The sequence below is a fragment of the Triticum aestivum genome, chromosome 2A (genome assembly GCF_018294505.1).
Source record: "Triticum aestivum cultivar Chinese Spring chromosome 2A, IWGSC CS RefSeq v2.1, whole genome shotgun sequence".
In the NCBI taxonomy this organism is placed as follows: domain Eukaryota; kingdom Viridiplantae; phylum Streptophyta; class Magnoliopsida; order Poales; family Poaceae; genus Triticum; species Triticum aestivum.
In genome coordinates, this window is record NC_057797.1 from 539,187,434 (window position 1) to 539,331,612 (window position 144,179).

The 144,179-nt window shown below is 45.2% G+C and overlaps 2 protein-coding genes and 1 pseudogene across 2 annotated transcripts; 1 reads left to right on the forward strand and 2 right to left on the reverse strand.

Annotated features, from left to right (window-relative positions):
- Positions 1 to 4,505: 4,505 nt before the first annotated feature.
- On the reverse strand, positions 4,506 to 61,633 carry LOC123185514 (monooxygenase 1-like; annotated as a pseudogene).
- Positions 61,634 to 77,509: 15,876 nt separating this feature from the next.
- LOC123189312 (cytochrome P450 77A1-like) lies at positions 77,510 to 78,367 on the forward strand. The gene has a single exon (XM_044601703.1). The coding sequence runs from the start codon at positions 77,654 to 77,656 to the stop codon at positions 78,299 to 78,301; it is 648 nt and encodes a 215-aa protein (XP_044457638.1). The 5' UTR covers positions 77,510 to 77,653; the 3' UTR covers positions 78,302 to 78,367.
- A 118-nt stretch (positions 78,368 to 78,485) lies between these two features.
- LOC123189311 (ruBisCO large subunit-binding protein subunit beta, chloroplastic) lies at positions 78,486 to 84,088 on the reverse strand. The gene is made up of 14 exons (XM_044601702.1): positions 83,887 to 84,088; positions 83,695 to 83,820; positions 83,421 to 83,558; positions 81,925 to 82,020; positions 81,592 to 81,834; positions 81,253 to 81,487; positions 81,016 to 81,185; positions 80,782 to 80,859; positions 80,598 to 80,669; positions 80,406 to 80,510; positions 79,479 to 79,571; positions 79,269 to 79,361; positions 78,996 to 79,146; positions 78,486 to 78,895 (listed from the first exon to the last, which is right to left on the reverse strand). Exons 1-14 carry the CDS (start codon positions 84,034 to 84,036, stop codon positions 78,876 to 78,878), a joined length of 1,770 nt encoding a protein of 589 aa, XP_044457637.1. The 5' UTR covers positions 84,037 to 84,088; the 3' UTR covers positions 78,486 to 78,875.
- Positions 84,089 to 144,179: the final 60,091 nt, after the last annotated feature.

Genomic DNA, 144,179 nt, shown 5'->3' on the forward strand with positions numbered 1-144,179 from the left:
GCTTGCATTCGGTGTTGATTAATTTTAATGCATGTTCATGACTGTTGTCGCTCTCTAGCTGGTCGCTTCCTAGTCTTTTGCTAGCGTTCACTTGTACTAAGCGGGGATACTGCTTGTGCATCCAATTCCATAAACCCCAAAGTTATTCCATATGAGTCCACCATACCTATCTATGTACGGTATCTACCTGTCGTTCCAAGTAAATTTGTATGTGCCAAACTCTAAACCTTCAAATAAACATTCTGTTTTGTATGCTCGAATAGCTCATGTATCAACAAGGGTTGTTCGTATCTTCCATATTAGGCGGGTTATTCCAAAGAGGAGTGGACTCGGCTCCTCACTCACGAGAAAAGGGCTGGTCGCCGGGATGCCCAGTCCCACGCTTTATGCAAATCAAATCAAAATAATTGCAAACAAAACTCCCCCGGGACTGTTGTTAGTTGGAGGCACTCGTTGTTTCGAGCAAGCCATGGATTGATACTTGGTGGTGGAGGGATAGTATAAACTTTACCATACTATTTGGGAACCTCCTATAATGTGTGTAGCATGGAAGATATCGAGAACTCTTGGTTGTTATGTTGACAATGAAAGTATACCGCTCAAAATATTATTCATATCTATTTCAAAATCGAGCTCTGGCACCTCTACAAATCCCTGGTTCCCTCTGCGAAGAGCCTATCCATTTACTTTTATGTTGAGTCATCATCCAGTTATTAAAAAGCACCAGTTGGAGAGCACCGCTGTCATTTGCATCCATTACTATTAGTTTACATTGAGTATGACTTGACTGGATCTCTTTTACCATGAATTACAAAGTCTAGTCAGTCCTTGATCTTTAAAGGTGCTCTACATTTATGTTTTGAGGTCTCAGTAAGGGCTAGAGAGATACCATCTTCTTATATCATATCATGATTGTTTTGAGAAAGTGTTGTTATCCGAGATTTATTATTATTGCTCGCTAATTGATAATGCCATTGATATGAGTAAACATGAGTCCTAAATGTTATTGTGACTATGGTTAGTTCATAATCTTTGCTGAAAAGTTGAATGCTGGCTTTACATATTTACAACAACAAGAGCAAACAGAGTTTGTAAAAGTTTTCTTTATCACTTTCAGTTTATCAACTGAATTGCTTGAGGACAAGCAAAGGTTTAAGCTTGGGGGAGTTGATACGTCTCCGTCGTATCTACTTTTCCAAACACTTTTGCCCTTATTTTGGACTCTAACTTGCATGATTTGAACGGAACTAACCCGGACTGATGTTGTTTTCAGCAGAATTGCCATGGTGTTATTTTTGTGCAGAAATAAAAGTTCTCGAAATGACCTAAAAATCAACGGAGAATTATTTTGAAATATATAAAAAATACTGGAAGAAAGATCCACGTCAGGGGGGCCACCACCTGTCCACGAGGGTGGGGGCGCGCCCTACCCTCCTAGGAGCCCCCTACCTCGTGGGCCCCCTAACGCTCCACCGACCTCAACCTTGACTCCATATATTCAATTTCGGGGAGAAAAAAACAGAGAGAAAGATTCATCGCGTTTTATAATACGGAGCCGCCGCCAAGCCCTAAACTCTCTCGGGAGGGCTGATCTGGAGTCCGTTCGGGGCTCCGGAGAGGGGAATCCGTCGCCATCGTCATCATCAACCATCCTCCATCACCAATTTCTTGATGCTCACCGTCGTGCGCGAGTAATTCCATCATAGGCTTGCTGGACGGTGATGGGTTGGATGAGATTTATCATGCAATCAAGTTAGTTTTGTTAAGGTTTGATCCCTAGTATCCACTATGTTCTGAGATTGATGTTGCTATGACTTTTCTATGCTTAATGCTTGTCACTAGGGCCCGAGTGCCATGATTTCGGATCTGAACCTATTATGTTTTTATCAATATATGAGAGTTCTTGATCCTATCTTGCAAGTCTATAGTCACCTGCTATGTGTTATGATCTGGCAACCCCGAAGTGACAATAATCGGGACCACTCTCGGTGATGACCGTAGTTTGAGAAGTTCATGTATTCACTATGTGTTAATGCTTTGGTCCGATACTCAATTAAAAGGAGGCCTTAATATCCCTTAGTTTCCAATAGGACCCGGCTGCCACGGGAGGGTAGGACAAAAGATGACATGCAAGTTCTTTTCCATAAGCACGTATGACTATATTCGGAATACATGCCTATATTACATTGATGAATTGGAGCTACTTCTGTGTCACCCTATATTATGACTGTTACATGATGAACCACATCCGGCATAATTCTCTATCACCGATCCATTGCCTACGAGCATTCCATATATTGTTCTTCGCTTATTTACTTTTTTGTTGCTATTGTATCATCACTACAAAACACCAAAAATATTACTTTTGCTACCATTACCTTTTAGCACCGTTACCACTACTATCATATTACTTTGCTACTAAACACTTTCCTGCAGATATTAAGTTTCCAGGTGTGGTTGAATTGACAACTCAGCTACTAATACTTGAGAATATTCTTTGGCTCCCCTTTGTGTCGAATCAATAAATTTGGGATGAATACTCTACCCTCGAAAACTGTTGCGATCCCCGATACTTGTGGGTCATCAGTAATACAACAAAAGAAGAGATAAAAAGATCATTTTTTAAAATAAACAATGAATTACTGGATTTGGTATTACCCTTTAAGAAGAAATAAAATAAAATAAAAATTTGTAACAAAATCAAAATAATGATGTTTTATAAGAAATAATGAATTAATGGCATTGGTATTACCATTCGAAAAGAAATAAATTAAAAATTATAAAACAAATAATGAAAAAAAATGTGCACAAGGTCTATAGAGAAATTACTCTTTTAAAAATATGCAAGAATAAGTAATATCACAATTTTGCAGGAAAAACTTTCCTAAAAACGAATGAATTAGTGGCATTGGTATTCCTCATACAAATAAAAATAAACTAAAACTAAAACTAATCAAATTAATGAATTTCCTAAGGAAGAATGAATTAGTGGCATTGGTATTACCTTTCCAGAAGAAACATAAGTAAAAATAAATAAATAAAGACAAAAATTGCATACAATTTACACAAAAATTGCGCTTTTTTACAATAAGCAAGAATAAGCATATAATAGTGGATGTTTTTCAAAAAGGGATGAATTTATGGTATTGGTGTTTCCATCGAAGAAGGAAAAATAAAATAAACTAAAAAATCAAAATAATGAGGTTTTCTATGAAAGAATGAATTAGTGGCTTTTGGTATTACCCTTTAAGAAAAAATAAAATGAAATACAAACTAAAACATAATCAAATTGATGATGTTTTAGAAGAAATACGGAAGTAATGACATTTGTATTACCCTTTAAGAAGAAATAAATTGAAAAATAATAAAACAAATAATGACAAAATTTGCACACAATTCATACAGAAATTGCGCAATATGCAAGAATAAGTATAGAATATTGAGATTTTCATAAAAACAAAGTTTCCTAAGAAGGAATGACTTAGTTGCATTGGTATTACCAAATGAATTAAAAACCAAAACAAAATCAAACTAATGAAATTTCATAAGAAAAAATGAATTAGTGGATTTAGTATTGACCTTTTAGAAGAAAAAAATGAAATAAAAACTAAATCATAATCAAAATAATGAGATTTTATAAGGAAGAATGAATTAGTGGCATTGGTGTTACCCTTAATTTGTTTTTAATAAAACAGAACAAAATTTTAAACAAACAATGACAAAATTTGCACACCATATGCACAATTTTTTTTAATATACAAGAGTAAGCATATAATAGTGGAATTTCGCAGGAAAAAAGTTTCCTAAGGAGGAATGAATTAGCGGCAAATGTATTACCTTTATAGAATAATACAGAAAATAAATTAAAAACTATATAATATATTTAAAAAATTATAAAAGAATGAACTAGTGACATTGGTATTAATCTTTAAGAACAAAGAAAAATTAAAAAAAAAGAACCTTAAAACACACAACTTTTCACTTAAACTGCACTATTTTAATATGTAAGAAATAAGCATATAATAATGTATTTTTCACACTAAAATATAATTTATACACATATTATATAATACCTACATGTATATATTTTATATTCACCCATCATCCAAAATATACCCAAAAAATCTGACAGAAAAAAAGACAGAAGCAAAAAACGGCAGAGAGTCACTGCCAGCCCAATAAGAAAACTAGTGACTGGCAGCCCAACAATGTATCGACTGACCAAAAATAGGGGTCAGTCAAAAAAAAAACTCAGCCCAATACTGGACAAACACACAGAATAGAAAAAACAATCAGCACGCATGTTGCTAAAAACAACAACAATCAGCACGCATCTTGGAGCAGCAATCAGCGGTCAAAAAGATCGACTGACCCAAATTCAGGTAACTTACATATAGCTAAAGTGAAAAGGTAATCTGTGGTACATATAGTTGAGGAGAGTTGTGATGCATCAGCAAACAAATGGAAACTGTTTCGCGTAAACTTGTGTGAATGATCTGTACTAGCTAGAGGGAACCGCAGTCGAAGTCGCCGTGGCTGTCTGAATTTCCTGTGAAGAGAACCGCCAGGGCAGCTCTGATCAACACCTTCATGAGCTTGGAGGTCGCGACGATGAGTTGTCCGTTGAGGAACGCCTGCACGGACAGCCTCAGGATCCTCGCCTTTCTCTCCTGCTCGTACGACTTGAGCGCCTCTTCGACGCTCTTAGCCGGGCTGTGGTCACCACCGCGAGCTGCGGACGCCGTTCGGGCCAAGCACCGGGCGGCCACGACAGCGTCCTCCAGGCTGAACGAGCCACCCTGGCCGATGAAAGTCCCCATGGCGTGCATGGCGTCGCCGGCGACAGTCACCGTGCCCTCCTGGAACGGCTGGAGGACCAGGTGCCACGGCGGCCGGTAGCAGAGCTGCGTCAGGCTCATGGATGACAGGTCGCAGCTTCGCACCACGTCGAGGACGTCCTCAGGGTACCCCTGCATTGCCTGCAGAGCCGCCTGCCGGATGAGCGCCGGGTTCCTGAAGCTGTTCCCTTCTGGAATGGTGGTCATGGCCCGTGCTGCCCACATAGGCAGGAACCTCGGCGGCTTCAGTCCCAGGAACTTGGCCACCACTGAGTTTGCTCCATCGCAGCCGATTACCACCTCTGCACTGATGGTTGAGTCGTCGTTGGTTGAGACGATTGGACAGCGGGTAACGGCGTCGAGAGAAATAGCTTCAGCCTGGCATCCGAAGCGGATACATCCTCCTGGTAAATGCCTGACCAGCGTTTCCACAAGGTCGCTTCTTTTCTAAGCACCGGCATTCACTCCTACACTTGAAGCGAACAGAGCATTCAGACAGAGACACAAAACCAGTATGTAGCAGTAGCTTGTAGTTGGATTTACAGATGTCTAATTTGTAAGGTTGAGGGCAGTAGCTGATGAAGCTATGTATCCAGGGTAGGATCATAGGCCTGACTTAGACACCCTTCCCTAGGACATTATCCTAAAAACAGAAGCACCGGAAAGATAGCATCATCCACTCGACTACGAGACATTCCACTCGGAAGACTCAAAGTTACTCGACCACGACAATTATCACTCGACGGACAGAAGATCTAAAGTCACTCTGCACGATAATGGTCGGACGTTTTCTTCATAGACTTAATAGGCATTTATGTCATTTAATTCCTAGCGTTACTTACCAGTAACACCCCTTCTTGATGTACCTTAAAACCCTTGTAACGTGAGCTGGCTAGGGTCTAGGCGCACTCTATATAAGTCACCTCCCTCCACTGGCACAAGGGTTCGCACCCTTGTAAACACACGCATACATAATCCAGTCGATCGCCTCCGGGCACCGAGATGTAGGGCTGTTACTTCCTCCGCGAAGGGTTTGAACTCGTAAAACTCGCGTGTACAACTTCGCCATATCTAGGATCTTGCCTCCTCATACCTACCCCCATTCTACTGTCAGTCTTAGATCCACGACAGTTGACACCCACCGTGGGGCAGGTGTCTTAGCGACTTTTTGGTGGAGTTGCGATTTTTCCAATTCTCATCATCATGGTTCCGCCGGCGGACTAGTTGAGGGCCGCGAGATCCGTCTCGGCGCGCTCGTGTTCGTCGTCGACGACTCCGCCTGACTTCAGGAAGCTCCAGTCAACGTCGATGCGCTCCCCGTCCGCGGGGCGACGCGAAAGTGCGTCCGCGGCGTCCTTCTCCGGCAACCGTCGACCCAGTATTGGTCGGTTCCTATGGTGTCCTCATCCCCCGCCGCTCGCCGGCACAAGCATTCCGGTCGGTCGCGGCTCCAGCGGTGGATGAGACACGCGGTGGCCCGCTAGTCGGCCACCTCACAGGTCGCGGCAATCGAGCCCAACGAAACTCTCTACGGCCTGTTCGACTGGCTCCGTCGAGACCGCATCCGAGTGCGACAGCAGCGATCCCGCGGCAGAAGTCTTGATGGTCAACGGACCACCTAGTCCTCCTGGCTTCCCCCGCAACGACGGTGGTAGTGGTGGCGGCGATCCGTCACGCGTTCACGAAGAGTACCGCCCCGAGCCCCTTTCTTCGCAGCGGAGGGAAGAGCTTCGCCACCGCAATATGGATGCACTTCACACTCCTATCGTTGGAGAAACCCCCGAGGCCCGGGCCTTGGAAGAAGCGTGCCTGGACAACTTGGCTGAGCGCACTCGACTAGAGAACCTGCAGCATGCACTCGACGAGCCTGGTCGGCAGCGGATCCCTGAATCCAGTCGACGGAAACTTTTTCCGCCTCAAACTCAGGTATATCGCACTCCAATTCAAAATCTCACAGTTGCAGCCTGAATAGCAGAGTCAATCCAGCCTTCCCATTCGGAGGCATGCAGGGGTTTGATGCAGATCCGGGCCTTGCTCCGAGCAGCTGGGGAACAGAACACAGTAGTGTCTCAGTCGCGGAATAGGATTCATAGCAGGTCAGTGGTGGCAGATACAGTACAGTCGGTCCACAACCCAAGATCGCCCCCGCGGCATGAAGGACGTGGGCACAGGCAAGATCAGTACAGAAACCATGAGCAATATGATCATCATCTCGGCCACGACGACCGACGTCGAGTGCCCACGCCTCCTCCAAGGAGTGGGTCATATGTGCATCGGCGACATGATGAGAGATGCCCTCACAGCGGCGAGCGAAGAATACCAGTCAACCCAAGGGAGCCAGACTTAGATGCGAGATCTATTCTCGCTCAAGGTCTGGTTGACAGGAACAAAGCACACAGAGAAGGCCATGACAGAGATTACCCGACTGGCAGTAGAGTGCATGTTTCAGGTCCCGAGTGTTTCAGCAGAGCCATCAGAGCTGCAGTGATTCCTCCCAATTTCAGGTTGGCGACTGGAGTCAGCAAATTTACGGGTGAGTCTAAGCCTGACACTTGGCTTGAGGACTACCGAGTGGCTGTACAAATAGGTGGTGGCAATGATGAAGTCGCCATGAAGCACCTTCCTCTGATGTTGGAAGGCTCGGCCAGGGCATGGCTGAACCAGTTGGCAGCCGGCAGTATATTCAGTTGGGAGGAACTCGCCCGAGTGTTTGTTAGGACTTTTGAAGGTACTTGCAAGCGACCAGCGGGGTTGACTGAATTGCAGAGTTGTGTGCAAAAACCGAATGAAACCCTAAGAGACTGTATCCAGAGATGGGTCACGTTACACCATACAGTAGAGAATGTGTCAGATCACCAAGCAGTTTGTGCCTTCAAGGAAGGCGTTAAGTATCGGGAGTTGAATCTGAAATTCGGTCGGACAGGAGATATGTCCCTGACTCGGATGATGGAGATTGCCACCAAATACGCTAACGGCGAAGAAGAAGACCGACTCCAGAGTGGCAAGCATAAAACAGTCGCCCAGGACAACGGTGGAGGTATTTCCAATCGGAAACAGAAGCATAAAGCTGAACCAGCTGCTCCTTGAGAGGCTTTAGTTGTGGCTCAAGGAAAGTTCAAGGGGAAGCCCAAAGGGCCCTGGAACCCCAAGAAAGTGAAAGATCAAGACATAAATGATGTGTTTGATTTGCCATGTCACATTCACACCAAAAAAGATGAAGAGGGTAATCCGATTTATCCTAAGCACACCACTCGGCAGTCTTGACTCCTGATCCAACAGTTCCGAGAGAAATAACCCAAGGAGAAGGAAAAAGAGTCGGACAAGGGTGAGGATAAGGAAGAGGATAATGATGGTTTTCCCAACGTCAACTCCACTCTAATGATTTTTGCTGATGTTGAGAGCAAAATTTGATTGAAAGTTATCAACAGAGAAGTGAACATGGTTGCTCCGGCAACACCAAGTTATTTGAAGTGGTCCCAGACTGCCATCACATTCGACCAGTCTGACCATCCAGTACGTATAGCCACCCCTGGGAGGCAAGCGTTGGTGGTCGACCCAGTTGTTGAAGGCACTCGTCTGACTAAAGTGCTGATGGATGGTGGTAGCGGCCTGAATATCCTTTATGCTGAAACCTTGAAGGGAATGGGGATTCCGATGTCCAAGCTCAGCGAAAGCAATATGAGTTTCCATGGTGTTATACCCGGCAAGAAGGCTGAATCACTCGGCTAGATCGCCCCTGATGTGGTTTTCGGTGATTCCAAGAATTACCGCAAAGAAAAGTTGACATTTGAAGTAGTGGATTTCAAGAGTGATTATCATGCCATTCTGGGTAGGCCTGCCTATGCACGTTTCATGGCTCATCCGTGTTACATGTACATCAGATTGAAAATGCCTGGTGATACGTCCATTTTGCATCATGCTTTTATATCGATATTTATTGCATTATGGGCTGTTATTTCAGATTATGTCACAATACTTATGGCTATTCTCTCTTATTTTACAAGGTTTACATAAGGAGGGAGAATGCCGGCAGCTGGAATTCTGGGCTAGAAAAGGAGCAAATATTAGAGACCTATTCTGCACAACTTCAAAAGTCCTGAAACTCCACGGAATACCTTATAATAAATAATGAAAAATCCTCGCCAAATATGAAGACCAGGGGGCCCACACCCAGTCCACGAGGGTGGGGGCGCGCCCTGGTGGGCCCCCTGGTGGCTCTCCGATGACCATCTTCTGCTATATGAAGTCTTTCATCGAGAAAAAAAACCAGAAGCAACCTTTCGGGACGAAACTCCGCCGCCGTGAGGCAGAACCTTGGCGGAACCAATCTAGGGCTCCGGCAGAGCTGTTCTGCTGGGGAAACTTCCCTCCCGGAGGGGGAAATCATCGCCATCATCATCACCAACGCTCCTCTCATCGGAAGAGGGCAATCTCCATCAAAATCTTCATCAGTACCATCTCATCTCAAAACCCTAGTTCATCTCTTGTATCCAATTCTTGTCTCCAAATCCGGGATTGGTGCCAGTAGGTTGCTAGGAGTGTTAATTACTCCTTGTAGTTGATGCTAGTTGGTTTAATTGGTGGAAGATCATATGTTCAGATCCTTTATGCATATTATTAGCCCTCTGATTATGAACATGAATATGCTTTGTGAGTAGTTACGTTTGTTCCTGAGGACAAGGGAGAAGTCTTGCTATTAGTAGTCATGTGAATTTGGTATTCGTTTGATATTTTGATGAGATGTATGTTGTCTAGCCTCTAGTGGTGTTATGTGAACGTCGACTACATAACACTTCACCATTATTTGGGCCTAGAGGAAGACATTGGGAAGTAATAAGTAGATGATGGGTTGCTAGAGTGACAGAAGCTCAAACCCTAGTTTATGCGTTGCTTCGTAAGGGACTAATTTGGATCCATATGTTTCATGCTATGGTTAGGTTTACCTTAATACTTTTGTTGTAGTTGTTGATGCTTGCAATAGAGGTTAATCATAAGTGGGATGCTTGTTCAAGTAAGAACATCACCCAAGCACCGCTCCACCCACATGTCAAATTATCAAAGTACCGAAAGCGAATCATATGAACGTGATGAAAACTAGCTTGACAATATTCCCAAGTGTCCTCGGGAGCGCTTTTACTTATATAAGAGTTTGTCCAGGCTTGTCCTTTGATACAAAAAGGATTGGGCCACCTTGCTGCACTTTATTTACTTTTGTTACTTGTTGCTCGTTACAAATTATCTTATCACAAAACTATCTGTTACCACTTATTTCAGTACTTGCAGAGAATACCTTGCTGAAAACCGCTTATCATTTCCTTTTGCTCCTCGTTGGGTTCGACACTCTTACTTATCGAAAGGACTACGATAGATCCCCTATACTTGTGGGTCATCAAGACTCTTTTCTGGCGCCGTTGCCGGGGAGTGAAGCGCCTTTGGTAGGTGGACTTTGGTAAGGAAAAATTTATATAGTATGCTGAAATTTACTGTCACTTGTTACTATGGAAAGTAATCCTCTGAGGGGCTTGTTCGGGGTATCTTCACCCCGACCAGTAGAGCAAAGAGTTGCTCCTCAACCTACTGAACCTATTGAAAATGAAATTCCTTATGAGTATCCTTCGGGTATGATAGAAAAACTGCTAGCTAATCCTTTTACAGGAGATGGAACAAAGCATCCTGATGAACACCTAATATATGTGGATGAAGTTTGTTGATTATTTAAGCTTGCAGGTATACCCAATAATGTTGCTAAGAAGAAGGTCTTCCCTTTATCTTCGAAGGGAGACGCATTAACATGGTATAGGCTATGTGATGATACGAGATCACGGAACTATAGAAGATTGAAATTGGAATTTCATCAAAAGTATTACCCTATGCATCTTGTTCATCGTGACTGCAATTATATATATAATTTTTGGCGTCGTGAAGGAAAAAGCATCGCTCAAGCTTGGGGGGAGGCTTAAATCAATGTTATATTCATGCCCCAATCATGAGCTCCCAAGAGAAACAATTATTCAAAAAATTTATGCTCGGCTTTCTAAAAATAATCGCACCATGCTCGATACTTCTTGTGCTAGCTCTTTTATGATGAAGACTATTGGATTTAGATGGGATTTATTGGATAGAATTAAACGCAACACTGAAGATTGGGATCTCGAAGAAGGTAAGGAGTCAGGCATGACACCTAAGTTTGATTGTGTTAAATCTTTTATGGATACCGATATTTTCCATAAGTTTAGCACTAAATATGGACTTGATTCTGAGATAGTAGCTTCTTTCTGTGAATCTTTTGCTACTTATGTTGATCTCCCTAAGGAGAAGTGGTTTAAATATCATCCTCCGATAGAAGTAAAAGTAGCCGCACCTATTAAAGTTGAAGAAAAGACTGTCACTTATAATGATCCTATTGTTCCTACTTGTTATGTTGAGAAACCACCTTTCCCTGTTAGGATAAAGGATCATGCTAAAGCTTCAACTGTGGTTCGTAAAAGCAATATTAAAACATATACACCTCCTGAGCAAGTTAAAGTTGAACCTAATATTGCTATTGTTAAAGATCTCTTGTCTGATAATATTGATGGGCATGTTATTCAGTTCTGTGGTGAAACTGCTAGAATTGCTAAACCTTGTGCTAAAGATAAAAATAGACCTGTGGTAGGCGTGCCTGTTATTTCTGTTAAAATGGGAGAACATTGTTATCATGGCTTATGTGATATGGGTGCTAGTGCTAGTGCAATACCTATTGACTTATACAAAGAAATTATGCATGACATTGCACCTGTTGAGTTAGAAGAAATTGATGTCACTATTAATCTTGCTAATAGAGATACTATTTCACCAATGGGAATTGTTAGAGATGTTGAAGTCTTGTGTGGGAAAACTAAATATCCTGCTGATTTTCTTACTCTTGGTTCCCCACAAGATAGCTTTTGTCCCATTATATTTGGTAGACCCTTCTTGAATACTGTTAATGCTACCATAGATTGCACAAGGGATGTTGTTACTGTCGGCTTAGATGATATGACTCATGAGTTTAATTTCTGTAAATTTAGTAAACAATACCGTGAAGAAGAATTGCCTAGTTAGGATGATATTATTGGCCTTGCTTCTGTTGCCGTACCTCCTAGTGATCCTTTAGAACAATATTTGCTAGACCATGAGAATGATATGTTTATGAATGAAAGAAGGGAAATAGATGAAGTATTCTTTAAACAGGAACCTATTCTGAAACACAATTTGCCTGTTGAAATCCTAGGGGATCCCCCTCCACCTAAGGGTGATCCCGTGTTTGAGCTTAAACTGTTGCCTGATAATCTTAAATATGCTTATCTTGATGAAAAGAAGATATATCATGTTATTATTAGTGCTAACCTTTCAGAGCATGAAGAAGAAAGATTATTGAAAACTCTGAAGAAGCACCGTGCTACTATTGGATATACTCTTGATGATCTTAAGGGCATTAGTCCCGCTCTATGTCAACATAAAATAAATTTGGAAGCAGATGCCAAACCAGGTTGTGATCCTCAACGACGTCTGAATCCTAAAATGAAAGAAGTGGTAAGAAAAGAAATACTAAAGCTTCTGGAGGCAGGTATAATTTATCCCGTTGCTGATAGTCAGTGGGTAAGTCATGTTCATTATGTCCCTAAGAAGGGAGGTATTACTGTTGTTCCTAATGATAAAGATGAATTGATTCCACAAAGAATTATTACAGATTATAGGATGGTAATTGATTTCTGCAAATTAAATAAGGCTACTAAGAAAGATCATTGCCCCTTACCTTTTATCGATCAAATGCTAGAAAGATTATGCAAACATACACACTACTGCTTTCTAGATGGTTATTCTGGTTTCTCTCAAATACCTGTGTCGGCTAAAGATCAATCAAAGACTACTTTTACATGCCCTTTTGGTACTTTTGCTTATAGACGTATGCCTTTTGATTTATAACAGAGTAGCAATCACACACTTATTACATCGAGTGTCTCAAAAGAGAACTTATTACAATAAATATGGCTTAAGGCCATCTAATAACGATAACAGCGGAAGGCTTGGAAGATAAGTGAGTCCATCAACTCCAATGACATCACTGAGTATAGAACCACGACCTAAAACACCTTAATCGTCGTCTGAAAAGTCTGCAACATTAACGTTGCAGTCCGAAACGGGCCAGCACATGGAAGATGCTGGCAAAATAACGCATAGAGAGTGGAATGAAATAGGCTAATCTATATGCATATTTGGCTGGTGGAAAGCTCTATGGTTACAGTTTTGTGTAAAGCCAATTTTTCCCTACTGCAAAGGAATAAATTTTATTTAACTATCATGGTAGTTGTTAAACATTGAGAATGGTTGACAGCATTCTCAATCCCAATTAAGCATCATCATTAACAAAACCCAACAAATTTAATTTTAGAGTAACATGTTGAGATTCACATGATAATCCAGGTACTAGATACTCAAGATGTCCATAACCGGGGACACGGCTAATCATGATTAGTTTATACACTCTGCAGAGGTTTGCGCACTTTTCCCCACAAGACTCGATCGCCTCCGTTTGGTTTCTCGCACTACATGGTGTTTGAGAAGACGGATGACCGAGACATAGTCTTTCAGAAGCGCTAGCACCTTACGATCGGGTAGACCGTTACACCTACTTTCCCCTACATCTGCTAGTCTACCACTGTAAGAGTTCGCACGACTTAATCAACTATGCTAGAGCCCATAATAGCTTGTGGCTGCACACGGAAGTTTCTAGCATGAATAATCTCATGATCCCTTTAAGCCTGGGTGGCGGTCCAAAAGAAAACAGGCAATCGCTGGAATACCCAGGTGCCTCAATCCACCCAGATGTGTATTTAAGTTGCCACCTTAAATAAACCATTAGTTAACAATCTCACATCTGTCATGGATACACTCACCCAATCCACGTCTACTAGCATAGCATGGCAATATAGGCAAACGTAGAAGTAACTTCCAAAGGTTTGATAATAACAGGTAATAGGTACTACCTCAACTACTTCCCAAACCCACAATTTAATTAGATCCTAATCATGCAATGTGTGAGGTTTGATCTAATGCAATAAAACTGGGTAGAGGAAAAGGACATGATCAAAGTGTTACTTGCCTTGCTGATGATCCGGGAAACCTAGCGATTCAAAGTAGCAAGCGGCGCACTCCGGGTACTCTATCGCAAACAAACAAGCATACAATAAGTACTCAACTAATGCACAGGTAAAACTAAAATAAGAGATATAACCAGAAAGTTCATCTTAAGAACTCCGGTTGGCAAAAAGAATCAAAACGAACGAAGCAACGAAAGGCAAACGGCAAAAGAAAAAGGCTTTGTTTACTATTCTGGATCTAGGGCAATTTTTATAGTGGCAAAAACTTGTTTAAGTTGGCTAAACAGAAAGAGGGTTTCGTGACGAAACTCCAGGTGCTTGAATCGCCTGATTCCGATAAACGAGCGAAAAGTTAGACTAAAACGAAAATCGGATTAGAAATCACGATCTGAAAAATCGCGGATTTAATCCGAGAAAAAGAAAAACGACAAACGTTCGTTAAAACAAACGAACGGATGAACGCTCGCTAATTAAATAAACCAGAAAAACCGATCTATTAAAAAAACCGAAACTAAAAAAACGAACAAAACAGTCGGAAAACCGAACGGTTTTTTGAGAAAAACCGGCGGCGGCGAGACAACCTCCGGCGGCGGATCCGGCGGGCGGCGATGTCGGCGGCGGCGGCGCTCCAGCGGGCGGTGGCGGCCTAGGGTTAGGGTTGGGGAGGGGCACGGCTTGGGCTTGGCCTGGGGCCTCCGGCGCTATAAAAAGGCCCGGCCAGGCGGAGTCCTGGCCGGTTACGGCCCAAGGTCGGTTCAGACTTTTTTGTAAATAGTTACGCTCGAAAAAAAAGAAAAGAAATACTAAACGGACTTCAAAAATCCCGAAATAAATTTTCCCCGACTTCTAAAATCAAGCCACACAGGATGAACATTTATTTGGGGCCTAAATGCAATTTTAAAAAACACGCATTTTTCCTAAATTCAAATAAAATAGCAAATAAAACCAAAAAAATCTTATTTGATTTTTTATTAAATCCCCAATATTTATTTTATTTTGGGAAAGTCATTTTATTCCCTCTCTCATAATTGTTATAATAGAAATATTTGAAGATAAAATAAATAAAATCAAATGATCCTATTTTCAAAATTTGAGACAACTCAAATATGAAAATAACGAAATCCCCAACTCTCTCCGAGGGTCCTTGAGTTGCGTGAAATTTCTAGGATCAACCAAAATGCAATAAATATGATATGCAATGATGACCTAATGTATAAAATTCCAAATTGAAAATTTGGGATGTTACAAACCTACCCCCCTTAAGATGAATCTTGCCCTCGAGATTCGGGTTGGCTAGAAAATAGGTGAGGGTGGTCCTTCAGCAAATCTTCCTCTCGTTCCCAGGTGGCTTCATCCTCCGTGTGGTGGCTCCACTGAACCTTGCAAAACTTGATAACCTTACTGCGGGTGACTCGACTGGCATACTCTAGAATCTTAACTGGTTTCTCCTCATAGGTCAAATCACTGTCCAACTGAATTGCTTCCAGTGGTACCGTATCTCTTAGCGGTATATCAACCATCTCTGCATGGCACTTCTTCAACTGGGATACGTGGAACACATCGTGATGTCCTGACAATCCTTCGGGCAATTCCAACTTATAGGCTACTTCTCCCATACGCTCCAAAACTTTGTATGGGCCTACAAAACGTGGCGCTAACTTTCCCTTAACTCCAAAGCGCTTAACTCCTCGAAGTGGTGATACTCGAAGATAAACTCGGTCTCCGACTTCGTAAACTGTCTCCTTGCGTTTAGAATCTGCATAACTCTTCTGCCTGGATTGAGCTACCTTGAGCCTATCGCGAATCAATTTCACTTTCTGTTCAGACTCCTTTATCAGATCCGGTCCAAACAACTGGCGGTCTCCAACTTCATCCCAAGACAATGGGGTCCTGCACCTCCTTCCGTACAAGGCTTCGAAAGGGGCCATCTTCAACTGGATTGATATGTTGTTGTAAGAGAACTCTACATATGGCAAATTCTCGTCCCAACTAGATCCGTAATCTAACGCACAAGCTCTTAGCATATCCTCCAAAATCTGATTGACTCTCTCGGTCTGTCCATCTGTCTGCGGGTGGAAAGCTGTGCTAAACTCCAGTCTGGTACCCAAAGTTTCATGCAACTGATTCCAGAACTTTGAGGTGAATTGGGTTCCTCTATATGATACTATGCTCCTTGGAACTCCATGCAGACAAACGATTCTAGTCATGTATATCTTTGCCAACTTTGCACTGGTATAGGTAGTCTTCACTGGAATGAAATGAGCTACCTTTGTCAAATGATCGACTACAACCCATATCGAGTCATAGCCTAAACATGTTCTGGGCAATCCTGTAACAAAATCCATGCCTAACTTATCCCACTTCCATTCGGGTATCGGCAATGGTTGTAGCAATCCTGCTGGCTTCTGATGCTCTGCCTTTACTCTCTGACATACATCACAAACTGCTACATACTCCGCAATATCCTTCTTCATTCCGGTCCACCAGAAAGTATCCTTCAAATCCAAATACATCTTGGTATTTCCTGGGTGAATCGAATATGGTGACTCATGGGCCTCTTGCGGAATCAACTTCCTGATCTCCGAATCATTAGGCACATAAACATGGTCTTCAAACCATAAGGTATCGTGCTCATCTTCACGAAATCCCTTAGCTCATTTTCTCTTTTATAGAGGCAATCTCCTTGTCAGTCTTCTAGGCTTCTCTGATCTTATCCACCAAAGTAGACTGAATCTCCAATGCTGCTACATAGCCTCTCGGACTATCTCCAAACATAGGTCACGAAGATTTTCAGCTAACTCCCTTGGTAAATCTCCTGTCATTAGGGTGTTGACATGGCTCTTACGGCTTAACGCGTCAGCTACTACGTTTGGCTTTCTGGGGTGATAATGCAATTTCATATCATAATCCTTGATGAGCTCCAACCATCTACTTTGTCTGAGGTTCAACTCCTTCTGGGTGAAAATATACTTCAAACTCTTGTGATCCGTGTACACCTCACAATGGTTTCCAATCAGAAAGTGTCTCCAAGTCTTCAATGCATGCACTACGGCTGCTAATTCCAAATCATGCGTAGCATAATTCAACTCATGGGGCTTAAGCTATCGTGAGGCATATGAAACAACTCTTCCTTCCTGCATAAGCACTGCTCCAAGTCCTCGACGTGAAGCGTCACAATACATCTCATAATCCTTGGTCTGATCCGATAAAATCAACACTGGTGAGGTAACCAAACGTTTCTTCAACTCCTGGAAACTAGCCTCACATTCCTCAGTCCATTTGAACTTGGTATCCTTCTTCAACAACTCCGTCATAGGCTTCGCAATCTTTGAGAAATTCTCAATAAACCTCCGGTAGTATCCTGCGAGTCCAAGAAAACTCCGGATCTCTCCAACTGTTGTTGGGGCTTCCCAATTGGTCACAGTATCAACTTTAGTGGGATCTACTGCTATACCTTCTCCGGATATAACGTGTCCGAGAAATCCAACTTCTTTCAACCAAAACTCACATTTGCTAAACTTGGCATATAATTGATGTTCTCTGAGCTTTCCAAGAACCAAACGCAAATGCTCCTTATGCTCCTCTTCATTCTTCGAGTAAACCAGGATATCATCAATGAACACTACGACGAACTTATCCAAGAACTCCATAAACACTTTGTTCATCATGTTCATAAAATATGCAGGTGCGTTAGTCAGACCAAATGACATAACGGTATACTCGTACAGCCCATACCTGGTGGTAAAAGCCGTCTTAGGTATATCCTGTTCTCGAATCTTCAACTGGTGGTATCCTGATCGCAGATCGATCTTGGAAAATACCTTAGCTCCTTGCAATCGATCAAACAGATCATTGATCATTGGTAGTGGGTACTTGTTCTTGATGGTTACTTCATTCAATCCTCGATAATCAACAACCATCCTTAACGATCCATCCTTCTTCTCCACTAGAAGTACTGGCGATCCCCAAGGCGAAGAACTTGGGCGAATATATCCTTTATCCAGTAACTCCTTAATCTGCTTCTTAATCTCCACCAAATCCTTTGCGGGCATCCTATATGGTCTCTTTGATATTGGCCCTGTGCCTGGCAAAAGCTCAATCAAAAACTCAATATCTCTATCCGGTGGCATGCCTGGCAACTCTTCTGGAAATACATCAGGGAAATCCTTCACTACTGGTACTTCCTCCTGCACAACTCCTGTTAAACAATTTACTTGAGTCCTCTTCGGCACATGCCGGGATACATACTTGATCCTTCTCCCTTCTGGGGTGGTAAGCAAGATCGACTTACTGGCGCAATCGATGTTTCCTCCATACATCGACAACCAATCCATACCCAGAATTACATCCAAACCTTGTGATTCCAATATTATCAAATCTGAGGGAAACACATGCCTACCTATACTTAATGGCACTTGAAAACATCCTTGGCTAGCCATATACTCCGCTCCTGGTGAGCTTACTAACATAGGTGTTCTAAGAACTTTGGTGGGCAGGTTATACTTATCCACAAATCCCCTTGATATGTATGAATGCGATGCACCAGTATCAAAAAGAACGAGTGCAGTAAATGACTTAACCAAAAACTTACCGATTACTGCATCCGGCTGCTCTTCAACCTCCTCCACGTTAACGTGGTTCACCTGTCCCCTGTTGAAAGGGTTCGGCTTCTTCCCAGAGCTTCCATTGCCATTACCATTCTGTGATTCAGGACATTCATTGGCATAATGTCCGGTCTTCTGGCACTTAAAACAAGTGACTTGGCTCAGGTCTCTCTTGGCTGGGGTCGATGGGTTGGTGCGGTTCTGGCCGTTGCTTCCTCCATTCCATTACCATTCTTGGTGCCATTGTGATTGTGCGAGCTACCTCCTCCATGGGTATGCTGAAAATGTCCTCCCGGTCTAGGGGTAAAACGTGGCTTCTGCTGAGCTCCTGAATTGTGCTTCCCTTGTCCATACTTCCTCTTGCGATTCTCAATCTGCTGCTGCTTCCCTTCAATCATGAGAGCACGATCTACCAACTCCTGGTAGTTGTTGAAGGTTGCTACCATCAACTGCATGCTCAACTCATCATTCAGTCCTTCCAGAAACTTCTCCTGCTTAGCTGCATCCGTAGCAACGTCATCTGGGGCATAACGTGCTAATTTACTAAAGTCCTCCACATACTGGCCAACTGTCCGTCCTCCTTGGCGCAAGTTGCGAAACTCTCGCTTCTTCATGGCCATAGCTCCTGCTGAAACATGGGCAGTTCGAAAAGCCTGCTGAAACTGGTCCCACGTGACAGTGTCGACAGGGAAAGTGGCTGTGAAATTCTCCCACCATGATGTTGCGGGTCCTTCAAGCTGATGTGCGGCAAACTTCACCTTTTCCGCATCCGTGCATCCTGCTGTGGTCAACTCTCTAGCTGTCTTGCGGAGCCAATCATCTGCTACTATCGGCTCGGTGCTACTGGAAAACACCGGCGGATTCAGCCTAAGAAAATGGGCTAAGTGATCAACAGGTGGTGGTGGTGGTGGTGGGTTGTTGTTGTTGTTGTTCCCCTGATTCTGATTCTGGACTAGCAACTGCATCAATGTGTTCTGCTGCTGGATCAACTGGGTGAGCTCCGGTGGGAAAGTAAATCCGGGGTCACGTCTCAGTGGCATCTGAGGGTTTAGAAAAGATGAGATTTAAGAATAGAGGGGGTCTAAAGAGAAAACACTACCCATATGCACATGAGGCAAAAGCAAACAATTCACTTCATTCAATCAATCAAACAAGGGCATACAATCGATCTAACTATCGCAAAAGTGCTCGGACTACTATATTTACATGGTGGACTACTACTACTGATGAGGTGGTCTACTAGAAATATTCTTCGTTTGCAGACTCCATTATATCTGCTCCAACTTCATCAACATAGTCATCATCGCTATCATCTGGATCTGAGTCGGTGTCGTCGATGATGATGTAGTCTTCCGGGCGAATCTCCTTGGGTTCTTCGTCTTCTTCTACTGGTGTAGGGCCTCCCATAAATATTCCGATCTTCTTGATCAGATCGTCATTCTTCTCCACTAATACTTCGATTTCCTCTTCATAATCTTCACGTGTAGCCTTGAGTTCTTCCTCCAGTTCCTTGATTCTTGTCCTTGCCTTCTTCAGATCTATCATGTCGGCGCACATCTGGTTCTCCTGACGTCGAATGTGCTGATTTAACTCCTGGATAAAAGCTGCAACTGATCTATCCTTCCTGGTGCTGATCATCTCCCAGTGCTCATCTCGGCGCCCACAAATCTGGTAGATAGTATCCTTGAGATCATTGCGGTAACTTCTCCAATGCGTCCCATGGCGATGTGAGCTGCCATGCTCTTTCCTAGACTCCAAGTTGGTGCATCAAAAGAAAACTCTATGGGCTCAGTGACTGGCATGAACGTCCTTCCTGGAACTTGAACTTGAATCATCCAGCGCTCTTCTTCAGGTAAAGTGGCGTTGTAGGTTCCGGTGAAGCTTGGTACTCCTATGTTCAGGTATCTAGTGACTTCCTTCAAGTGACGTCCAAAGGGTGTATCTTCATCCGGTTGCGTGAACTTGTTCCTTGCATCCGCCATCCTAAAAGAGTAGAAAAGATGAGAAGTCAGAAAGAGAAGAGAGTGAGTAGTGATCTAGGTCTTTAGCTTAGTGGTCGTGTCCTACAGTCAGCGTGTGCTCTGATACCATCTTGTAGCGACCAGACCTCAAACGGTCCAATCTCTGTGCTCAGGTGTCATCCCTGGATCAGTAATGCTGACACCACACAGTACTTGAAGGATTTATAACAGAGTAGCAATCACACACTTATTACATCGAGTGTCTCAAAAGAGAACTTATTACAATAAATATGGCTTAAGGCCATCTAATAACGATAACAGCGGAAGGCTTGGAAGATAAGTGAGTCCATCAACTCCAACGGCATCACTGAGTATAGAACCACGACCTAAAACACCTTAATCGTCGTCTGAAAAGTCTGCAACATTAACGTTGCAGCCCGAAACGGGTCAGCACATGGAATATGCTGGCAAAGTAACACATAGAGAGTAATGGAATGAAATAGGCTATTCTATATGCATATTTGGCTGGTGGAAAGCTCTATGGTTACAGTTTTGCGTAAAGCCAATTTTTCCCTACTGCAAAGGAATAAATTTTATTTAACTATCATGGTAGTTGTTAAACATTGAGAATGGTTGACAGCATTCTCAATCCCAATTAAGCATCATCATTAAACAAAACCCAACAAAATTAATTTTAGAGTAACATGTTGAGATTCACATGATAATCCAGGTACTAGATACTCAAGATGTCCATAACCGGGGACACGGCTAATCATGATTAGTTTATACACTCTGCAGAGGTTTGCGCACTTTTCCCCACAAGACTCGATCGCCTCCGTTTGGTTTCTCGCACTACATGGTGTTTGAGAAACGGATGACCGAGACATAGTCTTTCAGAAGCGCTAGCACCTTACGATCGGGTAGACCGTTACACCTACTTTCCCCTACATCTGCTAGTCTACCACTGTAAGAGTTCGCACAACTTAATCAACTATGCTAGAGCCCATAATAGCTTGTGGCTGCACACGGAAGTTTCTAGCATGAATAATCTCATGATCCCTTTGAGCCTGGGTGGCGGTCCAAAAGAAAACAGGCAATCGCTGGAATACCCAGGTGCCTCAATCCACCCAGATGTGTATTTAAGTTGCCACCTTAAATAAACCATTAATTAACAATCTCACATCTGTCATGGATACACTCACCCAATCCACACCTACTAGCATAGCATGGCAATATAGGCAAACGTAGAAGTAATTCCCAAAGGTTTGATAATAACAGGTAATAGGTACTACCTCAACTACTTCCCAAACCCACAATTTAATTAGATCCTAATCATGCAATGTGTGAGGTTTGATCTAATGCAATACAACTGGGTAGAGGAAGAAAACATGATCATAGTGTTACTTGCCTTGCTGATGATCCGGGAAACCTAGCGATTCAAAGTAGCAAGCGGCGCACTCCGGGTACTCTATCGCAAACAAACAAGCATACAATAAGTACTCAACTAATGCACAGGTAAAACTCAAATAAGAGATATAACCAGAAAGTTCATCTTAAGAACTCCGGTTGGCAAAAAGAATCAAAAGGAACGAAGCAACGAAAGACAAACGGCAAAAGAAAAAGGCTTCGTTTACTATTTTGGATCTAGGGCAATTTTTACAGTGGCAAAAACTTGTTTAAGTTGGCTAAACGGAAAGAGGGTTCCGAGATGAAACTTCAGGCGCTTGAATCGCCTGATTTTGATAAACGAGCGAAAAGTTAGACTAAAACGAAAATCGGATCAGAAATCGCGATCTGAAAAATCGCGGATTTAATCCGAGAAAAAGAAAAACGACGAACGTTCATTAAAATGAACAAACGTACGAACACTCGCTAATTAAATAAACCGGAAAAACCGATCTATTAAAAAACCGAAACTAATAAAATGAACAAAACCGTCGGAAAACCGAACGGTTTTTCAAGAAAGACCGGCGGCGGTGAGACAAGCTCCGGCGGCGTATCCGTCGGGCGGCGATGTCGGCGGCGGCGACGCTCCGGCGGGCGGCGGCGGCGGCGCGGGCGGCGGCGGCGGCCTAGGGTTAGGGTTGGGGCGAGGCGCGGCTTGGGCTTGGCCTGGGGCCTCGGGCGCTATAAAAAGGCCCGACCAGGCGGAGTCCTGGCCGGTTACGGCCCAAGGTCGGTTCGGACTTTAAAAAAATAGTTACGCTCGAAAAAACAAAAGGAATACTAAACGGACTCCAAAAATCCTGAAATAAATTTTCCCCGGTTCTAAAATCAAGCCGCACAGGATGAACATTTAGTTTGGGCCTAAATGCAATTTTGAAAAACGCGCATTTTTCCTAAATTCAAATAAAATAGCGAATAAAACCAAATAAAATCTTATTTGACTTTTTTATTAAATCCCCAATATTTCTTTTATTTTGGGAAAGTCATTTTATTCCCTCTCTCATAATTTTTATAATAGAAATATTTGAAGATAAAATAAATAAAATCAAATGATCCTATTTTCAAAATTTGAGACAACTCAAATATGAAAATAACGAAATCCCCAACTCTCTCCGAGGGTCCTTGAGTTGCGTGAAATTTCTAGGATCAACCAAAATGCAATAAACATGATATGCAATGATGATCTAATGTATAACATTCCAAATTGAAAATTTTGGATGTTACAAAAGATTTGTGAGGTTTTCATGGATGACTTTTCCGTCTATGGATCTTCTTTTGATGATTGCTTGAGCAATCTTGATCGAGTTTTGCAGAGATGTGAAGAAACTAATCTTGTCTTGAATTGGGAAAAGTGCCACTTTATGGTAAATGAGGGTATTGTCTTGGGGCACAAAGTTTCTGAAAGAGGTATTGAAGTTGATAAAGCCAAGGTTGATGCTATTGAAAAGATGTCATGTCCCAAGGACATCAAAGGTATAAGAAGTTTCCTTGGTCACGCCGGATTTTATAGGAGGTTCATTAAGGACTTCTCAAAAATTTCTCGGCCTCTAACTAATTTATTACAAAAAGATATACCATTTGTCTTTGATGATGATTGTGTAGAAGCATTTGAAATACTTAACAAAGCATTAGTCTCTGCACCTATTGTTCAGCCACCTGATTGGAATTTACCCTTTGAAATTATGTGTGATGCTAGCGATTATGCTGTAGGTGCTATTCTAGGGCAAAGAGTTGATAAGAAATTAAATGTTATCCATTATGCTAGTAAGACTCTAGACAATGCTCAAAGAAATTATGCTACTACTGGAAAATTACTTTTAGAAGTTGTATTTGCTTGTTATAAGTTCAGACCTTATATTGTTGATTCTAAAGTAACTATCCACACTGATCATGCTGCTACTAAATATCTTATGGAGAAGAAAGATGCTAAACCTAGACTTATTAGATGGGTTCTCTTGCTACAAGAATTTGATTTACATATTGTTGATAGAAGAGGAGCTGAGAACCCCGTTGCAGACAACTTATCTAGGTTAGAGAATGTTCATGACCCACTACCTATTGATGATAGCTTTCCTGATGAACAATTAAATGTCATAAGTACTTCTCGTAGTACCCCTTGGTATGCTGATTATGCTAATTACATAGTTGCTAAATTTGTACCACCTAGCTTCACATACCAACAAAAGAAAAAGTTCTTCTATGATTTGAGACATTACTTTTGGGATGACCCACATCTTTATAAAGAAGGAGTAGATGGTGTTATTAGATGTTGTGTACCTGAGCATGAACAGGAACAGATCCTACGCAAGTGCCACTCCGAAACTTATGGAGGACACCATGCGGGAGGTAGAACTGCACATAAGGTATTGCAATCCGGTTTTTATTGGCCTACTCTCTTCAAGGATGCCCGTAAGTTTGTCCTATCTTGTGATGAATGTCAAAGAATTGGTAATATTAGTAGACGTCAAGAAATGCCTATGAATTATTCACTTGTTATTGAACCATTTGATGTTTGGGGCTTTGATTATATGGGACCTTTTCCTGCCTCTAATGGATATACACATATTTTAGTTGTTGTTGATTACGTTACTAAGTGGGTAGAAGCTATTCCAACTAGTAGTGCTGATCATAGCACTTCTATTAAAATGCTTAAAGACGTTATTTTTCCGAGGTTTGGAGTCCCTAGATATGTAATGACTGATGGTGGTTCACATTTTATTCATGGTGCTTTCCGTAAAATGCTTGCTAAATATGACGTCAATCATAGAATTGCTCCGTATCACCCATAGTCTACTGGTCAAGTAGAATTGAGTAATAGAGAACTCAAATTAATTTTGCAAAAGACTGTCAATAGGTCTAGAAAGAATTGGTCCAAGAAACTTGATGATGCATTATGGGCCTATAGAACTGCATATAAAAATCCTATGGGTATGTCTCCGTATAAAATGGTATATGGAAAAGCATGTCACTTACCTCTCGAACTAGAACATAAGGCATATTGGGCTATTAAAGAGCTCAACTATGATTTCAAACTTGCCGGTGAAAAGAGGTTATTTGATATTGGCTCACTTGATGAATGGAGAACCCAAGCTTATGAAAATGCCAAGTTGTTTAAAGAAAAGGTTAAAAGATGGCATGACAAAAGGATACAAAAGCATGAGTTTAATGTAGGTTATTATGTATTGCTATACAACTCTCGTTTAAGATTTTTTGCAGGGAAACTTCTCTCTAAATGGGAAGGCCCCTATGTTATCGAGGAGGTCTATCGTTCCGGTGCCATAAAAATCAACAACTTCGAAGGCACAAATCCGAAGGTGGTAAACAGTCAAAGAATCAAACACTATATCTCAGGTAATCCCATAAATGTTGAAACCAATATCATTGAAACTGTAACCCCGGAGGAATACATAAGGGACACTTTCCAGAACATTTCAGACTCCGAAAAGGAATAGGTATGTGGTACGGTAAGTAAACCGACTCCAAAATAATTTTTAAGGCAATATTTCTCCGTTTTGGAATATTTAGAAAAATAGAAAATTAAGTAGCAGTCCGGGAAGGACACGAGGGTCCCACGAGGGTGGAGGGCGCGCCCTACCCTCTGGGCGCGCCCCTACCTCGTGAGCTCCTCGTGTGCCTTCCGGACTTCGTTTTCCTGCACGATACGTATTTTGGTCGGTAAAAATTCACTATATATTCTCCCGAAGGTTTTGACTCCCGTTTCACGCAAAAATCCTCTGTTCTTGTTTTGGGGTGTTCTCTATCAGGGTTGTCAAGGCCAGGCATCATGTCGTGCCTCTCCTCCAACAACGGTGACAAAGATGCCTGGCTAATGAAGATAGAGCTGAAGAGGGAAGAACCCATGGAGATCAACAAGGATGAAGGGATCAAGAAGGCCACGGAGAACCAAGCTCCGGCAACAGAAGACATCCTTCAACTTAATCACAACCTTCTTAACCCAACTGAGATCGAAGCTTTCCAGATAATTGAGTTAACTCGTATTCAAAACAAGTATCTCACACGTGAAAATATTTTGTTGAAGGAGCATATCTTTGCACTCAAGGGCATTATTCGCAAGCTAGAGGACCTGTTACGCTCGATGTGCGACTAACCATCACCTCCATCTTCACCAACCAAGGAGATATAATCACATGGGTATGGGCACTCCCCTTGGCAACTGCCAAGCTTGGAGGAGGTGCCCCGGTATCGTATCACAATCACAACTCCTATCTTTACTGTTTTCCTTAGTTCGATCCTATTAGTAGTATTTTGATCTAGTAGAATAAAGTTTATGGCATGATCTAGTTTTGAATTTTGCCTTATGATCTTTCTATGTAATCGAGTCTGTGAGCTATATAATAAATATTAGTGTTGAGTCAAGGGCTTGATTTTCTCGCTATGATCTTGGGTGAATATAAGAAAAGAGAAAAAGAATAAGAAGAAACAAAAGTTCATATTGATCTTATTGGTAGTAATGACTTCACATAGAAAGAGTGTGACGATTAAAAGTTGTTGGGAGTTGGCAGACATAGCTTTGGTCATCGTTGCAATTAATAGGAAGTAATAAGGAAAGAGAGGTTTCACATATAAATATACTATTATTGACATCTTTTATGATTGGGAGCACTCATCAAAATATGACATGCGAAAGAGTTGATGTTGGACAAGGAAGACAACGTAATGGGTTATGTTTTCTTATATCTGAGATAAAGTATGTTGTCATGGATCATACAACATGTTGAGCTTGCCTTTCCCCCTCATGTTAGCCAAATTCTCGGAACCAAGTAGAGATACTACTTGTGCTTCCAAATACCCTTAAACCAGTTTTGCCATGAGAGTCCACCATATCTACCTATGGAATGAGTAAGATCCTTCAAGTAAGTTGTCATCGGTGCAAAGCAATAAAAATTGCTCTAAATATGTATGATTAGTGTGGAAGAAATAAGCTTTATACGATCTTGTGATGTGGAAGTAATAAAAGCGACAGACTGCATAATAAAGGTTCATATCACAAGAGGCAATATAAAGTGACGTTCTTTCGCATTAAGATTTTGTGCATCCAACCATAAAAGCGCATGGCAACCTCTGCTTCCCTCTGCGAAGGGCCTATCTTTTATTATTATCTTCTACCTTATGCAAGTGTCATGGTGATCTTCACCTCTCCCTTTTTCATTTTATCCTTTGGCAAGCCCAGCATGTTGGAAAGAACCTGATATATATATATATATATATCTAATTGGATGTAGGGGGCATGAGTTATTATTGTTGACATTACCGTCGAGGTAAAAGGTTGTGGGGCGAAACTATAAGCCCCTATCTTTCTCTATGTCCGATTAAAACTCCGTAACCACAAGTATTGCATGAGTGTTAGCAATTATGAAGGACTAGATGATAGTTGAGTATGTGGACTTGCTTTTTAGCTCTGACATAGACTCTTTCTGATGTTATGATAAATTGCAATTGCTCCAATGACTGAGGTTATAGTCTGTTGGTTCTCAATAAGGTTTCTGATTCATACTTTTGCATTGAGAATAGATCATCACTTGAACATAAGTAATCATATGACAATATCTATATATATTGTTGTTATGAGAATAATCATGATGCCTTCATGTCCGTATTTTATTTTTATCGAACCCTCTACCTCTAAACATGGGGACATATTTATTGTTATCGGATTTCGCTTGAGGACAAGCGAGGTCTAAGCTTGGGGGAGTTGATACGTCCATTTTGCATCATGCTTTTATATCGATATTTATTGCATTATGGGCTGTTATTTCACATTATGTCACAATACTTATGTCTATTCTCTCTTATTTTACAAGGTTTACATAAGGAGGGAGAATGCCGGCAGCTGGAATTCTGGGCTAGAAAAGGAGCAAATATTAGAGACCTATTCTGCACAACTCCAAAAGTCCTGAAACTCCACGGAATACCTTATAATAAATAATCAAAAATCCTCGCCAAAGATGAAGACCAAGGGGCCCACACCCTGTCCACGAGGGTGGGGGACGCGCCCCCTACCTCGTGGGCCCCCTGGTGGCTCTCCGATGACCATCTTCTGCTATATGAAGTCTTTCGTTGAGAAAAAAACCAGAAGCAACCTTTCGGGACGAAACTCCGCCGCCACGAGGCGGAACCTTGGCGGAACCAATCTAGGGCTCCGGCAGAGTTGTTCTGTCGGGGAAACTTCCCTCCCGGAGGGGGAAATCATCGCCATCGTCATCACCAACGCTCCTCTCATCGGGAGAGGGAAATCTCCATCAACATCTCCATCAGCACCATCTCATCTCAAAACCCTAGTTCATCTCTTGTATCCAATTCTTGTCTCCAAGTCCGGGATTGGTGCCAGTAGGTTGCTAGTAGTGTTAATTACTCCTTGTAGTTGATGCTAGTTGGTTTAATTGGTGGAAAATCATATGTTCAGATTCTTTATGCATATTATTACCCCTCTAATTATGAACATGAATATGCTTTGTGAGTAGTTACGTTTGTTCCTGAGGACAAGGCAGAAGTCTTGCTACTAGTAGTCATGTGAATTTGGTATTCGTTCGATATTTTGATGAGATGTGTGTTGTCTAGCCTCTAGTGGTGTTATGTGAACGTCGACTACATAACACTTCACCATTATTTGGGCCTAGAGGAAGGCATTGGGAAGTAATAAGTAGATGATGTGTTGCTAGAGTGACAGAAGCTTAAACCCTAGTTTATGCGTTGCTTCGTAAGGGGCTGATTTGGATCCATATGTTTCATGCTGTGGTTAGGTTTACCTTAATACTTTTGTTGTAGTTGCGGATGCTTGCAATAGAGGTTAATCATAAGTGGGATGCTTGTTCAAGTAATAACAACACCCAAGCACCGGTCCACCCACATGTCAAATTATCAAAGTACCGAACGCGAATCATATGAACGTGATGAAAACTAGCTTGACGATATTCACATGTGTCCTCGGGAGCGCTTTTCCTTATATAAGAGTTTGTCTAGGCTTGTCCTTTGCTACAAAAAGGATTGGGAAACCTTTCTGCACTTTATTTACTTTTGTTAATTGTTGCTTGTTACAAATTATCTTATCACAAAACTATCTGTTACCACTTATTTCAGTACTTGCAGAGAATACCTTGCTGAAAACCGCTTATCATTTCCTTCTGCTCCTCGTTGGGTTCGACACTCTTACTTATCGAAAGGACTACGATAGATCCCCTATACTTGTGGGTCATCACCTGGTCCCAAAGGAGTGATCAAGATCACTGGCAATCGGCAGAAAGGAGAAGAGTGCTTCTAGAAAGGCTCAAAAATCACCGATGCACAAATGGCAGCAGTCGAAATGCAAGAATACCAGAAAAATGCAGATCCAAGTGATTTGTTGCGCTCCAAGAAGCCTGCCACAGATTCTGCATTTTCGTCGTCCGGTGAAACCAAGCCGGTTCATATTCACCCGACCGATCCTAATGCTGCTCCTACTCATATATCAACTTCACTCGACAGCAAATAGGAAGAAGCGCTCATCCAATTCCTCCGTGAGAACTGGGACATCTTTGCATGGAAACCTTCTGACATGCCGGGTGTACCCAGGGGACTAGCTGAGCACCTTTGCGAGTCGACCCGAAAGTAAAACCAGTCAAAGAACATCTTCAGCAGTCTGTCATACAGAAGAGAAAAGCAATTGGTGAGGAAGTGGCTCGGCTCCTGGCAGCTGAGTTCATCTGAGAGATTTACCACTCCGAGTGGCTCGCCAATGTTGTTATGGTCCCCAAGAAGGACGACTCACTTCGCATGTGCTTTGACTTCAAGCATATCAATCGGGCTTGCCCTAAAGATCATTTTCCTCTCCCCCACATCGACCAGATTGTCGACTCGACTGTGGGGTGTGAGCGTTTGTCTTTTCTAGACGCCTATTCTGGGTACCATCAGATCCGACTGTATGGACCCAATGAGATAAAAACAGCTTTCATCACACCATTCGTGTGTTTTTGTTATGTCACCATGTCGTTCGGTCTCAAGAATGCTGGAGCTACATTCATGAGGATGATTCAGAAGCGTCTGCTCATTCAAATCAGTCAGAATGTGGAAGCATACATGGATGACATTGTGGTCAAGTCGAGCAAAGGTTCCAACCTGCTGACTGACCTTGCTGAAACCTTTGCCAACCTGAGAAGATATGATATCAAGCTTAACCCATCAAAGTGCACATTCAGAGTTCCTGGCGGAAAGTTACTCGGCTTCCTCGTTTCCGAACGAGGGATCAACGCAAACCCAGAGAAAGTTGGTGCCATACTCCGGATGAAGCACCCTATGCACGTGCATGATGTCCAGAAGCTTACTGGTTGTTTGGCCGCCTTGAGTCGATTCATTTCTCACCTCGGTGAAAAGGCTTTGTCTCTTTACCGATTGATGAAGAAATCTGACAAGCTCGAGTGGACTCGTGAAGCTGATGCAGCGTTTGCAGATCTCAAAGCCCTGCTTTCCACCCAGCCGGTGCTTGCTGCCCCAATCAGCAAAGAGTATTTACTGCTTTATATTGCAGCCACTGGACAAGTTGTCAGTACAGTACTCACGGTCGAGCGGGAAGAAGAAGGAAAAGCCTATAAAGTTCAGCGCCCAGTATACTATGTTTCTGAAGTTTTAACTCCATCCAAGCAAAGATATCCACATTATTAGAAGCTTGTTTATGGGATTTACATGACCACGAAAAAGGTTGTACATTATTTCTCTGATCACTCCATTACAGTCGTCATTGACGCACCATTGCCAGAAATTTTGAACAACAGAGATGCAACTGGTCGAGTGGCAAAATGGGCGATTGAACTCCTTCCCTTGGATATCAAGTTTGAGGCAAAGAAAGCTATCAAGTCCCAGGCAATAGTGGATTTCCTCGCCGAGGGGATCGAATAGCAACTGCCGACTCAGATTCACGCAGACCATTGGACCATGTTCTTTGATGGATCTAAGATGCTGAATGGTTCTGGTGCCGGGGTAGTATTGGTATCCCCCCGAGGTGACAAGCTCCGCTATGTTCTCCAGATTCATTTCAATTCCTCCAACAATGAAGCTAAATATGAGGCACTTTTGTACGGGTTGCGTATGGCCATTTGACTCGGCGTCCATCGCCTCATGGTCTACGGTGACTCAGATTTGGTGGTTAATCAAGTAATGAAGGAGTGGGACGTCAGAAGCCCGGCTATGACTGGCTACTGCAATGCAGTGAGAAAGTTAGAGAAGAAGTTTGAGGGTTTAGAGCTCCATCACATACCCTGACTGAAAAATCAAGCAGCGGATGATTTGGCGAAGATAGGTTCCAAGAGAGAAGCCATTCCCAGTAATGTGTTTTTGGAACATATTCATACACCTTTAGTTCAGGAAGATCCTTTCACTGAAGAGCCCCCACAACCAAAGAGCGCCACTGATCCGACTGAAGTCGAAGTCCCGACCATGGTCGACTTGATCATGGAGGTTTTGGTGATCACTACTAACTGGACAGTGCCATACATCACGCACATCCTTATAAAAGAACTCCCAGAGGACGAAGAAGAGGCCCGACAGATCGTCCGCTGATCCAAAGCTTTTACCGTGATCAGAGGGCAGCTGTTTAGAGAAGTGTAATTGGAGTCGGCCAGAAATGCATAACACCAGAAGCAGGTTGAGTGATCCTCAACGACATCCACTCGGGGTCCTGTGGTCACCATGCATCCTCTCGGACCATTGTGGCCGAAGCATACCGAGCGGGATTTTATTGGCCACGGGCAAATGAGATGGCACAAGAAATAGTCGACAGATGTGAAGGTTGCCAGTTTTATTCCAACATGTCTCACAAGCCTGCGTCAGCCCTGAAGACCATTCCACTCGTCTGGCCCTTCGCTGTTTGGGGTTTGGACATGGTTGGACCTCTGAGAACGGGTAGGAGCGGCTTCACTCATGTGCTCATGGCAGTTGACAAGTTCACAAAATGAAGCCAAACCTATCAAAATTCTTGAAGCCAGTACTGCAATCAGTTTCATCAGAGTTAACATTTAGATATGGTGTTCTGCATAGCATCATCACTAACAATGGGTCGAACTTTGATTCTGATGAGTTCAGAGCCTTCTGCGCTTCCCAAGGCACTTGGGTCGACTACGCTTCAGTCGCCCATCCCCAGTCGAATGGACAAGCTGAAAGAGCAAACAGATTGATTCTCAAAGGACTGAAACCCCGACTGATGCGTGATCTCAAGCACGCGGCAGGCGCCTGGGTCGATGAACTTTCATCAGTGCTTTGGGGCCCGAGGACAACTCCTAATCGGTCGACTGGCCGAACTCCATTCTTCCTGGTCTATGGAGCTGAGGCTGTTCTTCCTAGTGACTTGCTTCACAACGCACCCAGAGTCGGGCTTTTCTTAGAAGATGAAGCAGAACAGGCTCGGCAAGACGCAGTTGATCTCCTGGAAGAGGAAAGAGAGATGGCCCTGATCCGGTCGACCATTTATCAGCAAGACCTGCGTCGATTCCACGCCAGAAATGTGAGAGGTCGAGCATTTCATGTAGGAGACTTGGTTCTTCGAGTGGATCAGCAGAAACCACACAAGCTCGCCCCTACTTGGGAAGGCCCCTTCATTATCACCAGAGTGCTCCACAACAGAGCATACCACTTATACAATGTCAAGCACAAGAAAGACGAGCCACGCACTTGGAATGCGGAGCTGCTCTGCCCCTTTTACACTTAAGCATTCAGACTGTTGAGATGTAATAAGAAATACCCTTTAGTTTGATTATCAAGGACACCGTTTTTTAGTCTCTTACATGATTGTTGTTCTTTTTTATATGTTCTAAATCCCCCAGTGGGTACCTTAGATGTGAATCCGTTTCGCCTAAGTTTAACAAATCCTACCGAGTGATGAGCAAGCCTCTCACTCGGGGGCTTATCTGCGAATCCGTTTCGCTTAAGTTTGAAAAATCCTACCGAGTGATGAGCAAGCCTCTCACTCGGAGGCTTAGCTGCAGTCCGGTACTTGCCTAAGTTTAAAAAATCCTACCGAGGGGTGACCAATCCTCACACTCGGGGGCTTATTGCAGTCCAGTACTCGCCTAAGCTAAAAAAATCCTACAAAGTGGTGAGCAATCCTCTCACTCGGGGGCTTAGCGGCAGTCCAGTACTCGCCTAAGTTTAAAAAATCCTACCGAGTGGTGAGCAAGCCTCTCACTCGGGGGCTTAGCCGCAGTCCAGTACTCGCCTAAGTTTAAAAAATCCTACCGAGTGGTGAGCAATCCTCTCACTCGGGGGTTTAGCTGCAGTCCAGTACTCGCCTAAGTTTAAAAAATCCTACCGAGTGGTGAGAAATCCTCTCACTCAGTGGCTTAGCTGCAGTCCAGTACTCGCCTAAGTTTAAAAAATCCTACCGAGTGGTGAGCAATCCTCTCACTCGGGGGCTTAGCTACAGTCCAGTACTCGCCCAAGTTTAAAAAATCCTACCGAGTGGTGAGCAATCCTCTCACTCGGGGGCTTAGCGGCTGTCCAGTACTCGCCTAAGTTTAAAAAATCCTACCGAGTGGTGAGCAAGCCTCTCACTCAGGGGCTTAGCTATAGTCCAGTACTCGCCTAAGTTTAAAAAATCCTACCGAGTGGTGAGCAATCCTCTCACTTGGGGGCTTAGCTGCAGTCCAGTACTCGCCTAAGTTTAAAAAATCCTACCGAGTGGTGAGCAATCCTCTCACTCGGAGGCTTAGCTGCAGTCCAGTACTCGCCTAAGTTTAAAAAATCCTACCGAGCGGTGAGCAATCCTCTCACTCGGGGGCTTAGCTGTAGTCCAGTACTCGTCTAAGTTTAAAAAATCCTACTGAGTGGTGAGCAATCCTCTCACTCGGGAGCCTAGCTGCAGTCCAGTACTCGCCTAAGTTTAAAAAATCCTACCGAGTGGTGAGCAAGCCTCTCACTCGGAGGCTTAGCTGCAGTCCAGTACTCGCCTAAGTTTAAAAATTCCTACCGAGTGGTGAGCAATCCTCTCACTCGGGGGCTTAGCTGCAGTCCAGTACTCGCCTAAGTTTAAAAAATCCTACCGAGTGGTGAGCAATCCTCTCACTCTGGGGCTTAGCTGCAGTCCAGTACTCGCCTAAGTTTAAAAAAATCCTACCGAGTGGTGAGCAATCCTCTCACTCGGGGGCTTAGCTGCAGTCCAGTACTCGTCTAAGTTTAAAAAATCCTACTAAGTGGTGAGCAATCCTCTCACTCGGGGGCTTAGCTGCAGTCCAGTACTCGCCTAAGTTTAAAAAATCCTACCGAGTGGTGAGCAAGCCTCTCACTCGGAGGCTTAGCTGCAGTCCAGTACTCGCCTAAGTTTAAAAAATCCTACCGAGTGGTGAGAAATCCTCACACTCGGAGGCTTAGCTGCAGTCCAGTACTCGCCTAAGTTTAAAAAATCCTACCGAGGGGTGAGCAATCCTCTCACTCGGAGGCTTAGCTGCAGTCCAGTACTCGCCTAAGTCTGAAACACATCCTTATCCACAAGGACGACGAGGTGTAGATTGACTGCAACCTTCTCTTCGGAGCTGCACCACAAATACAATGTGCGCTCCATCCTCATCCGCAAGGACGATGAGGTGCAGGTCGGCTGCAACCTTCTCTTTGGAGCTATGCCACAAATACAACGTGTGCTCCATTCTCATCTGCAAGGACGACGAAGTGCAGGTCGACTGGGACATCCTCCTCAGAACTGCATCTCAAGTACAAAGACTATTCCGAGTGAAGAACAAGTTCCACTCGAAGGCAAACGCAAGCACATTCAGAAGATAAACCAAGTTCAGATAAATCCTAAAGTTCTAGAACGAAGATAAAAGTACTCGGGCATCAGGCCTGAAGGAGTTTAACGGTTACAAAATCACTCGGCATTCCGAGGCAAATTTAAGGCGAGGTATAAAGTTTGTTCACTCCGCATGAGGAGGGCTTGCAGGCTCGACAAACTCATCCAGATCAATTCCGTCAGCGATCCAAGTGGCAGCAGCAATGGAAGTTTCCATGAAGGATTGGAAGTCATGCCTTTTTGTGTTGGCAACCTTGAGCGCCGCCAGCTTCTCTTCTCGAGCTTCTTTGCAGTGGACCCTAACCAACGACAGGGCCATGTCAGCGCCGCATCGGGCAGAAGACTTCTTCCATTCCCGCAGTCAACCAGGAACCTCATTGAGTCGAGTCATCAAGGACTCAAGGTCATTTTGAAGCGTTTCCCTTGTCCAGAGCACCGTATCGATGTGCGACACCGCCACCTTCAGGCGATCAAGATAGCTCGTAACGCTGGCAACACGAGATTCCAGTCAGAGCACGTTCATGGCAGCCTCATCGCCGACAGGAGAAAGGATGGGGTCCAAGCCTGTCTCGATCCGTCCAGTTTCTTCTTCAAAGTTTTGACAGAATTCTGCAGATTCAAGGAGTTAATGAGTCGACCGGTTCATGATGACTTCCAAACAGTAAATCAGTCGGATAAAGAAAAGTACCTTCGAGCATAAGGAAGAGCTTCTTGGAAAGTGCTTTCAGACAAGCTTCCAGGTTGTTTCTCCTACGAGACATGCTTTCTAGTTGCTCATTCAGAGCCACCTTATCCTTCTTCAGACGAGTCGCCTCTCGGTTGGACTCGGTAAGAGACGTCTTCAGCTTGGTGATTTCCTCCTCTAGCGCACCGACCGAAGCTAGCTTTTTGTCAGCAAGTGCAGTCTTCTCCTGAGCCTCCTTTGGAGTAGCTGCAAGATCGAGGTCCTTCTTCGCCAGGCTAATCAATGGGCTATGGAGATGCCCACTGATTGATGTTAATGCAAGGAGTAGGGGTTGCCATGCAACAGATGCACTAGAGCTATAAATTTATGAAACCTCAACAAAAGAAACTAAGTGGGTGTGCATCCAACTTGCTTGCTCACTGATACGTCCATTTTGCATCCTACTTTTATATCGATATTTATTGCATTATGGACTGTTATTTCACTTTATGTCACAATACTTATGGCTATTCTCTCTTATTTTACAAGGTTTACATAAGGAGGGAGAATGTCGCAGCTGGAATTCTGGGCTGGAAAAGGAGCAAATATTAGAGACCTATTCTGCGCAACTCCAAAAGTCCTGAAACTCCACGAAACGTCTTAAAATAAATAAAGAGAAATCCTCGCCAAAGATGAAGGCCAGGGGCCCACACCCTGCTCAGGAGGGTGGGGGCGGCCCCCTAGGGCGCGCCCCCCTACCTCGTGGGCCCCCTGGTGGCTCTCCGACGCCCATCTTCTCCTTTATGAAGTCTTTCGATGAGAAAAAAATAAGAAGGAAGTTTTTGGGACGAGACTCCGCCGCCACGAGGTGGAACCTTGGCGGATCCAATCTAGAGCTCCGGCAGAGCTGTTTTGCCGGGGAAACTTCCCTCTGGGAGGGGGAAATCATCACCATCGTCATCACCAACGCTCCTCTCATCGGGAGAGGGCAATCTCCATCAACATCTTCACCAGCACCATCTCATCTCCAAACCCTAGTTCATCTCTTGTATCCAATTCTTGTCTCAAAGTCCGGGATTGGTGCTAGTAGGTTGCTAGTAGTGTTGATTACTCCTTGTAGTTGATGCTAGTTGGTTTAATTGGTGGAAGATCATATGCTCAGATCCTATATGCATATTATTACCCCTCTGATTATGAACATGAATATGCTTTGTGAGTAATTACGTTCGTTCCTGAGGACAAGGGAGAAGTCTTGCTATGAGTAGTCATGTGAATTTGGTATTCGTTTGATATTTTGATAAGATGTATGTTGTCTAGCCTCTAGTGGTGTTATGTGAACGTCGACTACATAACACTTCACCATTATTTGGGCCTAGAGGAAGGCATTGGGAATTAATAAATAGATGATGGGTTGCTAGAGTGACAGAAGCTTAAACCCTAGTTTATGTGTTGCTTCGTAAGGGGCTGATTTGGATCCATATGTTTCATGCTATGGTTAGGTTTACCTCAATACTTTTGCTGTAGTTGTGGATGCTTGCAATAGAGGTTAATGATAAGTGGGATGCTTGTTCGAGTAAGAACAGCACCCAAGCACCGGTCCACCCACATATCAAATTATCAAAGTATCAAACGCGAATCATATGAACGTGATGAAAACTAGCTTGACGATATTCCCATGTGTCCTCAGGAGAGCCTTACCTATTATAAGAGTTTGTTCCGGCTTGTCCTTTGCTACAAACGGATTGGGCCACCTTTCTGCACTTTATTTACTTTTCTTACTTGTTGCTCATTACAATCTATCTTACCAAACTATCTGTTACCACTTATTTCAGTACTTGCAGAGAATACCTTGCTGAAAACCGCTTATCATTTCCTTCTGCTCCTCATTGGGTTCGACACTCTTACTTATTGAAAGTACTATGATAGATCCCCTATACATGTGGGTCATCAAGACTCTTTTCTGGCGCCGTTGTCGGGGAGTGTAGCGCCTTTGGTAGGTGGAATTTGGTAAGGAAAAATTTATATAGTGTGCTGAAATTTACTGTCACTTGTTACTATGGAAAGTAATTCTCCGAGGGGCTTGTTCGGGGTATCTTCGCCCCGTCCAGTAGAGAAAAGAGTTGCTCCTCAACCTACTGAACCTATTGAAAATGAAACTCCTTTTGAATTTCCTTCGGGTATGATGGAAAGACTACTAGCTAATCCTTCTACAGGAGATGGAACAAAGCATCCTGATGAACACTTAATATATGTGGATGAAGTTTGTGGATTATTTAAGCTTGCAGGTATACCTGATGATGTTGCTAAGAAGAAGGTCTTCCCTTTATCTTTGAAGGGAGACGCATTGATATGGTATAGGCTATGTGATGATATGAGATCATGGGACTATAAAAGATTGAAGTTGGAATTTCATCAGAAGTATTACCCTATTCATCTTGTTCATCGTGATCGCAATTATATATATAATTTCTGGCCTCGCAAAGGAGAAAGCATCGCTCAAGCTTGGGGGAGGCTTAAACCAATTTTATATTCATGCCCCAATCATGAGCTCTCAAGGGAAATGATTATTCAAAATCTATATTCTCGACTTTCTGATAACAATCGCACCGTGCTCGATACTTCTTCTGCTGGCTTTTTTATGATGAAGACTATTGAATTCAGATGGAATTTATTGGATAGAATTAAACGCAACTCTGAAGATTGGGACCTCGATGAAGGTAAGGAGTCAGGTATGACACCTAAGTTTGATTGTGTTAAATCTTTTATGGATACCGATATTTTCCGTAAGTTTAGCACTAAATATGGACTTGACTCTGAGATAGTAGCTTCTTTCTGTGAATCTTTTGCTACTTATGTTAATCTCCCTAAGGAGAAGTGGTTTAAATATCATCCTCCCATAGAAGTAAAGGTAGCGGCACCTATTAAAGTTGAAGAAAACACTGTCACTTATAATGATCCTATTGTTCCTACTTCTTATGTTGAGAAACCACCTTTCCCTGTTAGAATAAAGGATCATGCTAAAGCTTCAACTGTTGTTCGTAAAAGCAATATTAGAACTTATACACCTCCTGAGCAAGTTAAAGTAGAACCTAATATTGCTATTGTTAAAGATCTCTTGTCTGATAATATTGATGGGCATGTTATTCAGTTCGAAGGTGAAACTGCTAGAATTGCTAAACCTTGTGCTAAAGATAAACATAGACCTGTGGTAGGCGTGCCTGATATTTCTGTTAAAATAGGAGATCATTGTTATCATGGCTTATGTGATATGGGTGCTAGTGCTAGTGTTATACCGCATACTTTATACGAAGAAATTAAGAATGAAATTGCACCTGTTGAGTTAGAAGATATTGATGTTACTATTAAACTTGCTAATAGAGATACTATTGCACCAATTGGAATTGTTAGAGATGTTGAAGTCTTGTGTGGGAAAACTAAATATCCTGCTGATTTTCTTGTTCTTACTTCTCCGCAAGATAGCTTTTGTCCCATTATATTTGGTAGACCCTTCTTAAATACTGTCAATGCTACCATAGATTGCACAAAGAATGTGGTTACTGTTGGCTTGGATGATATGGTTCATGAGTTTAATTTCTCTAAATTTAGTAAACAACATCGTGAGGAAGAATTACCTAGTAAGGATGAAATTATTGGTCTTGCTTCTATTGCGTACCTCCTAGTGATCCTTTAGAACACTATTTGCTAGACCATGAAAATGATATGTTCATGAATGAAAGAAGGGAAATAGATGAAGTATTCTTTAAACAGGAACCTATGCTGCATCACAATTTGCCTGTTGAAATTTTAGGGGATCCTCCTCCACCCAAGGGTGATCCCATGTTTGAGCTTAAACCTTTGCCTGATAATCTTAAATATGCTTATCTTGATGAAAAGAAGATATATCATGTTATTATTAGTGCTAACCTTTCAGAGCATGAAGAAGAAAGATTATTGAAAACTCTGAAGAAGCATCGTGCTGCTATTGGATATACTCTTGATGATCTTAAGGGCATTAGTCCCACTCTATGTCAACATAAAATAAATTTGGAAGCAGATGCCAAACCAGTTCGTGATCCTCAACGATGTCTGAATCCTAAAATGACGGTAAGAAAAGAAATACTAAATCTTCTGGAGGCAGGTATAATTTATCCCGTTGCTAATAGTGAGTGGGTAAGTCCTGTCCATTGTGTCCCTAAGAAGGGAGGTATTACTATTGTTCCTAATGATAAAGATGAATTGATTCCACAAAGAATTATCACAGGTTATAGGATGGTAATTGATTTCCGCAAATTAAATAAAGCTACTAAAAAGATCATTACCCCTTACCTTTTATTGATCAAATGCTAGAAAGATTATGCAAACATACACACTATTGCTTTCTAGATGGTTCTTCTGGTTTCTCTCAAATACCTGTGTCGGCTAGAGATCAACCAAAGACTACTTTTACATGCCCTTTTGGTACTTTTGCTTATAGACGTATGCCTTTTGGTTTATGTAATGCACCTGCTACCTTTCAAAGATGCATGATGGCTATATTCTCTGACTTTTGTGAAAAGATTTGTGAGGTTTTCGTGGACGACTTTTTCGTCTATGGTTCCTCTTTTGATGACTGCTTGAGCAATCTTGATCGAGTTTTGCAGAGATGTGAAGAAACTAATCTTTTCTTGAATTGGGAAAACTGCCACTTTATGGTTAATGAAGGTATTGTCTTGGGGCACAAAGTTTCTGAAAGAGGTATTGAAGTTGATAAAGCCAAGGTTGATGCTATTGAAAAGATGCCATGTCCCAAGGACATCAAAGGTATAAGAAGTTTCCTTGGTCACGCTGGATTTTATAGGAGGTTCATTAAGGACTTCTCAAAAATTTCTCGGCCCCTGACTAATTTATTGCAAAAAGATATACCATTTGTCTTTGATGATGATTGTGTAAAAGCATTTGAAATACTTAAGAAAGCATTAGTCATTGCACCTGTTGTTTAGCCACCTTATTGGAACCTACCCTTTGAAATTATGTGTGATGCTAGTGATTATGCTGTAGGTGCTATTCTAGGGCAAAGAGTCGATAAGAAATTAAATGTTATTCACTATACTAGTAAGACTCTAGACAATGCTCAAAGGAATTATGCTACTACTGAAAAAGAGCTTTTAGCAGTTGTATTTGCTTGTGATAAGTTCAGATCTTATATTGTTGATTCTAAAGTAACTATTCAAACTGATCATGCTGCTATTAAATATCTGATGGAAAAGAAAGATGCTAAACCTAGACTTATTAGATGGATTATCTTGCTACAAGAATTTGATTTGCATATTGTTGATAGAAAGGGAGCTGAAAACCCCGTTGCAGACAACTTGTCTAGGCTAGAGAATATTGTTGATGACCCACTACCTATTAATGATAGCTTTCCTGATGAACAATTAAATGTTATAAGTACTTCTCGTAGTACTCCATGGTATGCTGATTATGCTAATTATATTGTTGCTAAATTTATACCACCTAGCTTCACATACCAACAAAAGAAAAAGTTTTTCTATGATTTAAGACATTAGTTTTGGGATGACCCACATCTTTATAAAGAAGGAGTAGATTGTGTTATTAGACGTTGTGTACCTGAGCATGAACAGGAACAGATCCTACGCAAGTGTCATTCCGAGGCTTATGGAGGACATCGTGCTGGAGATAGAACTGCACATAAGGTATTGCAATCTGGTTTTTAATGGCCTACTCTCTTCAAGGATGCCTGTAAGTTTGTCTTGTCTTGTGATGAATGTCAAAGAATTGGTAATATTAGTAGACGTCATGAAATGCCTATGAATTACTTTCTTGTTATTGAACCGTTTGATGTTTGGGGCTTTGATTATATGGGACCTTTTCCTGCCTCTAATGGATACACACATATTCTAGTTGCTGTTGATTACATTACTAAGTGGGTAGAAGCTATTCCAACTAGTAGTGCTAATCATAACACTTATATTAAAATGCTTAAGGAAGTTATTTTTCCGAGGTTTGGGGTCCCTAGATATTTAATGACTGATGGTGGTTCACACTTTATTCATGGTGCTTTCCGTAAAATGCTTGCTAAATATGATGTTAATCATAGAATTGCATCTCCTTATCACCCACAGTCTAGTGGTCAAGTAGAGTTGAGCAACAGAGAGCTCAAATTAATTTTGAGAAGACTGTTAATAGGTCTAGAAAGAATTGGTCCAAAAAACTTGATGATGCATTATGGGCCTATAGAACTGCATATAAAAATCCTATGGGTATGTCTCCGTATAAAATGGTTTATGGAAAAGCATGTCACTTACCTCTCGAACTAGAACATAAGGCGTATTGGGCTATTAAAGAGCTCAACTATGATTTTAAACTTGCCGGTGAGAAGAGGTTATTTGATATTAGCTCACTTGATGAATGGAGAACCCAAGCTTATGAAAATGCCAAGTTGTTTAAAGAAAAAGTTAAAAGTTGCATGACAAAAGGATACAAAAGCGTGAGTTTAATGTAGGTGATTATGTATTGCTATACAACTCTCATTTAAGATTTTTTGCAGGAAAACTTCTCTCTAAATGGGAAGGCCCCTATGTTATCGAAGAGGTCTATCGTTCCGGTGCCATAAAAATCAACAACTTCGAGGGCACAAATCCGAAAGTGGTAAACGGTCAAAGAATTAAACATTATATCTCAGGTAATCCCATAAATGTTGAAACCAATATTATTGAAACCGTAACCCTGGAGGAATACATAAGGGACACTTTCCAGACCGTTTCAGACTACGAAAAGGAATAGGTATGTGGTACGGTAAGTAAACCGACTCCAAAACAATTTTTAAGGCAATATTTCTCCGTTTTGGAATATTTAGAAAAATAGAAAAATAAGTAGCAGTCCGGGAAGGACACGAGGGCCCCGCGAGGGTGGTGGGCGCGCCCCCTACCTCGTGAGCACCTCGTGTGCCTTCCGGACTCCGTTTTCTTGCACGTTACGTATTTTGGTCGGTAAAAATTCATTATATAACTTCCTGGAGGTTTTGAATCCTGTATCACGCAATCCCCCTCTGTTTTTGTTTTCGAGTTGTTGTCGCTGCAGATTAGAGCAAGATGTCTTCTCAAGAGTCAATCGGGGAGAGCCGGGTATCTAATCCGGCACCGGAACCAAGGGCAAACAGTGACGCTGACCATTTTGGGCCAGCAAGGGAGGAAGAGATGGAAGCTGACTTGATGAGAGTAGATGCTATGGAGGATCAAGAAGTCACCTCTCACCTTCGAGCTGGGTTCACGATGGGGGAACTACAGAGCTCAGCTATTCCAAACTCGGTTATCCCTTCTAATGTTAGATTTCTTACCTATAAAAATATGAAGAGGAGTGTCACTTGTTCTCCTGCAGCTATGCAACACCCTTGGGTGCAAGGAGCTTTAGCTATCACAGGAAAGCTTCGTAAGGAAATAATGGACCTCAAACATCAAGTCAATAAGCTCGAGGAGGAGAACCGCATCCTGAGGGGAATCATCGCCAAGAATATTACACCGACAACAAAGAAGGAGACATAATCACATGGGTATGGGCACTCCCCTTGGCAACTGCCAAGCTTGGGGGAGGTGCCCCGGTATCGTATCACAATCACAACTCCTATCTTTACCTTTTTCTTAGTTCGATCCTATTAGTAGTATCTTGATCTAGTAGAATAAATTTTATGGCATGATCTAGTTTTGAGTTTTGCTTTATGATCTCTCTATGTAATCGAGTCCGTGAGCTATATATAATAAAGATTAGTGTTGAGTCAAGGACTTGATTATTTTGCCATGATCTTGGGTGAATAAAAGAAAAGAGAAAATAATAAAAAGAAACAAAAATTTCATATTGATCTTATTGAGAGTAATGACTTCACATAGAAAGAGTATGATGATTAAAAGTTGTTGGGAGTTGGCAGACGTAGCTTTGGTCATTGTTGCAATTAATAGGAAGTAAAAAGGAAAGAGAGGTTTTCACATATAGATATATTATCATTGACATCTTTTATGATTGGGAGCACTCATTAAAATATGACATGCTAAAGAGTTGATGTTGGACAAGGAAGACAACGTAATGAGTTATGTATTTCTTATATCTGAGATAAAGTATGTTGTCATGGATCCTCTAACTTGTTGAGCTTGCCTTTCCCCCTCATGCTAGCCAAATTCTCAGCACCAAGTAGAAATACTACTTGTGCTTCCAAATATCCCTAAACCAGTTTTGCCATGAGAGTCCACCATATCTACCTATGGATTGAGTAAGATCCTTCAAGTAAGTTGTCATCGGTGCAAAGCAATAAAAATTGCTCTAAATATGTATGATTGATTGGTGTGGGAGAAATAAGCTTTATATGATCTTGTGATGTGGAAGTAATAAAAGCGACGGACTACATAATAAAGGTTCATATCACAAGGGGCAATATAAAGTGACGTTCTTTCGCATTGAGATTTTATATATCCAACCCTAAAAGCGCATGGCAACCTCTGCTTCCCTTTGTGAAGGGCCTATCCTTTATTATTATCTTCTACCTTATGCAAGAGTCATGGTGATCTTCACCTTTTCTTTTTCATTTTATCCTTTGGCAAGCTCAGCATGTTGGAAAGAACATGATATATATATCTAATTGGATGTAGGGGAGCATGAACCATTATTGTTGACATTACCCTTGAGGTAAAAGGTTGTGGGGCAAAACTATAAGCCCCTATCTTTCTCTGTGTCCGATTAAAACTCCGTAACCACAAGTATCGCGTGAGTGTTAACAATTATGGAGGACTAAATGATAGTTTAGTATGTGGACTTTCTTTTTAGCTCTGACATAGGCTCTTTCCGATGTTATGATAAATTGCAATTGCTTCAATGACTGAGATTATAGTTTGCCGGAGCCCAATAAGGTTTATGATTTATACTTTTGCATTGTGAATAGATCATCACTTGAACATAAGTAATCATATGACAAAATCTATATATGTTGCTGTTATGCGAATAATCATGATGCCTACATGTCTGTATTTTATTTTTATCGACGCCTCTACCTCTAAACATAAGGACATATTTATTGTTATCGGCTTTTCGCTTGAGGACAAGCGAGGTCTAAGCTTGGGGGAGTTGATACGTCCATTTTGCATCATGCTTTTATATTGATATTTATTGCATTATGGACTGTTATTTCACTTTATGTCACAATACTTATGGCTATTCTCTCTTATTTTACAAGGTTTACATAAGGAGGGAGAATGCTGGCAGCTGGAATTCTGGACTGGAAAAGGAGCAAATATTAGAGACCTATTCTGCGCAACTCCAAAAGTCCTGAAACTCCACGGAACGTCTTAAAATAAATAAAGAAAAATCCTCGCCAAAGATGAAGGCCAGGGGGCCCACACCCTGCTCACGAGGGTGGGGGGCGCCCCCCTAGGGCGCGCCCCCTACCTCGTGGGCCCCCTGGTGGCTCTCTGACGCCCATCTTCTCCTATATGAAGTCTTTCTATGAGAAAAAAAATAAGAAGGAACTTTTCGGGATGAGACTCCGCCGCCACGAGGCGGAACCTTGGCGGATCCAATCTAGAGCTCCAGCAGAGCTGTTTTGCCGGGGAAACTTCCCTCCGGGAGGGGGAAATCATCACCATCGTCATCACCAACGCTCCTCTCATCGGGAGAGGGCAATCTCCATCAACATCTTCACCAGCACCATCTCATCTCCAAACCCTAGTTCATCTCTTGTATCCAATTCTTATCTCAAAGTCCGGGATTGGTGCTAGTAGGTTGCTAGTAGTGTTGATTACTCCTTGTAGTTGTTGCTAGTTGGTTTAATTGGTGGAAGATCATATGTTCAGATCCTATATGCATATTATTACCCCTCTGATTATGAACATGAATATGCTTTGTGAGTAATTACGTTCGTTCCTGAGGACTAGGGAGAAGTCTTGCTATGAGTAGTCATGTGAATTTGGTATTCGTTTGATATTTTGATAAGATGTATGTTGTCTAGCCTTTAGTGGTGTTATGTGAACGTCGACTACATAACACTTCACCATTATTTGGGCCTAGAGGAAGGCATTGGGAAGTAATAAGTAGATGATGGGTTGCTAGAGTGTCAGAAGCTTAAACCCTAGTTTATGCGTTGCTTCGTAAGGGGCTGATTTGGATCCATATGTTTCATGCTATGGTTAGGTTTACCTTAATACTTTTGTTGTAGTTGCGGATGCTTGCAATAGAGGTTAATCATAAGTGGGATGCTTGTTCAAGTAAGAACAGCACCCAAGCACCGGTCCACCCACATATCAAATTATCAAAGTATCGAACGCGAATCATATGAACGTGATGAAAACTAGCTTGACGATATTCCCATGTGTCCTCGGGAGCACTTTTCCTATTATAAGAGTTTGTTCCGGCTTGTCCTTTGCTACAAAAGGATTGGGCCACCTTGCTGCACTTTATTTACTTTTGTTACTTGTTGCTCATTACAATCTATCTTATCACCAGACCATCTGTTACCACTTATTTCAGTACTTGCAGAGAATACCTTGCTGAAAACCGCTTATCATTTCCTTCTGCTCCTCGTTGGGGTCGACACTCTTACTTATCGAAAGGACTACGATAGATCCCCTATACTTCTGGGTCATCACTCACGAAGACCTAGGGCACTTGAGGAGGCCCATTGTTGGAATATACAAGCCAAGCTCTATAATGAAAATTTCCCACTAGTATATGAAAGTGAGAAAACAAGAGACTCTCTATCCTGAAGATCATGGTGCTACTTTGAAGCACAAGTGTGGCAAAGGATAGTAATGTTGTCCCTTCTCTCTTTTTCTCTCATTTTTTGGGCCTTTCTCTTCTTTTTTTATATGGCCTTTCTTTTTTCTTTTTTTTATTTCCTCGCTTGGGACAATGCTTTAGAAAATGATGATCATCACACTTCTATTTATTTACAACTCAATGATTAGAACTCGATGCTAGAACAAAAGATGACTCTATATGAATGCCTCCGGCGGTGTACCGGGATATGCAATGAACCAAGAGTGACATGTATGAAAGAATTATGAACGGTGGCTTTGCCACAAATACTATGTCGACTACATGATCATGCTAAGCAATATGACAATGATGAATGTGTCATGATAAACGGAATGGTGGAAAGTTGCATGGCAATATATCTCGGAATGGCTATGGAAATGCCATAATAGGTAGGTATGGTGGCTGTTTTGAGGAATATATAAGGAGGTTTATGTGTGAAAGAGCGTATCATATCACGGGGTTTGGATGCACCGGCGAAGTTTGCACCAACTCTCAATGTGAGAAAGGGCAATGCACGGTACCGAAGAGGCTAGCAATGATGGAAGGGTGAGAGTGCGTATAATCCATGGACTCAACATTAGTCATAAAGAACTTACATACTTATTGCAAAAATCTACAAGTCATCAAAAACCTCGGCACTACGCGCATGCTCCTAGGGGGATAGATTGGTAGGAAAAGACCATCGCTCGTCCCCGACCGCCACTCATAAGGAAGACAATCAAAGAACACCCCATGTTTCAAATTTGTTACATAACGTTTACCATACGTGCATGCTACGGGACTTGCAAACTTCAACACAAGCACTTCTCAAATTCACAACTACTCAACTAGCACGACTTTGATATTATTACCTCCATATCTCAAAACAATCATCAAGCATCAAACTTCTCTTAGTATTCAAAACACTCATAGGAATTTTTTTACTAATCTTGAATACCTAGCATATTAGGATTATTTAAGAAAATTACCATGCTATTTAAGACTCTCAAAATAATCTAAGTGAAGCATGAGAGATCAATAGTTTCTATAAAACAAATCCACCACCGTGCTGTAAAAGATATAAGTGGAGTACTAGAGTAAAACAATATAACTCAAAAGATATAAGCGAAGCACATAGAGTATTCTAACAAATTCCAAATCATGTATGGCTCTCTCAAAAGGTGTGTACAGCAAGGATGATTGTGGTAAACTAAGAAGCAAAGACTCAAATCATACAAGACGCTCCAAGCAAAACACATATCATGTGGTGAATAAAAATATAGCTCCAAGTAAAGTTACCGATAGAAGTAGACGAAAAGAGGGGATGCCTTCCGGGGCATCCCCAAGCTTTGGCTTTTAGGTGTCCTTAGATTATCTTGGGGGTTCCATGGGAATCCCCAAGCTTAGGTTCTTGCCACTCCTTGTTCCATAATCCATCAAATCTTTACCCAAAACTTGAAAACTTCACAACACAAAACTCAAAGTAGAAAATGTCGTGAGCTCCGTTAGCGAAAGAAAACAAAAAACCACTTCAAGGTACTGTAATGAACTCATTATTTATTTATATTTGTGTTAAAACTACTGTATTCCAACTTCTCTATGGTTTATAAACTATTTTACTAGCCATAGATTCATCAAAATAAGCAAACAACACACGAAAAACAGAATCTGTCAAAAACAGAACAGTCTGTAGTAATCTGTAGCTAGCGCAAGATCTGGAATCCCAAAAATTCTAAAATAAATTTATTGACGTGAGGAATTTATCTATTAATCATCTGCAAAAATAATTAACTAAATATCACTTTCCAAATAAAAATGGCAGCAGTTCTCGTGAGAGCTAAAGTTTCTGTTTTTTACGGAAAGATATCAAGACTTTCCCCAAGTCTTCCCAACAGTTCTACTTGGCACAAACACTAATTAAACACAAAAAACACAACCTAAACAGAGGCTAAATAAATTATTTATTACTAAACAGGAGCAAAAAGCAAGGAATAAAAATAAAATTGGGTTTCCTCCCAACAAGCGCTATCGTTTAACGCCCCTAGCTAGGCATAAAAAGCAAGAATAGATCTAGGTATTGCCATAATAGTAAGATAGATCATTAAAACTCATTTCATATTCTCTACGTTCGGCAGCAAGTTTTCTTTGAGGCAAGCAAAAGTAATCAAAAGGGCTAAATTTAATGGGGCAAAAGTCCCCAAGATCAACCTTGGGAGGTATAGGTTCCTTCTTTGGTCCTTCGTATTGCACAACCAATTCATCATTATAAGCATTCTTTTGACAGAACTTTGTGAGCCTATATTCAAGAGAATATCCTAGTTCATTATTTCGGATGGCCAAATCATCATTAAGCTCAGAAATTCTATCAACTAAAACATTAGTAGGAACCCTTTTTCTAAGATTTTCATTGAAAGCGACATAGTCTAGAGATTGGTAACGCATTATTTCTTCTTGATCAAAAAGGATAGCCTCTATGGGAGGACGGCAAGCGTCCACCCTATAATGTGCAAAGATTTCTTTGGCCTCTTTTATTATGAATCTAAACTCATGTGCCAAAAAGATAGTAGCGACACACTTAACAGAAGAATGCTCAATATTAGAAAATTCTAGGAAAATCCTTTGTATGCAAGGATGCATGTGCATGAATTGTCTTTCATGTTCAACTACAAGCATAGAAATGGCGTCCACATGACTACTAGTTCTGTGAACGATAGAACTACCCATAGAAGGTAAAGTACCGACACAAGTGAAGAAATCTTGAATAACTCCTTTTCCAATAATATTACCACTACCAACACGGAATATTTTTGTATGTAAGATGGGGGGTTCTTTAGCAGGAGCATCAGAATTTTTCATGATATTATTATTGTCCATATCGACAGTAATTTCCCCAATTTCAGACATAACGGCAGAAGGTGCAAAGGGCAAAAAGAGGCAAACGGGAAAGAGAGGGAGGATAGAGAGAGAGAGAGGGCGAATAAAACGGCAAGGGTGAAGTGGGGGAGAGGAAAACGAGAGGCAAATGGCAAATAATATAATGCGGGAGATAAGGATTATGATGGGTACTTGGTATATTGACTTTTGCGTAGACTCCCCAGCAACGGCGCCAGAAATCCTTCTTGCTACCTCTTGAGCACTGCGTTGGTTTTCCCCGAAGAGGAAGGGATGATGCAGTAAAGTAGCGTAAGTATTTCCCTCAGTTTTTGAGAACCAAGGTATCAATCCAGTAGGAGGCTACGCGCGAGTCCCTCGTACCTGCACAAATCAAATAAATCCTTGCAACCAACGCGATAAGGGGTTGTCAATCCCTACACGGCCACTTACGAGAGTGAGATCTGATAGATATGATAAGATAATATTTTTGGTATTTTTATGATAAAGATGCAAAGTAAAATAAAAGGCAATGAAAATAACTAAGTATTGGAAAATTAATATGATGAAGATAGACCCGGGGGCCATAGGTTTCACTAGTGGCTTCTCTCAAGAGCATAAGTATTCTACGGTGGGTGAACGAATTGTTGGGGAACGTAGCAATAATTAAAAAAATTCCTACGTGTCATCAAGATCAATCTATGGAGTCATCTAGCAACGAGGGAGGAGTGGATCTACATACCCTTGTAGATCGCGCGCGGAAGCGTTCAAGAGAACGGGGTTGATGGAGTCGTACTCGTCGTGATCCAAATCACCGATGATCCTAGCGCCGAACGGACGGCACCTCTGCGTTCAACACACGTACGGAGCAGCAACGTCTCCTCCTTCTTGATCCAGCAAGGGGGGAGGAGAGGTTGATGGAGATCCAGCAGCACGACGGTGTGGTGGTGGAAGTAGCAGGATTCCAACAGGGCTTCGCCAAGCGCTGCGGGAGGAGGGAGATGTGTCATGGGAGGGAGAGGGAGGCGCCAGGGCTTAGGTGTTGCTGCCCTCCCTTCACCCCACTATATATAGGGCCAAGGGAGAGGGGGGGCGCAGCCTTGGCCCTTCCTCCAAGGAAGGGTGCGGCCAGGGAGGAGTCCATCCTCCCCAAGGCACCTCGGAGGTGCCTTCCCCCTTTAGGACTCTTCCTTTCCCTTATCTCTTGGCGCATGGGCCTCTTGGGGCTGGTGCCCTTGGCCCATACAGGCCAAGGCGCACCCCCTACAGCCCATGTGGCCCCCCGGGGTAGGTGGCCCCACTCGGTGGACCCCGGGACCCTTCCGGTGGTCCCGGTACAATACCGGTGACCCCGAAACTTGTCCCGATAGCCGAAATAGCACTTCCTATATATAATTCTTTACCTCCGGACCATTCCAGAACTCCTCGTGACGTCCGGGATCTCATCCGGGACTCTGAACAACTTTCGGGTTACCACATACTAATATCTCTATAACCCTAGCGTCACCGAACCTTAAGTGTGTAGACCCTACGGGTTCGGGAGACATGTAGACATGATCGAGATGACTCTCCGGTCAATAACCAACAGCGGGATCTGGATACCCATGTTGGCTCTCACATGTTCCACGATGATCTCATCGGATGAACCACGATGTCAAGGACTTAATCAATCCCGTATACAATTCCCTTTGTCTAGCGGTACGATACTTGCCCGAGATTCGATCGTCGGTATCCCGATACCTTGTTCAATCTCGTTACCGGCAAGTCTCTTTACTCGTTCCGTAACACATCATCCCGTGATCAACTCCTTGATCACATTATGCACATTATGATGATGTCCTACCGAGTGGGCCTAGAGATACCTCTCCGTTTACACGGAGTGACAAATCCCAGTCTCGATTCGTGCCAACCCAACAGACACTTTCAGAGATACCTGTAGTGTACCTTTATAGACACCCAGTTACGTTGTGACGTTTCGCACACCCAAAGCACTCCTACGGTATCCGGGAGTTGCACAATCTCATGGTCTAAGGAAATGATACTTGACATTAGAAAAGCTTTAGCATACGAACTACATGATCTTGTGCTAGGCTTAGGATTGGGTCTTTGTCCATCACATCATTCTCCTAATGATGTGATCCCGTTATCAATGACATCCAATGTCCATGGTCAGGAAACCGTAACCATCTATTGATCAATGAGCTAGTCAACTAGAGGCTTACTAGGGACATGGTGTTGTCTATGTATCCACACATGTATCTGAGTTTCCTATCAATACAATTCTAGCATGGATAATAAACGATTATCATGAACAAGGAAATATAATAATAACTAATTTATTATTGCCTCTAGGGCATATTTCCAATAGTCTCCCACTTGCACTAGAGTCAATAATCCAGTTCACATCGATATGTGATTAACACTCAAGGTCACATCCCCATGTGACTAACACCCAAAGAGTTTACTAGAGTCAATAATCTAGTTCACATTACCATGTGATTAACACTCGATGAGTTCTGGGTTTGAACATGTTATGCTTGTGAGAGATGTTATAGTCAATGGGTCTGAATCTTTCAGATCCGTATGTACTTCGCAAATCTCTATGTCATCTTGTAGATGCAGCTACTATGCTATATTTGGAGCCATTTCAAATAACTGTTCTACTTGGAGCTATTCTAAATTGTTTCTCCATTATACGTATCCGGTATCTCTACTCAGAGCTATCCGGATAGGTGTTAAGCTTGCATCGACGTAACTCTTTACGTTGAACTCTTTATCACCTCCATAACCGAGAAACATATCCTTATTCCTCTAAGGATAATTTAGACCGCTATCTGGTGATCTACTCCTAAATTACCTTTGTACCCTCTTGCCAGATATGTGGCAAGGCACACATCAGGTGCGGTACTCAGCATGGCATACCGTATAGAGCCTATGACAAAAGCATAGGGGACGACCTTCGTCCTTCCTCTTTCTTCTGTCGTGGTCGAGCTTTAAGTCTTAACTTCATACCTTACAACTCAGGCAAGAACTCCTTCTTTGACTGGTCCATCTTGAACACCTTCAAGATCATGTCAAGGTATGTGCTCATTTGAAAGTACCATTAAGAATTTTCATCTATCCTTATAGATCTTGATGTTCAACGTTCAAGTAGCTTAATCCAGGCTTTCCATTGAAAAATACTTTCCAAATAACCCTATATGCTTTCCAGAAATTCTACGTCATTTCTGATCAACAATATGTCAACATATATTTATCAGAAATTCTATAGTGCTCCCACTCACTTCTTTGGAAATTAACAGATCTAGGTTAGGAGAAACGGGGAGTCTAGTGGACATGCTAGTTTGATCAGAGGTGCAAGCTCACAGTGCAATGCCAAAACTCATGTCAAAACTGGTCATGCCTACAGGGTGCACGATAGAATGCCACATGCACCTAGGCATCTCTTGGGGTAGCCAAAACTTCCAGGTTGGGGTCTCTTTAGATGTACAAGAGGGTGGTGAGGTTAGTTTGCCAAAAGAAGAAACTTGTTAGTGCAAGTTTTCCAAAACTACATTTCTGGACAGGAAATAAATGATATTATTTCATGAACCAAAATTAATCCAAGGGTTGCATGCTCCTGGATTTAGGGGTTTGGTAGGGCTGTCTACCAGTAGGAGAAAACACAAGATCATTGGAGCAAAAATAAATAGGGTTGCAATAGAAATCACAGGGCTGGACCAGAATGAAAAAGAGGTTGATTCACTCAATATTTTCAAAGAACAGCACTAGGTTTTTGCATAATGTGGAATCTTAGGCCATTACCATCATCCCATAATTTTGGTGGAGGCTAGAAAGAATTATTTAAAGGAGTTGTAGTGCAAAATTGCCCACTGGACCAGAGAACAAAATTTGCTGTAGAGCTCAAAATATTACATAAAATAAAGATGTTTTTGTACAAAAGTGATTTAAAAACATCACATGACATCTCCAAATTTTTGTGGGAATTTTAAGTGAATCTATCAAATGGTTGTAGTTCAAATATGGCCATTTAACCTTGAAAAACCATTTTCAAGAAAGTAAAGATCAAGCAACTTAATTAGTTAATTAGTTATACTGATAGAAGGAAAGTTTTTCTTGAGAGGTTAAACAAGTCCAATAACATATTTGAAAAGTTTTCTCTTTGGGAGAAACTCATCATAACAGGGAAGGAGATGATTTAAACAATCAAAATGGAGCTCCGAAATTCAAAGTTTTAATTCCTGGCAAAATTTTTAATTCATTAAAACAAGGCCAAATTTTTGGGGTGTCACAACACTATCCCCCTTAAGAAAAATCTCGTCCTCGAGATTTGTTAAAAGCTGTGTTAAGAAAATATTACGCAATAAAGATGTGGCTTTAGTGAGAGGGCAATAAGTGGTGAAAAACCACAGTGTGAAAATTGGTGCTGCGTGGAAAAGTCTATGGTTCGGGACAAAAACGTGAGATTTCTACGCTGGATATAAATTTAGAATAACTCCTAAATTTAGATATACGCTGGTCGTACCCGAGAGCACAGTGCTCTCTCTGGCCGACAGGTGGACCCGGGGTCCACTGTCAGCCTCTTCTTCTCCCTCTGGCTCTTTCTTCTTCCTCTTTCCCGCGCGCTTTCTCCACCGGCGACGCCTAGTGTGTAGGACATCTAGGCCGTACCATGGTAGTGCGCGGCGTGCTAGCTGCCGGTGCAGCGTGCACTCACCTCGCGGGCCAGCGCGCTGTCGGCACTGCTCGCGGATTCGACTCTGAACACCGGCGATCGGCGACGAGCGGCGTTGGTGGACTTTGCCCACCGTACACAGAGCTCGAGCTATAAAATGGTCGTGGTGCCTCTCTCTTCTTCCTCACACCTGGCCTCACTTCTCCTCCTCCTCCCTCCATTAATGCTTACAAAAGCTCGGGTTAGGCCCTAATGGCGGAGGCGATGCCGGACTGGTTTGCGATCCTGATGTGCGGAGGGCTGGCGACACTGCTGGGGCTCTCTGTGCTCCTGTGCGCGATGATCCTTGACGATCGTCGCGACGCTGCTGCTCGGGTGTTGGCTCTCCGCGGTGGTGGTGATCATGAGGAGTAGATGGGGTGTGCCGGGTGCTAACTGTTGTTAGGGGGGGTGATTAGCTGGATGTAACACCGTTGCAAGGTTTTGCAAACAGTGTATGTGTTCGAATGGTAATGGTTGTGAGTCTGCTACCTGGTGCTGTGTGAAGTTAATACATCCACGCCGTGAGAAGGTGTAGATGTAGCAACTCAGGGAAAAGAAATCTCACTCCAGAATTTCGCGAGGAAAAACAGTTAATTTAAAGGAGTATAAATCACAACAAAAACTACATACATTAGTAGAAGCCAAATATTTGACTCGTCGTACAAACTCAGGATATCACGCATAGGTCACACACATAAATAAATGTTGCAAATAATGAACACTGCAGCAACGTCTAAAATGGAAACGGTAACTGGACGGGGTCCCTAGAAAATGTCTCTGGTACTGGGATACACTCCTCTTCTATCGGGGAAAGTGGATTGACCAGTCGATGTATGCGTCTCTCCAGGTCGGGCCTCAGTGGTCTGCCGATGGCAATCTGAGGATTTAAATCTGCGAGGCTCTGGAGATAATCCATCACTCGCTGGTTCAAATGCTCTTGAGCAATGATGTACTGGATAAGGTTGGCTAGCACTGGGTCTCTCTCAATGCGTCCACCGGGAAAAGATGTTACTTCTCCGGGTGCTGCACGGCTCGGAAAGTAATAATATCCTCGTTCGCGGGCATAGGGTACTGCGGATCGAAGACGAGCAATCGCTTCTTTCGCAGCAGCTTCTATGGCCAGGTGTGGGGTTGGCATAGATTTCCCCACGAAGGAAACTTCCGTTGGATCTTGGTTGGGGTCTACAGGAGGAATGTGTACTGCTGCCCAATATTCTGAGGTGGATGGGGTGATTCTAGATTTGAACAGCTCGTACTGGGGTGGCTGGGTAGAACCCATGGTACTGCGGGTAAAATCCCACAATATTTTGACAAAGCTACATGGGGTTGCATCTGGGGTTCTCAGATGAATGCTGGGGCTCGGCATGACAGGAAAAAGTTGTGAGTGTGGTGCACAAAGTGAGGGTTGCTGGGTAAGGTCACAAGGTGGCCTTTATATAGCAATGGAGCCGGATTTGTTTTACCGTGGTGAAAGGTAATAAATTTGCCAGCTTAGCTCCAAAGGTCAGGTCAGTGTCAGAGATACACATATCTCATAAAGAGACGTGTTACTGTGGTTGTCGTCGGGTTGGTTTTGGTAGTTGTGCCCGGAAAATGTGCAACCATGCGCTGACCAAATATGCAAGGCTACTATTAAAACAGAGGCACAACGACAGGCTGCGTTAATATACATGGTCGCATGATTACAAAGCGAGGATACACTGGAACTCGGTGCTACTCATACGGCTTAGTCTACCTCGTTTATGTCTAAACGGGCGTGCCTGGTGGATGTCGAGGCTTCTCCACGTGTCTCACTGCCGGGATTAGTCGGAGATGGCGGAGGAACTGCAAGGTCGGGGTAGTGATGATGACCATCGCGGGGATTGTTGGCCACAACCCCATTGGAGTGTGCTCCCAAAAGGCGACGAAGCACTTCTGGGGTCATCAAAGCATCTCGGCTGATGGCTGGAGCTGATCTCGGGGTCTCGATCGGTTGTCCGAACAACACGACTGGCTTGTCGGCGTCGGGCTCGTCTTCTTCTCTCGTCGGGGCTCAACGAACCAGCTCTCCACGAGCTACAATTAAATCAATAGTGATTTGATCGCACAGTTCCTCTAGTGCACTTACATAGCGCACCAGGTGCAACAATGCAGGATCTGTCTCGTGATCTCCGTTGGCAACTTGGGGTGGTCTACCATACCCTTCACGTCTGGGGTAGTAGTGGAACGAGCGACAGTTTACTCTGGGCGACAAGTGCCTGAGATGAACTATAGCTTCTCGAGCGGCTAGCTGGATGGCTAGTGGCTCAAAGGAAGTTGTTCTTCCGGTGAACCTGTAGGGGCGCTCGGGTGCTAGACCCCTACCGTAAATATGCACAGTGGCCCAGAATTGACGGTCTTCACCGCTCATGGGTCCTTGATACACAACATATTCTGGTGGCTCCTCTAACGCATAGGCACGACGGGTGAGGTTTGCGAGTATGGTCACAAAACCTCCAAGGTTGGTTGCTGTGGTTTCATTGTGCACGACAGGGCCAGGCATTGTAGCTTGGTTTGGGGTAGAGGCTTTGATGTGCTGTGTTGGGACTAGTGTGCCCCTTTTATAGGAAAAAGGGGACGGAGTCTTCCTTCGCACGCTTGCGAGAAAGGACTATTTAGGGGCCGGTCACTAGCGCATGAGTGACAGGTTAGGTTGATAGGTTGGGCACCGACTGCCAAAAAGGTGTTGGGTCACTGTGTGGCTATCTTGCACGAGAAGCTTGGCTGGGGTTTGGTTATGGTTTGGTGAGTTGGTTTGCCTAAGTTTATAGACCCGGCTAAGATAGGATTAGCCAATGGTCAGCCTGGCTCTGATACCAAGTCTGTCACGACCGGTTTTCCGGGTAATAAATTTCCAGAAAAGACCATCGTGCTCATCAGCCCCAGGATTACTGTTAGCTGATGAGGCTCCAACTTGATACAGAAATTCCAAGCAGAAAATAAAATATGTAGTACAAGGCCATTCTGGCCTGTGAGTACAACAAATGGTTTCTAGTGGTTGATGGCGGAAGCGGGTTGTGAAACATCAGTGTCTATGGGACTCCATTTCCCATGGGAACAGCTCACAAGGTTAACTCCTATCTTCGTGAGGCTGCTATCTCCATTACTTAGGTGCCGGGGCTGTCATCGCGTCGCTCCTCTTCGTGCAAGAAAATCTGGCCAAGACAATAGCCAGGGACAAGCCAGTGAGTACTTTGAATGTACTCGCAAACATTATGAACACAGGTATAATATAACAATGATGTGCTGAAAATATTTTATGCTCATGACGTCAGTCACAAAAGATAAATGAAACTCTGATGCGTGCAAGCAAGTTATTTATAAAAATGCAATAACATGGTAGTATTAAAATTTATGAAACAAATAACAAGCAATGCCACAGTCGGGCGTCTTAGCGACACCACATAAAGGGCTTTAAAAGAAATGCCACAGTCGGGCGTCTGAGCGACACCACATAAAGGGCTTTAAAAGAAATGCCACAGTCGGGCGTCTCAGCGACACCACATAAAGGGCTTTAAAAGAAATGCCACAGTCGAGCGTCTGAGCGACACCACATAAAGGGCTTTAAAAGAAATGCCACAGTCGGGCGTCTGAGCGACACCACATAAAGGGCTTTAAAATAAATGCCACAGTCGGGCGTCTGAGCGACACCACATAAAGGGCTTTAAAATAAATGCCACAGTCGGGCGTCTGAGCGACACCACATAAAGGGCTTTAAAATAAACAATCATAGTGAATATCCCGGAGGTAGAACCATCCCAGAGATACTCGATAATAACAATAATATCACGGGTTAGTCAACAATAATAATAATCATAGTTATCACAAGTCACAAGTAGTAATTCCATTTCTGGTTAACAGTTTCACCTCCGAAGACCGACACTAAGACTGACACTTGACCCATCCCAGACTGTAATCCTTAACCATGGACATGGCTATTCGAATAGGTTTAATCTCTGCAGAGGGTGTACTCTTTACCCACGAGTAACGGATTTCTTTAGTCCATCGGGACTAATTCCTTCTATGGTCTTTTTGTTGAAAACACACCTAACTTGCACACACCAGCTTATCTCACACGTGTCTGGAATCACCCACGACACCTGTTAAGCAAACTCTAAGTGGGGAGGCTACAACCTCGCGTAGCATGGGATCAAATTTATATCGCGCGCTCTAAGGGGTGGCCTCCCCTCTCGGTCCCAACCGGAAACACCCATGCCCTCGGACCAGGTGGCCTGCCTACCAGCTACAACCGGTATCTTCCACCATGGCCTCTCTGTACGGTGTGTGCTAGAAAGAGGTTGACAACTTACTGAACCGTACTCTACTTGCTGTAGAGACGAGTGGTAGTATGAAACAAGTATGGGGGTTACTGGCACAAGACTCGATCTACGGTCGACTCAGGAGGTTTAAGTATTCCCTGCATGATTAGCATGACGAATATATTTCAACCAACAGAGTCACCGCTCATATCACCTTGCCATGCCATACCAGACATAACCGTCCCGACGGAGACCGGCGACAAACTCATGCCTACCCAAGGCAGAGGTTTTTCCCGGGTTCCTGCCGGTATGCATGCAAGGCACATGAGGGTGATTATCATCACAAGTGTGTCCATTTCCAACAGCATGGAAATCAATAACATGCACCCATGCATATGATCATATCACATGAAATAACAAGTTTCTCCAAAGTGAGGTGATGTTATGAACGTGTCATCAAACACACAAAAATATTATGCCGGGGTTCAGAATGCTTGCCTTCAATGTGTGGAAAGGCAGGGTGCACTCCAAAACTTGAAACATTTCTCCTCTCTTCAAAAATCCTATTTTAGCAATATAAAAGAATTAACACACAAAATCAAAACAGCACCAAAAGTTGTTCTAAATTTTTTTCAAATAAATCTTAAAATAAACTAGGTGAAATTTGAGAGAGGTAGGAAAAAGAATCATTTCATTTGGAGTTGTATTTAAAAAGTTATAACCAGTCAAAGTTTTGGTCAAATCTGTTATTTAAATAAAACAGAAAAGAAAACGTTTCAGAGGGGAATACGCTTTCGGAGCGGGGGAAACATACTGGGGGATTACGCCTTCACTTAATCCCACGTGGACAGGCACGGGGTCGCTGACAGTGGGTCCAGAGGGCCCACTGGTCAGGTTTGACCAGTCTATCCCTCCCTCCTCTTACTCTGCCCGAACGGAGGCGAGGCAACGGCGATCGTCGCCGGCGAACGGTTGCTCCCCACGGGGCTCAGAGGGCGGGGATGGATCCGCCACTCCAGGGCGGTCCTCCCGGTGGTCGCCAGGTAGGTGGGGACGGAGGGAGCTGCCGGCGGCGAGCTTCTCGGCGGAGGTGGCCTCGGGAGCAAAGTGTGTTTGGGGATACTGGGGTTCCCGATCAAAAATTGAGTAGGGGGGTGTGTTCACAGAAGGATGAGGAGGTTCCTGGCGAAGAGAACGGAGAGGGGGAGGCCCTGGTGGTGCCGGAATGGCCGGGGCAGTGGCGGCGGCCGCGGTTGCCGGAGATGAGGAAGGAGGCCTCCCCGGGTCGATTGGCTGCCAATGGGGGTCCTCGGGAGGTGGCTTGGGACTGCCTGCGTGCGGAGATGAGCTCGGGGCTCCTTTTATAGGCGTGGCAAGGCGGTTCCGCGGCGGCCGTGGATAAGCTCTCCGGCGACCGCCATTCTGTAGCTAGGGCGTCGTGGCGGCGACGAGCGCTAGTGGACACACTCGCGGATGAGCACGCACTGTTCCAGGGGCCAGGTGGCGAGCGGGAGTGGCTTTGGCGGCGCCGACATGGGCAGAGGCTGTCGGGTGGCTGTGGCGGCTAGCTCTTGGCCTGCCGGCGTGGCGAGGGGCGGCTTGGCGCGTAGCAGTGAGAAGGGGAGCGCGTGGCATGGTGCTGCAGAGCGGGCCAAAACCATGGGGGCCAGCGTGTCGGCTCGGCGCACGTGCGTGCCAAACGCACGCTCTGCTCGCGCTCCGGGCGTGCACGGGACGTGCTCGACGCAATGCCAGAGCATGCTACAGGGCTTGGGTGAGGCTGGCAATTAACAGATCTAGGTTAGGAGAAACGGGGAGTCTAGTGGACATGCTAGTTTGATCAGAGGTGCAAGCTCACAGTGCAATGCCAAAACTCATGTCAAAACTGGTCATGCCTACAGGGTGCTCGATAGAATGCCACATGCACCTAGGCATCTCTTGGGGTAGCCAAAACTTCCAGGTTGGGGTCTCTTTAGATGTACAAGAGGGTGGTGAGGTTAGTTTGCCAAAAGAAGAAACTTGTTAGTGCAAGTTTTGCAAAACTACATTTCTGGACAGGAAATAAATGACATTATTTCATGAACCAAAATTAATCCAAGGGTTGCATGCTCCTGGATTTAGGGGTTTGGTAGGGCTGTCTACCAGTAGGAGAAAACACAAGATCATTGGAGCAAAAATAAATAGGGTTGCAATAGAAATCACAGGGCTGGACCAGAATGAAAAAGAGGTTGATTCACTCAATATTTTCAAAGAACAGCACTAGGTTTTTGCATAATGTGGAATCTTAGGCCATTACCATCATCCCATAATTTTGGTGGAGGCTAGAAAGAATTATTTAAAGGAGTTGTAGTGCAAAATTGCCCACTGGACCAGAGAACAAAATTTGCTGTAGAGCTCAAAATATTACATAAAATAAAGATGTTTTTGTACAAAAGTGATTTAAAAACATCACATGACATCTCCAAATTTTTGTGGGAATTTTAAGTGAATCTATCAAATGGTTGTAGTTCAAATATGGCCATTTAACCTTGAAAAACCATTTTCAAGAAAGTAAAGATCAAGCAACTTAATTAGTTAATTAGTTATACTGATAAAAGGAAAGTTTTTCTTGAGAGGTTAAACAAGTCCAATAACATATTTGAAAAGTTTTCTCTTTGGGAAAAACTCATCATAACAGGGAAGGAGATGATTTAAACAATCAAAATGGAGCTCCGAAATTCAAAGTTTTAATTCCTGGCAAAATTTTTAATTCATTAAAACAAGGCCAAATTTTTGGGGTGTCACAACACGCATACATAATCCAGTCGACCGCCTCCGGGCACCAAGACGTAGGGCTGTTACTTCCTCCGCAAAGGGCCTGAACTCATAAAACTCGCGTGTACAACTTCGCCATAGCTAGGATCTTGCCTCCTCATACCTACCCCCATTCTACTGTCAGTCTTAGGTCCACGACAGTAGCCCCTCCTGAACTACATGTAGCTCCGCGGGTGCTGGCTAGTAAAATTAGTGTTGTCATGTCCGTACTCACCTGAATGATACCTTATTGATCACCCTATCATCATGAATGGTCTTCTTATCCATTCTACAGTAGTGAAACCAGAGTTGTCAACATGAAAACAACGGAACAAGCAATATCTTAGAAACATAATTTCTGCTCGATAACACTATGCCTGTCAAACATGGCCATTGTCTATCATAATTGGCGATTGGTAGTTAAAAGTTCACAGCAAGAGCAAGAAGCAACAGCAATCAGGCTCAGACATACAAAGTAAGATTTACGACAAATTCCCGCAGCTCCTCACCAACCTTCAGCTGCTCAAGCGCAGTCCACCCATTGACTTTTATGCTGATTCCTGCCCCCGTTGCCCTCAAGCTCTCGGCCTTCTCGAGAACAAGGCTGTCTATACCTTTTCTGCATTTGACATTTTCGGCTAAGCTACTGAAATACTCCAACACTATCCCTGATTGAACTCATTGCATAAAAGGATCATACATGTGAAGAGGAAGTGCAATTGCAAGGCCACAGATTCCACCCCCGATGATTAGAACGCCGTGAATCTCCTCTTCTCCGGTCGCCATCTCCTTCGTGGCTGCCATACAAGCTGAAAGCGAATCAAGAAAATTAATGAAGTAAAGGATTGTTTAGTGATGCAAAGCTGCAGTTCCACATGACTCAAGAGCTTATCCTACGCCTTGACACCGCTTAGGAAAATAGGGCCCTATCTAATGCAGAGTGGGAGCTGCGTAAAAAGCTCAAGCTACGGCTGTTAGGTTTAGATGAGATCGAGCGGGTGCGAAAGAAGCAGAGCTCCTGCATCAATTGGCTTAGGGCGGGCGACGCCAGCACAACTTTCTTCCATGCCAAGATCAACGCAAGACGGTGAAATTTTTTCATCTTATTGCTTAAGAAAGGGAACTGCAGAGTGACTGATCACAAGAAGAAAGAGGAGGTGATCAACGACCATTTCCATAGCATCATGGGTATGAAGCTCACGCGCACTTGCACAATCAACTGGGATGCGATCAACTTGCCGCAGATCGACAACGAGGGAATGGATCTTCCATTCTCTGAAGAGGAGGTCTGGCAAGCAATCAAGTAAACACCGACGGATCGCCCCGAGTCTAGATGGCTTTTCGGGGATTTTCTACCAAAGCTGCTGGGATACTATCAAGCAGGATATCATCGATGCCCTAAATCAGTTCTACCACATGAACTGGTCAAACTTAGGGATCCAGAACTCTACAAATGTAGTGCTCCTATCTAAGATTGCCGAGGCCTTCGAAATCAGACAGTTCAGGCCAATCAGCTTGGTGCATTCCTTCGCAAAGCTCATTGCCAAGATCCTATCCATCAGACTTGCACCTAGAATGGCCAGCATCATATCTCCTGCCCAGAGTGCCTTCCTAAAAAATAGATGCATCCATGACAGCTACCTATTCATCAGGAACGCCGCACCAGTTTCCACAGAAAAAAGAAGCAGATGCTGCTGTTTAAGCTGGACATTGCCAAGGCTTTCGACTCAATCTCGTGGGAATACCTACTGGAGCTGCTGCAAAATCTAGGTTTCTCGCTCACGTGGCGCAACTGGATCTCCGTGCTCTTGGCCTCGTCCTCCTCTGTTGTCCTCCTCAATGGAATCCCATGCCCAATGATACAACACATGTGTGGCCTATGGCAGGGGGACCCTCTGTCCCCGTTCTTATTCATCTTGGCGATCGACACGCTGTATCGTGTTCTCGAGGCAGCACAAAGCTCTGGACTCCTAACACCCCTTCCTAGTAGAGATGCCATTGAGACTCAGTCTGTATGCCGACGCCACCATTCTCTTCTCCAACCCCAACGGAGAGGATGTCTCCTGCCTCCTGGATATCATGCATCACTTTGGCGAGGCCACAGGCTGCGGATGAACCCCCAAAAGTCAATTGTTGCTCCCATCCAATGCCAGGAGATCGATCTAGACCAAGTCCTAGTGGACTTTGCTGGGGCACGCGTTGCCTTCCCGATCACATACCTTGGCCTTCCAATAACCTTAGGTAGGCTCAGAAAGCTGCACATGCAATTCGTCTTCGATAAAATTAGGGCAAAGTTAGTCAGCTAGAAAGGTAGACTGATGAACGTCGCCGGCAGACGCGCACTCCTGCGTTCGGTGCTTACGGCTATGCCTATATTTGCACTCACCATAATCCATACAAGCGTCGGCTTCCTGAAGGACATAGATAAAATCTGCAGAAAGTTCCTTTGGGCGCAAGAAGAAAACCTTACTGGTGGCAAGAGCAAGGTCAGCTGGCGCGAAGTGTGCTCCTCGGTGGAGCTGGGTGGTCTTGGGATCCATGATCTCCAAAAATTTGCCAGAGCGCTCCGTCTCCGTTGGCTCTGGCTGTCCTGGGCTGAACCAACCAGGCCTTGGATCGGCTCGGCCATTCCCTGCTACGAGTGGGACCGACCCCTTTTGCTGCTGCCACAATTGTCAGGATTGACAACGGCGAAACTGCTTTGGTCTGGGAATCAACACGGATGGGGACACTCCCTCTGCGAGAAATTGCCCCGGCTGTATCGACAAACAAGAGCAAAGACCCGATCTGTTAGGGAGGTGCTGCATGGACACAGATGGATCCAGGACATCAGAAGACCACCTTTCTCTGATGATTTCCTAGAGCAGTTCTGCTATCTCTGGAGACTAGTCCGGAATGCAGAGGCAAGCCTCACCGCCGGTGTCGCGGATTCGATCACCTGGCAAACAACCGCATTAGGAGCCTACTCCGTTGCGGCCGCTTACAAGCTGTAGTTTAATGGCAGGGTGGACTCTCCTTTCCCAAACATGTTCTGGCGGGCTTGCCCCCCCCCCTCGCCGCAAGTTTTTCATCTGGCTGCTCATGTTGGATAGGTTGTGGTGTGCTGATCGCCTACAACATCGCGGCTGGCCAAACAACTATTTCTATCCACTATGCCTGCGAAACTTAGAGACCTCGCTGCACATTCTTTGGGAATGTCCGCATGCTAGGACGATCTGTCAAAAGGTTGCTGCTTGGGCAGGATGCAGTTCACTTGATCCCATTGGTTGGTAAAAGCCAGAAAACTTCAAAGAGACGTGGATATCAATTGTCTCCAAGACGACGGCAGAACAAAAGAAGGGCATCAAATCGATGATGATTCTAGTGTCATGGAGGATATGGCTCGAGCGAAATAACAGAATCTTCAACAACAAAGTATCCACGGTGGAAACCTCATTAAGGGAGATACGAGGAGACTTGGATATGTGGAGATTGGGGGTGCGATCTGCTTGCTGTTGTCCTTCGGGGACCCAGGCTGAGAGATTTTTCGCATGTGATGTTTCTTCCTCTTTTTCTTCTTTTTAGTTTCCTCTTCTTTTTCCTTCTTATGACCGCCTTGATCAATGTACATATTGCTCCCAACATATCATAATGAAAAAGCCCAATGTTGTTGGTCTCCCTTCAAAAAAAAGGACGCCGATAAGTGCCACACGTGTGGGCGTTAGGGAGTCCGCCCACACATTTTGTGTGGTGTATAAGAGGAACAGCCCACACACCTACGTGTGGGCAAAACAATTAGCGCCCACACGCCTTTTTTTTTCCTCCCGATCCCTCTCAGACGCGTGCGTGTGGGCGAAGTTGATAATGCCCACACGCCCGTATGTCAGGCCTCGTACCTCCTGGTCCCGCACACCACGCGTGATGGTCACCGCGCGCCCGCAGTTGTCATGGTCCAGACCCTCGTCCATGTTCGTTTAATTGCAGTTGCCATGTCGCTGAACTACGGTTGCCATGTCGGACAACTGCAGTTGCCATAGTTGCTCAACTGCAGTTGCCATGTATGGTCTGATCTAATGTAGTTGCCATGATTTCATAACTTTAGGAGTTGCCACATACTAACACTATGCAGTTGAGAGAGTTGCCATGTGCTCATAAGCATGCTAGGGCAGTTGCCATGTAAAAAGAAAGAGTTGCCATCTCTTACGTGCACGTTAGGGCAGTTGCCATGTACATGCACATTAGGGCAGTTGCCATGTACCATGCAAAAACATATGGCAACTCGGTAAAAGAGAGTTGACATCTGCTTACGTGCACACTAGGCAGTTGCCGTGTACCCTGCAAAACACATGGCAAACTCGGGTAAAAAAAAAGAGTTGTCACCTGCTTATAAAAGCACACTAGAGGCAGTTGCCATGTGCAGTGCAAAAACACATGGCAACTAGCAGCTTGGGTGTGGGAGAGGAGAAGGGCGTGTGGGCAAAATGCCAAATGCGCACACACTAGCCCTTGTGTGTGCGTGCAAAGTGGCGTGTGGGCGAACTACTGAACGCCCACACACCAGCCCCTTCTGTGTGGTGAAACGGCCGTGTGGGCGACCGGCTGAACGCCCACACACCAGACCAGTCCTACGTGGCACTAGAAACATGACAAGATTCGTGCGCTCACGAACGGACGCGGATCCACGCGTGTGGGCGAGATGCAAACACCCACACGTGTTGGCGTTAACATTTCCGAAAAAAAAATGGAGTTTCGTAGGTGGGCAGTGGACAGTCCATAGTGCGGCACAGCTTCAGACTAGCTGTGAATGATGCAAAAATGGGGAAAAGTGTATGGCTCCTTGATCAGATCAACTACGGATCGACCGCGGTGAGCTTGTGACCATAGGTTGTCGCCGTCTCAAAGGATTCCGCTACTGACATTAAGCTACCAATCTTAAGTCAAGAGCCAAAGCCAGCACGAGGCAAAAGCGTTCTCCACTAGTATTACGAATCCAAGTGTTCCACGCCGTAGATGAGGCGGGATCAGATGCCACTCGGTTCAGAGCGACACTTCCCATCCAAGAACAGGCTACATATTCCATAATTTTACTTGGATATTTACTTAATCGTCAAAGCCAAATGGCTCGAACTAAACAGTACAAGTCGATAATAAGAAAAGCTGCTCTCTGTGGCCGATGTCCCGGCTTCCCGCGCGCCTTGCTCTCCCCAGCTCCGGCGGACTCCCCCGGCCACTGGCCATGCCCGGCTTCCACACGCAGGTCTCCTTTGCCCCGTCTTGTTGTACTCTATCTTTTACTCCCTCCGTTCGAAAATACTTGTCCTAAAAATGGTTGTTTTTATATTTGTTTTAGTTCTAGATACAACCATTTCTAAGACAAGTATTTCCGAACGGATGGAGTACAAGCAAGATATAACCTGGATTTGAAATTTTAAACTCCGGAGAGCATGGGCATCCACCTTGGATTTGAAGTTTTAAAACGAAATTGGAAAGAATTCACAAAGCGTTGCTTTTGTGGTAACGAATGAGTCTTGGAGCATCTATTTGTTCACTGCTCACTTGCCAAGCTATTGTGACAATCTATCCATATAATTTTTAATCTAACTTCACCCATGAGTAGTACGGATATGTTTGGACACTGGTCGCACTCCGATGCAACCTCACCGTCGAGACACTTCACCCTTCACACCTGGGTGACCTCGCGCCATTGCAGCGGGAGGCCATTCAGCGCCTTGTCGCTGGCTTGTCTGCCCAGGCCCTGGGAGAGGTGGTCGTCCGCGATCACCTCTACGCCGTCGTGTTCGCCCTGGTTGCGCGCGTGTGCTTCGGCGACGGTGTTGACGAACGCCATGTGAGCGCCATGCAGCGGGTGATACAAGAGTTCGTCATCGCCGCCGGGGAGCTCAACGGCATCCCCCTCGGCTCCAGGCTAGCTAGGCTCGTCCACCGGAGGTGGCTGCGCCATCTCCTCGCTTTCCGTGAGTTAAAACACAGGTTTAGGGTTTTGCATGGGTGGTTGACATCCAGCCTCACGTCTCAATATGTAAATGATCACAGTTACAATTACCTACGTATACAAATACATGTACAAGGACAATATACTAGACCCTACTTTACATGCCCCCTCAATCTGAACTATATACAAGATTCAGATTGGTTCTAAAGCGGTCTAGCATCTGTCTAGTAGCGGGTTTAGTAAATAGATCCGCTAACTGATCATTTGTAGAAATAAACCTGACTTCCAGTTCACAAGCAGCTACTCGTTCTCTCACAAAATGGAAATCGATCTCAAGTGTTTAGTCCGAGCATGGAACACTGGATTCGTTGTCAGGTAAGTCGCCCCTAAGTTATCACACCACAATATAGGAGTGCGCTGCCGTGGGACTCCAAGTTCTGTGAGAACTGAGTCTATCCAAATGGCTTCAGCTGCGCCATTGGCCAATGCCTTATACTCTGCCTCGGTGCTTGATCTCGAGATTGTGGGTTGCTTCTTCGAGCTCCAAGATACAAGATTGGGTCCAACAAATATAGCAAAACCACCAGTGGAGCGCCTATCATCAACACAGCCTGCCCAGTCTGCATCGATGAATATACTCGCTCCAGTGAATCTGGACTTACGAATCCGTAGTCTCATGTCTAGCGTACCTTTGACATATCTCATAATATGCTTCACTGCTTCCCAATGATCATCTGTTGGCTGAGACAGGAACTGACACACTTTGTTCACCGCGAAGGAGATACCAGGACGAGTGAGGGTCAAATACTGAAGTGCTCCAACCACACTGCGATACCGAAAGGAGTCATCTCTACCCAGTAGTGCACCACTATGACGTGAGAGACTCTCGGATGTAGCAAGCGGAGTGGAAGTGGCCTTGCAGTTCTCCATGTTGACGCGATGAAGAAGATCCAAAGCATACTTTTTCTGCGTCAAGGTCATGCCCCCTGAATGAAAGGACGCTTTCAAACTAAGAAAGGACTCGAGGCGACCCTAATCTTTGATGGGAAAGCTAGCAGACAACGACTGCACAAGACGATCCACCACGGCAGGGGTAGAACCACCAATCACAATATCATCAACGTACACCATCATTTATATTTGTATAATACCCTAGGAGAAGATGAACAAAGATGCATCTGATCTGGAGGCAACAAAACTGAGCTGCGAAAGGCGCTGACTCAAATGAGCATACCATGCATGGGGCGACTGCTTGAGACCATAAATAGACCGCTGAAGTTTGCAGACATGAGAGGGATAAGTGGCATCGTCGAACCCAAGGGGCTACTGCATATACACATCTTCAGCTAAGAACCCATGTAAAAAGGCATTGCTCACATCAATCTGTCGGAGGCTCCAACCACGAGACACAACAAGAGACAGAACCAATCAAACCGTGGCAGGCTTCACCACCAGGCTAAAAGTATCTCCATGGTCAATCCCATGTTGTTGAGTGAAACCGCGAGCAACAAGATGAGCTTTGTGCTTATCAACAGACCCATCTGGACGATGCTTGATTCTGAAAATCCACTTGTAGCTCACAATATTAACACCAGGTGGCCGAGGTACCAACACCCAGGTGTTAGTGTGACTGAGAGTAGCAAACTCCTCGAACATGGCGGCACACCAAGCAGGTTCACCCAGAGCATCACGATGGGAAACTGGCGCGGCGAAGAAGGCACGGCGGCGAGAGTCATACAGAACCGTGCCATCAGTGTAAGACTTCTCCTTGCGCATATGATCACGATGGCGTGTAACCATAGCATGCGCCGGAGCTGCATCGCCGGTAGGAGAAGGCGGCGGCGACGAGGCCTCGGCCGAGGGTGCCGCGGCTGAGGAAACCTCAGCAAGAAGCGACACGGGCCGAGAGACGATGGTGGGCTGGACCAGCCCAGGCGAGGGTGGCGGCCTGGGCGGCGCGCAGGGCGAGGGTGGCAACCCAGCCACGTCTGCCGGCGCTCCCTCTAGCGAGGCAGCCACGCCGGCCTCGGGCGGCGGGACATGCACGTCCTGAGCATGCACGTCGGGCGCATCAGGAGGCTTCGGAGCAGCAACATGTGCCTGGGGGGAACTCAAAACAATATCACCTGCAAAGGACAAGTTAGGTGACAAATAGGACAGGTCATATTTACGCACATGGCCATCTGAAACCGGTTCATCGGAGGGGAAAGTGAGTGCATGTTCAAGAGAAGCAGGATCAACCGAGACGCCAGGTTGGGAGTAAGGAAACACAGTTTCATCGAAAACAACATCATGAGAGATGTATATCTGACCGGAGGTACGGTCAAGATACTTATAGCCCTTATGCAAAGGACTATAGCCAAGGAAAAGACACATCTTGGAACGAAATTCAAGCTTGTGAGCATTGTACTTGCAGAGACTAGGCCAGCAAGCACACCCAAAAATCCGAAGGGAGGAGTAGTTGGGCTGAACGTGAAACAGACGAAACAGAGGTGTGTCCTTATTGAGAACCGAAGTGGGCATACGGTTGATGAGGTAACATGCCATAAAGCATCATCCCAAAACCGAAGTGGAAGAGAGGAGTGCGCAAGCAAAGCAAGACCGGTCTCGACCAAATGTCAGTGTTTGCGCTCAGCAATACCGTTCTGCTGAGAGGTATGTGGACATGACACTCGGTGAGAGATGCCCGTGCACTAAAAGTAGCGATGGAGTTTGTGGTATTCACCACCCCAATCGGACTGAACAGCCTTGATTTTATAATCCAGAAGGCGTTTGACATGAGCCTGAAAGTTGCAAAAAACTTGCTCAACATCAGACTTGTGTTTGAGCAAATAAATCCAAGTGAAGCGCGTGTAGTCATCAATAAAACCAACATAATACTTGTACCCTCCCGACGAAGCAAGAGCGGGACCCTAAACATCTGAATGTATTAATTCAAGAGGTACAGTAGTGATATGAAACGGAGTAGAATAAGGTAGTTGATGACTCTTAGCATGCTGACAGGCATCACAAACTAACGATGAATTATTTGAACTAGAACACGGAAGTTCATGACTCCGAACAATGGAAGTGACCACATTATTTGTAGGATGACCAAGATGTTGATGCCATTGCGACGACGAAACTTGAACACCAGAGTGGGCATGGCAAGATGATGAAGATGACACACGAGCGAAAGGGACCGGATAGACCCCCTCCGGTAACTTCTACCGTGAAGGGTGACGCGCCTGGTTGCTTTGTCCTTAACAAGGATAAAACGACGGTGAAATTCAACAAACACTTCATTATCACAAAGACGATAAATAGAGAGAAGATGCTGGCTGATGTGTGAAACATGAAGGATGGTACGCAGTGTAAGAGATGAACCGGGTAAACGCGAATGACCAATGTGTGAAATAGACAAACATGCACCATTGGCCACCCGAACCTGATCCTTGCCGCCATAGCGCTCGTGAACCTGGAGGCTCTCAAGATCATTAGTCAAGTGATCCGTAGCCCCAGTATCCAGCACCCAAGGAAAATCGACGGTGTTGGTGGAGGCCGAGTTGGCGGAGCGGGAGTTGTGATCCTGATCATAGAGCTTCCGGCAGTCGTCAGCTTCATGGCCCCGGTTCTTGCAACCTTGGCACCGGGGACGCTAGCGGTTGCGACGCCCACCGCCTCCGCCATTGTTGCCCCTCCTCCTTGTCGGCCATTGTCGGCATACCCAGCGTTGCGGTCACGGCCGCCGGTGTTGCCGCCATTACCGCCCCGGCGGCTCTGCCCTGGCTGGCCATTTCCATCAGCCGGGCGCCCCCCCCCCCTCTTGGGAGGGATATGGATTGGAGTAGGGCGCGTGTTCGCCCGCGCCGTACGCACCCGAGCGGGTCACGGCGTTCGCGGAGGGAGACCACCCCTCCACCGCACTCTGTTGTGCCTGCAGCGCCTTGAAGAGCAGAACCAAAGAGTAAAAGCTGGAGTAGGGCATGGGTGCGTTACTCACGCCCAAGGAGGCGGTGATGGAGTTGTAGGCGGAGCCGAGGCCAGTGAGGATGTGATCGATAAGCTCATCATCGCAGATCGGGGAGCTGGCGACGGCCATAGTGTAGGCAAGGGCCTTCATCTTGTGCATGTATTCCACGGCGGACAAATCATCCTTCCTCAGTGACTGAAGTTGCCGCCCAATGTGGCGGACATTGGCGCGGGTCTGGACGCCGAACATGGCGGGGCTGTCCACATAGCATGCGCTGACTCGCAGCCAATGAGTTGGCATGCAATATCCTCATCCATGGAGGTGAGAAGAAGCCCCTTGACGCGCTGATCTTGAACCCACCATTGGTGGTACTCCGGGTTGGCGACGGTAGTGGCAGCGTCGCCGATGCCGACAACGAGTGTTTTGGCCGGTGCCGCCTTGGTGCCATCGAGGTGTCCGTGGAGGTTGGCACCGGCAAGAACGGTGCTGGTGATGCCCCCCCCCAAGAGCATGAAGTTCTGGCGACCGAGGCGGACGGAGATCATCGGGACGGCGAGCACGGCGGGGATCGTGGCGACGGGGAAAGAGACGAGGGTGTCGGCAGTTTGGCCGACGGACATAGTGGAGGATGACATCGCAGCGACGGCGCGGATGGAGCAGCGCACGACGGCGGCGCGGGAGATGGCATGCGCAGCAGCAGCGATCGGAAGCGGCGGCAGCGTACGGGCAAAGCTAGCTAGCTAGCAAGCAAGCAGCTAGATGGATTCCTGCGTATGCGTGTACGTGAAGTAGCAAGAGGCGGCGGCGACGCGGAAGATGGGATCGGGCGGCGGTGCGAGGGACCTGCGGCGGCGGCCCAACCTGGCTTTGATACCAAGTTAAAACACAGGTTTAGGGTTTTGCGTGGGTGGTTGACATCTAGCCTCACGTCTCAATATATAGATCACAATTACAATTACATATGTATAAAAATACGTGTACAAGGACAATATACTGGACCCTACTTTACATCGTGGCCGCCAAGCTGAGCTCTTCGTTGGTGGATCGTGTGCTGGGTTCATGGTTCGTGGATGACAGGTATGGTTTTCTCCTCCGGCATCTTAGTCGTATGGGGGTGCCAGATCTGGAGTTTGATGGCGTGTCCGAGATGTTGTCCCGGTCTGATTCGTTCAACGGTAATGGTTTCGCTTTTGGTGAACCACTTTGAAGGTCCGCAAAGCTGCATATCAGCGATGAAGCCGCTTCGAGTTCGGATGTGAAGGTGATCCGTCATTGTTTCCTTTGGTGGCTGCTATGGTGGTCCCGGAGGCCTGTGACGTGCGTTAGGGTCAAGTTTAAAGGTTTCTTCGGTCTTAATTGTAACTAGTACCAATGCCCGTGCGTTGCACCGGGCGATCTTTTTTGTAAAACCTGCTCCTCTCGAGTGCCACTATGTGCCATTCTTATATCCAAGACAAATGTTGAAAATAAGGTTGCCCTCATTCGCTATAATGCGAATATGCCTTCATGTTGCCGTAGTTGAATTATCACGAAGCAATGCTTTAGGTTGAGGTATGAGTCTGCTCTTCAGCCAGCTCCACAAGAAAACCTAGATTGCCTCTCCTCCTCTTGCCGCCGCCATGGTACACTGCCGGTCACAACCCAAGCATAGCCGTCGGCAACGAGGACGTCCTTCGGAGATGTTGTGCCCTGGTGGGCCGCGCGATATGGAGGGGATGGCCGGCTACTGCGTGTGCATTGGTGAGTGGTATGGGCTGCGTCTCAGCTCCAGTGTGTTGGCTACCTTCAGTGGCAGCCCGACCTAGACTGGTCATTGGAGAAGGGGGCTACATGACGGGATCCTAGGCGGCGATGGGTTCTCAGTTGTCTAAGGATTTTGGACAGGGAACCGAGAGAGCGTGTCATCCCTCCATAGGAATATGGTTTTCCGTGTCCTAACCTCGTTTCATTGCTGTGCTTATTCGCGGTCGAGGGTGTGTGGGGTTGTGTCTCTGACATGATTTTGTATGTTTAGGTTTCTGGGGGATTTGTTCGGATTCGATCAATTTTCATGGTCTTGCAGTTTCTACATGCCCTTCTCACATTTTCCTATCCGGGGCAGCAATTTGCTTCACAAATTGCGACCGACGACATCTCCTGGTCTACATCAGCGACTTCTCGGCCACTGCTTCCATAAGCTCCTAGACTGAATTTTTTTTTGATCCGTCTAGGTAGAGGCTCATAGGGATGCATGAAGAACAAGAGCTCGTCTCCCAGAGATTTGAATGTTTCCGTACAGGTGAGTTTGTAAGGACATGTGTCCGTTAATATTTGGCCTTAGGCCTTTTTGCAAAGAAAAAAGGATTTGTCACTTTTTGGACAATGAAGTGTGGACGTGAAGAGCATACCCTAACGTACTTCGTCAGCGCCTACTTCAACTTTGCACTGCCATCGGATGGAATAGTACTCCAACTAATCATACTTACAAAGCATGGCAACCTATCTTCTAGCTTACACGTCCTGTAAATCTCAAAAACATGCACCTGCTCTGAACTTTTGAACATTTACTCTGCTGCTCCCAATTTGCAACTGCTTTTCACATTCAGATTTCAGTTAAATGAAAAAGGAGTGGAGGGGAGCAGATTTGTGACAGAAATATGACTGCTAGAGAAGAATAATCTCTCCCTCTCTCTCAGTATACACGCACATATGCACAAGCAAGTAAATCAAACTGCAAAACTGAATGAACCACACCTACAGCCATACTTTTGTTGCTACCAGGCTAGCCGGAGGCGGACACGGTGGCACTGGTGGCGGCTGACACCACCTATTTTGGAGCTATAGCCTGCGGTGGACGAGCTCACATTCCTTCTCTGGCTTCACGGACCTCACGTCCGCCTTTCCCCGTTCCCCCCTTGGCTCCTAGCACGTGTCCACGTCTACCTCAGCTTCGTCGCTGCTCCCTTCTCGACACGGCAAAGGAGGGGGAGAAGGAGGTGGCGCGTGGAAGCCTTCAACTGGAAATTAACAAAATGTCTAGTTAGAAGAAACGAACCTTTTTATTATCTTATTCATAATCAGACCGTACTCTGAACATAAAGGGTATGCGATCCTAGGACATGAAGCACAACCATCTAGCTAATAGAAACACTCAGCATAAGCTGAAGTAATTCTGTAATAGTACTTACATATTGCTCCAGCCGTATATCTGCAACCTTACAACTACATATATCCATCTCCTCAAGCACCATAGTTGACCATTATTGGCGCTTCACTGCTCCTGGCAACTTGATGCTAATTCGTAGAAACAGTGTTTGGTCTTATTTTGTAATTGAAAGTTATATCATCAGAATATGCAGCTCTGAGCCTCCCAACACCTCTCTAGAACAATGAAGGTTTTTTTCTTGCATTATTCTTAGTTTGAATGTAACAAAATAATCAAAGAATGGAACATCCAACAATGATTTAAACATCGATTTTGTGTGAGGTTTCCATGTGAAAATAATTTTGTTATCTAGACAAAGAATATGGCATGTCTAAAAATGGTCCACCCGTACTGTAAATTTGTAATAGCCTACTTGTTAGCCTAATATCTATATCGAGTTATAGATAAAGGAAGATATACTGACTGATGCAATAGATGTACCTAGAACTTCTTCCCATGCGGTTGATGTAGGCATTAGTACAGAAGTTAGGCCAGTACTGTGGTAGTGGTTCCTATTTGATCCGTGAAAAATCTGCAGCCCTTACTTTCAACTCTGAGGTTGGTACTTTGATGCAATTCCTGAGAAATTAAAAGATGGAAATACCGTAAAAAGCTGCTCAAAGAAGCTTATGCCGTAGTTTATACAGACAACCATATCGATCTGATGAAAAAATAGGATTCGATAAATCTAGAATATCTTGCTTCATCGATAATCAAATTAAAGTTCAAATGGCACAAGAGATTGTTGAGGCCCCATTTGCCAATGCAACCTGAAAGGCAGAAAAGATGAATTAGGAGGAAACATAAATCAAATTTAACTATCTAAAGTTTAAGAAGGTGTGATGTGATTACCAAACAAACTATAAATCAGTACCAAAAATAAACTAAGCCCTAGTTGATTGTCGTTTTCACGAAATAACATAAAAGTTGCAGTGATCATACCATTGAGTAATAAGCAAACATATCAAACATGTTGACACAAGGTTTCCATTCATAAACCACAAATTGATTCTCTCCCCCGCACCTTTCTTCCTGGGCAATCATCGGATGTCATATCCACCATTGAAAACCACACTGCGAACCATGAAACTACTGTACATAAATTATGACAGATGGAGTAAATTATTGCTTTGAAAGACAGCTTTCAGGCAAAGGAATTAGCAGCCAAATGAAGTCGTTAGTTACTACATCAATGGACCAAACGCCTTCAAGCTATGAGCCTCCTTTACCTCAATTTTGTTTCTTCCCACAAAAGCAAATGGCACGGACAAGGACATTACATCCATCTCCCTGTTGCATTGTCACAAATGTACAGTCAGTTTAATATAAGCAGAAAGCTAATTACGGAACATCAGTGGACTATTCCATAAATGAATTCTCAACCTACTATCAATGCAACTGCTACAGGAAGCAAGGAAAGAAATGAGCGATACACTAATTTCAACATCACAAGGAGTTGCATGAGAAACCAATCTCCAGAAGCTTGTCTTACCAATCCTGCAGAATAACCATCATTTGGAACCTGTCGGAAGAGAATGCATCACTACTATTTTGCAGAAAAGAAACCAGTATTAAACTCCATTCAAATTTATTTTTTCTGAACTCTCTCCATTTTTGAGTTCCACAAAAGACATTTCATCAATGCAGAAATACCAGGTGTCTACCACCACCTGTCATTATAGATTGGGTAGTCTCCTCTGATTTGCCTAGTAATGTAGAACCACCATATTTTCCTGAGTTTCTGCAGCATACAAAACTTAGTTTTGATGCATATAAAATATTGTATGGACTATGAAGGTCATTGATGCAAGCTATACAAGTTAACTGTTTCTTTTAGGAGAAAATTGAGCACAACTAAGCACTTACTTTTCTTATCAAATGACTTTTTTCAGGACCGTTTACAGACATGTATTGCCTGTTGGATTGGGAGATTGATGCATATAACATGTCCATTGGTTGGCCCTGATCGGGCAGGATTCGGCCATGCCACACACCTACCTGAATCGACACTATTGCAGGCTTGGACTGTCAAGTGATCGGCAAGGAGTCGCGCAGGCCTGCTACAGCTTGCTTGACACAGTCGATGCTGACTGTCTTCGGTTGCCACTCCTCGTGGCGACTCCCTATACCTCCAGATCTAATGGCAACGCCTACTGCCACCGTTGTCAGGGCCTTCGAGGCGCTCCATGAGCTCATTCCACTCGGGCTAGGGATGTAGTAGCTCCAAGCCGCTTAACTCAATTTTATCATCATTTCAAAAAAAATGAAATAACCTAAATTATTAGTACTCATGCACACAGAGCAAATTTTGTTGCACAATATAGTGTAGGAAATTAAAGACAAACACTTGTTAGAGTGTGACAGATGCCGAGTCAGAATGACCCCGCAAAGTTAGAAATTAATCGTATAGACCGCTGATAGTAAATTGGTTACGTGGTCTTGCAAAGTGGAGGAAAATAATTTCCTACTGATAGGTTATCTGATTGACAAAAACGATGAGAGATATAGGCACAATCCAGCCAGCGACTGGGAGATGAACTGCACATATACAATACTCTCTCCTTCCATCTATATAGGGCCTAATGCGTTTTTCGAGGCTAACTTTGACCAAATATTAGAGCTATAATATATGACATGCAACTTACATAAAGCACACCGTTAAATTCGTGTGTGAAAGGAGCTTTCAATGATATAATTTTCACATTGTGCATGTCATGTACTATTAATCTTGTCAATAGTCAAAGGCGGTCTTAAAAAATGCATTAGGCCCTATATAGATGGAAGAAGGGAGTAAATCAAAACAATGGAAGGTCCCAAAAACAGTGGAGTGGCAAGAGAGGGATTAGAACCACGACCGTGAACTTGGAGTTGGCGACGGAGCAAAACTAGGAGATCCTCCTCTGCCTCGTTGCACCGGCAGGCGGCGGCGGTGGCCTCGATGACGGCCGAGGTGCGCCACCTGCAAGGACTTCGCGCCGCCGCGCCGGATCCCTCCGTCTCCCGTGCCCGTCCACCATCGCCCGACTCCGGCAAGCTCCTACCTAAGTCGATGCGCCGCCCCTCCTTACTCCCTCCTTCTCTCCCTCATTTCCCTTCCTTCCTGCCCAGGAGCCGCAGACTCCATGTATCCGCCAGGGAATCCGCGCTCCGGCCATCCTCGTCGTCACTGGTGACCCCACCTCGCCGCCGGCCTCTGGATCCGCCTCCCCGGCCCCTACATCGCATGGATCCGCCCCCTGCAAGCTCCAACCGCCGCGCCGCCCCCAGCCGCTTGAGCCGCCACCCCGTCCCGATTTAAAAAGGATCATGGGTTGAATACTCTAAACCACAGGGTGTTTTGTGCAAAAACGAATCATTTTTCCTTATCCACTAACAAAGGGACTGCGGGTTGATTTCTCTAAAACAGAGGGTCTTTTATGCAAAACAGTCGGCGACGTACCACCAGAAGCAATCGCTGGTTTATTAGTAAAAGTAAAGAGGTAAAGATAAAGATTTTACTTCTTGACTGTTGTTCCTTTGTGCAAAGGCTAGCGTTTTGCTGTCTTTTCAGCTTTGCCAGGTCGGTTTGTACGTGGCTTGTACTATGATCCTTATGATATAAATGAGACATGTATTGTTGCGAAAAAAAAAACTGAGCTCTTCCTCCCTCTCATCGCAGCACGGCGGCGTCCGGCGTCCGTACGTCGACTCACTCATCGATGTCCGCGTCCCCAGTGACGACACGGGCGGTATGGACATCCTCTTAGAGACGACGAGATGGTGAGCCTTGTGTCAGAGTTCCTCGGCGGGGGCGCGGATACGATCGTGGCCATCATCGAATGGACGCTCGCTCACCTCGTCATCCAGCCAGAGGTCCAAGGCAAGCTGCGTCGCGAGGTTGACGCCGTGGACACGGTCTCCGTCGACAAGAGCCTCCGCAAGATGCCGTACCTGCACGCGGTCGTGCTGGAGAGCCTCCGGATGCACCCATCGGTGCCGTTCGTCCCACGCCGAGTCCGCGCCGAGGACGCTACGTTGCTGGGCGAAACCACCGTGCCGACCGGCGACTTCAACGTGCGGTTTTTTGTGGGGGACATCGGGAGAGACAGGAAGACATGGACGGATCCCGACGAGTTCCAGCCTGAGCGGTTCCTGGCCGGAGGCGAGGCGGAGGGCGTTGGGCCATCGGCAGGTCCCAAGGAGATGAAGATGATGCCGTTTGGTGCGGGGCATGGGTTCTGCCCGGGCATGGGTCTGGCCATGGTGAACATCAAGTGCTTCTTGGCAACGCTCGTGCGTGAGTTCGAGTGGGCGCCGCCGGCGGAGGGCGGCGGCGGGGTCGACATGAATGACCCCAACGTGTTCTTCAAGGTGATGAAGAAGCCACTTTCCACCCGTGTTACACGACGCACCCGTTCCGTGTAGAGTATCAGCTGCACATGTGTGTCCTCGATGGCTCATCAGCTAACCTACTTTCAGTTCGCCAGCTAGCTTCTCGATCATGAGATGTGCCAGTGTCATGTTCCTTCTAGCTAGCGGCACGTGCAAAGATACCATATGTCCAATCCCCCAAGGCTCCACTATCCCCCGCACAGGCACACGAAATTAATTAGTACTGTATCTGTGTTCCTGCCTTCGGGCATCATGCTTCTCCAAAGGAAAAGATTGATTAGTTTCATCAGCAAAATGATGGGATGCTATTTGCTCGCATAAACTTGTCAGTGTGCACTACATTGAACCGCAGCTGTAGTGTGAATGCCTGTACGAACTTCCCGGAGAGCCCCCATGGGCGCTCTGGTTGGCATCTTTTGAGTTCTTCTCTGCCGAGGAAAACGTTGCACACACGGCCTGAGGAGGACCCTCGCTCTCCTCTCCTTAAGAGCAATGTTTAATCGGAAGTGGTAGTAAATCTTTCTTCCAGCTCATATCTTGACAGACTTGCCCACAAAATTATTCATCCCACGCACATTTGTGGTGGCTCCAAACAAGAGCGTGAATGCTACACTCGAATACCTGAAACTGAAAGCATCGGACCAAGGTAAGCACCATATTGAAAAGAACGATATTGAAGAGAAGATGCATCTTTCTATATGATGATGAAGGTGCAAATATAGTTTACCTGATGCAGGCATTGGGGGAATCAGGTTCCTAGGGGGCATTGGGGGCCTTACGCGAATCGGTTTGCTTTCTTGCGCCTCCACGATCACTACGTCGGAGGTGAGAAAAGACTTGGCAACAACAGCAGAATGCTCTATGCAACACCTCACAACCTGACATATTTGTGCAGGGCAGACGAATTGCAGAGTTAGTGATGCCAGTCAGCGTTATTAATTGGTTTAGTTCGAGAGACATAGGATTATTTTAACCATCCTTCTATCATTGTTTCACTAACCTTTGATGGGTCCAATATTCCAGAAGCCATCAAGTCCTCATAGCAGCCGTTGGCAGCATTGTAGCCATAACTTGCATTGTCATTTGCCAGCACCTTCAACAGCAGCAGTCAAATGCATGTTAGCCAGAATTTATCCTCGGGTAGGGAATAGTTTACCAGACAAATGTGCATGTAACTGAACCAAAAGAGCTGCTGCTCGCTATTGATAACCTTTTCGATGACGAACTTGCCACTCATCCCGGCATTGTTAGCTATTAGTGTGCTAGGGTAGCTCAGAGCATGTTTGAAGATGTCAGCACCAATCTGAACAAGCAATGAAAGGAGTTATGGCTCAAGACAGAAAAAACAGTGCATTTATCAGTGTGGTAAATGGCCATCCAAACTATATATGTATTGCTGCAGTATCCATGGATCAAGAAATCATTATTTTCGATAAAGCACAAGCACCTTGACTACTACAAAAGCATAGCTGCACCAGTAGGCCCGGATTGTGGTGAACTCGAGTTGAGCCTGTGGATTGCAGTATGTGTTTTATTCTTGAATATATGATGAATTATAGATATAAGGAGCCAGAGTGAAATAAATTAATGGATTTTTTATGTGCATCATTCATTCTGTTTTTATAAGGGCCAATATATTAATATCAAGATGACACCAAGTACACCCGGTCTCTGCAGCAACATAACGTGAAGAGCTAGTCGAGACATCGAGGTTGCACAAAGCCAAATCATCCACTGCTTTGGTGGACAATGAAATCCATGTGTAGTACGGCATTTTGGAATACTGATTGTCTTATTGTGAGTTGTTGGCAGTTTCTTGTTTTTTTCTTGTGCACTGCAGTCCTTCTGTATAAACATTTTATGTTTGTCAAATGGTAATTGTGCAATGAAATCGGGATGACGTAGCCCTCTCATATGCCTGGTTTGTTCTCAGATTTAATATAGATCAAGATTTAGGTTTTTGGTCTCCAGAAATTAGCAAGATGGCTATTACAAACTTTTAGTAATGTGTGTTCATTAGATCATCTACTCGGTATACTATAGTCCTTCAGATAATTTCTACAGTGGTAATTAGGGCCACATGCTCATTATTTCCCTAGTTGCATTTTGCACCGTAAATGAAACCATTGTATTTTACCTTCTGCTCTAAATTATCCAATGATTCCTTGATCATGTCAATCTTCTGGGATAATCTTAGTAGGCTGCATCCACCACCAACTACAACACCTTCCTCAATAGCTGCCTGAAATATCCAAGATGTGGTTACGAGATAGGAAAATTGTACTTCACAGAACATCGCATAATAAGATTGTAGATTGGTTAGTGGTACCATGGTTGCATTAAGGGCATCTTCAATTCTCAGTTTCTTATCTTTCAGCTCAATGACTGTTTGAGCACCAACCTGCAATTAACTTGACGCCAGATTATTAGAATCATGCAGTCCAAACAGCACAAAAGGCTAGTTACACAAAGTTTTGCTTAGTTGGCTAAAAATACTTGTGACACCTGATGACCTGAATGATTGCAATTGCACCAGATAACCTTGCAATCCTCTCACCCAGTATCTTTTTCTGGTACCTCTCCTTTGAGTTCTGAAAATTAGAAATGAAAAATATCACCGCATTAAGATGACCATATTCATAGGTCCATGGTAGCTACAGGAAGCTTTAACTGCAGTTTCTCCAGTACGTACATATAAAACGTCACATGGACTATTCCATGTTTTGCATCAAACTATTGGGCTATACCTCAACTTGGCCTTTTATCTGAGCAACCCTTTTCTCAACTGCATGAAGGGTGCTTCCATCAGTAACAATTAGTGTTGAATCTTTCTTGACTATTACTTTAGAAGCAGAGCCTAAGAACTCTTTCCCTGCCTCTTCTAGTGTGTATCCCATGTCATCTCTCACTACTGTACCTGAAAACCAACAAGAGATGTTGATGACTGGAGTTGCATCAGTTGATTTCGTGACCCAGTTATGTACCTCCTGTTATGATTGCAATGTCTTCTAAGCATTGGGTTTTTTGTTCACCGAAAGAAGGAGCCTTAATTGCTGCCACTTTGATCATCCCTGATAGCTTGTTTCTCGTCAAAGTAGACAATGCTTCTTCTTCGACATCCTCAGCAATTATTAACAATGGAAAATCTTCTTTTACAGCACTAAAGCATACCCTTAAAAGTTCCCTTGGATCAGAAATTATCTTGTCAACCAACAGGATCTACAAAAGACAAAACATAACTCTTGAAATTATCCAGCAGAATGATGTGTGTGCATCTTCTGATGCAGTGGCCTGGGGAGACATGATGGAGATATCTGCACTACCTTACAGTCAGTGTACTCCGCGGACATATTTGCATGATTAGTCACAAAGAACGGTGAGAGGTAACCACGTTCAAACTGCATTCCTTCGACAACCTCCAAACTGTTTACAGTGCTTCTCCCGTTTTCAATCCTAACCATGCCTTCCCTCCCTACTCTTTTAAAAGCATCAGAAATCATGTTTCCGACAGCGTAGTCGTTTCCGGCGCTAACTGCAGCCACGTGTGCTATTTCATGATCTTCAATCTAGAAGGCATTAATTTACAAAATGTTGTGATATCTTTGGTAGGAACATACAGAGGCATTCATAGTCATAGATTAACTGATAAACCATACCTCACGTGACATCAACTTGAGTTCAGAAACCAAAGCATCAGCAGTCCTCCCAATGCCACGCGCAATTTGAACCGGATTCATTCCAGCAGCAAGAACCTACTTTTTGAAAATATTCAGATGCAGGTTTAGGTTTCAGAATTGTTTGTGTCTGTCAATGTTCGAGAGGTGAGTTTCTGAACCATGGTCCACCCGAACCTATAGTGGGCGTCGTATGATATACTACTGTTTCACATGTGGATCTGTTCCCTCTTTGAATTCAAATTTTTTAGTTAGCCTTAACCTTCCCGAACCAGCGTTAACCATTGAACATACTAGTAGGCCTGCGTGAGCTCATTTTCTATTTTGAACGAGATAGGCTGGCACACGTACCTAAGAACTGTAGCACTTTTTTTTAAATAGCTCGTGAAAACCGAAGTTTTGTCCTGGCAATTTCTAATAAAATCTGAAACAGACTGAAGCCCTCCGGTATTTTAGTTCATACGAAGAGTAAATAACTTTGCAAGGATAACTAAAGTTGTAAATCTGTACTGACATACTGCAGCTCATGAAAATCGAAGTTTTATCCTGACAATTTCTAATAAAATTTGAAATAGACTGAAGCCCTCCGGTATTTTAATTCATATGAAGAATAAAGAATTTTGCAAGAATAACTAAAGTTGTAAATCTGTACTGACATACTGCAGCTCGTGAAAATCGAAGTTTTGTCTGAATTTTTTTAATAAAATCTGAAAAGACGGGAGCCCTCTGGTATTTAAATTAAATTCGTACGAAGAAGAAAGAATTTTGCAAGGATAAGTAAAGTTGTTCACGTATAATGTGTTGCCTAGTCTCTTCCATCAGATCGGTCTTTTGGTTGCATTGGCTAGAGCATGCACTTCTACAGTTGTAAATCTGCACTGACACACTGCAGGTAGTCTTTTATATCCATAAGACTTTACAGAATGATTTGAAATGCTAGGTTAAGTCTTACAACCCAAAAAATGTTCAAAAAAATAAATATGTACTATTATAAACCTAAAAAAAATGTATGCCGCATCCGCAAATACGGTTGAGTTTTACAGCTTATAAAGAAAGCATGCGCCAAAATCATACTACAACTGGGAATAAACAACAAAAATAAAACAAGCAAGCTCCCTCGTCTACTAGGAATAAACAAGTATGAATAGTGATGGTGCATAGGAGACAACATTCACATAGTTCCAAGGAATATAGTATTTTATATTATACCTATGGTGCTAGCATCTACTAGTAGGTTTACTTAGCAACTATAGCCCACCTAATCTCCCTTTTAATGACTCCCGTCATAGTTTACCTTACCCGCTGTGCACACATCCGGGTAAACTGTGTCTAGAGGTGAGTGGCCCTGAGCATAAGTGCGGGTAGACCATGGTCTACCCAACATTTTCGGTCAATGTTCATTATACCAAAAACTTCTCCTGATGACTTTCCAAACCAAGAAATATAGAGAACTACGGTGCAATTCTGTATCAGCATACCTTCATTCCTTCAGCAATGAGGCCTTGAGCAAGGATTATAGAAGTGGTACACCCATCGCCGGCAATATCGTTCGTCCTGGCGCCGGCCTGTCTGACCAATTTAACTCCTAGATTTTCCAGCGGGTCCTCCAACTCGACCTTGTACGATCCAGTAGAAAAAACAAATGAGTTTACTGAAAATTACAATCACTCCAAAAGATCGAAAATTACCCGAGCATTGCAGGAACATGTACTGAATCTGAAGAGCAGGCCGGCATGAGGTCAGTGGGAGTACCTCCTTGAGGACCGTCTCCCCATCGTTGACGATCTTGGGAGGGCCATACTTGTTGGCGAGCACCACATTCCTCCCCTTGGGACCCAGGGTCACCCCAACCAGCCGCGCCACCAGGTCCACACCAGCCTGCAAGAAGCTAAATTCAGAACGCAGCACGAGTTAATTCGACGACGAGGCAAGTTGCTGCGTTACCTGCAACTTCTTGGTGGCGGAGAGGTCGTGGTTGAAGTGCAGGTCCTTGTAGACGGGCATCGGCGGCGTCTTCTTGGGGGAGAAGGGCAGGGTGGGGGCCTTGCTGGAGAGGGAGGGGGGAGGGGACGGAGGGAGCGGCATCCTCGACATGCTGCCTTTCTGTGCAGAGGTGAGAGGTTGGAGGGGGTGAAGACAACGATAAGGCTGCTGTTGCTGGGAGAAAGGCCGTGGATACGCGGTTGCGTCGCGCCAAAAAGCGTCATTGAAAAAAAATATCTACTTTGCCAGTCCCGTCGCGTCCCGGCGTCCCCGCCAAAAGGGCGACGGCGAGGACGTGGAGGCAGCAGTTGTTTGCGGCGGAGGAGCTGGGCGAAGCGAGGCCCCGGCAGTTGCTGGGCTTGGACAAGGCTTTCTTCAGCCCGCGTGGGGAGAGACGGGTGGCTGCCATTGCGGGTAAATCCTAATCGGCGCTTTTCTTCTTTCGAAAAGGCAGTTATCCTGTCTTCGTTAAAAAGAAAAGGATCGCTTAGTTAATTAGAAAAAACCGAACGAAAATTAGATTGCCCAGTTAATTATGAAGAACCTGATCAAAACCATCACAACCGTTGAGCATCACACATAAAAAAATCCCACGCACACCACTTCAAAGAAGGCCTCGGCGAGACAACACACAGACGCCATCGTCATCACTCCTCTCCTAGGGGCGTCATCGCCATCCCCATCCCTACACTCTGAGCAAACGATTCCGACTTCGTCATAGGCGATCATCGACTCAACCCATACTGTAGCAGACGCGTGAAGCTTGCATGAAGATCTGCGCCAAAACTAAGCCACCTGCGACAGACAGCGCAGTTCCAACTCTGACGGGGAAATCTGAAGGACAAAATTAGGCACAGCTGGCGCAACTAAGACCGCTGAACGGGCCACCTGCAGCCAGTCATCGTATACCACAGGGCCCCACTGTCTCAGCTTCGACTCCACAGCAACAAACAAACCGAGGCGATTTCGCGGACATGTCGGAGAAGAGTCGAGTACCGCAACCATTGCCATGTTGCCGACATCACTCCTACCATCATCGTTGCCACAAAAGCCTGGACACCAGAACCACCGCAAACCACCAGTCCCACTTGCCGATGCCGAGCTCCGGGACGAAGCCCCCAAGAGGGAAAGCGACACACGAAGGTGACGCCATTGTCCGATCACAAGATTAAGGGTTTCCCTTGAAGAGACCAAGATGGCTGGATCCGTGCACGAGGGGTGCGGCAGCACAGCACTGATGCCTCCAGGAAGGCCAACGACGGCCACCACCACCACCATCGGTGGCCACGACACAAGGCCGAGACAGGGGCTCCCACACCACCTCGGCCACACATCATCCCGTACTGGCGCCGACAAGACCACCAACTGCCACCTCTCACAAACAAGCTCGCTGGTGAAGAAACTCAAAGTAGCCACCAAAGCCAACTGCACCTTGCGGAAACGACCAGCGAGATTTGTTCATGGCCGCCCAGGAACCAGTGCTACTAGACGCGACACCAGCCACCCCTCCCCCCAAGCACCATGCCGCTGAGGAGCATGGAGCGCCACCCAGGCCAAGAGCCACTTCGGTTCCCTGCCGCAGCCCTAGGCCACATGAACCAACACACAACACCATGTGCACGCCGGTAGCCCAAGACGACCTCTGCTGCACCTACAGCCTCCCGCATCGAACGATGCCGATTCGCCGGGCGCACCAAGCACTGCGCCTGCCTGCAGCACCCATCTCATGCCTGCGTGCTGAGCAGTCATCGCACGCCCACGTTGTGCCGCGTCAGATCTGTGATGCCCCCGCCACCACACGTCCGCCCCTTGCACGCACACCCTCCCTACGCGCACTCGCCCCCACTGCGGCCTCTGATGGAAATATGCCCTAGAGGCAATAATAAAATGGTTATTATTATATTTTCTTAATCATGATAAAGGTTTATTATTCATGCTAGAATTGTATTGACCGGAAACTTAAATACATGTGTGGATACATAAACAAATACCATGTCCCTAGTGAGTCTCTACTTTACTAGCTCGTGGATCAAAAGATGGTTAAGGTTTCCTAACCATAGACACGAGTTGTCATTTGATAATGGGATCACATCCTTAGGAGAATGATGTGATGGACAAGACTCATCTGTTAGCTTAGCATATGACCGTTTAGTTTATTGCTATTGCTTTCTTAATGTCAAATACATATTCCTTCGACTATGAGATCATGCAACTCCAGGGTACCGGAGGAATGCCTTATGTGCTATCAAACTTCACAACATAAGTGGGTGATCATAAAGATGCTCTGCATGTATCTCCGAAGGTGTCTGGTGAGTTGGCATGGATCGAGATTAGGATTTTTCACTCCGTTTATTGGAGAGGTATCTCTAGGCCCTCTCGGTAATACACATCATGAGAAGCCTTGCAAGCAAAGTGACTAAGGAGTTAGTTACGAGATGATGTATTACCAAATGAGTAAAGAGACTTGCCGGTAACGAGATTGAACTAGGTATGAAGATACCGACGATCGAATCTCGGGCAAGTAACATACCGACAGACAAAGGGAATTACGTATGTTGTCATAAGGTTCGACCGATAAAGATCTTCGTAGAATATGTAGGAACCAATATGGGCATCCAGGTTCCGTTATTGGTTATTGACCGGAGAGGTGTCTCGGTCATGTCTACATCATTCTTGAACCCGTAGGGTCCGCATGCTTAACGTTCGTTGACGATATAATATTGTATGAGTTATCTGAGTTGATGACTGAATGTTGTTCGGAGTCCCGGATGAGATCACGGACATGACGAGGAGCCCCGGAGGTAAATATTGATATATAGGACGATAGTATTTGGTCACCGGAAAGGTTTTGGAAGTACGGGGTATTTTATCAGGTGCCGGAAGGGGTTCCGAGAGGCCACCAGCAAGTGGTGGGCCTAAATGGGCCAAAGGGGGGAAGCACACCAGCCCACAAGGGGCTAGTGCGCCCCTCCACCACTCACCCACACACCAACGAGGGAGGGAAGGAAAGGGGAGGCGCCCCAAAGGCAGGCAGCCCCCCTTTCCTCCCCCCATGCACAAATACGGAAGGGGGGATTCGGCAAGGGCAGGCGCCCTAGGGCAGCTGCCGGGCACTTGGGGCGCCCTAGGGGCTGCCTCCCTACCCCTTCCACTTATATATATGAGAGGAGGAAGTAGGGGCAACACACACCACGATTCCCTAGCCATGTGCGGCGCCCCTCTCCTTCTAGTTCGCCCTCGGTCGTATTTTCGTAGTGCTCGGCAAAGCCCTGCGGAGATAGTTGCATCACCACCATCACCACGCCGTCGTGCTGCCGGAACTCATCTACTACCTCGCCGTCTTGCTAGATCAAGAAGGTGGAGGATGTCATCGAGCTGAACATGTGCAGAACGCGGAGGTGCCATGCGTTCGGTACTAGATCGGTTGGAGCGCGAAGAAAGTTCGACTACATCACCCGCGTTGTGAAACGCTTCCGCTTACGGTCTAAGAGGGTACATAGACACACTCTCCCCCTCTCATTTCTATGCATCTCCATGGATAGATCTTGCGTGTGTGTAGAAAATTTTTGTTTTCCATGCAACGTTTCCCAACAGTGGCATCATGAGCCAGGTCTTTGCGTAGATGATATGCACGAGTAGAACACAGAGAGTTGTGGGCGGTGATAGTCATACTACTTAACACCAACGTATTATTTTGATTCAGCAGTATTGTGGGATGAAGCGGCCCGGATCAACCTTACATGTCCACGCACATGAGACCGATTCCACTGACTGACATATGCAACTAGTTTTGCATAAAGGTGGCTCGCGGGTGTCTGTTTCTCCTACTTTAGTTGAATCAAATTTGACAACGGCCGGTCCTTGAAGAAGGTTAAAACATCAAACTTAATGAATCACCATTGTGGTTTTTGCGTAGGTAAGAATGGTTCTGGCTAGAAGCCCATAGCAGCAACGTAAAACTTGCAACAACAAAGTAGAGGACGCCTAACTTGTTTTTGCAAGATATGTTGTGATGTGATATAGTCAAGACATGATGTGATGCACGTTATTGTATGATATGATCATGTTTTGTAAGATATCAGGCAACCAGCAGGAGCCTTATGGTTGTCTCTTTATTGTATGAAATGCAAATGCCATGTAATTGCTTTACTTTATCGCTATGAGCTAACAATAGTTGTAAAAGCAATAGTTGGCAAGATGACCACGACGCAATGATGGAGATCAAGGTGTCGAGCCGGTGACGATGGAGATCATGAAGATGCTTTGGAGATGGAGATCAAAAGCACAAGATGATGATGGCCATATCATGTCACATATTTTGATTGCATGTGATGATTATCTTTTATGCATCTGATTTTGCTTAGAACAACGATAGCATTATAAGATGATCCCTTCACCTAATTTCAAGATAAAAGTGTTCTCCCTGAGTATGCACCGTTGCTACAGTTTGTTGTTTCGAGACACCATGTGATGATCAGGTGTGATAGACTCTACATTCACATACAACGGGTGTAAGACAGTTTTACACATGCAGAATACTTTGGTTAAATTTGACGAGCCTAGCATGTACAGACATGGTCTTAGAACACTGGAGACCGAAAGGTCGAACATGAGTCATATAGTAGATATGATCAACATAGAGATGTTCACCATTGATGACTACCCCATCTCACATGATCATCGGACATGGGTTAGTTGATTTGGATCATGTATCACTTAAATAACTCGAGGGATGTTAATTTAAGTGGGAGTTCATTAGTAATTTGATTAATTGACCTTAAATTTATGATGAACTTATTCTTAATAGTTTTTGCATATCTATTTTGTAGATCAATAGCTCGTAATATAGCTCCCCTATTTTTGATATGTTCCTAGAGAAAAATAAGTTGAAAGATGATAGTAGTGTTGGGGAACGTAGCAGAAATTCAAAATTTTCCTACGTGTCACCAAGATCTATCTATGGAGAAACTAGCAACAAGGGGAAGGAGAGTGCATCTACATACTCTTGTAGATCGCTAAGCGGAAGCATTCAAGAGAACGGGGTTGAAGGAGTCGTACTCGTCGTGATCCAAGTCACCGGAGATCCTAGTGCCGAACGGACGGCACCTCCGCGTTCAACACACGTACAGCCCGTGACGTCTCCCACGCCTTGATCCAGCAAGGAGAGAGGGAGAGGTTGAGGAAGACTCCATCCAGCAGCAGCACAACAGCGTGGTGGTGGTGGAGGAGCGTGGCAATCCAGCAGGGCTTCGCCAAGCACCATGGGAGAGGAGGAGGAGGAGAGGCAGGGCTGCACCAAGAAGGAGAAGTTCTCATGTGTTGGGCTGCTCCAAAAACCTCCAATATATATAGGGGAAGGGGAGGGCTGCGCCCCCTCTAGGGTTTCCACCCCCTAGGGTGGCGGCCAGCCCTAGATGGGTTTTGGGGGGGCGGCCAAGAGGGGAGAGAGGGGAGGCGCCCACTAGGTGGGCCTTAAGGCCCATCTGGACTAGGGTTTGCCCCCTCCCACTCTCCCTTGCGCCTTGGGCAAGGGTGGGAGGCGCACCAGCCCACTCTGGGGCTGGTCCCTTTCCACTCTAGGCCCATGCACGCCTCCGGGGTAGGTGGCCCCACTTGGTGGACCCCCGGGACCCTCCCGGTGGTCCCGGTACATTACCGACATCACCCGAAACTTTTCCGGTAACCAAAACAGGACTTCCCATATATAAATCTTTACCTCCGGACCATTCCGGAACTCCTCGTGACGTCTGGGATCTCATCCGGGACTCCGAACAACATTCGGTAACCACATACAAGCTTCCTTTATAACCCTAGCGTCACCGAACCTTAAGTGTGTAGACCCTACGGGTTCGGGAGACATGCAGACATGACCGAGACGTTCTCCGGTCAATAACCAACAGCGGGATCTGGATACCCATGTTGGCTCCCACATGTTCCACGATGATCTCATCGGATGAACCACGATGTCAAGGACTCAATCGATCTCGTATACAATTCCCTTTGTCTAGCGGTATTATACTTGCCCGAGATTCGATCGTCGGTATACCGATACCTTGTTCAGTCTCGTTACCGGCAAGTCTCTTTACTCGTTCCGTAACACATCATCCCGTGATCAACCCCTTGGTCACATTGTGCACATTCTGATGATGTCCTACTGAGTGGGCCCAGAGATACCTCTCCGTTTACACGGAGTGACAAATCCCAGTCTCGATTCGTGCCAATCCAACAGACACTTTCGGAGATACCTGTAGTGCACCTTTATAGCCACCCAGTTACGTTGTGACGTTTGGTACACCCAAAGCATTCCTACGGTATCGGGAGTTGCACAATCTCATGGTCTAAGGAAAAGATACTTGACATTAGAAAATCTTTAGCATATGAACTACGATCTTTGTGCTAGGCTTAGGATTGGGTCTTGTCCATCACATCATTATCCTAATGATGTGATCCCGTTATCAACGACATCCAATGTCCATGGTCAGGAAACCGTAACCATCTATTGATCAACGAGCTAGTCAACTAGAGGCTTACTAGGGACATGGTGTTGTCTATATATCCACACATGTATCTGAGTTTCCTATCAATACAATTATAGCATGGACAATAAACGATTATCATGAACAAGGAAATATAATAATAACCAATTTATTATTGCCTCTAGGGCATATTTCCAACAGTCTCCCACTTGCACTAGAGTCAATAATCTAGTTCACATCGCCATGTGATTAACACTCACAGGTCACATCGCCATGTAACCAACATCCAAAGAGTTTACTAGAGTCAATAATCTAGTTCACATCAGTATGTGATTAACACTCAATGAGTTCTGGGTTTGATCATGTTGCTTGTGAGAGAGGTTTTAGTCAACGGGTCTGAACCTTTCAGATCCGTGTGTGCTTTACAAATCTTTATGTCATCTCCTAGATGCAGCTACCACGCTCTATTTGGAGCTATTCCAAATAACTGTTCTACTTGGAGCCATTCTAAATTGTTTCTCCATTATACGTATCCGGTATCTCTACTCAGAGCTATCCGGAAGGTGTTAAGCTTGCATCGTCGTAACTCTTTACGTTGAACTCTTTATCACCTCCATAATCGAGAAAATTCCTTAGTCCACTAGTTACTAAGGATAACTTTGACCGCTGTACTGTGATCTATTCTTGGATCACTCTTGTACCCCTTGACTGACTCATGGCAAGGCACACTTCAGGTGCGGTACACAACATAGCATACTGTAGAGCCTACGTCTAAAGCATAGGGGACGACCTTCGTCCTTTCTCTCTTTTCTGCCGAGGTCGAGCTTTAAGTCTTAACTTCGTACCTTACAACTCAGGCAAGAACTTCTTCTTTGACTGATCCATCTTTAACACCTTCAAGATCATGTCAAGGTATGTGCTCATTTGAAAGTATTATTAAGCATTTTGATCTATCCTTATAGATCTTGATGCTCAATGTTCAAGTAGCTTAATCCAGGTTTTCTATTGAAAAACACCTTTCAAATAACCCTATATGCTTTCTAGAAAATCTACGTCATCTCTGATCTATGATATGTCGACAACATATATTCATCAGAAATTCTATAGTGCTCCCACTCACTTCTTTGGAAATACAAGTTTCTCATAAACTTTGTATAAACCCAAAATCTTTGATCATCTTATCAAAGTACATATTCCAACTCCGAGATGCTTACTCCAGTCCTTAGAAGGATCGCTGGAGCTAGCATACCTTTTAGCATCCTTAGGATCGACAAAACCTTTCTGATTGTATTACATACAACCTTTCCTTACGAAAACTGGTAAGGAAACTCGTTTTGACATCCATCTGCCAGATTTCATAAATGCAGCTAATGCTAACATGAATCTGATGGACTTAAGCATCGCTACGGATGAGAAAATCTCATCGTAGTCAACTCCTTGAACTTGTGAAAAAAAAACTCTTCGCCACAAGTCGAGCTTCATAGACGGTGACATTACCGTCCACGTCCGTCTTCTTCTTAAAGATCCATTTATCTTAATGGCTTGCCGATCATCGGGCAAGTCCACCAAAGTCCATGCTTTGTTATGATACATGGATCCGATCTCGGATTTCATGGTTTCTAACCATTTGTCGGAATTTGGGCCCACCATCGCTTCTCCATAGCTCGTAGGTTCATTGTTGTCTAGCAACATGACCTTCAAGACAGGATTACTGTACCACTCTGAAGTAGTACGTATCCTTGTCACCCTACGAGGTACGGCAGTGACTTGATCCGAAACTTCATGATCACTATCATAAGCTTCTACTTCAATTGGTGTAGGTGCCACATGAACAACTTCCTGTGCCCTGATACACTCTGGTTGAAGTGATGGTTCAATAACCATATCAAGTCTCCACCATCCTCCCACTCAATCTTTCGAGAGAAACCTTTCCTCGAGAAAGGACCCGATTCAAGAAACAATCCATATTGCTTTCAGATCTGAATTAGGAGGTATACCCAACTGTTTTGGGTGTCCTATGAAGATGCATTTTATCCGCTTTGGGTTCGAGCTTATCAATCCTGAAACTTTTCACATAAGCGTCGCAGCCCCAAACCTTTAAGAAACGACAACTTAGGTTTCTCTAAACCATAATTCATACGGTGTCATCTCAACGGAATTACGTGGTGCCCTATTTAAAGTGAATGTGGTTGTCTCTAATGCCTAACCCATGAACAATAGTGGTAATTCGATAAGAGACATCATGGTACGCACCATATCCAATAGGGTGCAACTATGATGTTCGGACACACCATCACACTATGGTGTTCCAGGCGGTATTAATTGCGAAACAATTTCCACAATGTCTTAATTGTGTGCCAAAACTCGTAACTCAGATATTCATCTCTATGATCATATCATAGACATTTAATCCTCTTGTCACAATGATCTTCTACTTCACTCTGAAATTACTTGAACCATTCAATAATTCAGACTTGTGTTTCATCAAGTAAATATTCTCAACATCTACTCGAATCATTTGTGAAGTAAGAACATAACGATATTCACTGCATGCCTCAACACTCATTGGACTGCACACATCAAAATGTGTTGCTTCCAACAAGTTGCTATCTTGTTCCATCTTACTGAAACCGAGGCTTTTTCATTCATCTTGCCCATGTGGTTTGATTTGCATATCTCAAGTGATTCAAAATCAAGTGAGTCCAAACGATCCATCTGCATGGAGTTTCTTCATGCGTATACACCAATAGACATGGTTTGCATGTCTCAAACTTTTCAAAACGAGTGAGTCCAAAGATCCATCAACATGGAGCTTCTTCATGCGTTTTACACCAATATGACTTACATGGCAGTGCCACAAGTAAGTGGTACTATCATTACTATCTTATATCTTTTGGCATGAAAATGTGTATCACTACGATCGAGATTCAACAAACCATTCTTTTAGGTGCAAGACCATTGAAGGTATTTATTCAAATAAATAGAGCAACCATTATTCTCCTTAAATGAATAACCGTATTGCGATAGACATAATCCAATCATGTCTATGCTCAACGCAAACACCAAATAATAATTATTCTGGTTTAATACTAATCTTGATGGTAGAGGGAGCGTGCTATGTTTGATCACATCAAAATTGGAAACACTTCCAACACATATCGTCAGCTCTCCTTTAGCTAGTCTCCGTTTATTCCGTAGCCTTTTATTTCGAGTTACTAACACTTAGCAACCGAACCGGTATCTAATACCCTGGTGCTACTAGAAGTACTAGTAAAATACACATTAACATAATGTACATCCAATATACTTCTTTCGACCTTGCCAGCCTTCTCATCTACCAAGTATCTAGGGTAATGCTGCTCCAGTGGCTGTTCCCTTATTACAGAAGCACTTAGTCTCGGGTTTGGGTTCAACCTTGGGTTTCTTCACTAGAGCAGCAGCTGATTTGCCATTTCATGAAGTATCCCTTCTTGCCCTTGCCCTTCTTGAAACTAGTGGTTTCACCAACCATCAACAATTGATGCTCCTTCTTGATTTCTACTTTCGCGGTGTCAAACATCACGAATATCTCAAGGATCATCATATCTATCCTTGTTTTGTTATAGTTCATCACAAAGCTCTAGCAGCTTGGTGGCAATGACTTTGGAGAAACATCGCCATCTCATCTGGAAGATCAACTCCCACTCGATTCAAGTGATTGTTGCACTCAGACAATCTGAGCACAAGCTCAACGATTGAGCTTTTCTCCCTTAGTTTGCAGGCTTAAGAAAAATCGTCGGAGGTCTCATACCTCTTGACGTGGGCACGAGCCTGAAATCCCAATTTCAGCCCTCGAAACATCTCATATGTTCCGCGACGTTTCGAAAAAGTCTTTGGTGCCTTTACTTAAACCATTTAACTGAACTATCACGTAGTTATCAAAACGTGTATGTCCGATGTTCGCAACATCCACAAACGACGTTTGGGGTTCAGCACACTGAGCGGTGCATTAAGGAGATAAGCTTTCTACTGATCGCATAATCGCTACTGTCAACTTTCAACTAAACTTTCTCTAGGAACATATCTAAATAGTGGAACTAAAGCGCGAGCTAACGAAATAATTTGCTAAGATCTTTTGACTATGTTCAGGATAATTAAGTTCATCTTATGAACTCCCACTCAGATAGACATCCCTCTGGTCATCTAAGTGATTACATGATCCGAGTCAACTAGGCTGTGTCCGATCATCACGTGAGACGGACTAGTCATTATCGGTGAACATCTTCATGTTGATCGTATCTACTATACGACTCATGCTCGACCTTTCGGTCTCTGTGTTCCGAGGCCATGTCTGTACATGCTAGGCTCGTCAAGTTAACCCTAAGTGTTTCGCGTGTGTAAATCTGTCTTACACCCGTTGTATGTGAACGTAAGAATCCATCACACCCGATCATCACGTGGTGCTTAGAAGCGACGAACTTTAGCAACGGTGCATAGTTAGGGGGAACACTTCTTGAAATTTTAATGAGGGGACATCTTATTTACTACCGTCGTTCTAATAAAATAAGATGCATAAACATGATAAATATCACATGCAATCAAATAGTGACATGATATGGCCAATATCATTTTTGCTCCTTTTGATCTCCATCTTCGGGGCTCCATGATCATCATCGTCACCGGCATGACAGATCTCCATCATCATGATCTCCATCATCGTGTCTTCATGAAGTTGTCTCGCCAACTATTACTTCTACTACTATGGCTACCGGTTAGCAATAAAGTAAAGTAATTACATGGCGTTGTATAATGACACGCAGGTCATACAATAAATAAAGACAACTCCTATGGCTCCTGCCGGTTGTCATACTCATCGACATGCAAGTCGTGATTCCTATTACAAGAACATGATCAATCTCATACGTCACATATCATTCGTCACATTCTTCTTGGCCATATCACATCACATAGCATACCCTGCAAAAACAAGTTAGACGTCCTCTAATTGTTGTTTGCATGTTTTACGTGGCTGCTATGGGTTTCTAGCAAGAACGTTTCTTACCTACGCAAAACCACAATGTGATATGCCAATTGCTATTTACCCTTCACAAGGACCCTTTTCATCGAATCTGTTCCGACTAAAGTGGGAGAGACTGGCACCCGCTAGCCACCTTATGCACCAAGTGCATGTCAGTCGGTGGAACCTGTCTCACGTAAGAGTACGTGTAAGGTCGGTCCGGGCCGCTTCATCCCACAATACCGTCGAAACAAGATTGGACTAGTAACGGTAAGCATATTGTACAAAATCAACGCCCACAACTACTTTGTGTTCTACTCGTGCAAAGAATCTACGCAATAGACCTAGCTCATGATGCCACTGTTGGGGAACGTAGCAGAAATTCAAAATTTTCCTACGTGTCACCAAGATCTATCTATGGAGAAACTAGCAACAAGGGGAAGGAGAGTGCATCTACATACCCTTGTAGATCGCTAAGCGGAAGCGTTCAAGAGAACGGGGTTGAAGGAGTCGTACTCGTCGTGATCCAAGTCACCGGAGATCCTAGTGCCGAACGGACGGCACCTCCGTGTTCAACACACGTACAGCCCGTGACGTCTCCCACGCCTTGATCCAGCAAGGAGAGAGGGAGAGGTTGAGGAAGACTCCATCCATCAGCAGCACAACGGCGTGGTGGTGGTGGAGGAGCGTGGCAATCCAGCAGGGCTTCGCCAAGCACCATGGGAGAGGAGGAGGAGGAGAGGCAGGGCTCCACCAAGAGGGAGAAGTTCTCATGTGTTGGGCTGCTCCAAAAACCTCCAATATATATAGGGGAAGGGGAGGGCTGCGCCCCCTCTAGGGTTTCCACCCCCTAGGGGTGGCGGCCAACCCTAGATGGGTTTTGGGGGGCGGCCAAGAGGGGAGAGAGGGGAGGCGCCCACTAGGTGGGCCTTAAGGCCCGTCTGGACTAGGGTTTGCCCCCTCCCACTCTCCCTTGCGCCTTGGGCAAGGGTGGGAGGCGCACCAGCCCACTCTGGGGCTGGTCCCTTTCCACTCTAGGCCCATGCACACCTCCGGGGCAGGTGGCCCCACTTGGTGGACCCCCGGGACCCTCCCGGTGGTCCCGGTACATTACCGATATCGCCCGAAACTTTTCCGGTAACCAAAACAGGACTTCCCATATATAAATCTTTACCTCCGGACCATTCCGGAACTCCTCGTGACGTCCGGGATCTCATCCGGGACTCCGAACAACATTCGGTAACCACATACAAGCTTCCTTTATAACCCTAGCGTCACCGAACCTTAAGTGTGTAGACCATACGGGTTCGGGAGACATGCAGACATGACCGAGACGTTCTCCGGTCAATAACCAACAGCGGGATCTGGATACCCATGTTGGCTCCCACATGTTCCACGATGATCTCATCGGATGAACCACGATGTCAAGGACTCAATCGATCCCGTATACAATTCCCTTTGTCTAGCGGTATTATACTTGCCCGAGATTCGATCATCGGTATACCGATACCTTGTTCAATCTCGTTACCGGCAAGTCTCTTTACTCGTTCCGTAACACATCATCCCGTGATCAACCCCTTGGTCACATTGTGCACATTCTGATGATGTCCTACCGAGTGGGCCCAGAGATACCTCTCCGTTTACACGGAGTGACAAATCCCAGTCTCGATTCGTGCCAACCCAACAGACACTTTCGGAGATACCTGTAGTGCACCTTTATAGCCACCCAGTTACGTTGTGACGTTTGGTACACCCAAAGCATTCCTACGGTATCCGGGAGTTGCACAATCTCATGGTCTAAGGAAAAGATACTTGACATTAGAAAAGCTTTAGCATATGAACTACGATCTTTGTGCTAGGCTTAGGATTGGGTCTTGTCCATCACATCATTCTCCTAATGATGTGATCCCGTTATCAACGACATCCAATGTCCATGGTCAGGAAACCGTAACCATCTATTGATCAACGAGCTAGTCAACTAGAGGCTTACTAGGGACATGGTGTTGTCTATATATATCCACACATGTATCTGAGTTTCCTATCAATACAATTATAGCAGGACAATAAACGATTATCATGAACAAGGAAATATAATAATAACCAATTTATTATTGCCTCTAGGGCATATTTCCAACAAGTAGCAATGATGCGGACTGGGTCCGTGATCTGAGGATTATCCGCATTGCTGCATAGAAGAATTATGTCCTTGATGCACCGCTAGGTGACGTACCTATTGCAGGAGCATATGCAGATGTTATGAATGTTTGGCAAGATGACTACTTAATAGTTTAGTGTGCCATGCTTTATGGCTTAGAACCGGGACTTCAAAAACGTTTTGATCGCCACAGAGCATATGAGATGTTCCAAGAGCAAAAATTAGTATTTAAGACTCATGCCCGTATTGAGAGGTATGAGACCTCTGACAAGTACTTTGCCTACAAGATGGAGGAGAATAACTCAACCAGTGAGCATGTTCTCAGAACGTCTGGGTACTATACAATTGCTTGAATCAAGTGGGAGTTAATCTTCCAGATAAGATAGTGATTGACAGAGTTCTCTAGTCACTATCACCAAGCTACTAGAACTTTGTTATGAACTATAATATGCAAGGGACAAAAATGATTCCCGAGCTCTTTGCAATGCTAAAATCGGCGATGGTAGAAATCAAGAAGGACCATCAAGTGTTGATGGTTAACAAGACCACTAGTTTCAAGAAAAAAGGCAAGGGAAAGAAAGGGAACTTCAAGAAGAATGGCAAGCAAGTTGCCACTCCCGGGAAGAAGCCCAAAGCTGGACCCAAGCCTGAAACTAAGTGCTTCTACTGCAAAGGGACTAGTCACTGGAAGCGGAACTGCCCCAAATACTTGGCGGATAAGAAGGATGGCAAAGTAAACAAAGGTATATTTGATATAAATTTTATTGATGTGTATTTTACTAGTGTTCGTAGTAACCCCTAGGTATTTGATATCGGTTCAGTTGCTAAGATTAGTAACTCGTAACAAGAGTTGCAGAGACTAGTTAAAAGTGAGGTGACGATGTGTGTTGGAAGTGATTCCAAGGTTGATGTGATCACCATGGCACACTCCCTCTACCTTTAGGAATAGTGTTGAACCTAAATAAATCTTATTTGGTGTTTATGTTGAGCATGAATATGATTAGATCATGTTTATTGCAATACATTTATTCATTTAAGTCAGAGAATAATTGTTGTTCTGTTTACATGAATAAAACCTTCTATGGTCATACACCCAATGTGAATGGTTTATTAAATCTCGATCCTAAGTGATACACGTATTCATAATATTGATGCCAAAAGATGCAAAGTTGATAATGATAGTGCAACATATTTGTGGCACTGCCGTTTAGGTCATATTGGTGTAAAGCGCATGAAGAAATTCCATGCAGATGGACTTTTGGAATCACTTGATTATGAATCATTTGATACTTGTGAACCATGCCTCATGGGAAGATGACTAAACTATGTTCTCGGGAACAATGGAGCGAGACAGTGACTTATTGGAAATAATACATACCGATGTATGCAGTCCGATGAGTGTTGAGGCATGCGGCGGGTATCGTTATTTTCTGACCTTCGCAGATGATTTAAGTAGATATGGGTATATTTACTTAATGAAACACAAGTCTGAAACATTTGAAAAGTTCAAAGAATTTCATAGTGAAGTAGAGAATCATCGTAACAAGAAAATAAAGTTTCTACGATCTGATCGCGAAGGCGAATATTTGAGTTACGAGTTTGGCCTTCATTCAAAACAATGTGGAATTGTTTCACAACTAACTCCACCTGGAACACCACAGTGTAATGGTGTGTACGAATGTTGTAACCGTACTTTATTGGATATAGTGCGTTCTATGATGTCTCTTAGTGATTTACCACTATCGTTTTGGGGTTATGCATTAGAGACAGCCGCATTCACGTTAAATAGGGCACCGTCTAAATCCATTGAGATGACACCGTATGAACTATGGTTTGGCAAGAAATCTAAGCTATCGTTTCTTAAAGTTTGGGGTTGCGACACTTATGTCAAAAGGCTTCAGCCTGATAAACTCGGACCCAAATCAGAGAAATGCGTCTTCATAGGATACCCTAAGGAAACAATTGGGTACACCTTCTACCACAGATCCGAAGGCAAGATTTTTGTTGCCAATAATGGAATATTTCTAGAGAAGGAGTTTCTCTCGAAAGATGTGAGTGGGAGGAAAGTAGAACTGTGATGAGGTAATTGTACCTTCTCTCGAATTGGGAAGTAGCACATCAGAGAAATCCGTTCCCGTGATGCCCACACCCACTAAAGAGGAAGCTAATAATGATGATCACGAAACTTCAAATCAAGTTACTACTGGACCCCGTAGGTCGAACAAAGCACGTTCCGCACTAGAGTGGTACGGTAATCCTGTCTTGGAAGTTATGTTACTAGACGATGGCGAACCTACAAACTATTAAGAAGCTATGATGAGTCGAGATTCCGATAGATGGCTTGAGGCCATGAAATTTGAGATAGGATCCATGTATGAGAATAAAGTGTGGACTTTGGTGGACTTGCCCGATGATCGACAAGCCATTGAGAATAAATGGATCTTCAAGGAGAATACAAATGCTAATGGTAATGTCACCATCTACAAAGCTCGACTTGTCGCAAATGGTTTTCGACAAGTTCAAGGGGCTGACTACAATGAGACCTTCTCACTCGTAGCAATGCTTAAGTCAGTCCGAATCATGTTAGCAATTGCCACATTTTATAACTATGAAATCTGGCAAATGGATGTCAAAACTGTATTCCTTAGTGGATTTCTTAAAGAAGAGTTGTATATGATGCAACCAGAAGGTTTTGTCGATCCTAAAGGTACTAACAAAGTGTGCAAATTCCAGTGTTCCATCTATGGACTAGTGCAAGCATCTTCGAGTTGGAATATATGCTTTTATGAGGTGATCAAAGCATATGGTTTTATACAGACTTTCGGTGAAGCCTTTATTTACAAGAAAGTGAGTGGGAGATCTGTAGAATTTCTAATATTATATGTGGATGACATATTGTTGATTGGAAATGATATAGAATTTCTGGATAGCATAGAAGGAATAAGAATTTTTCAATGAAAGACCTCGGTGAAGCTGCTTACATATTAAGCATCAAGATCTATAGAGATAGATCAAGATGCTTGATAAGATTTTCAATGAGGACATACATTGACAAGTTTTTGAAAGAGTTCAAAATGGATCAGTCAAAGAAAGAGTTCTAGTCTATATTGTAAGGTGTGAAGTTGAGTAAGACTCAAATCCCGACCACGGCAGAATATATAGAATGATAGTCATTCCCTATGCATCAGTCGTAGGTTCTATAAAGTATGCCATGCTGTGTACCAGACCTATTGTGTGCCTTGCCATGAGTTTGGCAAGGGAGTACAATAGTGATCCAAGAGTAGATCACTGGACATCGGTCAAAATTATCCTTAGGTACCTAAAGAGGACTAAGGAAATGTTTCTCGGTTATCAACATGATAAAGAGTTCATCATAAAGAGTTACGTCGATGCAAGCTTTGACACCGATCGAGATGACTCTGAATCTCGATATGGATACATATTGAAAGTGGGAGCAATTAGCTAGAGTGGCTCCATGAAAGGCATTGTAGACATAGAAATTTGCAAAAATACATACATATCTGAATGTGACAGACCCGTTGACTAAACCTCTCTCACAAGCAAAACATGATCACACCTTAGTACTTTGGGTGTTAATCACATGGCAATGTGAACTAGATTATTGACTCTAGTAAACTCTTTCGGTGTTGGTCACATGGCGATGTGAACTATGGGTATTAAATCACATGGTGATGTGAACTAGATTATTGACTATAGTGCAAGTGGGAGACTGATGGAAATATGCCCTAGAGGTAATAATGAAATAGTTATTATCATATTTCCTAAATCATGATAAAGGTTTATTATTTATGCTAGAATTGTATTGATCGGAAACTTAAATACATGTGTGAATACATAAACAAATACCGTGTCCCTAGTAAGCCTCTCACTACTGTAGGATGCTGCTAATGCAACACTACGATCAAAGACCCTTCGACGAAACTGTGTGTGATGCAATAATTGCAAATGGTGGTGTAAAAAACCCGTTAAAAAGGTGCAAAAGGTTTGCGATGGCGGAGCCATCAAACACGGTTTAGATTTTAGTTGTGTGTGCAACGCAAGGCATATGGTTGATCCAGACGAACTGTTTGCGATTAGACAGAACAACAGAAACGGGCAGCCATATCAATGTGTGTGCGATATACAACATACAGTTCACTCCGATGAACTGTTTGCTATTAGGGAAAGCAACATAAACGGTCAGCCAGATCAAGGTGTGTGTGATATACGGCATATGGTTTAGTCGAATGAACTGTTTTTGATTAGGGAAGAGAACATAAATGGTTCAACTTAACAAGATGTGTGTGATACGCAGCAAAAAGGCCCAGAGGTTAATTCGAGAACAAGTACACAGAGGTTAATTTGACATACATGACTTATAAGTTTCATAGAAATCATATCACTTTTTTTGGAAAACATTTAATTGCGTTGAATGTATATAGTGCTCTGTCCTATTAGTTGAATTAACCTCGAGGTCCATGTTTTGGAAACATGTCATAAAGTAACGGGATATACCTTCATTCAAGCCAATCAACATGTGTTCAAAAAAAATTATCAAAAAGTAACAAGATAGACCTTCTTCAAGCCAATCAACATGTGTACAAAAAACAAAAAATGTCAAATATTACAAAACAAGGACCTCGAGGTTAATTCAACTAATATGATGTAGCACTATATACATTCAACGCAATTAAATGTTTACAGTGACCCATCACATCAGTTAATTTAACATCAAGGCCACTTCCCATTCAGTTACCCATCTGATGACTACTCAAGGCTCGGCACAGTTAACTTGGGAGTCTGTTAGATGAGCTATCAGTAGTGAAGCTGTTGAAGGAAATATGCCCTAGAGGCAATAATAACCTTATTATGTATTTCCTTATATCATGATAAATGTTTATTATTCATGCTAGAATTGTATTAACCAGAAACTTAGTACATGTGTGAATACATAGACAAACAGAGTCACTAGTTTGCCTCTACTTGACTAGCTCGTTGAATCAATGATGGTTATGTTTCCTAACCATAGACATGGGTTGTCATTTTATTAACTGGATCACTTCATTAGAGAATGATGTGATTGACTTGACCCATCCATTAGCTTAGCACGATGATCGTTTAGTTTGTTGCTATTGCTTTCTCCATAACTTATACATGTTCCTATGACTATGAGATCATGCAACTCCCGAATACCGGAGGAACACTTTGTGTGCTACCAAATGTCACAACGTAACTGGGTGATTATAAAGGTGCTCTACAGGTGTCTCCAATGGTGTTTGTTGAGTTGGCATATATCGAGATTAGGATTTGTCACTCCGAGTATCGGAGAGGTATCTCTGGGCCCTCTCGGTAATGCACATCACTATAAGCCTTGCAAGCATTGTGACTAATGAGTTAGTTGCGGGATGATGCATTACGGAACGAGTAAAGAGACTTGTCGGTAACAAGATTGAACTAGGTATTGAGATATCGACGATCGAATTTCGGGCAAGTAACATACTGATGACAAAGGGAACAACGTATGTTGTTATGCAGTTTGACCGATAAAGATCTTCGTAGAATATGTAGGAACCAATATGAGCATCCAGGTTCTGCTATTGGTTATTGACCGGAAGTGAGTCTCGGTCATGTCTACATAGTTCTCGAACCCGTAGGGTCCGCACGCTTAACGTTCGATGACGATCGGTATTATGAGTTTATGTGTTTTGATGAACCGAAGGTTGTTCAGAGTCCCGGATGTGATCATGGGCATGAGGAGGAGTCTCGAAATGGTCGAGACATAAAGATTGATATATTGGAATCTTATGTTTGGACATCAGAATGGTTTCGAGTGGTTCGGGCATTTTTCCGGAGTACCGGGAGGTTACCGGAACCCCTCGGGAGAAGTTATGGGCCTTATGGGCCATAAGAAGGAAGCACACCATCCCACAAGGGGCTGGTGCGCCCTCCTTGGGCAGGAGGCCGAATTGGAATAGGTTTAGGGGGGCTTTCCTTCTCTCCTACTCCTCCTTCCCTTCCTCTCCTACTCCAACTAGGGAATGGGGGAATCCTACTCCCGGTGGGAGTAGGACTCCCCTAGGGCACGCCATAGAGAGGGTCGGCCCCTCCCCTCCTCCACTCCTTTATATATGGGGGAGGGGGGCACCCCATGGACACACAAGTTGATCATTGATCTCTTAGCCGTGTGCGGTGCCCCCTCCATCATAATCCACCTTGTTCATATCATAGCGGTGCTTAGGCGAAGCCCTATTCTGATAGCATCATCAACACTGTCATCACGCTGTCGTGCTGATGAAGCTCTCCCTCGACACTCTACTGGATCGTGAGTTCGTGGAACGTCACCGAGCCGAACGTGTGCAGATCGCGGAGGTGTCGTACCATCGGTGCTAGGATCGGTCGATCATGAAGACGTACGACTACATCAACCGCGTTGTCATAACGCTTCTACTTATGGTCTACGAGGGTACGTGGACAAAACTCTCCCCTCTTGTTGCCATGCATTGTTGGGGAAACGTAGCAATAATTCAAAAATTCCCTACGTGTCACCAAGATCAATCTAGGAGATGCTAGCAGCGAGAGAGAGGGAGTGCATCTTCATACCCTTGAAGATCGCTAAGCGGAAGCGTTAGAGTACAAGAACGTGGTTGATGGAGTCGTACTCGCAGTGATTCAAATCGCAGAAGATCTGATCTAGCGCCGAACGGACGGCGCCTCCGCGTTCAACACATGTACAGCCCGGGGGTGTCTCCTCCTTCTTGATCCAGCAAGGGGAGAGGAGAAGTTGAGGGAGAACTTCAGCAGCACAAAGGTGTGGTGATGGAGGAGCTCATGGTTCTCCGACAGGGCTTCGCCAAGCACTACGAAAGAGGAGGAGGAGTTGGAGAGGGGGACGGCTGCGCCAGGGGAAGGGTATGGCTGCCCTCCCACCCCCTCACTATATATAGGGGGAAGGGGAGAAGGGGGAGGTGCCCTAGGGTTTCCCCTAGGAGCGGCGGCTAGGGCATATTGGATCTCCCTAGGGAAACCCTAGGGAGACTTGCCCCCCAAGCCAAGCAGGTGGAGGCTTGCCTCCCAAGCCAGGTGGAGGCACCCCACCTCCCCAAGTAATGTGGGAAAGGGTGTGGGGGCGCACAGCCCCTTAGTGGGCTGGTTTGCCCCCTCCCCTTGGCCCATGAGGCCCCGCAACACTTGTCGGGCCCCCTGAAACACCTTTCGGTCATGCTGGCCATAGCCTGGTACCCCCGGAACACTTCCGGACTCCAATACCCTTCGTCCAATATACTGATCTTCACCTCCGGACCATTCCGGAACTCCTCGTGATGTCCGGGATCTCATCCGGGGCTCCGAACTACCTTCGGTAACCACATACTATTTCCCATAACAACTATAGCGTCATTGAACCTTAAGTGTGTAGACCCTACTGGTTCGGGAACCATGCAGATATGACCGAGACCTCTCTCCGGCCAATAACCAATAGCGGGATCTAGATACCCATGTTGGCTCCCACATGTTCCACGATGATATCATCGGATGAACCACGATGTCGGGGATTCAATCAATCCCGTATACAATTCCCTTTGTCCGTCGGTATGTTACTTGCCCGAGATTCGATCGTCGGTATCCCTATACCTTGTTCAATCTCGTTATCGGCAAGTCTCTTTACTCGTTCCGTAACGCATGATCCCGTGGCTAACTCATTAGTCATACTGAGCTCATTATGATGATGCATTACCGAGTGGGGCCAGAGATACCTCTCCGTTACACAGATTGATAAATCCCAGTCTCGATTCGTGCCAACCCAACATACACTTTCGGAGATACCTGTAGTGCACCTTTATAGTCACCCAGTTACGTTGTGATGTTTGATACACCCAAAGCATTCATACGGTATCCGGGAGTTGCACAATCTCATGGTCTAAGGAAACGATACTTGACATTAGAAAAGCTCTAGCAAACGAACTACGCGATCTTGTGCTATGCTTAGGATTGGGTCTTGTCCATCACATCATTCTCCTAATGATGTGATCCCATTATCAACGACATCCAATGTCCATGGTCAGGAAACCACAACCATATATTATCAATGAGCTAGTCAACTAGAGGCTTACTAGGGACATGTTGTGATCTATGTATTCACACATGTATTACGGTTTCCGGTTAATACAATTATAGCATGAACAACAGACAATTATCATGAACAAAGAAATATAATAATAACCCTTTTATTATTGCCTCTAGGGCATATTTCCAACAGTCTCCCACTTGCACTAGAGTCAATAATCTAGTTCACATCACCATGTGATTAACCCTCAGTTCGCATCGCCATGTGAGTAACAACCAAAGAGTTTACTAGAGTCAATAATCTATTTCACATCGCCATGTGATTAACACCCATGAGTTTACTAGAGTCAATAATCTAGTTCACATCACCATGTGATTAACACTCGATGAGTTCTAGGGTTTGATCATGTTATGCTTACAAGAGATGTTTTAGTCAATGGGTCTGCAACATTCAGATCCATGTGTTATTTGCAAATTTGTATTTCATATTGTAGATGCTGCTACTATGCTCCACTTGGAGCTATTCCAAATGGTTGCTCCACTATACGTATCCGGTTTGCTACTCAGAGTCATCAGGATAGGTGTTAAAGCTTGTATCGACATAACCCTTTACGCCGAACTCTTCATCACCTGGATAATCGTGAAACATTTCCTTATTCCCAAGGACAATTTTGACCGTTGTCCAATGATCCACTCCCGAATCATTCTTATACCCCCTTTCCAGACACGTGGCAAGGCACATTGTGGTACACAGCATGGCATATCGTATAGAGCCAATGGTTAAGGCATAGGGGATGACTTTTGTCCTTTCTCTTTCTTCTGCCGTGGTCGAGCTTCAAGTCTTAACTTCACACCTTACAACACAGGCAAGAACTCCTTCTTTGACCGTTCCATCTTGAACTCCTTCAAGATCATGTCAAGGTATGTGCTCTGTGAAAGTCTTATCAGGCTTCTTGATCTATCTCTATAGATCTTGATGTCGGATTTTGGGTTCCGGCAGACCCTTAAGGATCGAACTCTGGGGTGCGCACGGAGATCTTTCCCCTACCGACTCATGCTTCTATGGCTCGCAAGAAATCTAGGCTGGGAAGAAGAACACTCAAGGGACACGAGGTTTATACTGGTTCGGGCCACCGATGCGGCGTAATACCCTACTCCAGTGTGTGGTGTGGTGGATTGCCTCAGGGGCTGATGATGAACAATACAGGGGAAGAACGGCCTCGCGAGAGGTGTTCTTGAGCTGGTGCGGTGTGCTCTACTTGGTCGGGATCTCTCTCTCTCTTCCCTCCTTTTCTCTTCTTTTTCTTTTTCTCTTCTCTTTTTTCCTCCCCTTTTTTGCTCTCCCTTCTCTCTTCGGGGGCTAGTCCTATTTATAGAGGCCCTGGTCCTCTTCCCAAATAATGAGCGGGAAGGGCACAAACAATTGGCCATTTTGAAGGGGAACATCTAGTACAAGTTATCCTGACCAAAGGTGGTCTTCGGCTGCCAAAAGCACTGGTGATGACGCCGTCTTGGGCTCCACGGTGACCTCCGTCCTGCCGCTCTGCTGGTCTTGGTCTTGTTGCACCGGAATGGTAACCTTTGCCTGATGCCTTGGCCTGTGCTTGATCCCTTTGCACCAAAGGGGAAAAAAGGACACTGCGCAGGCCGGCGCCCGCCTGACGCCCGCCTAATCTTGATCATCATGGCTTGCGTCACGGGCTCCTTGTGAGGCACCCCTGCCTTGATCTCTCCGCCTCCTTGTGAGCCTGCCTGATGAGGCTTCTCCTGAGGAAGCCTGCTGTCGTGCGCCCCGCAAGGCTTGGCCCCTTGCGAGGGTCTTGAGCTTGAGCTGATGAAGATGTGCCGCACTGGGCCCCCACTCGAGCCACACCGCAGGCCGCAGACAGGCAAGTATGGGGACCCCCGTTCCTAGAACACCGACAATAGCCCCCGGGCCCAAGGCGCGCCCGGGCTTGGCTTAGCAGAGAAGCGAAGGGGCAAGCACGGAGCGTCGCGGGCCCCAATAGCCTGCGGCCTTGGGCGCCACATGGCAATTGATTGGACGTGGGTGTCTGCGCTTCCCCATGACGCCTCGGCAACCGCTCAACTTGACAAGTCCCTGCATGCAGAGAAATGGGTCATGATTACCTGCGATCGTGGTGGCCGACGGTTGGCCTTCTCTGGCTATAAGTACGGGGCCGCGTGAGCCTCGTTAGCTTATCCCTTCCTGCTACTCCTTTCCTTCTTCTTCCTCGTCCTTGCTTCTCCTTACGCCAATGGCACCAATCCGCCAGTTTTCTGCAGAAGAGAAGGGAAAGGCCCGCCGAGAAGGTCCTGACCCTCTTCCGCCGAAGAAACGACTAGTCCCCTTCCGCCGAGATGAGGGTGCTTGGCAGGAGGCATCGAGGCCCTGGTACGAGCGGCCGCCGCCTGGGTTTCCACTACCCTTGTACGCCCGAATCGAGGGCCTTGGGGAAGAGGGTGTCGAGCGACACCGACGGTGCCGCCGCCGACGCCGGCGAGTCACGGTGGTGCGCGTCGTTCCTCCTGGAGTCCACGCCGAAGGCTCCTCCTGTGAGCTCGTGCTTCACGCCGCCATGCCCCCATGCTCTTGGATCCGCCTTCCTCCCTCCTTCGCCTTCGAGATGCCGCCGAGCGGGTCTCTGGAGCTCTGGCTGCAGCACGCCGACTGTAGCACCCTCGCGACCGGAGCGGAGGTCGCGGTCGTCGCTCCGAGCAAGGTCTACATGACCCGGGGCTGGGGTGAGATCGCCCGGGTCTGCCGGACGGAGGGTGCCCTCGTAATTCATCTTGAATACGATGGTGCCTCACGGATGTTCTTCAAGGTCTTCGATGCTGAAGGACGCCGGTTGGAGTGCTGCCCCAAGGAAAGCGGCAGGGGCATCGGACTGACGAGGACCTGGCCTGCCCATCGGCCCTCCAGCAGCTCTTCAGGCGGCAGCAGAGGAGCTGGGGGATCCAGCGGCTCCCCCGAGCTTCTCGTGACTCCGGAGATGAGAAACGACAACTACGAGCCTCCGAGCTCGCGCCGTGCTCGGAGTAGGGCAACTGCATCGGGCCGCTGACACCATTGATCTGGGTGGGGTCGGCGCTGACGCCGGGCAGTCCACTGTTGATGATGGCGTCGCTTGCAGAGGCACGGGCAATTAGCGTTTCTTAGGATTAGCACCTTTTGTTCCCTGCGAGGAATCGAAGCAACACCCCGCGGGGGTATGTAAGGCGCCTGCCATGTCTTTTGCGAACATTATATCCCTAATATGAATCGATGTGAGATGCTTGTCCTATCCCGGCTCGGCTCCCCCTTTCTATCCTCACGAGGACTTAGCGCTCTACGTTGACAGGTCCCAGTCCCCAGGCAGGCTTCAACCGTTGCTGGTATGCCAGGTCGCGATGCTGTGGTCAAGGCCAGGAGGTGAGCGGCCCAAGGTCCGGTAAGAGCCCCCGAGTCGCGATGCTCGGGAGGTCCCCTTTAGCGCTCGAGCAGCCCTCGCTGGGCGAGAAAGGAAGGCAACATTGTCGTGACAGAGCTGCACTAGGCGGGGGTTTGGTGCTGCGTTGGTCCAGCTCCTGTAAGGGCGTGACTTATCTTTTGAGTTTGGAGTAGTTCTTTGACGGGGCGCCCGGCCCGAGTGGCGGTAGCTGATGTGCTGCTGGGTTAGGTCCTCGCGAGCTTCTTCCCACTTCCCCACACTTTCCTTAATGCTCTACGTCCTCAGGTCCCGGCCCTCGAGCGAGCTCAGCCGCCGCTGGTATGACAGGTCGCGATGCTGTGGGTTAAGGCCAGGGGGTAAGGGCTGGAGAGCCAGTAGGAGCCCATGAGTCCGATGCTCAGGCGCCCCCCTTTTAACGTGCAAGCGGTCCATGCCGGATAGAGGGAGAGATAGCCCGCGATGTCCCCAACATTGCTCCTGGAGTGGGTCCTGCATACCAATCACAAGGAGAGATAAGACCTGTCGCTATGGTTGCCAGCTAACCATTGGTTGCTCCGAGGGAGTGATTGGGGCACTGAGGGCCTGGTGAGGTGGCGCCTTGCGGGGCTGTCGTGGCCAGAGCTCGACCACTCCGATTTATCGATGTTGCAGGGACCTGTCAATCGAGCAGGCGATTAGGTCAGGTATGTTGAGTACGAAGGAGCAAATCCGTTTCAAGTAGATGCAGGAAAAGCAAACGCCGCTGGGCCAGGCCCGAGCAACTTGGGGATGATGCAGCCCGAGGGGCGCCCCCAACAAGGTAGGTAAAGAGCGTAAGCAAAACGGATACGTGCCGCAGGGACGGACCCACGCGACCTGGGAACGACGCGGCCCTGTGAGCTCTCCCAGCTAAAAATGGAACTTGAAAGATGTCACCTGATGCCGTTGAAGATGAAGTGATGCCGAAGAAGTGGGCGACGCGCGGTGAAGACATCAACCCTCACGAGCCCCAGGCCCAGGAGCCTCGGGAGGCTCCGGGGGCACGGGTAGGTCTTCAAGGGCCATCTCCACCTCCGCCAGGACTGCATAATGCCTGACCTCCTGAGCCTCCAGAATGCTCCTCAGCAGGCGCTGATGAGCGGCGACCGCGTTCGGCAGGCCGAAAGGCATGCAAACGTCGCTGTGAGGTGGACCCTCGCAATGCCCCACGCGCGAATGCCAGAGGCGCTCCTGAAACACGGCTCGGTTGAGCCCTGGCGCGTCGATGCAGACGCGCAGCCCACCATCCTCGCCTGGATGTGGGGCCACGACGGGCAAGCAGCGGCTGCCGCGCACGACTCTCGATTCCTGTAGCTCCTAGGTGTTTCCTGCGATGAACTCCTGATGGTTTGGTCTTCCTTGCCTCATACCTTCCTGAGGGAAACGTGCCTGGAAGCACCCCTCCAAGTGGTGCCCGAGCGCCTCCCTCATGACCTTGGCAAAGTCTGTGGCTCTCCAAGAAAGAGCCCCCGAGCCCTGCCTGAGGAGGGCGCTGGGCACACTTTCCTATGCGACAGAGGGTGGCGCTCCCTGAACGGGCACAAATCCTGATGCAACGCCTCCGGAGGCGCCTGCCTCCTTATGGCTTGGGCCAGGCGAAGCCTTCTTCTTCTTAAGGGTCGCCTCAGGAAGTCTTCCGCTCCTGTGATCTGGGTCTTCGATTGCTGCGGCTTGGAACGCACTCTCAAGTGAACACACCGCGTCCCTTTCCTCACAGGGTAAGGTGATGACTCCACTGCTTCCTGGCATCTTGAGGACATTGTAGCCATGGTGAGTCATTGCCATGAACTTGGCTAGGGCTGGGTACCCGAGGATGGTGTTGTATGGCAGGCGAATGTGGGTGACGTCGAAGTCAATGAGCTCGGTGCGGTAGTTGTTGCGCTGCCTGAAGGTGACTGGCAGGCAAACTTGCCCTATCGAAACGGTGGAACCATCAGTGACTCCTGAGAAAGGCTTGGTCAGCTGGAGCTGATCATACGACACTTGGACATTGTCGAACATCTCGACGGACAGGACGTTGAGTCCTGCTCCGCCATCAACGAGGGTCCTGGTGACCTGCACATTGCTGATGACCGGGGAGCAAAGCATCGGGAGAATGAAAGTGCAACTATCCCTGGGTGGTTTTGGTAATTCCTAACAACATATTGCTCATTGAGCTAACATTATTCCAAGATTAATATTTCAGGAAAAGCTCAATGAATGGCATGGCATGGATGAGGAAAGTGGATCCCTCAAAATTCTAAGGACAAAAAGTTTGGCTCAAGCTTGAAGCTCAAGACTCTACATTTTATATTTTAGTGATCCAAGATCACATTGAGTCTATAGGAAAAGCCAATACTATCAAGGAGGGATGAGGTGTTGCTTAATGGCTTGCTTGCTCAAAGTGCTTAGTGATATGCTCCAAAATCCTCAACTACCTTCCCACATCCACATATGACCTAAACCAAAAGTCAAACTCGGCCCCACCGATTCTTTCTATCCGGCGCCACCGAGTTTCAAATGTCATAGCCACTGCCACAAACCCTAGGCAAATCAGTCTCACCGATAGGGATCTCGGTCTCACCGAGATGGGATTGTAATCTCTCTGTTTCCCTTCGTAACGTTTCGGTCTTACCGAGATGAGCGATCGGTCCCACCGAGACTGCAATGTAAACTCTCTGTTTCCCTTTTGTAACATTTCGGTCTCACCGAGATGAGCGAATCGGTCCCACAGAGTTTACCTGACCAACTCTCTGGTTAGCTTATTACCAAAATCGGTCCCACCGAGTTTGTGTAATCGGTCACACCGAGATTACGTTATGCCCTAACCCTAACCATATTGGTCCTACCGAGTTGCATCTCAGTCCCACCGAAAATCCTAACGATCACTGGGTTTGCTGAATCGGTCCGACCGAGTTTAACCATTCGGTCCCACCGAGTTTGGCAAATTGTGTGTAACGGTTAGATTCTGTGTGGAGGCTATATATACCCCTCCACCCACTCTTCATTCGTGGAGAGAGCCATCAGAACATACCTACACTTCTAATACACATTTTCTGAGAGAGAACCACCTACACTTGTGTTGAGGTCAAGATATTCGATTCCAACCATATGAATCTTGATCTCTAGCCTTCCCCATGTAGCTTTCCACTCAAATCTTCTTTCCACCAAATCCAAATCCTGTGAGAGAGAGTTGAGTGTTGGGGAGACTATCATTTGAAGCACAAGAGCAAGGAGTTCATCATCAACACACCATTTGTTACTTCTTGGAGAGTGGTGTCTCCTAGATTGGCTAGGTGTCACTTGGGAGCCTCCGACAAGATTGTGGAGCTGAACCAAGGAGTTTGTAAGGGCAAGGAGATCGCCTACTTCATGAAGATCTACCGCTAGTGAGGCAAGTCCTTCGTGGGCGACGGCCGTGATGGAATAGACAAGGTTGCTTCTTCGTGGACCCTTCGTGGGTGGAGCCCGCCGTGGACTCGCGCAACCGTTACCCTCCGTGGGTTGAAGTCTCCATCAATGTGGATGTACGATAGCACCACCTATCGGAACCACGACAAAACATCCGTGTCTCCAATTGCGTTTGAGTCCTCCAAACCCTTCCCTTTACATTCTTGCAAGTTGCATGCTTTACTTTCCGCTGCTCATATACTCTTTTGCATGCTTGCTTGAATTGTGTGGAGATTGCTTGACTTGTGCTAAGATAGCTAAAATCTGCCAAGAACTAAAATTGGGAAAAGGCTAGATTTTTATTTGGTCAAGTAGTCTAATCACCCCCTCTAGACATACTTTCGATCCTACAAGTGGTATCAGAGCTTTGGTCTCCATTTGCTTTGATTTCCATAGATTTTGGTGATCATAGCCTTGGTTTCACAACCTAGGAGAGTATGGCGTCTAGCGAGGGAAATTATCACCGTAGAGGTCCTTACTTTGATGGCACTAATTTTGCTAGTTGGAAGCATAAGATGAAAATGCATATTCTTGGACATAACCCCGCCGTTTGGGCTATTGTGTGTATTGGCTTGCAAGGTGAATTCTTTGATGGGAAAGAACCGAACCGTGAAGCCACCGCGGAAGAGTTGAAAATGCTGCAATACAACGCTCAAGCTTGTGATATCCTCTTCAATGGATTGTGCCCTGAAGAATTCAACAAAATCAGCCATCTTGAGAATGCAAAGGAAATTTGGGATACTTTGATTGATATGCACGAAGGTACCGACTCCGTCAAGGAATCCAAATTGGATGTGCTTCAAAGTCAACTTGACAAGTTTAGAATGAAGGATGGTGAAGGTGTCGCTGAAATGTACTCTAGGCTTGCTCTTATCACAAATGAGATTGCCGGCTTAGGGAGTGAAGAGATGACCGATAGATTCATCATCAAGAAGATCCTAAGAGCCTTGGATGGAAAATATGATACCGTGTGCACATTGATCCAAATGATGCCCAATTACAAAGATCTCAAGCCAACGGAAGTCATCGGAAGAATTGTTGCTCATGAGATGTCACTCAAGGATAAAGAGGAACTTCACAACAAATCAAGCGGTGCTTACAAAGCCTCATGTGAAGCCCCCACATCATCGAGTGAGAAACAAACCTTCAATGAAGAATTGAGCTTAATGGTGAAGAACTTCAACAAGTTCTACAAGAGTAGAAGCAAAGAGAGAAGCTCCAAGTCAAGGTCCTACAATGACAAAAGATCTTCTAGTCGAGAGTGAAATTGCTACAATTGTGGAAGGCCCGAACACTATTCCAATGAGTGTACGTCCCCCTACAAGAGAAGAGAAGATTCCCCCAAGAGAAGAAGTAGAAGATAAGAATCACCATCTAGAGAAAGAAGGAGTAGAGATGATCGTTATGAACGAAGACCCACACGGAGAAGCAAGGATTCAGAAAGAAAGGACAAGTCATCAAGGAGCTACACAAAACGAAGACATCAAGCTCATGTTGGTGAATGGGTATCCGGCTCCGACTCCGACAACCACTCTGAGAGAAGCTATCAGTCCGACTCCGAATATACTCAAGATGAAGGTGTTGCCAGTCTAGCACTTGTGACAACCAACTCCTACGACATATTTGACTCACCAAATGAAGGAGTTGGAACATGCTTCATGGCTAAAGGCCCAAAGGTATCACACCCCGAGTATGTTGATTTCAATAGTGAATAAGATGACTTGTTAGGTGATGATGATTTACTTGTTGACAACTCTAGTGATGAATACTGTGATGAAATGTCAATTAATCATGCTAATCGAGATAAAACGAATGACAATGATAAGGAGAAGATTGAGTCTCTAACTAAAAACTAAACACTCTTAAGTTAGCTCATGAAACTATCTTAGGAGATCATCGAAAACTTTTAAGGACTCATGAGAAATTACGCTTTGAAAAGCTCAACCTTGAGCAAGAGCATGAGTTCTTAAAAGCAATCAATGATGATCGTCGTAAGAAAAGTTCTTCTTACATTGCCAAGCGTTTACTCTTATCCACTTACATGCCTCAAGTCAAGTCTAGTAACAAGAACAAGAAAGATTCTTCCTTTAGTAGTAACAATAATCATGCTAAATCCAATATTGTTGCTTCTAGTAGTTCTCTTGATTACACTAATGATTCTCTTAGCCAAGTTACACTTGAGCAAGAAAATAGCTTATTGAAGGGAATTATAGAGAAAGGTGTTTACAAGAGCCTTGCCGGAAGTAAGCAATTCGAGGAAATTGTACGCAAGCAAGGAAGGCACCAGAAGAATCAAGGTGTTGGTTTTGAACGAAAGTTCAATGCCAATGGAGTTGAGTGGGAAGAAGATCAATACCCCAAGACGAAGTTTGTTCCTCAACAAGAGAAGTATGATCCTACTTCTCTCAAAGGGACACAAGCTCAAGATGATCTTCCACCACAAGACCACAAGCAAAAAGGCAAGGACAAGCTTCAAGAGGAAATTGATGCATTTGAAGAAGCTCGTAAGGCCTTGGTCAAGTGGGTTCCCAAGACTACTTCAAGTTCCACTTCATCAAGTACAACTACAACACCGAGGATTCCCATCAAGATGGTGTGGATCCCGAAGAAGAAGAACTAGAGAGTTCTTGAGGGTGACTCCGCCAACATACTTCACTCTTATCATCTTGGCAAGAACAAGTGCAATCAACTTCCACATCTTGCACTAGTTCAAGGAGTCACAAACCCTCTTGTTGGTAAGACAAGGGACAAGGTAACCTAAAAGCTTTCATAGACATCATCTTGTGTGTGCATCACTTTATGTCTATGGATATCCTTGTTTGTTCCTTGTGGGACTAACCCGTGTAGGTATTGAAAGTGCAACTCACTCCAATGGATAGCTTCAAATGATCTACATCAACATTGAGCATCCACATCTTCAACATCTACATGAAGTCATCATCGACAAAACCCAAGGTTAGTTCATCCCTCTTAGGGGGGATCTCACATCTAGGGGAGCTTTACTCTAAGAATTCAGCTAAAGCAACTCTAATGGTGTGAACACAATAATGCTTTATGTAAAAGTGGTAACCCCACTTGTGCTTAAACGATGAGTATGACCTATGATCAAATGTTCTCATTTGACTCCTAAGTCAATATACTCATATATAGATGACCTAGTCATCGCCAATTGTTTGATAGATGCTAGAATTGGTTGTGCATGTTTTGCCACATATTTCAATTGCCATTTTATTGTGTGAGCATGTTTATTGCATATTTCACTCATCCGAGGACATTCACTTGTTGTTTTGATTGATTGTTTTTTTCTTTTGCCAAGTGGATGGACAAGAATGCCTAAGAGCCCTCTCTAGCTATCTATGCTTTTCTCGTCTCAAACTCTATTCATGCTACATCACAAAATTTGATCAAGTCAGATTCGAACCACTCTGTGTGAGGAGCACTTGGAGTCCCCGATTCGTCATAGACTTAAACTTCCAAAACTTCTTTGTGCTTTTCGGTCTGACCGATTCCTCCATTTCGGTCATACCGAGATCACTAAGTCGATCTAGGTTTTCAATGTCGGTGCAACCGATTTGAACCTTTCGGTCACACCAAGTTTCAATAACTGTTTGCAGTTATGAATCTCGGTGCCACCGAGTTGTTCCACTTGGTAACACCGACAGGGTCGGGCTATATATACTCACGGGCAAAATTTTGGAAATTTCTCCGAAACCCCTTCGCCCGCGCATAGCTCGCTCTGCCTCCTGGGTCTCCGAATCGTCCTCCTCATCGCCAGCCGCCTCGTGTCGTTGGTATCCGCCGCCGTCAACGGAATTCATCCCCGCCGTTTCCGCCGTAGCGAGTTCATCGCCGAACTAGGGTATGGACTCGATCGCAGTGCTATCCCCGTCCGATTCCTAGCACATTGTGTTCACTATGATTCTTACAACGATTGAAACGCTTCTATCCAGTCAAAACACTCCGTAGATTGGAGTTGAATTGAAAATTTAGGGTTAGGTTTCTGCCGAAACCATCTCGGACCCACCGAGTTGTGGAACTCGGTACCACCGATTCGGCTCAGGCCATTGCACATGAAATTTTCGGTCTGACCGAGGATTGCAAATCGGTGTGACCGAGTTCAGGACTTTGTGAAACCCTAGCAGTCTCGGTGCCACCGAACTATGACTCGGTCTGACCGAGTTCACTAGTTTAGGTTCCAACAGCTGCTTCGGTATCACCGAGTTTACAAATCGGTTGATCCGAAATGCTTTCTATGGAAAACTAAAACTAAGTTTTTGACTCATTCTTTTGCAAAAACCTCTGCATTTTGTGATGCTCATCCACTCTATCTCATCTATATCTATTCACAGGGTCTGCTCTCAGTGTTTGCAATATGTCTGATCAGAGTGACAGCCAGAACAGGCCAGAGGAGCAGGTTCACCTGAGTGAGGGCACTAGTCCCTCTAGCAGTTCAAATGATGGTAGCAGGAGCACTCCCAGCAACTTGCCCAAAGCTGCCACCAGAACAAGGAAGAAGAAAACTTCAGAGTCTGAGGATGAAGACTATGTGGTAGTTGAGGATGAGGCCACTTCCAAGAAGAAAGTGGTTAAGAAGCAATATAACACTGCTGCTGCCACCAAGCCAGGCATGAAGCAAAAGGTTCCTGCAAAGAGAATTCCAATGTCTAAGGCCAGAGCATATACTCAAGTCCCTTTGGGATCTGAACCCAAAGAGGCTGCTGCAGAAGGGAAGAAAAGGAAGGAGAGGATCAAAAAGACCACTGCTAGAGTGCTTGGGAGATCCTCAATCATGAGAGATTCTGAAGAGGAAGAGGAAGAAGAGGTTGCTGCACCAGCACCTAAGGCCCAGAAGCTAATGGGTGATGCTATAAAGTCAGGGGCTGCAACATCAAAGCCCAAAGAAGCACCCAAAGCAGCCTCCAAGCCCAAGAGTGCACCTAAGAGGAATACCAGGAGTATACCAGCTGCTGAGAAGAACAAGGCCCCAGTGCCTGAAGTTGCTGCTGATGAAGATGATGAAGGACAAGTCCTGAGGAAGCTCAAACCCAAGATTCCAAACCACAATGATGCTCATCCTGTGGCTGAGAACATGAAGATCAGGAGAGACTCAGGACTGAGGAAATGGAGAGAGACAGACCCATATGCTACAAGAAGAAGAACTGCTGTTGATTACAGGTTCCACACACAGGAACAACAAGATTTCTATGAGACAGTGTTGCTGGACAAGAAGCCTATAGTGTGTGAAATGAGGTGGGTTGACTGGAAGTATATCAAGGAAAATGAGGAACACTATCCTGGTGTGTTTGACAGCTTCAGTGCTTGTGGAGTTGCAGACTTTGTTGGGCAGAAGCTCACAAAGTGGAATGAGGAGCTTACAATGCAATTCTACTCCACATCACACTTCTATCTAGATGGCAGGATAGTATGGATGTCTGAAGGTACAAGGTACCACTCAACTATTGAGGAATGGGCAAATCTGATCAATGCTCCTAAGGAAGAAGAAGATGACTTGGATGTCTATGCCAAGAAGAAGATGGATCACAACTCTATGGCAAACATGTACAAGGAGATTCCTGAAGATGATCTTGAGACTCACCAGTTTGGGTCAGTAAAACACTTGTTGTCAGGGCTGCCTACAATCAATTGGATCCTTAGGCACACTCTCTTGCCCAAGTCTGGTGATCACAGAATGTTCAGAGGCCATGCAATTAACTTGCTACATATATTTGATGTGCCACAGAAGTTCAATGTCATGAGCCTTATAGTTGAGACTATCAAGAGGACTGCAGCAGACCAGAAAAGAAGTTGTGGATATGCCCCACAAATCCAGGAGTTGATAAACTCAAAGATGGGCACAGGCACATACCTGTTGGATAAGGAACACTTGCCTATCTACCCAGACTTCGAGGACAATCAAGTTGTGATGAATGAGAATGAACCATCATCAGTACAAGCTCAAGAGAAGAAGGAGAAAGCAAAGAAAGAGAAGGCTGTCAAGATGCCAACTCAAGAGGAGGCATCTGAGTACTTTTTGAAAAGCAAGCAGGACCAGCTTGGTTACTTGATAGCATCAACTCTGAGGATTGAGAAGGGACTGGCCACCTTGACTCAAAACCAGGGGAGCTTGGAAAGAATCGTGGAACAAAAATTCTATGATTTAGATGTCAAAGTAACTGAGATTTAGTCAGTTGTGGAGGAGCTACAGGATGACATGCAGGAGAGGAAGGGTAGAACAACCACTGATGCATTTGCCAGAGTGCCTAGAGCTCAGAGATCAACTGCAGTGCCAGTAACAGACACCAGAGCCACTTCATCTGCACCAGCTACAGCTTCAGTGCCACCAGCTCCAGCACCTACCCCAACAGCTCCATCTACTTCGACTAAAGCCTTCGTTCTTGGAGTTCTCCGGACACCACCACCTAAAGACCAAGCCTGAGATACGTTTTAGTTCCATGCATTTTCTATGAACTTTTTGGTAACTTGTTGCCAAAGGGGGAGAAAAATGTATAGATCATAGGCTTCGAGAGAGAGCGTTGCTTTTTATTCTCTCTTGCTTTGGTGGTTGAACTTTGTTTGTCTTTTGATTGCTTGAGATAGTATGCTATTATCTATGAGACATTGATGATCATGTGGTTGATCATAAGCTACACTTATGCTTGTTAGATGATATTATCTTACTTATCCTTGTATGATCATTCACTTTGCTTGGTGATGAGTGCATGTATTTAATTCTTATCATTTTGAGCGCTCCACCAAGATGTATGTGACATGGAAGAGTAACCCATGATCCTAACTCATTGTGCATTTGCAGTCCAAAGCAAATCTTAAGATATGCACAAATTTAGGGGGACCTCTTGCTTTTTCACATACTTCTCAAAGCGATAATATCTTTCACTCTTATAATCATTTGTCGAAGCTTTGATCTATATGTTGTCATCAATTGCCAAAAAGGGCGAGATTGAAAGTGCAACTATCCCTAGGTGGTTTTGGTAATTCCTAACAACATATAGATCATTGAGCTAACATTATTCCAAGATTAATATTTCAGGAAAAGCTCAATGAATGGCATGGCATGGATGAGGAAAGTGGATCCCTCAAAATTCTAAGGACAAAAAGTTTGGCTCAAGCTTGAAGCTCAAGACTCTACATTTTATATTTTAGTGATCCAAGATCACATTGAGTCTATAGGAAAAGCCAATACTATCAAGGAGGGATGAGGTGTTGCTTAATGGCTTGCTTGCTCAAAGTGCTTAGTGATATGCTCCAAAATCCTCAACTACCTTCCCACATCCACATATGACCTAAACCAAAAGTCAAACTCGGCTCAATCGATTCTTTCTATCCGGCGCCACCGAGTTTCAAATGTCATAGCCACTGCCACAAACCCTAGGCAAATCGGTCTCACCGATAGGGATCTCGGTCTCACCGAGATGGGATTGTAATCTCTCTGTTTCCCTTCGTAACGTTTCGGTCTTACCGAGATGAGCGATCGGTCCCACCGAGACTGCAATGTAAACTCTCTGTTTCCCTTTTGTAACATTTCGGTCTCACCAAGATGAGCGAATCGGTCCCACCAAGTTTACCTGACCAACTCTCTGGTTAGCTTATTACCAAAATCGTTCCCACCGAGTTTGTGTAATCTGTCACACCGAGATTATGTTATGCCCTAACCCTAACCATATCGGTCCTATCGAGTTGCATCTCAGTCCCACCGAAAATCCTAACGGTCACTAGGTTTGCTGAATCGGTCCGACCGAGTTTAACCATTCGGTCCCACAGAGTTTGGCAAATTGTGTGTAACTCTTAGATTCTATGTGGAGGCTATATATACCCCTCCACCCACTCTTCATTCGTGGAGAGAGCCATCAGAACATACCTACACTTCCAATACACATTTTCTGAGAGAGAACCACCTACCTTTGTGTCGAGGTCAAGATATTCCATTCCAACCATATGAATCTTGATCTCTAGCCTTCCCCAAGTTGCTTTCCACTCAAATCTTCTTTCCACCAAATCCAAATCCTGTGAGAGAGAGTTGAGTGTTGGGGAGACTATCATTTGAAGCACAAGAGCAAGGAGTTCATCATCAACACACCATTTGTTACTTCTTGGAGAGTGGTGTCTCCTAGATTGGCTAGGTGTCACTTGGGAGCCTCCGACAAGATTGTGGAGTTGAACCAAGGAGTTTGTAAGGGCAAGGAGATCGCCTACTTCGTGAAGATCTACCGCTAGTGAGGCAAGTCCTTCGTGGGCGACGGCCGTGATGGAATAGACAAGGTTGCTTCTTCGTGGACCCTTCGTGGGTGGAGCCCTCTGTGGACTCGCGCAACCGTTACCCTCCGTGGGTTGAAGTCTCCATGAATGTGGATGTACGATAGCACCACCTATCGGAACCATGGCAAAACATCCGTGTCTCCAATTGCGTTTGAATCCTCCAAACCCTTCCCCTTTACATTCTTGCAAGTTGCATGCTTTACTTTCTGCTGCTCATATACTCTTTTGCATGCTTGCTTGAATTGTGTGGAGATTGCTTGACTTGTGCTAAGATAGCTAAAATCCGCCAAGAACTAAAATTGGGAAAAGGCTAGATTTTTATTTGGTCAAGTAGTCTAATCACCCCCCCCTCCAGACATACTTTCGATCCTACAAAGAACTCCGGCCCTTGCCGCGCACCTGAGCTGATCCGCTAAGCTGAACGTGATGGCGCACGCGGACCACCTGAGAGGGCGCGTGGCCTCAAGCTTGGGGAGGACTACATTCACCTCGCGAGCAAACTGCTTGAAGATGCGCTGTGATGCTGGGGCCTGGGCGCCACCCAAGATGCAAGCGATTGCACGCGGCTCCTGGAAGCCCCCAGCCCCCTCGTCTTGATGTTGGTATTCGTTCCTTCTTGGTGGTGGCGGTAGAGGAGGGAGGCCTGCATTACCGTGCGGGCGATCCTCACGAGGCTGATCCCTCTAGCCTCCCTCACAAGGCTGGTCCTACCAACGATCCTTGCGAGGTCGGTCACGCCACCCTTGGCGAGGGCCACGGTCTTCCCATCATCCTCCACCTCTTCCTCCTCGGCCATAGCCCCCGTCGTTGCGCTCGGGGCGTCGGCCGATACGCCCATCTCACTCGGCCCTAAGCTCTTGGCATTCGTTGGTGTTGTGGGTGTGGAGGTCGTGGTACACGCAGTATCGGCTGCCCTTGGATGACTCAGGCTGATCCCTGCCTCGCTTGGTGTCTGGTTCCGCTATGAGCACGGTAGTTCCCTTACGCTTCACGTCCTTGGCCTTGGGCTCTTTCTCTTCTGGGTCGGCAGCCGGGAGCTCGAGGAGGGAGAGGCGCCCTTCCTCAGCCCTGGCGCACTTGGTCGCCAAGTTGAACAGCTCCAGGGATGTGCACATGTCTTCATGGATTGCCAACTCCTCCTTCATCTTGATGTTGTGCACGCCATCGGAGAAGGCCGAGATAATGGCTTTCTCAGTCACCCTTGGGATCTTGAGGCGAGCGTTGTTGAAGCGCTGGATGTATTTTTGCAGGGTTTCCCCTGGCTGTTGCTTGATGCGGCGCATGTTGCTTATGGCTGGGGGCCGATCGCGAGTGCCCTGGAAGTTGGCAATGAATCGAGTGCGCATCTCGTCCCAGGAGGAGATCGTGCTGGGAGCCAGGTGCGGGCGCCGCCCTTGAGCGCCATGGGAAACCAGTTCGCCATGACCTTTTCGTCTCCGTTGGAGGCTTTGATGCCCAGCTCGTAGAGCTGCAGGAATTCCGCGGGGTCTACCGTGCCATCGTAGCGAGGGGGCAAACCAGGCTTGAACTTGCCTGGCCATGTGACGCCGCGTAGCTCGGGGGTGAAGGTGCGGCAGCCTGCTATGGCCGCCGGCGCCCTTTGCTGGTGTTGGGCTTGCTCCTGGTGATTACCATGCGCCGCCGCTTGGAGCAGCGCGGGGTCTCGGCGTGGAGGCGCAGGGACGCGATCTTGGCGTGCCGGTGCTGGGAGCGCGCGAGCACCTTGTTGGGGACGAGGGATCACTTGGTAGCTCCCTTCTTGCCGTGCAGGCGCCGGACGTGGAGGGTCTCGCCCTGGGGCTGCGCACCTTGGAGCCAGTGCGCCTTCTTGGGGAGGTGGCGGAGGCGCCTCCTGATCCTCGCCCCTTGTGCGGAATGGAGGGCGAGGCAGCGAGAGGGACGGCAAAGGAGAGCTCCCTGCGGCGCTGACGAGCTCGGTGATGCGGGCGAGCCAGTCCTCGTAGAGGTCGTCGACGGGGCGGTAGTGCAGGAGCTCTCTTGCCAAGAGCAGCACGGCGTGCGCGTCCGTGGGGGCGCGACGGGCGTGGGACGATGAACCGGCTGGAGTCAGTGAAGGGGTTGCGGTGCGGCCCTCCCGCCGCACCGAAGGATGCTGGGACGAGGCCTGCTGCTCGTTCCCGCCGGGCCGGTTGCGGCGTTGGCGGCAGGCGACGGGGAACGACGAGGGCGTCCGCCGACGGGCGCCGTCTGGGCGACGCGGGTGGCGAGAGCAGCCCGGCGCTCGGCGCGAGCCCGACGAGTGTCAGCCATGGACACGACGGAAGATCACACGCGAACAGCGGAAGAAAGATTCCGGTGCACCCCTACCTGGCGCGCCAAATGTCGGATTTTGGGTTCCGGCAGACCCTTAAGGTTCGAACTCTGGGGTGCGCACAGAGATCTTTCCCCTACCGACTCGCGCTTCTATGGCTCGCAAGAAATCTAGGCTGGGAAGAAGAACACTCAAGGGACACGAGGTTTATACTGGTTCGGGCCACCGATGTGGTGTAATACCCTACTCCAGTGTGTGGTGTGGTGGATTGCCTCAGGGGCTGATGATGAACAATACAGGGGAAGAACGGCCTCGCGAGAGGTGTTCTTGAGCTGGTGCGGTGTGTTCTACTTGGTCCGGATCTCTCTCTCTTCCCTCTTTTTCTCTTCTTTTTCTTTCTCTCTTCTCTTTTTTCCTCCCCTTTTTTGCTCTCCCTTCTCTCTTCGGGGGCTAGTCCTATTTATAGAGGCCCTGGTCCTCTTCCCAAATACTGAGCGGGAAGGGCGCCAACAATTGGTCATTTTGAAGGGGAACATCTAGTACAAGTTATCCTGACCAAAGGTGGTCTTCGGCTGCCAAAAGCACTAGTGATGACGCCGTCTTGGGCTCCACGGTGACCTCCGTCCTGTCGCTCTGCTGGTCTTGGTCTCATTGCACCGGAATGGTAACCTTTGCCCGATGCCTTGGCATGTGCTTGCTCCCTTTGCACCGAAGGGGAAACAAGGACACTGCGCAGGCCGGCGCCCGCCTGGCGCCTGCCTAATCTCGATCGTCATGGCTTGCGTCACGGGCTCCTCGCGAGGCACCCCTGCCTTGATCTCTCCGCCTCCTCGCAAGCCTGCCTGATGAGGCTGCTCCTGAGGAAGCCTCCTGTCGTCCGCCCCGCAAGGCCTGGCCCCTTGCGAGGGTCTTGAGCTTGAGCTGATGAAGCTGGGCCGCACTGGGCCCCCACTCGAGCCACGCCGCAGGCCGCAGGCAGGCAAGTCTGGGGACCCCTGTTCCCAGAACGCCGACACTTGATACCCAACATGTAAGCAGTTTTACATAGGTCTTCCTTTGAAAAACTCCATTCAAACAACCCTTTATGATCTCCATAAATTCTACATCATTTCTGATCAACAATATGTCATCCACATATACCTATCAGAAATGTTGTAGTGCACCCACTCACTTTCTTGTAAATACAAGTTTCTTGCAAACTTTGTATAAACCCAAAAAGCTTTGATCACCTCATCAAAGCGTATGATCCAACTCCGAGATGCTTGCTCCAGTCCATAGCAGGACCGCTAGAGTTTGCATACCTTTTAGCATGCTTAGGATTGACAAAACCTTCTAGTTGTATCACATATAGCCTTTCCTCACGAAAACCGTCAAGGAAACTTTGTTTTGACATCCATCTGCCTGATTTCGTAAATGAAAATGCAGCATCTGTTAACATAATTATAACAGACTTTAGCATCGCTATGATTGAGAGAGTCTCATCATAGTCAACTCCTTGAACTTGTCGGGAACTTCTTTGAGACAAGTCGAGCTTCACAAATGGTGATATTACTATCAGCGTCTGTCTTCTTCTTAAAGATCCATTTATTCTCAATGGTTTGCCGATCATCGGGAAAGTCCACCAAAGTCCATCTTTGTTCTCATACATGGACCCTATCTCGGATTTCATGGCTCCTAGCCATTTGTTGGAATCTAGGCCCTCCATCGCTTCTCCATAGCTCATAGGTTCATCGTTGTCCAACAACATGACCTTTAAGACATGGTTACCACTCAGAAGTTGTACACACCCTTGTCGACCTACGAGGTTCGATAGTAATTTGATCTGAAGCTTCATGGTCATCATCATTAGCTTTCTCTTCAACTAACATAGTGGCCACAGAAACATCTATGTGTGCTACGCTACTCTCTAGTTGAAGTGAAGGTTCAAAAACCTCATCAAGTTCTATCTTCCTCCCACTCAATTCTTTCGAGAGAAACTCTTTCTCAAGAAAGGATCCATTCTTGGCAACAAAGATCTTGCCTTCGGATTTGAGGTAGAAGGTATACCCAATAGTTTCCTTAGGGTATCCTATGAAGACGCATTTTTCCAACTTGGGTTCGAGCTTTTCAGGTTGAAGTTTCTTGACGTAAGCATCGCATCCCCAAACTTGCAGAAACGATAGCTTAGGTTTCTTTCCAAACCATAATTCATACGGTGTCATCTCAACAGATTTAGTCTCTAAAGCATAACCCCAAAATGATAGCGGTAGATTGGTAAGAGACATCATAGATCACATCATATCCAATAGAGTGTGATTACGACGTTCAAACACACCATTACGCTGAGGTGTTCCAGGCGCGTGAGTTGTGAAACAATTCCACATTTCCTTAAGTGTGTGCCAAACTCGTGACTCAAATATTCCCCTCCGTGATCTGATCGTAAGAACTTTATTTTCTTGTCACGTTGATTCTCAACCTCACTCTGAAATTCCTTGAACTTTTCAAAGGTCTCAGACTTGCGTTTCATTAAGTAGACATACCCATATCTACTTAAGTCATCAGTGAGGGTGAGAACATAACTATAGCCACTGTGAGCCTCAATGCTCATTGGACCGCACACATCAGTATGTATGATTTCCAATAAATTGGTTGCTCACTCCATTGTTCCGGAGAACGGAGTCTGGGTCATTTTTCCCATGAGGCATGGTTCACACGTGTCAAATGATTCATAATCAAGAGACACCAAAAGTCCATCGGCATGGAGTTTCTTCATGTTTTTGACACCAATGTGACCAAGGCGGCAGTGCCACAAGTATGTGGGACTATCATTACCAACTCTACATCTTTTGGCATCAATGTTATGAACATGTGTATCATACGATCGAGATTCAATAAACCATTGACATTGGGTGCATGACCATAGAAGGTATTATTCATGTAAACAGAATAACCATTATTCTCTGACTTAAATGAATAATCGTATTGCAATAAACATGATCTAATCATGTTCATGCTCAACGCAGACACCAATGCAAACAACATTTATCTGGGTTCAACACTAATCCCGAATGTAGAGGGAGCGTGCGATGGTGATCATATCATCTTTGGAAACACTTCCAACACACATCGTCACCTCGCCCTTAGCTAGCCTCCATTTATTCTATAGCTTTTGTTTCGAGTTACCAATATTAGCAACTAAACCGGTATCTACCCATGTGCTACTAGGAGTACTAGTAAGGTACACATCAATAACACATATATCAAATATACTTTTGTTGAAGTTGCCAGCCTTCTTATCTACCAGGTATTTGAGGCAGTTCCGCTACCAGTGACCATTCCCCAAATAGAAGCACTTCGTCTCGGGTTTGGGTTCTTGGGTTTCTTCACTGGAGCGGCAACTGGCTTGCCATTCATGAAGTTTCCCTTCTTGCACTTGCGCCCTTTTGAAACCAGTGGTCTTGTTAACCATCAACACTTTGACGCTCCTTCTTGATTTCTACCTTTAGGGCCTTAAGCACGACGAACAGCCCCGGGATCATCTTCCATTGCATGTTATTGTTCATCATGAAACTCTAGTAGCTTGGTGATAGTGACTAGAGAACTTTGTCAATCACTCTCTTATCTGGAAGATTAACTCCCACTTGATTCAAGCGATTGAAGTACCTAGACATTCTAAGCACATGCTCACTGGCTGAGTTATTCTCTCCATCTTGTAGGCAAAGATCTCATCAGAGGTCTCAAACCTCTCAACACGGGCATGAGCCTGAAATACCAATTTCAGCTCTTGGAACATCTCATATGTTCCATGGCATTCAAAATGCTTTTGGAGCCCTGACTCTAAGCCGTAAAGCATGGCGCAGTAAACTATCAGGTAGTCATCAGAACGTGTCTGCCAAATGTTCACAACATCCATAGATGACGCCAGAGGGGTTGACACACCGAGCGGTGCATTAAGAAAGAAGCCTTCTGTGTAGCAGTGAGGACAATCCTTAGACTATGGCCCTAGTCCACACAATTGCTTACAATATCTTTCAACTTAGTCTTTCTCTAGGAACACATTAAAACAAGGAGCTAAAGCGCGAGCTATTAATCCACAACATAATTTGCAAAGACAATTTAGACTATGTTCATGATAATGAGTTCAATTAATCAAATTATTTAATGAACTCCCACTCAGATAGACATCCCTCTAGTCATCTAAGTGATACATGATCTGAATCGACTAGGCCGTGTCCGATCATCACGTGAGACGGACTAGTCATCAACGGTGAACACCTCCATGTTGATCACATCTACTATATGACTCATGTTCGACCTTTCAGTCTCTCGTGTTCCGAGGCCATGTCTGTACATGCTAGGCTCGTCAAGTCAACCTAAGTGTTTTGCATGTGTAAATCTGGCTTACACCCATTGTATGCAAACTTTAGAATCTATCACACCCGATCATCACATGGTGTTTCGAAATAACGAACATTCACAACGGTGCACAGTTAGGGGAAACACATTTCTTGAAATTTTAGTGAGGGATCATCTTATTTATGCTACCATCGTTCTAAGCAAATAAGATGTAAACATGACAAACATCACATGCAAATAATAAAGTGACATGATATGGCCAATATCATCCTGCGCCTTTGATCTCCATCTTCTAGGTGTGGCATGATCACCTTCGTCACTGACATGACACCATGATCTCCATCATCGTGTCTTCATGAAGTTGTCTCGCCAACTACTTCTACTACTATGGCTAACGGTTAGCAATAAAGTAAAGTAATTACATGGTGTTTTTCATTGATACATAGGTTATACAATAAATTAAGACAACTCCTATGGCTCCTGCCAGTTGTCATACTCATCGACAAGCAAATCATGATTCCTATTACAAGAACATGATCAATCTCATACATCACATATATCATTCATCACATCCTTTTGGCCATATCACATCATATAGCATACCCTGCAAAAACAAGTTAGATGTCCTCTAATTGTTGTTGCATGTTTTACGTGGCTGCTATGGGCTTCTAGTAAGAACGTTTCTTACCTACGCAAAAGCCACAACGGTGATATGCCAATTATTGTTTACCCTTCATAAGGACACTTTTCACCGAATCCGATCCGACTAAAGTGGGAGAGACAGACACCCGCTAGCCACCTTATGCATCAAGTGCATGTCAATTGGTGGAACCAGTCTCACGTAAGTGTACGTGTAAGGTCGTTCCGGGCCGCTTCATCCCACAATGCTGCCGAATCAAGATAAGACTAGTAATAGTAAGAAAATTGACCAAATCATCGCCCACAACCACTTGTGTTCTACTCGTGCATAGAATATACGCATAGGCCTCGCTCTGATACCACTGTTGGGGAAACGTAGCAATAATTCAAAAATTTCCTACGTGTCACCAAGATCAATTTAGGAGATGCTAGCAACGAGAGAGAGGGAGTGCATCTTCATACCTTTGAAGATTGCTAAGCGAAAGCGTTACAAGAACACGGTTGATGGAGTCGTCCTCACGACGATTTAAATCGCAGAAGTTCCAATCTAGCGCCGAATGGACTACGCCTCCGCGTTCAACACACGTACAGCCCGGGGACGTCTCCTCCTTGATCCAGCAAGGGGAGATGACAAGTTGAGGTAGAACTCCAGCAGCATGATGGTATGGTGATGGAGGAGCTCGTGGTTCTCCGGTTGGGCTTCGCCAAAAACTACGAAAGAGGAGGAGGAGTTAGAGAGGGGTAGGGCTGCGCCAGGGGAAGGGTATGGCTGCCCTCCCACCCCCTCACTATATATAGGGGGAAGGGGAGAGGGGGGAGGCGCCCTAGGGTTTCCCCTAGGGGCGGCGGCTAGGGCAGATTGGATATCCCTAGGGAAACCCTAGGGAGACTTGTCTCCCAAGCCAAGCAGGTGGAGGCTTGCCTCCCAAGCCAGGTGGAGGCGCCCCACCTCCCCAAGTAATGTGGGAAAGGGTGTGGGGGCTCACATCCCCTTAGTGGGCTGGTTTGCCCCCTCCCCTTGGCCCATGAGGCCCTGCAACACTTGCCGGGGCCCCCGAAACACCTTTCGGTCATGCTGGCCATAGCCTGGTACCCCCGGAACACTTCCGGACTCCAATACCCTTCATCCAATATACCGATCTTCACCTCCAGACCATTATGGAACTCCTCGTGATGTATGGAATCTCATCCGAGACTCCAAACTACCTTCGGTAACCACAAGCTATTTCCCATAACAACTCTAGCGTCACCGAACCTTAAGTGTGTAGACCCTACGGGTTCGGGAACCATGCAGACATGACCAAGACCTCTCTCCGGCCAATAACCAACAGCGGGATCTGGATACCCATGTTGGCTCCCACATGTTCCACGATGATCTCATCGGATGAACCATGATGTCGGGGATTCAACCAATCCCTATACAATTCCCTTTGTCCATCGGTATGTTACTTGCCCGAGATTCGATCGTCGGTATCCCTATACCTCGTTCAATCTCGTTACCAGCAAGTCTCTTTACTCATTCCGTAACACATGATCCCGTGGTGAACTCATTTGTCACACTGAGCTCATTATGATGATGCATTACCGAGTGGGCCCAGAGATACCTCCCCGTCACATGGATTGACAAATCCCAGTCTTGATTCGTGCCAACCCAACAGACACTTTCGGAGATACCTGTAGTGCACCTTTATAGTCACCCAGTTACATTGTGACGTTTGACACACCCAAAGCATTCCTACGGTATCCGGGAGTTACACAATCTCATGGTCTAAGGAAACAATACTTGACATTAGAAAAGCTCTTGCAAACGAACTACGCGATCTTGTGCTATGCTTAGGATTGGGTCTTGTCCATCACATCATTCTCCTAATGATGTGATCCCGTTATCAACGACATCCAATGTCCATGGTCAGGAAACCACAACCATCTGTTGATCAACGAGCTAGTCAACTAGAGGCTTACTAGGGACATGTTGTGATCTATGTATTCGCACATGTATTATGGTTTCCGGTTAATACAATTATAGCATGAACAATAGATAATTATCATGAACAAAGAATAATAACCATTTTATTATTGCCTCTAGGGCATATTTCCAACATGCATCACCATGATCTTGCATGTGCGTAGGATTTTTTTTGAAATTACTGCGTTCCCAACAGTGGCATCCGAGCCAGGTTTATGCGTAGATGTTATATGCACGAGTAGAACACAAAGGAGTTGTGGGCGTGGGTATATACATATTGCTTGCCATCACTAGTTGATTCTTGATTCGGTGGTATTGTTGGATGAAGCGGCCCAGACCGACGTTACGCGTATGCTTACGCGAGACTGGTTCTACTGACGTGCTTCGCACATGGGTGGCTGGTGGGTGTCAGTTTCTCCAACTTTAGTTGAATCGGATTCAATGAACTGGGTTCTTTCTGAAGATCAAAAATCAATCACTATACCGCGTTGTTGTTTTTGATGCATAGGTAAGAACGGTTCTTGCTCAGCCTATAGCAGCCACGTAAAACTTGCAACAACAAAGTAGAGTACGTCTAACTTCACTACAAAAAAATACACTTTCGTGATGATACATGTTTGTCATAGTAGGTCGCGTTTTTTTTTCATGCATGTACATCCGTGACAAATTTATGACAGAATCAAGATAGTCATACCTGTGCTGTCGTAGAAGTGTTCCATGACATTACCAAAATTATCATCACGGAAGTGTCCACTTCCATGACGGTAAATCGTGCGTCACAAAAGTGCTTTCGTCAAGGGTGACCAACACATGGCATCCACCATAACGGAACGCCGTTAAGCTATCAGGTCGGGTTTTGGATCCGATAACCCGTTAACAGCCCCGACCAATGGGGATTTTCCACGTGTAAAATCATCATTGGCTGGAGGAAACATGTGTCGGCTCATCGTTGGGACAGATGTCATCCACTTATTGGACAGAAGGCGCCTATGATACGTCGACACATGGCACGGCCCAATAGAGGCCCATTCCTGTGAAAAGGCCGGCCCGTTTGACTTGGTCAAAAGGTGGCGGCCCGGCCCATGTAAAGCCTGTTAACGGCCTATTCGCATATAGCCCATTTACAGCCCGCTAACCCAAGGCCCGTTATGCCCTATCCGAATTAGGTCCAGTAGCGTCATCTGGGCCACCCAATATGATTCCAGCCCGTTTTCACTTCTGGCCCATGTATGGCCCATGACGTCTTTCGGCCCATATGAGGCCCTATGTAACTCTTGGCCTATTAACGGCCCGTGGTGAAACTGGCCCGTAATGAACAGTGTATCACTTTACACCCATTAACGGCCCGTGGTGAAACCGGCCCGTAAAGAACAGTGTATCACTTTATACCCATCAACGGCCCATTATTCCGTTGGGCCGTTTCCAGCCCATGTTATCTTTCGGCCTTCTCAGAGCCCATTTATTCTTGGGCTCATTTCCAGCATTCGTTTACTTACGGCCTGTTACTGTCATTTTCTGCTTGTGGGCCAAATTCAGCCCGTGGTTACAGTCGGCCCGTTTGTGTTCCGTTAATACGTTGGGCTGTTTTCATAGTGTCATCAAATACGGCCTATTAACGATGGCCCGTTATGGTCGGCCCATGAATAAATGATTCCAACTCTAGCCCATTTACGGCCATAATGCGGCCTGTTATTGGCCCATGTTTGGCCAATCGATCATACTGCCCATATAAGGCCCATTGATGATACGGCCCGTAGAAGGCCCATCGATTCTATGGCCCATAGGAGGCCCATTGTTTCTATGGCCCGTAGAAGGCCCACTGTTTCTACAACCCGTTGAAGGCCCACTATTTCTATGGCCTGTAGAAGGCCCACTGTTTCTACGGCCCGTAGGAGGCCCAGTGTCACTATAGTAAATATTAGCCCATGGTTATTTGTGGCCTAGTTTTAAAAAATAGGTTATTGCATCCACTAGCAAACAAATAAACAAGACAACAAGGAAATAAATAAGCAAGCAACTTAGCTAGGCTATCACGGCTATCACACATATTACATCCACTAGGCATCAAAGTTCGCCACCAATGCAAATAAACACGCTGACAAAAGAATATACAAAACTGAGAGCACTTCAGAAGGCACTAGGCCTGGCCAGGTCGGGCCCCCCAAACAGCTGAGGAAGCTGAGTAGACCTCAGTTGTGTCAACGATAGATGCATCAACACTAGATTTAAGGCATGATGGTGCGCACGACAGTCCTCTGACATCTTCATTGCTTCTTTGACTTCAAGTCGGAGCTGAGCTGAAGCAAGCCTTTCCGCTTTAAGTTGAGACTGAAGAAGTCGAACTGATTGAGGCATCGACTGCACAGAGGTTGCCTCACACCTGCTGGTGAGTAGCTTCAACTCACTGTCTTCATCAAGATAGGACCTTGGGGTCATCTCGCTGTCCTCAAGATGGTTTGGCTCACTATCTTCCCTAAAGTTCTGCCTGGCGTAAGAGATACGAATCTGAAAGAGAAATAAGGAGACACGTAACATGTTTCACAATTATATAAGCAAATAAATGGATCTATTCTACATAAGGAACATGTTTTTACAACTACAATTTGAAACTGGTAGTTGTTGCAAACATCCAATCAGATGTAAACAGCAAAGCAAACAACACTGGAGGAAATGATGCCTATCCAAATCTATACTAGAACAAAGTTTGAAGGCTTGAGAAGGATGAACTTACATTACATGTTAACACGGGCTGGACAAAGCCCTTCTCCATGTTGATGGAAGGATAATTCAATAAATTCCCCAAAGAAAATTATTTATAAGCTTTGCCATTATTCTACATTTTGCAAAGAGTAAATATAGATCAAATAATATTGGAAGAAACAGAGGATAGTGAAGCTTAGGTGCAGACTGATGATACATAATCAAATAGCAATTAATTAAGTACAACGTTACAAGGCAAAAGGGAGAGAGTTACTAATAAGAGCAATGCAAAGCCCATTATTGTTTTGAGATCGTATGATCCTTTGAGCAAGGAGATTCATTTGAAATTAGTTTTCATACAACAGAGAAGGTAAGGCACAAGCAGAAATTTAGGAGTTCAAATTTTGAATTGATATCATAGACAGTACCTGATGCTGGGCTCCCAGCAGTTCTAATAGGGGTTTGGCCACTGGAGTAGGGGTAAAGTGTGGTACAGTAGGGACTGTGTTTTCTATGGCTGCTGATCTATCTAATTTAACAGGTATCACTACCTTTTCCAAATACCTAGTTTGTACTCCTTGACGATCTGCACTCACCCTCTTCCTTTTGGACATCTATTACAAAAGAACAACATTTGACTGGAAAAACATAGTGTGACGACACATGGAATAGGTACAGAAAATGGATAGGTATGGCATATACTCATATATGATGCTTAAACTAAGCAGATGGTGTAACAAAGTAGAAGTAATGCAAGAGGTCAGATGCAAAATATGTGCGACCAATACAACTTTGCAAAGTTAGAGCAAGCACCTTGATGGGTGAATAAGATAGGCCATCCTCCACCATGCCAAGTTTGTTAGCCAGTGGATCATTCCGCAATATTCCTCTCATGTGCCCATTCTCATATTCATTTTGATAATGTTCAATATCTGACATGCATGAAAACATAAAACAAGTGAGATTTTCTTTGTAATGCAGAAGTGATTCTAATCCAATACTGCCTCCCTGTAAACCCCTTTGTGCTATCTCTGCAATTCTTTTAAAAGATGCCATGCATGCTGTAATTTGTTGTGTGCATTAATATAATGTGGCCTACTACTCAAAATATGAGAGCTCCAGAAGTGATGACACTTCGCAGATGATAGCTTCAACATATAGTAAAGAAGAACAAGTCGACCTGACCTGATAGATTCAAAATATACTAAGGGAGAACAACTCGACCTGACCAGTCGACCACAAGAGAAGAGTATCATCTTAAAGAAGAGCAGAAGAGCAAGCAGATTGAAGATATTACAAGTCTTTCAGTACAATGTCGGTTGGCCACCCATGATGAACCAGAGTGCACAGAGAAATACTATTCTTTCTGGTCTCTCCATATGTGGCTCACATGCATTTCGAAACTAAAGTAGGAACATTTAGCTAACCAATTAAACATCTCTCAGTTTTACTAATATCAGATATGAATTTGTACAACTAAGCTTGTTTAGCTCGATGGGTGGAGCAGTGCTATTACGACAAGAACCACATAGGCTGATTGTGGTCATCATAAAATGGGGAAAATAGAAGCATGATGAGTACAGTGTTGACCGTGCTAGTGGGACGGCAGATCTGAAGCTGCAAACCGCGCAAAGGGTAGTTAGCAACCGATGTTTGCTTTGAAATAACAACTAAGATTTGGTATGGACAAGAAAGTATGGTCAACAAGTGACAAAGAAATGCAATTATGCTGTCTCTCTATATGTCGCGACATGCATTTGAAAACTCAAGTGGGACCTTTATCTAACTAATTAAATGTGTCGGTTAACTAATATCAGTATCATATCACAATCATATTTGAACAACTAAGCTTTCGAATTCTAAGTGTTGTGTTGTTTAGCTTGAAGGGTAGAGTAATGCTAGTACGACCGAAAGCACCTACATAGATCATAGTAGAGTAGATAAAAGGGGAAAACCCTAAGCATCAAGAGAAAAATCAGGAAAGTGGAACTAGCTGGACCAGTGGGTGGCGCACATGCTTTTCGAAACGAATATAGGAACATTAGGTGACCAATTAAACATTCTCTGTTTTAGTGATATGAGCATCATATCAGATTCGTATTTCAACATGTAAGCTTTGGGTTGAGGTCTTGAGGAGCAGTGCTAGCATGACACGAAGCACCTACGATGATGGTAGTGAATATAAAGGGGGGAAACCATAAGCTTTACGAGTATAGTGCCCGTGCCATGGCGGATCTGAAGGTGCAAACCGGACAAAGCTACTTCGCAACCAATGTTTGCTTTCAACTAGCCACTACGATTTGGTACGGACAAGAAAAGTACAGTAAACAAATTATGATCTATTTTCCGGGTGAGATCAATAACTTAAGCACATATGGAAGAGCACCACCTCTCTTGCGACACCGTGTAGGCCCATGCTGATACATTGAGGGTGTTGCGGGTGCGATGGCTGTCGGCGGCGGGGAAGAAGACTTCAGACGGCAGACGGCCGGGTCGGGGGATATATCCTGTTGCCGTGGACGAGGCGGTCGTAGGAGCGGCAACGACAAGGTGGACGACGGCACCGATGAAGCGAGAGGAGGCGATGAAAGCATCCTGGTCCAGCATCGTGGATGAGAGATGTCCATCTCTTGTAGTGGACGACGGGGTAGGGGTAGCGGCTCCAGCAAGGTGGAGGATGGGGTGGCGGACGGAGGAGGCTGGCCGTAGTGCGGAGGTTGTCGTGCCGCCGACGGTGTATGAATGGGGAAATGGAGGGGAGGGGGGATCTCAAACTTTGGGATGCGCTTCTCTGAAATGGGGGAAAGTTACGAACTTATCCCCCGTTTAAAATTTCGGACATCGCGTCGGTTGGGGATAGGACGGTAATCTCGCATCTCCCAAATATTTGCCGGTAACTATTTTGGGCGAGGAGAGGGTGTTTTTGCCGCTCACGGTTGGCGCCCACGGTGTATGAACGGGGCTGACAGGTAGGGCGGTTGTGTCACGTCTGATGGAAGTTACACATCTGCCCCTATTTAAAATATTAGCCTACATCGATTTCGGACGAGGAGAGTTTGTTTTGCCGCCCACCGTGTATGAATGGGGAAATGGAGGAAGAGACACATGTCTTTCGGACGAGCTTGAATCAAATGTGTTTTGCCGCCCATGTTTGGCGCCCACCGTGTCTGAATGGGCTCAGAGGCCGTCGTGTCACGTCTGATTGAAGTTACTAGTCTACCCCTATCGACAGCAGTGTAAATCCGGTCGATAAGGATGTCAAGTGTCAGGGGTAGACAGTAATTTCCATCTCGCAAACACTTGCTTCGGGCAGCCCACAAATTATAGTGGGTGTTTAGCCGCTTCGTTCAAAACTTGGGAGAATTAGCATTCATGTTTGCCCTGGGACCTGGCAAACTAAATGCAAATCCAATTTGTATTCGATTACGAATATCCACAGATAATTATACGTTTTGTTATTTATTTCTTCAAAACCACAACAAAGATTTATTCCACCTTTATATATGATTATGATTTAGAAATGCCGTGATCTTCGAATTCAGTAGGTTGGATACACTCTGAGTCAAACAGTTATTTCATCCAATACAATATGCTCACACGAAAAACAGTTCACCTTATGTCAATCATACAAGTACTGAGGATTACCTCGCCTAAAAAATTCGGATCATTACAACACATGGACAACATAGGGGGTCTTGCAACATAATCCATTCAGAGACATGACACAACATGCAAGTACAATAATCTAATGACAATTTGAACTGGTATCTAAAGAAGAACCGGGATTACATTGGGCTTCAGATAGCAGAAACAGCAGGACCTCCTCCGTCTTCAAATGCAACATTCTTACTTCCTCCAATTCTTGGGTTGCTTGCATAATGCGTGCCGCTAATTCCGTAATTTCCAGCCTCAAGATAAAGATTACCTCATTCATGGCAGCCACACCATCTCTTTCTGCCTCTAGTAGAGCCTCAAGCACTATAATATCTGTGCTCAGACTGCTCTCCGGCGGTGTTGCCTCTGAACTGCTACCATCTGGTAACATGGATGGCGCACTGCTTCCACAAATAGATTCTGGGGTTGTACATTGTGTCCTAGTGTGAACAGCATCCTGAAAGGTTTCCGCTGGACATCAGTAAGAGATAGTTATCGTATGATCCAGGCAGTAAGCTTACATGGTAAACGACGGACGAATTATTGCCGAGCATGGCAAACTATATTTAAATGGTTCGAAGCAGCATCAGCCGAAAAGAAATTAAAATGGTAAGATGAAACTAGGGATGTAAGTGGCAAATAAACGACATCCGCCAGTCCCATCTAGTTAGTTTTTGCTACCTCCCTAGTTCATTTTCCTCAAAAAACAAAAACTCTTTTGAACTATCATACCACTAGTGGACTTTAATCGGGATTAAACGGGACCCAGTTGACATCCCTAGTTGAAAGGGAGTGTACAACCGCTATATTTAAGTTGCCAAGGCATCTAAGCAGTTGAAATAATCTGAGAAAGCACTTAACAGTGTGGCCTCATATAAACTACGAAGACAGTCTTGTGATGAAGTTGAGAGGAAAAGTTAAGGACTCAAATGAAATAGGCATGCATTTCTTTACGATAGTACAGCAGGCACTGCTGACATATTGGCCAACTCAGGTATAGCGTAACAACAAATAAGCATTCGAATCAAGCAATACAGCAAAGCAGACAACTGAACTATTTGTAATTCGGTAGGATTACACGTTGAGGGCACAAGCCAAGAAAGCAGCCCACTCGCATTACATTTCACATGTACTAAAACACACTGGCTTACCATATGTTGCTGTGAAGCCTAGCTGCTGTTGCAATGTTCTTTGAAGATATCGTCAGCATCCCGTGGTTGCAAATCTAGTTGTTGTAGTTTATTCTGCACCATCTATTTAGGTAAAATTAATTTTAATCGCATGCACTGGTCCGAATTGATCATCAATGGTTCATCTAAACTAATGAAAGAAGGGTGTGTGCATACACGACAATATATCTGCTTCCCTCTATTTTTATGCTTGTTCGAGGTGCCAGCCCCAAAAGAACAAATATTTTGCTTGATGGGGTTGGCAGCTCCATAATTAATAGAAGCATCAAATTAGTCATGCAACTTGGGAAGATCAAGAACACACAAACAAGTAATGAACAGAGGCTCGGAGCAGTGATGTAATAGCTAGCATCAGAAAATGTAGGGTAAACAAACAAAAAGCAGCGGAACCACATGCTAGTTTGCTGATGTGTAATTAAGCATAGAGAACATTAAGCAGTCTGATGGAACCAACAGGTGGCATCAGAACAAAACTAAAGCATATTAACTATATGTGCACTGGTATGTAATTTAGCACATGTAACATGTTCACTACCAGAAGTATGGCCCTACAGGTGCAAGCAGAATAATGGGTCTCATGAAAAACTGAATGATGCCCTGAAGAAATTCAAAGGTGCGGTGCTTATGCTAGGAAAGTGAACGTAGGCGCCGGCTGTTGGATAATAGTACCTGATTCTCGGTGGCATATGGGTATCGTTGTCATACTTGATAGCTAAGAATCGTCGATGGTGCTCGTGTTGCGGTTGAGTTTGGGCCGGCTGTCGCCGTCGCTGAAGCGGCTCCAGTGCTACGGTTGTGATGCATGTCGACATACAAGAAAGCTCATCTGTGGTAAGTGAACAGTTGCACGATTAATAGAAAAATCGAAGGAGTACAAATCGAAATAACCTGATGAGGCTGCGGCGTCGGTAAAGCAGGGCCGGTGGAGTTGAATATGGCGTCCGTGGAGCGGGTCCGGTGTAGTGGACGAAGGCTTCGGCGAGCGTGTTGTACATTGCTTTCGGTGAGGTGGATCTGTTGCGGCGGACGAGGGCTTGTATGAAGGGCCAGCGAAGGGGTGGACGAGGGAGTCAGTGAAGGGCCTACGCTGTGGTGGACGAGGGCGCTGGTTAAGCAGATCCGGTGCGGTGGACCATGATGGCGGTCAAGGAGATCTGGAGCGGTGGACAAGCCAGTCGCTGAAGTGGTGAGTTGACATTTGGGGGTTCCAAGGTGTGGAAGGTAGATCCGGCGGGGTGTGAGGTCCACCGCTACGGCGGAGGACTAGATTCGGCGGCTTGCCGTGGTTGGGGGGTCGGGGTGGGGAAGGGGGGGCAAAGAGGGGAAAACAATGGAGTTACCAAAGCAGCCCTTTTCCGTTCATGTGGCAGGGGTAAAATAGGAATATCACAGGGCTAAACTTCCGGGCGCGTGATATTTCAATGTGAGCGGGAAGTTTGAAAGCTTTTGGCGCCTAAAATTATAAGTATTCTGCTCTCATACGGCCGACTATGATGTCATGGCCGACAATTTGTTTGTTTTGCACGCAAAAAAATGTGCAAGTTTTGAAAATCAATGTCTCCAACTCGAAACTTAGATTGTCCATTCAATTCAAATATGGATCATTGAGCTACTTCAAGCAAATACCATCATACGGTCCAATTCAAATGAAATTCCAAATGTGTTTATCCTAAATATGATGACAAAAGCAAAAATGTGTATGTGTATGAATAAAGTGGATGATTATAAAGTTTGAACATGCCCGTATGTGTATATCTCTAGGTTTGATATATGAATTTGAAATCACGAAATCCCGGCTTAAAAAATGTACCTCCGTTTAAATGAATTACAAAAGCTAATGATGGAGTCGAATTCCAAAATTCCAATCTTAGGTTTGTAATTCTGGTACATCAAGGTATATCACGCATGTTCAAAAGTATCGTTATCTCATAGTACAAACTGTGAAACAAATTGATCAACCATGAGTGCACAATATCTCAATTACGCTAAAGTCCCTCAAATATAGACACCTCACTCTTTATCTGAAGTCAACCCCCCCCCCCACCACCACCACACACACACACATAGAGAAGTCGTTCTCTCCCCCAAACACCAACACATGAGCACATTAACACCCCTCTCTCTTGTAAAGTCCGGACCCCAACATAGGTCTCTATCACTTTGTCTCTCGGGCATGCACACATCTCTTCCCTCACTCTCTAGGTCTCCCGCTATCTCTCTTACCCAAGCACACGCACTATGTAGAGTGTATATTTCCCATACACACAAAACGTCGCCCCCAAACGTCTATCTCCCTAGTTATGTGGTTCTCGCGCACTCACCTCACACACCACCCCCACTGCAAACAAGCACACTTTGTCTCCTTGTGCACCACTCTCCTCTTTCTATCTCTCCCACATGCGGACCCGCCCCAGCTCCTTCCCTGTATACATATATGTCGTGACTCTTTGCATAGCTCCCTAATGTATAATCGTTCTCGATTTCGCACATTGTTCTCTACACCATCTATTCTAGATCTCTCATGAAGTCCCTATCACACACACGATGACTCGCTTCCCTTGCGTCTCCGTTCATAGGCCAATTTCGGACAACATCAACATTGTCTCCCTATCTATACGCCATTTATGGACACAAACGACCCCTCTCGCCCCCTCTCTTCCTCCCTCTCTCTCTCTCCGTCGCTAGCTCTCTCTTTCTCTCGCTCTCACACCCCTCTCCCACACACACACTCGATGTCTCTTCCAAGTAGTCTGCTCCCCCTGCCCGCACCCGTGCTATCTCGCTACTACACATGTCACACCATTCCCCCTTCCCTTATACTAGGTTTACATCATCAGTGGTCTCTCTACTCCACATACACTCTCTCCCTCTCACACACAAACGCGTGCACAAACACACACAAACACGCACAAACACCCATTTATCTGGATCCTCATCTCTCCTCATGTCCGCATGTGTATCTCACACACTCACTCTCTAATTATGTATATGTGTCTCCACGTTACACAACACAAAGCCCCATGTACATTTCTCTCTCTATCCTCCACACACATAGACACAAAGAATCTGTTATCATTGCCTCAGTCTCTAACATATCACGCTCTCTCTCTCTCTCTCTCTCTCTCTCTCTCTCTCGCAAACACGCTCAACAAGGGTTTCCCCGTGAATAACTTACCGTCTATCCATCAACAGTCGTGGCAGTACGGTGAACACGAGACGTGAAAAAGAATAAATCTACATGTGCTTAGACCACCTAGTATGACTACTAGGACTACATCAAGCCAAAAAGCGTGCCACCGTCACCCCCTCCTTGTCGGCGACGGGAAAATCTTTGTTTTATACAGTCGAGAAGTCATTGTGCTAAGGCCCCACATGCCGAGGCGTTGAATAGAATGTAGATGCTAGTTTACAGAAGCAAGTATCGATAATACGTTTGTATCTCCATACTTATATTTCTTCTCTTATAAAAAACCGAGTTGGTGATGATGGTACGTGTGCCATCTTGCAATATAGACCGTCCGATCTATATCTGACGGATGGAAATTAAACTAAAAGATACCCGCACCCCTCTCCACATTTGCAGACAAGGCCTTCCCTCGTTCATCCTTATCTCCAACAAACCTCATTGTTGAGCAATTAAGAAAGGAAGCCTCTGGAACAAACTGGCCTGGTGGCCGCTGCCGGCGTCGTCAATCCCCATGCCTCCGCTCAGTCCGACCACCAACCACCACCACACCCCACTCCTCTTCACCTTATCTCATATTTCTCGAGATATCATTAGTTTTTACACATGGGATTACTCCCGCAAGGGTCAATCACAACAAGTGTTTTATAAAAAAATGCATCTTGATGTTCCGTGCAATGCACGGATCTTGCTAGTACTCCTACACAAGACTAAGTTGGTGATGCTGGTGTGTCTGCCATCCGTCGTTTCTGACCATTAGATCTACATCTAACGATTGTGAGGTAAGTTGTTGCCTTTTCTCACCAACATCCCACTTGTCTACCAATTTGCAGAAAAACCCATAATTAGTATCTTAAAACCAACCACATCCCTCCCTGACCTCACCAAGACAGCCCAAGGAATATATTCTAATTGAAACATAATATATCTCTAGTGACATATGTATATCAAAATTAGAGTGTTTTGTACCAAGTTTGTGAATAAGTATTATTCTAATTTTGATTCCTTGCAACGGACATGAACATTGCTAGTATTTCCAACCATGCATTTTTTCATAGTATTCCATAGTTTCGAGTTTTCCATAAGATATTAGTCACTCATGGTTGATATTTACTTTCAATCATGTACACATATGCACTATGTAACTAGCCTTGCTTATTGGCTTCCAAAGTTAACTTTCACTCCTACTTACAATATGTAGAGTATTTAACAAAAAACTACCATTTTCAACCAGCCCTAGGAAGAATCTATTGTACAAAAAATAGCAAAAACATACCCAAAATTTCTTAATCCACGCCAAAAACTACATAGTACTCCTACCGATTAGGTTCGTTTAAACCCATTTATGACAGGGTTGGCCCACACGTCCGTGCTAACGAGGCAGCTTAAACCAACACATTTTGTTTGACCGTTGACACGAGGGACCCACATCCGACCTTCTATCCTGTTATTCCCCTCAAATCATTATTTTTCCTGAACATTACTTCAAACAGTACTGATGCGTGTTCGTTGGTGGCGCCGGTGATGAGCGAGTTGGCCGCCTCTCCGCCGGACGGGCCGGACGCCGCGCTGGCCTCCGCACGGGTTGGCAGGATGGCCCGAGTGTGACTCACGAGCGAGCAAGCCGCCGTGCTGGCCTTCGCTTGAGCCAGATGGCTGGCCTTAGCGCGGCGCGCGCGAGCAAGCCGCCGCGGTGCCGTGCCAATCTAGCTAGCAAACCTTGCAGACAAGCAGCTGGACGGAGCTATCTTGGCTAGCTAGCGGTCGCGAGTGCCGGACGGAGCTGGCATCCGGGCTGCCGCAACATGGGCTCCGCACCGCCGGCGGTTTTGACCTTGCCTTCTACCGACGACGGTAGCTGCGTCCCATGGCCGAGGATGACTAGGTGGACGGGCCGAAGGTAGGAGGTCACTCGAGGATTTTTGTTGGTAAGAGCATGTACAATGGTTGATAAGGTAGTCTTATCTTAAGTCTGCCACGTATGCAAGTGGTAGTAGTTTCTTGGCATTTTAGGGGTTTCTTGTAAGGAACAATGTACGTACTACTAGCGACAAAAGGCGATTCTAGGTTGCGTTGTACTCCAACGAGTACTACTAGTGGTCGCGGGAGTGTATACCTCGTTTTGTGGGTTCGATCCCGGCCGAACGCACGGCGGCCTTTTTTTAAAATAGTACTACTACACTTCACTGCGAGCCAATATTTTACACGGGTAGTTTGAGTTTTGAAGTCAAACGGACGTGCGGCCCCACAATCTGGGTGCACTGGATAGCCTAGCCACGTGAACAGGTTTTCCTTCCCAGCATCCCGTGGCTCATGTGCTCGCCCTAGCCGCACCTCGGTTGCAGCTTCCTCATCAGCTAGTAGCATATTTAAACTAGCGCCTCCCAATTAAGCCTGAGGAGCCGGAAAAGCCTGGCGGGGCATTGGGAACTGTGTAATATGGCTCTGTATGTAAAGTGCTCTACTACTACTCTATAGCTTGTGGCATTGCACGCATGGACTTCACTCCATTATCAGCTCTACTATAAAAGAAATTCCTCTTGACGTGTTTTTTTGAAACGGAGGCAAAAGCTTTGCTTCATCTCATTCATAAAGAAGGAACTACTAACAAAGTTTGACGAGATCCATTACACCTCCACAAATGGAAGCGAAAAGCCTAGTCTCGCTGTATCAAATAACTCAAATGTTCTGCCCCTGCAGTAACCATCGCTGATAAACAGGCTGCTAGTGTGTGCGTGAGAGGAGCGGCTGTGTAGGCCAGCTACGTGAGAGGAGCAGCTGAATAGAGCACCGAGAGTACCCACTAGGCCACTACGCAGGTGTACTTCCCCTGCATTAATAGTACATCGATGGTTCTAGAGAACAGTAGTACCCTCCACTTCCAACTGTAGCTCCTTGGCCCTAAGATTCAAGAGTTCAAAACTGGTGCACTATATTAGACTAGACTAGACGTACATTACATTGCATTACTAGTTGAGAAAAGTAGTACTAGTACTGCTACAGTATGAGTACGTACTCCTCCATCACATAATCTAAGACGTTTTTTGACACTAGTTGGCGTGTACAAAAAATGGCAAAAACATACCCTAAATTTCTTAATCCACGCCAAAGACTACTACCTAGTGCCAGAAATTTGTTACTAGTGCTATTATTTACAGTATAATGCAATCCCATAACGTTCCATAATCCCTTTCTTTCAAAAAAATCTCTTCTGGAGAGAAGATTGCTATCTCCACGCGAGCTTCTCATAGGCCAGCGCCACCGCATGCAGTCATGTGAGAGAGAGGGAGACATCCATGCTGCATGCAGAGAGAGGAGAACGCGGGTGAACAGCCAATGGGCTGCGTGGGGCATTTATAGCTGCTAGCTCCTCCCATCCATGCGCTAGGGGTATTTTCGTCCAGAAAGCATGCAGCGAGCCCCTGCCTTGGTATCCGGGTCTGCTCTTATGCGCAGAGTAAAAATAATCAG

Bases quoted from the DNA above. Each gene is read 5' to 3' on its own strand.
- LOC123189312 (XM_044601703.1), top strand. From the start codon at position 77,654: ATGGTGAGCCTTGTGTCAGAGTTCCTCGGCGGGGGCGCGGATACGATC.
- LOC123189311 (XM_044601702.1), bottom strand. From the start codon at position 84,036: ATGTCGAGGATGCCGCTCCCTCCGTCCCCTCCCCCCTCCCTCTCCAGC. The intron at 82,021-83,420 runs GTATGCTGATAC...TTCAAAAAGTAG, and splicing joins TCATTGCTGAAGGAATGAAG to GTTCTTGCTGCTGGAATGAA. The intron at 79,572-80,405 runs GTAAAATACAAT...TTGCTTGTTCAG, and splicing joins TGGATAATTTAGAGCAGAAG to ATTGGTGCTGACATCTTCAA.